Raw genomic sequence first — 120,463 nt, 5'->3', positions numbered from 1 at the left:
GCCAAGCAGTAGCTTTATATTTGCGGCAGCACCCAACAGGGGGTCTGATCTGTCCTCCCTACTGATTCAGGCTGCCCTAAGTCTGGATGTGCTAGGCCCAGGGACTTGTGGGTAACCCCCCCGCAGGCCTTCCTGACTCAGATTGCTGCTGACCCCCGCCGAGTGATGTCTCACCCCGGAGAATGGGGAAGGGGCGCAGCGGGGGTTTGGCCAGGCAGTGATGCTACGCCCGCGGGCCGGGCTCCAAACACGCATGTAAATATATATGTCCCACCAGGCGTGTCCAACCCAACCCGGTGGCGAGTGAGTGATGCGCCACACGAGCCCGCAGATCATTCTCTCTCTCTCTCTCTCTCTCTGGTGGACCTCAGGTGTGAAGTGTCTCTCGTGCACGGACTTGAACCCGCCATGTTTGTTTTTTGGCTTGCACTCTGCGTGTATTTCGAGCAGCCTTGCACAACTCCTCCACATGGCATTTCATATTCACGATTCATTTCGGAGCCTAATTTTTTTTTCAAAGATTAATAGATTTTCGAATCTCCAAGCAGCCTCGGCGGAGCCTGGCTCCGCGCGAGTTGTTGCCCTCGCCTCACCCCGCGCCAAATCACCCCGCGCCTCACCCCGCGCCAGCGGTCCTGCTTTGCACTCGGACTGAAGGCTGTGCATGGCAGGACTTTGTGTGTTTATTTTCTCTTGTCGGAGCAAAACAAAACGGAGATCTGTCTCCACTTAGCGAAACCTCTGCTCGGTCACAGGGAGGGGGCGGGGAAAAGAAAAGCTGGCCGGTGGCGAGGAAGGGGGGAGTCCTGGAAGTATTGATGCCGAGAGAAGCACGCATGGAGAGGGAAGAAGGAGAGATTCAGTGTGATTACAAAGATGTATATGGAGCTATATAAAGGAGAGGGGAAGTAAAGGTGGGTCAGGAGGTCACCCACCACATGACTTGTGTGAGGTGAGGCTGCTGACTAGCGCACACACAGAGAGAGAGAGAGAGAGAGAGAGAGAGAGAGAGAGAGCTCCCACAGACACGCACTTCTGTCTAAGCAGCTTTCCTCTCAGGGCGGGGTCACGGGGGTCACGGTGGGATTACACTTTTGGCAAACAAGAGGGAGCTCCTCTCTCACAAAGCCGTGCACGACTCCCCCGTGACTCTCAGCAGCTGTAATAAAGCCAAGGCAGCCTGAACCTTCAAACAAAAAGCGTTGGCGAGGTGGTGTCGAAAAGGTCGACATTGTGCAGACAGCTCGGGCCGGGGTGAAGCGCTATTATTGGGATGAGGGAAAACTCTGGCGTTTAGTCTGATCACAGAAGTTCCACTCTTGGACAATTTCACCGAACCGTCGGCATCAGCGGAGGTATTGTTATTCGGCAAATGGAGGAGAGAAAAAAACTCCCCGGCCCCCGTGTACAGTGTGGTCTTCCAATCACAAAATCCAAATGAGGTTTTTCTATCCTCTCAATCAATAGCCATCCCCTGCAGTGCCCGCATGTCTCTTCACTTCCTAATCAACACTTCCACTCACAGGCAGGTCAGCTGAGCAGGCGCACGGCGCCCCGAGCGCTGCTTTGAACTTAATTAAGCAGCTTTAAACACAGCCGGAAAAAAAGATTCATTATAACGCGGGCAACAAGATGAGCGGCGAGATGGGAACGCGGCCCTTCAACGGAGGCGATTCGGTCTTCGGATGGCTGGTGAACCCGACGCGGGTCGACACCGAGGGCGCGGCAACGGCGGTCCCGCCAGGACGGCCAAATCCCTTTTGAAACTTTGAAGCTCTCCAATTTTTTTCTCCGTCAACTTTTACAAATTCACCTCGGCTCGTACGAACCCTCGGAAGACACAGACGTAAACGGTGATATTGTGTGTGAAAGGCGAAGCTGAAACTGCAACGGAGGGGAGAAAAAAAGGAGATAAAGAGCGGTAGAGATGGCGGCGCTCATGTGCCAGGAAGGCTGCAGCGTGCCACCAGGGTGCTGTGAGGCGAGGCCCGTTAAAGGAGAGCTCTGGACCAAGGTGTTCTATAGCTCGGGGGCTAACGGTGATAAATGAGTCCCTTAATGTCGGCAAACACTTTATCTCTGCGTCATCTGTTTTCATTAGGCAGGGCCGACCTTTGGCTGGGCGGGAACGTGCAGTAACTTTCATTACGACAACGCAGGAGAGGAGAAGGAGAGAGACCTCCCATCGGTCTAATAAAACCACCAGCTAGGCACCATGACAAAGACCATTCCTTATTATTACGATGGCACGCCGCTGGTCTGAGTTAGAGAATGCTTTGTCCCGCAAAGATGATCAGCGCTGGTTCTTAAGCCGTGAGCCCGTCTCCGCGCTGAAGGATGCTCTCCTTGTTGCTCCCAAACAAGCGTCGGTCTTTCCTGGCTTTCCTCGAGGAATATTAAAAGGGCACCGGGGCTTTAGCATTTCTTTTCACTTGGATTGCAGATTTTTGATTTAAGTGTGTCCCATTTATTTGACTGTAAGCTAAATGACGACATTAATAACTAGAGGGGCACACGGAGAGTGCAGACCTCGACCGAGGCCAAATGTCCAATCTCGTAATGTATGCAATCATTTGCGTCTCCGCCCCGTTTCTGGTCCACTCCAGAAAGCAACGCAATCTTTCTTCCGGGTCCATGCTAAACCTTGGGCTCAGCAATATTGAATATTATTGATCGTTGACTTTCGGTGGGATCGTATTGTGATATCTTTCTTTTGGAACATAGTTATTTATTTTGTATGTAATATCGCCAAATAATTTGCTAATATGATCAATGTCAACCATATCTAAACTTAAGGTTTGGTTTGAGTAAATACAAAGATAACACAATTAAAATAAACATCCTATAATAGAATGCCATAAAATGTCTTAAAAAATAATCAAAGTATCGTAAAACATGTGATGGCATAAAACTATAAAGTATTATATTAATTAATATGTTTTATATATTATATTTATGTTTATTCGTATGCTATGAACAAAGGTCATAGTAAAGTATGGCAATAAAATGTAAAAATAATCATATATGTAGTATATTATGTCATTAAAAAGTTGTAATATAGTATGCCACAAAATGAAAGAGTCATAAGAACTGTCATAAAAGGTCTGTATAGTATGCCATACACATTCCATTGAAGAAATCAGAGTGTAATATCATTGTAGTATAATAATGCCCGGCCATTTAAAACCACTGTAAAGAATCTCGGCGTTATCTTTGACCAGGACAAAAAAAAATCTGGCCCATCTTGTCTCAAAGATACAGAAAAACTGTTTTTCACGCGTTTGTTACTTCTTGACTGGATTATTGCAACTCCTTATTATCAGGCTGCTCTAATAAGTCTCTTAGGTCCCTCCAGTTGATCCAGAATGCTGCAGCTCGTATTCTCACTAACACTAAGAAAAGAGATCACATTACTCCTGTATTCTGCTCTGCACTGGCTCTCTGTAAAATCAAGAATCACTTTTAAAATTCTTCTCTTAACCTACATCATATCTTAAGGGGCTTGTAGTACCATATTGCCCCACTAGAGAGCTGCGCTCACTAAATGCGGGGCTACTTGTAGTTCCTAGAGTCTTAAAAAGTAGGATGTGAGCCAGAGCCTTCAGTTATCAAGCTCCTCTTTTATGGAACCAGCTTCCACCTTCAGTCCGGGAGGCAGACACAGTCACCTCGTTTAAGATTAGACTTAAGACTTTCCTCTTTGATAGTCTTATAGTTATAGGGCTGAATCAGGATCACCTGGTCCAGCCCCTAGAGATGCTGCTATAGGCTTTTAGGCTGCTGGGGGATGTTTAAGGATACACTGAGCTCCTCTCTCCTCTTCTCTCTCTACTTATGGATGAATTTTCATCTCTCCATTGCACATCATTAACTCTGCTTCCTCCCCGGAGTCCTTGTGACTTCACGTCTAGTGAAGTGTCCCTTGGACCTGGCTGGGTCCGATGCCATGGCGCTGCTGATGCCCCGCCCACTCCTCCTCTCCACCTCCATCTGCCTGATGGATCATGGAGGTCTGGATCGTGGTCCATGCCTCGTACCAACTATTCATACACTCTGTCATACTCATTGAATGTGTTGTAACTCTGTTAAGATTCCTTCTGGTCACATGACATCTATTGCTTCTGTCCATCCTGGAGAGGGATCTTCCTCTGTTGCTCTGCTGAAGGGTTGTTCCCTTTTTTTCTATTTCTTGGTAGTTGTTCCTGATCCAATGTGAGGTCCTGGGACAGGGGTGTCGTGTGTGTACAGATGGTAAAGCCCTCTGAAGCTATTTAGTAATTTGTGATATTGGGCTATACAAAATAAAATGAATTGAATGAGTTGTAAAAATATGAGAAGATATCGTGTATGCCATGAAAATGTCTTGGAAATGTAAACAGTCACAGAATGCCAAAAAGTGTCATAGCAAATATTTTTTAAATCAGAAAATAATGCCATAAAAATGTCAAAAGCCATAATTTAGGCTGTAGCTCAGTGAGGTAAGAGGGTCGTCCTGCAACCCCAAGGTTGTCGGTTCGATCCCCGCTCTCCCCATTAGTTGCAAGTCGAAGTGTCCTTGAGCAAGGCACTGAACCCCCAGTTGCTTCCCGGGCGCATCACTGCAGCCCACTGCTCCTTAATAACTAAGGATGGGTTAAATGCAGAGAACTAATTTCCCCTTGGGGATTAATAAAGTATATAAAATTAAAATAAATAATTTGCCATAAAAAAAAGTATCCTGGCATACTGTATAGTTGTATCACGGTGTATACTTTAGTCATAAAGATATTTAAAAGTCATGGTATCCATGTCACATGGGCTGTGGGTGTCAGGTCGGGGATCTGTTCTATGGAGCACACATACGAGATGTGAAAAGATAATGAGCTTTTTAGACTATTTAGTGAAGAAACAGTCAGCGAGGAAGATGAGAACATCTTCTGGTCACGTGTGAGAGTGACGCTGCGAGTAGTGAACGGCACCATATGAGCAGAGGAAAGACAAACCACCGGCGTAATATCTGATGTAAGCTTTACTTTCAAATCCTGTTACATTTAGACCTGGCAAGTTGAACATAAAATAATGCCAAACAAAGAAAACAAAATACAAAAAGCAAAAAAGTACAAATGATCTATTTACCAGTTATCGTCACAACCCTGTACAGCCTTAACAATGGAGTAATAAAAAAAAGCTTTGTACAGCACATACCAATCTTTACCGAGTGCCACCAGAGAAGATAGCCGAGCCTTTTGCGATGGTAGAACCGCCCGACGTAAAGCCAACGGATCGGAGACGGTGCAGAGGGACGCCAGCGAAATGCAACCGAGGGAGTTAGGAGCTCGAGAGGGCAACGTCATGCAAACTGAAGTGCTGAGAAGGTAGTCACGCTTTAAAAAACCCAAATAGGTCACTGTGCTGCTCACAATTGGGCAAAAATAAACAATAAGTGCTTTAGAATATTGGTTTTTCAAAAGGATAGAAAGTCCAGTCGCCTTTTCAAATTGTTACAAACTAAGGGACATAAAGAAGTGCAGCCGTTTATGATTAAGCTGTAATAAAAAAAGACAGGCATTAAAAAAAAAAAGAAAAGGTGTCGAGATCGGACATATTCTTTTAAAAATCGTTTTATCTTTCGGACCCTGACAATTCGTTTGACTCATTCTCAGAAGTCTCAGGTGGTTTCCTTCCACCAAGTGGCACTAGAGTATAAAAGATAACGCCGATAGTACAAGTGTGTGTTTACGTGTGTGTGTGTGTGTGTGTGTGTGATGCTCCTCTCACTCCAGAGACAGCGTGCCAAAAAGGAACAAACAACCAGCCGTGTAACCGGGGACAACCGAGGCTTCGCTCCAGAACAGGACGTGACGGATTAAATCCTAACATCACTTCCTGCGGCGTGTCACGTTTTGGTCTCGACAATTCGTTTCTCTGTCCAATCAACAATTATTTTTACTTGACACGATCAAAGTAGAAAAATAAAAAAAGCAATAATGATTCATTGATGGAGAATGCGTGAGTAAAATAGACAAAAGGAGAGCGTACGGAAAATTAAAAAAACAAAAGGACAATCCCTTTACAATAAGGGATGTTGGCTTGTACTTTGCTAATCTGTCTCGCAAAACACTCCTTTTTGAACATTTTACGGATAAATACATATTCTCTTTATCAAAAAGTGCAGCACTGTGCAAAACTGGCTATCACAATTTAGCCTGGGACCTTTAGTTCCCAGGGAGAGCTTGACCTTTATGTCTAATTCATGCAATTTGTATTAATTGACGCTCTCCGGTTTCACAGAGGCCCTTTTGCACCGCTGGAAATGCTTACAAGTGAAACTGAGGGCTGGTGATTGAGTCGTTTCCTACTGTCCACTTCACGTTAGGGTAACTTGGTGGATCTATGTTTGCGCTTTAAAAAAAAGGGAAATGAAAAGGTTTAAGTGCTTTTGGCTTGAAGTGTTACTATATTAAGTGCAATTAAAACTCAAAAGGTTGAAAAGAGAGAGGGGGGGGGGGGCAGTACCATGTCTGCCGGCCTACAGAAGCCAGTGCCATTGAAAACAATGCTGTACACGTGAATGGCTTTGCTTCATCATTGCACCTGCAGGAGCTTTTTTTGTCTTCTTCTTTCTTCTTTTTTCTTGATGGGTTCTCTATGAATGTTAGTAGAAAATGTTTTTATTATGATGTAAAAGGCTCAGTAAAAAAAGTGGAAAAAAAAGAAAGACCAAAGAAAAAAGACAGAAGGCCACCGGACACACCAGCTCACGTTCCCGTCTTTTCCAGCGCGGGAGACGTCCCCGCTCGCTCTTCTGTATCGCTTCTTTCTCCATGGACATCAACAAAAATACATTCATTCAAGTCATTTTGGAACAGTTTCTTTCTTCTTTTTTTGTACACAAAAATTACAAAAAGCTCCAAAAAGCACCATTGAATCGGCCTGCGGTGACCGTGGCTGTGGGCAGCTTGCTGACCCCGAGCCGGTCACCTCCACAAAACAGTTCTCTCATATATCTCTTCTCAGGATCGGTGCGTGATACATAGTTCCGCATATGAAGCTGCGCTGATCTCCACCTGGTCTCAGAAATAGTTCCTCATTTCACTGCGAGTGCAAACTCATCGTCACACGTTACATCAAATCAAATTAGTAATAAATGTAGAATGTTTCTTGTGATGATAAGTCAGAGTTTCCTTATTTACATTATCACAGCTTATCTTCTGTTTTGTGAGCTTACTAAAAAAAAAACTATTACAATTAACTAGTAACCCATTTAAATGAGACTTATTTTGAGACGGAGGTGCTATCAGGCAGCAGCTATGCATAAGATGGTTTCACCATTATACAAAAAAACAACAAATCAAAAAGATGAGAAGGGGAGGGGCTACAAAACTATGTACAAGACTGATAAATAAGTAAGTGCGTGGTTTGAGGCGTTGCTTTGGAAACGGGCCGTTTACGTCTCCTCGGTTCTGTCCACGTTGCACCGCGAACACTTCAGGATCTCTCGAATGTCGCTTCCTAATGACGTCAAAGCTAGTTGAAACACAGGCATGCTATTTCGATGCATAATAGCAATAGACAGAAATGCACTAAAGTATAGCACTTGCAAGTTTTGTTTCGTCTTTTTATCTCGTCCGACGACTAAAGAAAAATATCTATAAAACCGAGATACGTTAGTTTCCCTCAGATGATGCAACCGGGTCCAAGTCACTCAGACATCTCAAAACAGAAAAAAGGGTAATAGAGAGTAGTAGTTGAAGTAGTAATAATTCAATCGATAGAACTGATAAGAAAAGCAGTTTTTTGATATAAATGCATTTTTTTTTTTATAGCATGTACAGCCTTTTTCTCTTATAAATGTTTGTTTTCTTTTCTTCCGTCCGTTTGTCTGGTCCAGCTTATTCTGCTGGTCTGATTGGAAAAGACGTCGCTCCCACTGCAGCGGTCAAGTGTCGCTTCGCACCACCGTCCGAGGAGTGAGGGAAAGAGCGGGGGGGGGGGGGGGAGGTCAGACAGTCTTGGCCCTCTCCGTCAGTCCCAGGTAGGCCAGGAAGGAGTGTTTGTGGGAGGAGGGTGAGGAGGAGGAGGAAGAGCGGGAGGGCGACGCCGCGTCGGAGGAGAAGAGAAGAGGCGGCGCGGCGGGCCGCCACCGGGAGTGGAATGTGAAGCGGCGGCTGTGGGTGAACGCGGCGGTGAGGGGGATCAGGTGTGCCCGGCCGCAGCTCCTGGACTGCTCCAACATGTGGCGGGGCGAGGGCGGGAAGAGGGAGGAGGGGCCGCCGGGGCCTCTGGCGGTGCCGCCGTTGTTGTTGTTGTTGTTGCCGTTAGTGCCGACGGCGTCCAGCCGGCGGGGCGTGCCCAGCGTGAGCGACAGGGCGACGGACTGCAGCGCCCGGGACGCCGTGAGACTCATGAGCGGGCTGTTGCTGCTGCTCCCGCCCCCTCCGCCAAACAGGAAGCTCTCCCCACTCGTCCTCAAAGAAGAGGCCGCCGCCGCCGCCGGCTCCTCCTCCTCCTCCTCCTTCTCCTCCTCTCCGGCCTCCTCCCCGTCGTCCTCCACCTCCGCTTCTTCTTCTTCTTCCTCTTCTTCCTCCTCTCCTCCCTCGCCGCCGTCCGGACCCCCCGCTCCTGCGCTCCGGTGCTTCTCGAGGTGGCGGCTGAAGACGAGGGTGTGTGTGGTGGTGAAGGGGCACTCTCGGCAGCCGAGAGTCGGGCGCGGGGCGTGCTTCAGCTTCTTGTGCAGGTTGAGGTTGTCCTTGCGCTTGCAGCTGTAAGAGCAGCGGTCGCAGTGGAAGGGCCGCTCGCCCGTGTGCACGCGCACGTGCTCGATCAGCTTGTTGGCCGTCTTGGACAAGTAGCCACACCGCTCACACTTGTAGTGGTTGCCCAGGCGATGGCCGCGCACGTGGGCCTCCAGTGAGGCCTGGTCCGGCCACAGTCCCTGGCAGATGCGGCAGCGGTACTCCATCTTGCGGTGCGTCTTCAGGTGGCACTCCATGGCCGCCGGACGATTGGTGGAGTAGATGCAGAAAGGGCACCTGGGTAATGCGACACAGGGGAAGTGGGGGAAAGGAAGCGGGGGGCACGACACACAAAAGCACAAAAGAAAAGAGGACAGTTGAAGGGGAAGCGGGCCACTCACCACCACATTAAAACACCTTGAAATTGAATAACACGACATGATGAAGAGGAGAAGGACAGGTAAAAGGAAAAAGTGTGCGCCGTGTAGAGTCGTGTGTGTGTGTGTGTGTGTGTGTGTGCTCATGGTGGTATGTGTGGCAGTTTAATGGTGGGAGAATTGAGGTGACCAGGTATGTGTGTGTGTGGAGGAGGAGGAGGAGAGGGGGGGGTGACAGGCTGGAGAAAGGTTTGGAGCAGTAGGACATGAAGGGAAATGAAGGAATGGAGTGGCACTTACATTTAAATAGCACCTTTCATCTGCTCTGGGCCCCAAAGCGCTTCACAAACCCTGCAGAACAGAATCACCTCAGAAAAACCTGGTAATGGTCAAGGCCCTCGCTCCCTTTGCACACACTCCTGCATATGTAGTAACACTTCACATCGCTCGAGTGTGTACACGTGTACACACCGGTCTAGGAAATAAGCCGTAGAAAATGTAGGCAACGGGAGTTTACCTCAAACTGTTTATAAACTACGACAACACCTGCTTTTGATAGCAACCATACATGTGGTTTACATGAATTAAGATGTGTAAACCGCGAGGAGCTGGAAACACAACCCACATGTGCGGATACAGACAGTACAGCGAAGAGTAAAAGCAGCTTTTCGGGTCAATTAAATTTTTAAAAAAGAGCATCCCTTCAATCGCTCTCCTTTCTCCGTTGAATAAAAAAGGATCGAAAATATCCATAATCTACTTCTTTCCCTTTTGAATGAGAGCTCAAAGAAATCAATCTGGCTTTGAAAACATTAACACCAGACAGAAGAAACATTTACAGCCGTTAGAACTCCTGAACATGTGTCGACTCACACACGACAGCGAGCAGCACCTCCTCAAGGAAGAGACTAGATGTGCTTGGTGGAGATCTACGAGTTACGAAAGGGCTTCTCGTGCGTTTATGATCCGTCAAAAATAAAAGTCAATGTTGGCAGCTTTCTACTTTTCATTTAGCAATGTTTAAAACATCCCGTCTCCACTGATACACGATATAGAACACAGATCTTTGTTTATGACAAGATGAGGCGATAATTATAATGATTGTCAATGATTCTGCACATGCACAGAATGGAGTTATGAGAACTCAAAAAACACAAAAAATGACTCAAAAAATGTTTGCATTTTTTTTCTAAATATAAAAAGGCAAATAGTCATGTGTTTTTGTTGTTGTTGTTTTTAAATCGCAAATGCTGTTATTAGCTACCCTAGAACTGCGTCTATGTGACCGTGCATTATGATTGGCCTCAAGCATCATCAGTATGTATGTGTGTGTGTGTGTGTGCGTGTGTGTGTGTGTGTGTGTGTGTGTGTGTGTGTGGGGACGGTGAGATCGACAGACAGGCCTGTCATGGAACATAAACGTGTTACAGTACAACAAAGGCTCCTGTGGGACTGAAGTATGGAGATGGGGGGGGGGGCATGGAAGGGGACTAGAGCTACAGACAAACTATATTTGTATATTTAAGGTTTAGGATACAAAGTTCACCGAGATAGGTCTGCACTTTGTTTCTTAAAGCTTTGTTTCAGCGTCATTCTTTAAAAATAAATGCTGTGTGGAGCAAAAATGTGTTTCATTACAATGTATATACAAATCTACACGCGTGCTTCTTCTGGGGGTGTGCCGACATATTTCATATAGATTGTGGACATCCTCTCTGTCTGTGTGGAAGGTTTCCTCAGTGACGTTGGCATGGCTGCTGGCAGCGGAACAACTGGACCCGGAGGGGAAACCCATTTCCATCTCCTCTCCAGTCTCCCGTCTGCTCGGAGAGCCGCTGCAGACCCAGAGACCACCGTCTAATAACGTCTTCTTGCCAAGAGAGGCGGTCGGGCAAAACTGCAGCTTGTATCATTTAATTTGCTGGCTGCAAATAATGAACTTTACAGAGAGGTTAACTGACAGAGGACACATGGCTCCAGAGATCTTCAAATAGACCGCAGATCTGCGTTTCTGTCTTCAGCAGTACGTCGGTTACAATCAGCTCTCGTTTGAAATGGGCGGAATAATATCAGCCAGATTTATATAATTGACATGGATCTTTTTGCATATGAAAAATGTGTTCAATATCGCGTGTTGAATAATTGAAACCATTGTGAGTCGCCTGGAACTTTAGTCTGTTGCCAGAACTTGCACACCCCTAACATTGGCCCGTGTGTGTGTGTGTGTTTGTTTTCGTGTGCAGTGAATTGACACGGTGAGGAGTGACGGAGGGGGAGGACGGGAGACGTTAGGAACCTCTGTCTGTACTTGCTTTCCTTACTTGAGCCCTCCGGAGGGGACGGTGTGGCACTTCTTGTGCTCCAGCAGCTGCTCAGGCGTCTTCAGGAACTTGTGGCAGACGTCGCACTCAAACATCCGCGTGATGAGGTGGATCTGGAGGTGGCGTTCGTACATGCTGCGCGTCTTGCACACAAAATTGCAGAAGACGCATTCGAAACCTGCGCAGAGGGAAGGAAAGAAGAGGGTTATTAGTTAAGACCGAATCGGTTTGGATGATTCTCACGGGGAGATGAGGATGTGCTCTTCAGACTCGGCGTGACTGAAATCTCAAGAGTATCCATAGAAACTGAAACAAAGGGAGTTCAGATTCAGGGAAAAGTCCGGTCCGACAATGACCTTTCACATAAATAGAGAATACCGGTGAGATTCGGAGCTGCAATGGCACTTCACTTCAATACACTTGTGGGAATCGCAAGAGAATTATTTTTGAAGGGGGTAAAAAGTACAAATTGATGCAGGAGAGGTTGAGATATCTTGACTGAGTCCAAATAACAATGGATCCATTGTTCTTATTATACACCTTTTAGTCATTCTTATGACATATTTGCAACATGATTTTGTTGTATTTTATGTACTTTAACTTTTTTATTTGTGACATACTTTTGCATGACTATTAATGACAAACTAAAATGACTTTTTAAGACGACATACTAAAATGACTTCTACTAAATAAGATGCTGTCCGTTCCTGTGTCATACTTTAGCATTTTCAATGTCAAAGTTTACCAATACTTAAAAAAAAGTAAAAGTGACTTGAACTCCAACATACTATATCATTTCTTTTAGTGATATCCTGTATTATGACTTTTTTTAAATTAATTTCAGAAACAGTATATGTTGACCTTTTGGAACATATTTTACTTTTCCATGACATACGATATATAATATTACTATTTTTGTCATTCTAATGAAATACTATATGAGCTTTTCAAGTCATTTTTGTGACATAATTTTTCAATGACAAAAAGAAAAGAAAATTCAGACACTTTGTTTTTGACATACTATATGCTATGACTTTTTTAATGACTTTAAAGACATGCTATACGACAACCTTTTTGCCATTTTAATGACTTTTTTGCTCCAACAATTCTCTTCAGATGATCCAGTTGATCCAAAATGCTGCCGCACGTGTATTGACAAGAACTAAGAAAAAAGATCACATTATTCCCGTATAAACTTCTCTGTTCTGGCTCCCTGTAAAATACAGAATCCCTTATTTAAACTCCTTATCCTTACTTACAAAGCCCTAAATGTTCACGTACCAAAGTGTCTTAAAGAGATTATAGTAACGTATTACCCCACGGGAACGCCGCACTCCCAGAATGAAGGGATGGGCTCAGGCTTGCCTTGGAACAGCCCGTAGTTCTGCTGCTGGAGGCCTCGACTGACGGGGGACTTCCAATAATAAAATGAGCTCCTCTCTCCTCCTCTCCCTTTGTATATATGTATGTGCCATGAATACGTGTTGATAACTTGGCTTCTTCCCCAGAGTCTTTGTGCGCTCTCGCCTCAGGTTTTCATGGATCGGGGTACACCTCGCTCGTGCTTTCGCCCGCTACCGTGGACAACCACTGCTACTATAATTAATCATAATATCATATTCATATCCATTATTACTATTATTATTATCATTATCATTCCATTCTATCCACTGCTTTCTCTCACTCCCTCTGCTTAAAAGGGTCCTGTGTTTCTGCCAGTAGTGCTTACTCATAGGAAGTCTACGCTCTACGATCTACATCGGCTGTCAATGAAAAGTGTCTCCAGATAAATTCTCTTAGAACTTGAAACATCAAATGAATTTAACTTTAGTTAAGAATTGTCAACATGTCAGGGTATAGTATGTCCCAAAAGAAATATTATATAGTAAATCATCAACATTTTTATAGACATGATGTAAACAAATATCCTTGTAGATTATGTTGAAACAAGTCATAAAAAATACAATAATGTTTTTATTCTCTTTCATTACTTTTTCTTATTATTTTTGAAGATATAATGGAAAAAAATATTTAATATATTATAAAAAGAGGTTGTATGTTGAAAAAGACAATAATGTTTTTTTTTCTCTTTTCATTATTATTTCATATACTGTTGTTGAGAAGTGTATCTGGTTAAAAATATTTCCCACAATCCCTTACCTTTGTCCGACTTGTCCTCAGTTCCTGACCCCGAGTGGCTTCCAGAGCTGGACTGGCTCCCTGCGGAGGAGGGCAGGGCCAGCAGGCCCCTGAGCTCGTCGTTACTGTGGTTGAGGTCTCCGCCCTCCGAGCTGTTGAGTGAGTCGCTGAGGGCCGAGAGGGAAGAGGAGGTGCTCTTGGTCTCGCTGAGGGGACTTCTGGAGCTCAGACCTGGACACATGAGGACAGACAGCAGAGCGTCAAGACGAGGTCCAGCTAAAGCCCATGCGTATGAACTGAAACCCTGCAGAAAAATCAGTTTCAAGTACCTCATGGTTCAAAACATGCACACACACACACACACACACACACACACACACAGTAAAATACATACAAACATAATAGAAACACGTAGCCTCGGCAGCCCAGCTCTCTGACTGAGGACCTGCTGCCAGTCAAATCGAGATGCAGTCTGCTTTTATTGATCCCCTTCTCTAAGTCTGCAATTCACTGGGAAGAGCGAGGGATTTAGAAGGGGGAGGGGGGGGGCAAGAGGGAGGTATGGGTGAGGCGCGAGGGTCATGGCCGAAGGAGCTAAGATGGCGGGAGCATCTCAGGGCACAGCTCAACAAAAGGGCATTCACTCAGAAGGGAGTGAAAGGAGGGAGGAGAGGCTGAGCCGGCCCTGAAATGGTCGACCTATCTTTCCAACACAGGCAGACGCACACAGAATTGTCGGGCAAGATATGATTAATTTGCTTTCAATCAAATCTAAATAAACCAGGGTCATTCAGTGCGGCGTCTTAGCAACATTTTGAATACAGTGTTGGGCCAGCTTCGGGGGCTTTGATCTTCTCTGCTGCGGTGTTTAACGTACACTTGCCTTCCCTTACAATAACCAAAAGGCTAATGACACATGGAAAAAAAAGGAGCTTCTTGGAGCCGGTGGGCCTCGACCTTGAAACACACCTTTACCCAAAGATATTCCATTTTCTCTTTTACTGAATCGCTCCGTCTGCTTTTTCCTAGTAACGCTCAGGAACGGAAATAAAAGAGGCAAAGTATGTCTAGCTGCCGGTGTGTCCAGGGTAGATATCAGGTAATACAGTCACATCAATCACCACTGCGCCCCCCGCAGTTAAGGGCACCCGACCAACCCTTTCCCCACGTCGAGTCCCGTCTTCACAGGGGGCCAGCTTGAACTGTGACACCTGCGGAGATAACTGCGGTGCGTGAGCAGTGCTGCTCCATCAACCGTACACTCTGAAGTCGAGACGCGTTAACAAAACACGGCTGAATCATGGCAGACCACTCCAATCTCCACATGTAGAAGGTGGAAAGCAAGCGATGCCTGGAAGACACACTCCTGTATGTTTTAGTGGCGTTGTCCATCTTGTGGGAGACTGAGATAAATGCCATGTCAGGCCGAGAGACTTAAAAAAAAATGGCCACAGTGGCATCTTAAACCGAGCTCGTCTCCAAAGGAACCAAGGCCCATTGATTTTTTCCCCTCAGGCACGATAAGGACCAACCTCCTCAGATAAACAAGGCCACTGTGGCCTCTGAAAGACCCCTCAGCTGTCTGGACGATCCCACCCACCCACACAAACACATTGAAGAACAAAACGTCAGCAATAAACCGGATAAAGCTGTTTTAGACTAAAACACTCATATTGACGACCAGGGGTTCAAACCGGCAGCTTTAAAAGTCTGCAGAAGGTCGACTGGAGGCGGCGAGCTTGTGAGGCTCAATTCCACAGCTCGTCTTTCTCTGAACTGATGCAACGAGGTGTTTACGAAGACTAGATTACGGTTACATTAGGACTGTCTGACCTGGAACTGACTTCATTTAAAGTAGATACAGTACAGTCCATCTTTGTTGTGCTGTACTAAAACATATTGGATATGAAATAATATTTAATTTTTGTATTTGACACTTAAAAAAGTCGGCAGATGAATCAATAACCTACTTTACACACACAGATTAGGTGGATAGTCTATGAACTGTAACCTTATGATTAGTGTCAAAATACTTTATTTATTCAAACCATTAAAGTCACTGTTTAAATGTAAACCCCGCGTGTCGGAGTAGAGCCAAAACAATAGCAAATGTGTCACTGTCCAAGTACTGTACTGCGTTTCTATTATGAGCTGTGAACATGAGCCACAATGTGTTGTACCACCCACTCCAACATGTGAGATATCTTTTGAAAATAACTCCATAAAGCCTTTTTCTAGGGTTTGAATCATGCCCCTTTGGTTATACACCAAGTTTGAAAACAGTGGATCAACAGCAGTCACAAGAACATGACTTTATAAAGCTAAAACTAGTTAATCGATTCATCAAATTACTTAATCACTACTTTGATAACCGTCGAACCGATTTGTTTGAATAATTTTTGAGGCAAAAAAGCCGAACAAGTTCTGGTGTCAGCTTCTCAGTTGTGAGGATTTACTGCTTTTCTTGTAATGTAATTAGTAATTAATTGCATATGTTTAAGTCTTTGACTACAGGTTGGGGGGGGAGAAAGTGTTTTACACTATTTTCTGACATTTTTATAGACAACATCACTTATTAATTAACTGAAAAAATAATGATAATGTGAGTTCGAACCCTTCATTCCACCGACACACGCCGAATGAGAGAGACCATGTCGTCGATGCGGTCTGGACTCATACCTGCGTGCCCGCTGCTCATGTGGTTCTTCATGTCGTTCTCCTCCATGCAGACGAAGTCACAGACGCTGCAGCAGAGCGAGAACATCCACTGCTCCTTGTCCACATGGAGCGACATGTGGCTGACAAACTGGGCATTCAGCTCCGTCTGGAAATCACACACATGGCAGCTGGACAGAGAACAGAGAGGAAAGATGGCGAGAATAGCCGTCAGCTTCAGTGTTAGATCATGTCTGCATTAATGGGTAATGAATTCACAGAAATGTATCCACCATGTACCACTGAGACTATTGAAAGTAAAACTTTTCCTCACTGCAGACATGGTGCTATTGAACACGTTTCAGATCATTAGACACATTAAAGTGTTGAAACATTCGTAAAAACATTTTGGAAAATACACTTATTTGATTTCTTGCAGAATTAGAGGAGAAGATCGAGTCTTGTTGTGACTGTGCGGTTGCATCCAAATAAGAGATAAATCAGCGCGTAACACCCCATATACCCAAACACATTTTTACACTTCTGCTTTTTAAATGCATTAAATAAAAAAGATTTAACCTTTTAATATGGGAGCTTAAGGTGTGCCGATAGCTTTGTACTATCCATCTCCAAGCTACAGAAACATGTTTTAATAATCAAATGGTTTACAGCTCTGGTTTGGATTATCTCATCCAACTCTTTTAAACAAAGCAAATAATAATAATTTTGAAATAATATTTTAAATAAATGAAAACATTTAACACAAACAAAATAGTAATTGGGGAAAAATATATATATATATATATAAATATAAAGATATATTTGGGCATCAAGCAGCAGATAAAAATCAAACCCACAAAGCCGTGATTTGAACCTCTGCTATTGGCTGGAGACCTCCTTAATAGAGTGCTGTGCTTTGGTCCATCATCATTACCTGTAGTAGTAGAGGCAGTTCTTGCGCTCGGCGGACTCGGCTGTAACAGCGCTGACAATCTGCTCAGCATCCGTATTGACCAGCTTGACGGAGTGGATGGTCAGGTGCTGATTGAGGTTAGCCCTGCACTTGGCTGCATACGGACACAAGTGGCACTTGTACTTCCTCTCGTCTGCGAAAACAAACACAAGACCACAGGTTACTGTAAACATTACCTCAGATAATGTTTCATTAAAAGTTGCGCACAGCCTCTTTAAAACAAGCTTCAACCTAATGATGTGATGCCTAACCCTGCCTCACCTTCGCCTCACCCTAACTTAAACTCTGATCCTGAGGAAGAAAAATCAGTGTGATGTCAGATAAAAATCTGATGAAAATATGAGGCGCATAAAGACATTATTTTTACACATTTTAAAGCATTCTAAAATCTAATGAAGAAAAATAAATCAAACCACCATATTTGCTTTCATGCAAACACAATGTCTTTTCCCAGTAACTCCCCCTAAAACACACACACACACACACCATTTGCCCCAAGGACATGAAGCCAGGCAACCTTTATGTCGCCGGGGGAAACCAAAAAGACCATCACACTGACATATGCCCCTGCTTCTGCTCTCTGTGGTGTGGCCAAGCTGTTCACAGCCAACACTCTCAGATGGCGCGCGTGTGCGCCGTGTAGTGTGTGTTCACGCAAAATGTGAGAGCATGTCCAATTGTGTGGGGGGCATTTTGTACACGAGTCTCCATTTGTGCGCCCGGACATTTAATCTGCAATCCCGAGTAGGTTGCATTAATTTCTAATCCGCCGTTTAATTTGCTTGAAATAAAAAAACGCATCAGCGAGATATTCATTAATTTATTGTCCTAATAAGGGCAGAGAACGAGAGGGATTGCAGAAGACAGTGATGGGATAGAACGGATCAATTGGGAGCAAAAAAAGGGCCAAGTTTGAAAACACAGAGTAATCAGGACACAAGGGAGTGTGCAGCTTCATCCTGAAGAAGTCTCCAGTGTCCGAGCGCGGGAGACAAAGTGAATGAACGAAACCAATTGTGACTGCATCAGAATTACTAGTGTGTGTGTGAGTGTGTGTGTGTGTGTGTGTGTGTGTGTTACTCTGTGAAGCATACCTCTGGCAGAGTAATTAGATGGGCAGTTTTCCCAGAGAGACTAATCATGGTAGTAATCTCTTTAAAGGAAGGGTAATCTAGTCTAGTCAACCTTATTTACTTACTGGGGTGGGGGGGGGAGGCAAACCCAGCAGCGAACATCTATACATTAAACAAAGAGGTGGGCTCACGCGGCGCTGGTGTGCACGTGCTTTAACAATGTTGTTGTGCACGTGTGTGTGTGTGTGTGTGTGTTTGTTTACCTGTGTGGAGAGACAGATGTCTAGAAAGCGTCTGCTGTCTGCCGAACACTTTGCCACAGACGGGGCAGGGGAAGAGCTGTTCGCTGAGTCTCCACGGGGCAATCCCGTTTCCCGGCTCCCCGTCATCCTTTTCCGAGTCTGGAACAAAACGCAGAACACCAAAGTCGTCATTCACTGAGGACACAATTAGCCACAGAAGCGGCTGCAGGTAGACCAGAAGGCCGTTACCAGGCGGCGATGAATCAAACACATAACTCCATATGTATCGACGTGTAAACCGTGACTGCCGCACCACGCTGCTGCTGCGCTGTGTGCTCATGTGCTGTGGAGTTCTTTGAGTTAGAGGGTCATCTGGATTTGATCCATCTTTCTTACATATTTGTATGGCGTGAACTTATTACCAACAACTATTCCCATACCCAGCTATAATAATCTCCTCCAGCATTCTCTTTCTGCGATGCTTTCGATACCGTTCGCCTCCACCTTATTACAGGCAGGCAGGAGAGGCTACCCACGAGCATTAAAGACTGCACATAATAAAGATAATAATGAGAGCGAGAGAGAAAAGTCTATGGCTCTTCCTCGGAGATTCGGTACAACATTACATTTACTCATTTAGCAACTGCACTGCTCGAGTATTAAGTTTAACACGCCAAAAACTGGCAGAAAAATAGTCTAATTCACCAGGAAAGGTCTTATTCCCTTCAGTGAAACAACAGAACAACGGATACACTGTGGGCTAATTTGCTAACCCACAAGACTGAAACCTGTCTGCTGCCATTTGACAGACGCTCCTCATCTAGCCTGCTGGGGGGGGGGGGGGGGGTGAAGTGCGAATGCATTCTTAATGTCAACAGCGTACACTAAAGCCCGCAGCATACACATATACACCTCCATGCTGCATGTCACCCTCCTCCCCTCCCTCTCCAGGTTGAACCAAAGAAATGAGAGCGAATTCTCTTGAGCTTTTTATCCATCATCGGACATAAAGGAAGTCAAAAGAAACCAAACAGACACTCAGATGGAGGCATTAACGTGTGCATTGTAAAATAGAACACACAAACGGACGTTGGCTAAAACTGTTGTAAAGTCATTGGATAAAAAGTTTCTATAGTTATTCTGACTTTTTATTTCCGTGAGAAAAATGTATAATCTGCTGCTCAGGTTCCTCCTCTCGCTAAATGTGTTGATTCTTTGCATATGAACATCAGTGCGCAGTTTAACGTTAACTGACTGTTAAAGAACAAATGCATTGGCTTTGAAAGGTCGTGTGAAAGGATATTTCACCATTGGAAATTAAATAAGAGTCTTTTGTCTCCATATGCTGTATGGTTTCTTTATCTATTCCTCCTGTTATTCATTTCTTGTACTTTCTCTATTCATCTGTACCATTGCTGTACTTGTTTCTGACATTATCTGCAGGAGGATTTCTACAGGTGGATCTCATCTTTTTGTAATGTTGGTAATATATGTGCCACAAAAAGAGTGTTCTATAATGAGTCAAACATGTTATTGCATTATTTTTCCACGTTATTTTGATTTAGAATAAAAGGCCTATATTATTCTAAGAAATACGAACTGTTCCGAGAAGAATAATGCGCCTGTCATAACTTGGGATTACTAAAAGAAAATGTTCTATCAACTCAACTTTGAGGTACATCACGTTCAAACTACTTTGAGTTCCGCCAAGTTAATTCTAGGAAATGTAAATCTAAGATATAAGCATTGGGCTGCAGGCCATGTCATATTAAATGAGCAGAGCCTGCTGCGACATGAAGATCAGGTTCAACTAGAGATTAAATCAATGGTTGATTGATCAATTAATCATTTAAGTTCCTTAATGTCTGGAGTGGACTCCGCTTCTCCAAGGTGAGAATGTGCTGCTTTGTTCAATTTGAGATAATTGTCAAGTCTATAAGTCCTTTCTACTGCAAGTGTGTGACTCAAAACATAAAAGTAGATCTAGGAAAAGCAGTATTAGGCTGAAACATGTGAATAATCTGCAGAAACAGTGTGTATGTTTGAAGCTCCTCTCCGGGAGTAAAGTGGCGACGGTGGCATGAAACCAACTGCAATTCCGACAGACATCAGAGCCACGGACTTCCCCACCTCCTGCATTAGCTGAAACCCACCTCTCACAATGACAGCAACCGGATATCGGACTTTAACGGGCTGATGACATCTTTTTCAACCCTATGTTCCAGACTCGTTGTCTGTGTGGCTTATTCGGAGAATCCGAGTCCTTCTTATGGGGCTTACGGCCAAAGCTCAGCACATAAAAGCTTTAACTTGTCCTGACTCGCAAGTGAAACCAGGGGACGGCCCGGTCACACAGGTGATGAGAAGCGAGGGCTCGAGGCCCGACCCAGCTAACACACTGATGTTTAAGCCAGTTGGGGTGTGGCGTGAGTTGTTAATGGCTTAATTTGTGCCTTTAGAGTAGGCGAAAGAGAGAGAGAGACAAACAAGAAATGAGGGATTGCGCTCTTCTGAAGCGAGAAGAATCTCCCTTACTTGTTCTTTCCTGCTTTATTGGTGATACAATAAGCAGTTTTCTGTATCAGAAATAGTGTTTACTTTTAGTGCCACTTATTTCAATTCAATTCAGTTTATTTTATATAGCAATATATAACAAATTACGAATTTGCCTCAGTGGGCTTTACAATCTGTACACATACGACATCCCTGTCCCATGTCTCAATGTTATGGACGGAATATCACTGCACATGATACTAATAAGTACATTTAAATATGTCGTTTTTTTACCCTTTACACTGTCAAATACATGACTAAAATGTCTCCATTAAAGCAGTCGGCGTTTCCTTTTAATTAGACGGCAAGTTTCATGACAATCACAAAACATCCAATTGTCGCTCATCACTAACAAATCCTTTTACGACCAGGCCATTGAATGTACGAGTAATACTAAAACAGACTGAGCTAAAAATCTCTTAATGCTGGGTCTCAGGAAAGGACATTAAAGTCCCTCAAACATTGAAAAGCAAATACATTTGATTAAAGTCTGCCTGCCTACAGCTGCAACTAGAAACGCTTACCAATACAGGGGTCGGTAAGACAGGCAGATAAAGCTAAATGAAGGCATAAAAGAAAAAGAGCAGGCATAGAGAGACACGCATGAGGAGGGAGAGAAGAGTAAAACAGTACGACTGTAAAAAAACTGAGCAGCAGAGGCTGGATGTGAAGCCTCAACACACCAGGGAAAGGGGAGGTGGTCGGGGCGAATTAACTTTCAGGACACTCTTGACACCCAGAAGCCAATCAGATTTTCATTAACTGGCAGAGGGACAGACAAAGCTGGCACAAGCTAATTAACCTCTGGATCTCTCACTGCCAAAGGAACACGGAGGGAAGTTATGGGATGCCAGGGAAGAGGGGAGGAGAGGGAGACGGGGGATGCCCTGGGCAGAGGCCTTCGGGTTGGGGAGATGCGCGAGAGTGCAGTGAGGCCGGCCGGAGCTCGGAATATGAACCGGGGAGAGGGGGCTGTGCCGGAGAGGAAGGTGAGATCACGTGAAGTTGGAGGTGGTTAATTGAGATGTGTCCTTGTGGCTGTACACTCCGATTGAAAAGGTGACTTCATGTGTAGTTTGATGTCGAGTCGCTCAGCAGGCTACAAGGCTGCTGTGCAAGAGTGTGTGTGTGTGTGTGTGTGTGTGTGTGCCTGTAAATGCATGCACATGTATGTTCGTGTATAATGAGCATCTCTGCTAATTACATTTCTACAAGCAGCAGTGGGAATAACTTGAAGACTTGGAGTCTTTGAAGATACTATTCTATGAATGACTCGAGCTGCAGATCATTTTTCTGAACACACTTTTTGTCGGAATAAATGCAAAATGCTCGTCTAACTGGTGATTATCAAACCAACCTGTGTTATTATTTCTGTGGAGATAATTATTTTTACAAAACAACAAGCATAAAGACACCAGGGATGCAACTAACAATTAGGTTTATTACCGGTGAATAGGCAGATTATTGTCTTAAATAATTGTTTGTTGAAAAATGGTAAAACAAATGCCATTCACAACTTATTAGTCGATGATAACGTGTTAAGTTTGCTCGTTTTGTCTGATTAATGGTCCGTTACACCCAAAAATAGCGAAGATAGCAGACATTTACTTCTAAGGAGCTGAAATCAGGAAGCGTTCTTTATGTTTGCTTGAAAAATGTTCAAAACGCTTAAATATTACAATTATTGCGACTTATTGATTAAATCGACTTATTGTTGCAGCTCTAAAAGACACGACATGAGCAAAGATACCGTCCACACATCTACAGCCTGCTATAAACTGATATGTCTGTTCCATTACGACTACAACATGTTCCTCGGAGTGTGAGTGTGTGTGTGCGTATCTGTGTGCAAGTGTGAGTGTGTGTGTGTGTGTGTGTGTGTCTTACCATGGAATAGTGCCCTGGCAGAAGAGCTGGGTTCTGCGGGGGAAGAGCTCTTGGAGCGCGAGTTAAAGGGTGATTGTCTGAAGCACTCGTCCAGGAACGAACTGAAACGTGATACAAAATACGAACAATTAACATGGCAACTAAATAAAAAACACATTCAAAAATGCAGAATATTACATTATTATCATAATGAGACAAACACAGAGGGTACTATTGACTCACCTGTTTATTCCCACCATGTTACTGTCTTTGAGGTTGTTGGCTTTGCTGACTTTTTCTGTAAAAAAAAAGAAAAGAAAAAAAGAACGCAAAACATATTAAAACAGTGTCAATACAATGCTATCTATACATGAATATTTTACCATTTATAGTCATTTAATACACTATTTATTCAAATCAGACGTCACGATAGAACTTTACACAGACACACACGTTATAATCTTCCTCACATGCATGACAAAGTAGACCTGGAGTGAAGAAGCTAGTTATATATTTTGATTTTAAGCCCACTGCATCAGATATTTAGATCTCACTATAAAATGCTCTCTGTGAATAAATGGATACCAAAAAAAGCTTCCCTGCACATCGTCCATCATAGACCAGATATACACACTATATCCTGCTGGTTTCTTTAGGCTCAACTCGGCTGGTAAAGCACAGGATGGCCATGCCAGCAGGGGTGTACTCGCCATCTGGAGTAGTGGGTGTCTCTCCGGTGGACCTGCCGACCTGCGAGCCAAAAGTTAGCCCAACAACACTCATACGAAAATATTTGTTCTTTTCTTTTTTATGTGCATGGCTGTTCAGATTAGACAACCCAGATGGCACATCAGTGTGTTCGAGTACGGTTGCACTGGTGTGGCCAAGGCTTTTTTGGATTGATTGCATTACTGTACATTGTAAAGATCTACAGAATAGACTTTTAGACACACAGTACAAGTCTGTTGAAAGCTGCTCATCAGTGCAAACATATTCAAATTTAATGCTGCTGCTTTTGGAGGAATAAATGGAAAATGCGTGTCCAACTGGTGATTATCAAACCAACCTGTCTGACCTGCAATGCAGTGTATTTTTTTCTCCCTCACACATTCTAACTAGCTGTATGGTTCATCTCGTGAACTTTTCCCAACTTATAAAAACTCAAAAAGGTTCTTTTTTTTTCTCTCGACATAGCAACGCGCTGCTCAGAATAATTACAGTGGCGTGAATGTGATAGATCAACCGTGCTAATATAGACATCCACTGACTCCTATTGTATTTAACACAAGTGTAATAATTTCACCTGATATTACATTATTATATTAACAGTCAAAATCAATAATTGCTTGTGTTTTCCATAAAGCCTCGATGCTTTGAGACTACAGGCTTGGCATGGTTTACACCTGTTTTAGGGTTGTGATTACACATTATGCCAATTCTGTTCACAGGCAAGGCAAGTATAGTTTAAACGGAGGGAATCCAAGTCCACTTCCGTATGACAGAGGTCCACAGTGCTGTTTCTGAGTGAGTACACCGAATACTGTACTTGCAACATGGCAGCCGTATCTAGTTGCTCACAGTGTTCGAGTCTTAACCCTCCTGTGACCTTAGGGTCAATTTGACCGCATTCAATGTTTAGTGTCGGTGTTCTTTCGGGTCAATTTGACCCCAGGCTGTTTTTCACTGTGTCAAACATATAAGAAATATCAACTTTTTTATATATTTAAAGGGCTATTTAGGTAGTCAACAAACAAAGATAAAGTACCTCACACTTAAACTTGGAAAACAATATTAATTCTAATAATTTTCTGGAGGTTTTAATTGCTGGGGTCAGTAAATATAAAGGTAACAGGAGGGTTAAACATTGACTGGGGTCAAATTGACCCTACGGTAACAGGAGGGTTAAATACAAAATATGTTGAAAGAGGTTTCTAAGTAGTAATAAAGTTGATGTGAGCATACATACTATGGGTTTTCCAGTATCAAGCCGTTAGGACAACGATACACAACGCCTGAGGATGGAGCCATATGTGAGAGTTCCAAGGCGATGCATTGAAGTGAATTTCAAAGCTGCAACCATCTCGGTGTTCAGAGCGACCTTGCTACTGATGCGTCTCTGAGGTCCTACTGCTCTGGGTAATTCATATTGATTGCTCATTGTGTGACAGCAGCCCCCTCTGTTCTAGTCCTCCTCCCATTCAAACCCAGTTCCAAGGGGGGCGGTTGTCGCCGTTGCCAGGCGAGCGATGCCCCGGCCTCCCTGGGTGGGCATACTGTGTACCCCTGCTGCCCTCTACCCTCCTTATCCTCTGGCCCCCACTACAACCCACCACCACCCTCTAAACACCCCACTCCGTCACACCGCTCGCCAAGGACAGAGGTCTCTTTCCACGTTGCCATGGAGATGCCGCACGGGAGAAATGTAAAGGGAGGGCGGAGGGAGGGGAAGTGCAGGGGGAGAGCGTGTGCAGCCAAGTGTGCTTGAGCCGGCATGTCTGAAAACGAGTCAAGGGAGAGGGAGAGAGAGAGAGAGAGAATGAGAGAAAGGAGGAGAGGGAGGAGGGAAGAGGGGCATTTGTGCAGACACCACTCCCCATGGGGCCTTGTGTGAGTGTGTAAAGGTGTGCATGCAAGACTGTGTGGGAAAGAAAGACTGCCAGTGTGTGAATGTGTGAATAGGTGTGAAAGCAAGAAGGTAATTTTTTTTTTACACAAGCTTGTTTCTCCTTATGGCATTTAGAGGCAGGATAAAGCTGGGGTCACAGCCCAGGACTGCACACCTGAATCGCCACACACACATCTGTACCTTTCCCCTAGGGGGGGGAGGCACCTCAAAGCTCTGTCTTAATCTAGCAATACAAACAGCTGTCTGCAGCTTCAATATCACTTTCATGGCCATACAGGTACAAAAAGCCGGATGTCATTTCATGTCCTATATCCCGGCCTTAACAACAGAGCCACCGGAGGATGGCAATGGAAACATGTAGGTTTTATGGTCGAGTAGCAAAACCTGCTCACGGTTTATACTGTGGTGCTGCAGGGGAAAATAACATGTGTTGGTGTGCATGTGTGTGTGTGTGTGTGTGTGTGTGTAGATACTGACTCAGAGAGCAGTGTCTGTCTGACAGCGCACATGTCTGCAAGGAACTTACCTGACAATTTGAACAGTAGTTCTGAGGCCATTTTGACCGATATGTCCTGGGAGAACAGGTCTTTCTGGGGGCGGGCCAACGTCTCTAGAAGGTTACTCATTGGCTCAGTCTTCTCACTTGCCCCGAAAGTGCCAAAGGCCCGCAGGAAAGAGGCAGGTTGGGTGAGTTCAACGGGGGGTGGGTCCACCTCCATGGGCTCTGCCTTTACTTTCACCCTCTCGTAATGATCTTTGTTGTTCTCTGCAGCAGATGATGGAGCAAAAGAGGAATAACCGGTTAGACTTGAATTATCTTAGTTTGTAAACAGATGTTTTGATACATTTTTGTGCTTGTTAAACGCAGCTTTGTTTACTTCAGTTCAGTGTTGAGGCATGCAACGTTTTCTTCAAGAATCCACGGCAACAACTAGTGTGTAATCAATATATAAATGATCATTTTGGGGTAGTAAGTAGTGTTTTAAATGTAGCACTTTCACTGGTAATGCAGTACTTTAACATTGTGGTAATGGTACTTTACTTAAGTGAAGAATCGGAGTATTTCTTCTACAACTGGAAATTGTTAACGGTCCAAAATGTACACATGTTCAACAATCAGTAAAACTTACGACACCCTCAACAAACATAAACCTCAGAAAGGCCAAATAATCTAAGCAAAAATAAATAAAACAAACCAAAATAAAATACTTTTGACTTTCACCTAAATACAAGAACACCACACAAACAGCAACACCAATTTTGCTTAGATGGAATTAAAACTGAAAGAGGAAAATCCAAATAACAGCCAAAACATTGCAGCTAAGGCCGAGCCGGTCAGCATCTAGCTGTGTAATTATTAGGGCAAAAGAGCACCGGGAGGTCACACAGGTTCACGAGGAAGGCTCCAGCAGCTCACGTAGGTTCACTGAAGCAAACGGCTTCAAGACTCTAAAAATACTTTAAATGAAACCAAGAAGCAATTTTTAAATTTATGTTTATAATAACTAGAGGTGTATGATAGAAGATAAAAGGTTTTCAACACATAGACTAAAAGCTGTATGTTGACTCACTCATACAAGGAGGTGAGGCGAAGTGACCATCCTAAAAATAGGAAAGATGGCATCGGTTAGGAATGTCCCGATTGCAGAATCAAAACACATTCTCTCCTCTCTCTACGGATATTAAACAAAGGGCCAGAGGTCGCAATAAAAAGGTTTGGGCAAAAATTCAAAAGGAAACTGTGATGCACCCTTTGTTTTCTTGAGGAAGAGTTATTCTGCAATCAGAAAGTTGGTCTCCGATAGCATGTGTGGCTAAATGTACTTGATTAAATGTCGGTCCATTTTAGACTGCAGTAAGTATCCACTGGGCAGCCGTCTGATTTGTAATAAATCAAATCAATACATCCTTTACTGGTTCATCCATTAGCGTCTGTACATCCAAGTTATCTGATCTTTGACTGCACGGATGGCAGGAGGCGGTGTCTCAGTGTGGCGGCAAGCAAAGCAACACAAAGCAGTGGGGTTGATACAGCGCTGCCGACATGGCGACTCAGCACGATTATGGGATGTATGAATTTGGCAGGGCATCGGGAGCAGTGGGAGAGGCAGGGGGAAAGGCGAGAAGAGCTGGGGAAAGCGTAGGGAGGGAGAGAGATACAAGACAGTGACCCTGCGCTGACCCCCTCTCCCCCCCCCCCTCCCCCTCGCATTCTCCACTCATCTGCAGAACGAGGCCAGTGTGCGACACCAAGACCGGACCTCTAGTACATTGTGCACATGTGATGCAGCGCATCTACTGAATACGTGTCTGCTACGGTGTTTGTGGGTGAATTAAAAAGTAAACTTCCCCCCCATCCCTGTGCTGCCTGGTGTAGCCAGCATGTGGGGGACACGGACAACCATCAGCCGCACTAATCCCTTAATCAGGTGGCCAGAGTTGGCCAAGAGTGGAGGGGCAGAGCAGGAGAGACAGGGGGGGGTGGAGCCGCTCTGTAAGGGTCAACAAAGGGACACGAGAGCTTCCATCATTGGATCACCACCCTGACGACGAGACGCTGAGTGGACTGCTGCGCTGCAAAAACACAGTTGTACACACAAACACATCCCTGCAATAACGGACACCCTATGTACTTGAGCTCCCAGCGCGGGGACAAACATGCTTACGACCCAAAGAGCCGTTACAGAGCGGTCACGTGACCCTGTGTGTTTACGACCAAATGTTTTCTCTCAGACTCCACATTGAAAGCATAACATCACAGAAGGCCAGATCAGAAGTCTACCTGTCACACAATGAAAATGTGGCCTTATTCCCACACTGATAATAGCTGTGGCTTTTTGGTCAGGGTCATGACCTAATGTTCTGAAGCCATAAAAAGCTGCCCTCCGTCTGCCTGAATCCAGCATGTGTGTGTGTCTGTAAGTAAGCATGTGATTGTGTGTATGTGTGTGTGTGTGTGTGTGTGTGTGTGTGTGTCCTGTGCGTCTGAGAGAGTATGTGTCATCCCCTCTGGTGCAGAAGCCTCTTCTGTGATACACCAGCTGCCATTAGGCCACAGAATCAGGTCTAAAAGAGTGAGAGAGACTGTGTGTGTGTGTGTGTGTGTGTGTGTGTGTGTGTGTGTGTGTGTGTGTGAAGACAAAAGGCGTCTGTTCCCTCCTTCACTAAATATCATAGCTTTCCTCTTCACAATATACTAGTGAAAAAAATATAAATATTTTCTAGAACAATAGGAAATAAATGGGGTGAAACTGCAGGCTATTAAGTTGCGTGTGTGGGTTTTATACATGTTTATAATAGTTGTACAACCACCAAAAACATATATTTTAAAAACACACTAATTGTAAACATAAGAGCTGCTTTGTGGTAATATTTTAGAAATATTAGAACTCAGGGAAACTGACTTAATTATTATTTTATTGCATCCAAAGGAATATGAATTAGTCGGTCGAGTTTAGCTCGCTGTCCTCTTGTCTGATTATTACATAGGGACAATATGGAACTCTCAATGATATTCCCTTTTTACCTAAAGGTTTCAACTTTCACTTTTTTTAAGTAACAAGTTTAACAACTAAGTGTACATGATGAACACATCTTTGTTCTTCTGGCTTGTGCATCTATTTTATTTGTTTTTTGAGTGCTTAAAATTCACATCACTGCTCAAACAAATGCACACGGTTTCTATTCAAGAGGCACGGCATGTAATAGGGACACACTAATAAACTGTCGGATCGCAAATCTGTCTGGATTAGGTGGGTTAAAGTGTGTCCGAATGTCACGGAGGCCTTTTTCAGCTCCATTTGGTTTGTAATGGCAAACAAATTGCAGTTTTACAATGTGTGGATGTGATCTGTATGCCAAGTTACTTTAAATGCACTGTACATACCTTGCTCCCTCTGAAGCAGCACCACTCACGTTTTGAGTCAGAATGAAAGTGATTGGGGTTGGTGCGATGTTCTGTTTTTAGTGATCAACTTTGACCTCTGGTGTCCACTTGAATCTGCGTGAATGTGACAGCCTCTTTCGCCGAGAATATATACAGTAGGAAGGCGCAGAGCACGGACAGATTTGTTACTACGCAAAAAAGTCACACACCATTAGCGACTTAGTGCTCACAAAGTCAATTTATGGCACCAATTTGATGCATCGATGGCACGGGAACAAGAAACGTGGACAGGCGCGAGGGAGAGGCGAGGAGGAAGGGTAAAGAAAGACAACGAATTGTCAAACAGTGCCAGAAAAAGAAACACCAGAAGGTAAGAGAGGAAACAAGAAAGTGGGATGAGAGAGAAGAGCTGGGGGGAGGAGAGAAGGATGAGAAAGGGCTAGAGCCTAAATGACAACCTCTCCACCTCTCCCCCCTACCGTTATCTTAGTCTACCCTTCTCCCTGCTCTCTTATTCCACATCTCTCTATCCCTGCCCCCATCCCTCTCTTTCTCTCGCGCTCTCTATTCTCCTGCTCTCTAGCCGACCTGCCCAGACACGGGTGAAGAGTTCATGCGCTTCAAAGGCTGCAGTGTGGAGACTGCATGTCATGTGGGAGCCACAGCAGCCTTGCCTGCAGACTTCACAGACAGCTGCTGCTACAATTGATCCTCAACCAGCTCGCTCTCAGTAGTCCCACCTTCCAACGTGCGCAAACTGCGGCTACTTCTGACTCCAGAGCAGCGCGCTTGATGATCGGCCCACGAAGAACCAGAAATGGTCGTTACCCAAGTGGTCCAAAACAACAACAAAAACATTTGGCACGAGCTGGAGCTAATCCAAGGCGAGTGAATCTTCATCATCTGTAGACAAGACAAAAAGACGACAAGTGATGTGCCCCAGTCATTCTGTCCATCACTACCTACCCAGGAAACAAACACCTACACCAAGGGCCAAAAAGAATCAACTCTACATTTCTGTAAATAGAACTAGAGAGACAGAAAGATGTGAAGGTAGGGGGGGCGGGAGTAAGAGAGGTCAGCGAGCGGCCACACCGAGGGGGCACGATGAGGACACCGTAGAGCTCAACACAGTAAAACTGTACAGTAATGCCACTGTAGTGAATTAGAATGGTGAACTGCTTACTGTCTGCTGTGATAAGCCATATTAAGTCAATAGTCAATCCATTAATGTGAGGTTGAGGATGAAGTTGCGTGGGAGCATTTTTTTCCTGAAAGCCAAAGGCGGTGAGGCTTCTGATATCTTCTGTTCTGTTTCTGTTGTCACGTAACTGTGCTTATTAACTGCTGTAGACTTTAGAAAAGATGGACGTAGCCTCAGATCATTTAAAACGGGTAAAGAGGTGGATAGCCGGTGGAGCTGAAGTGATGCCCGAGTAACCCAGCAGAGGAGGCAGCAAGAGAAGAGCTGGCAATCACCCGCAACTCAGTTGACAGGAGTGAATGGCCATCTGTGCAGTTGCCATAAACAGGGATAATACCTGTGGGGACCAAAAGTGTTTTTGTCAGAGAAAAATCCAATATTTGGCACTTGTGCGTTGGCTTCTTTTTTTCAGCACAGAAAGTTGCCGGTGTTTACAACCAATGGTGAAAAGTGGGTAGAAGTACTGACATGACATGTACGCTCCATACAAACAAGGTAGTGTATGTGTTGGTGAAGTTGACGTTTAAATTGAATAGCTGTAAAAATAAATAAATAAAGGACCATCTTTGTTTACAGGGCACTATAATAATCTAGTAATGGTATAATTAATTGCAATGGATGCGAGTGGTGCAAATAGGCAGAAATCCCATAATACTGCAGAATAACGCAAAAAAACACATTCCACAACCAGTGGAAACATAAAGAAAAAGCACACATTGAAAGCAATTCAAGCAACAACGTCAACACGCCTGTCTGCATCTGTCATCCTGAACAGATCGTAGACTTTAAGAAAGCCTTCCACTTTGTTCGACTAAATCCTCGTAGCTACCCTAAAGCCGCCAGGAGATGTGGAATGTGTATTCGTGTGCCGCATCAAACAGCAGAGACATCATCCAGTGCGGTTACGTCCGGGAAATCATGCAGGACTAACTCGGGTGGTTCATCTGTCAAATAATTGTGTTTTAATTAAAGAGTAAACTTTTCAGCCAAATAAACCTCCCTCAAAACTCTTAAATGAAGGTGTCAAACTGTCAGATTTATTCAGTTGACAGTGACGATAGCCACACTGTAGGCTGACAACGTGAGGTATGCCAGTCAGCTGTGGCTCCTACAGGAGGAGGCAATCATGTGAAATATTTTGAAGAGAAGCCAGGTACAGTTTGATTACAACCAGCGTTAATTATTTCTCAATCAATCAGCCTTGGCCACTGCTGTATGAACTGCCAACGCTCCTGGAAATCATCGCCCACTTTCCTGCTTCTTACTGCATTCAGTTAATTGCTCCGATGGGCAGACAAAAAAGACGATACCATTTTCTTATGAAAACCATAGGTATCAGCCATCAGTAGAAGCTGAGGGATCAAACCAAGGTTTAACACCCGTTTAATAAACCTACATTTGAATATGAACCAGAAAAATAAAGTCCATGTTGCTGTGTTACCGTTTGATGTTTCAGTAGGTCGTGGTTTTCTATAATAATCAACTAAAATAACCTCACGAGCTCCACATTTGCAGCCGTCAGTTTGGTTCAAAGTCTTTCTGCTCTTTTGTGGTCAAACATTGCGGAATGCAACTTTTATTAGGAAGGTAACGAGCACTGCAGAGGGGAGAGGGGCTTTAAAATGTCCTCAGAGATGTAAGGCCTGTTCCTAAGGAATGAGGAATGAGTTAAGCGAGTACAAAGTGTGATTTCACACCTATAGTGGAGGGTGGCTGGATGGTGAGTGGGTGGCACGGCTGTTACCCACACGATGCCAGTCTGCCAGGGCACCACCTAGGGCCCTGTACCCCCCCCCCCCCTTCCCCTCCCTTCCTGTGACGCCATGTTCCCCGTGCCCTGCAACACCAGTGCCCATCTGCTAGGACACGTTAGCCTCTGGCGCCAGGGACTATTTAGCCTGGCGTAATTAGCCCCCAGACACCGGCAGCCTGGTTTTAAACAGATGTGGGGGAGGTAGCGCTTGTAAGGCGACTCAACACGACCGACCAATGTTTGATAAGGAAGAGAGGAGAAAGGAGGGGGAAGGAGAGAGAAGCGAAGAAGTGACCTAGTTAAAGGGATGATGCAACTCATGTTACAGCACAATGGGCAGTAATGATGACAACCCCACTTGCTCGGACTGTCCAATGCCGTGGTCGAGGAGGGATGCGCAGCGGGAATCTAATTAGGCTGTGTCCATTCGCCGGACGCCGAGCAACAATGAGGAAATGGGCCTTTTTTAACAGAGATGATTTATCAAAAATTAAAAAAGGAAAATGCTTCGCCTGAACTCCCGATTGTGATTTCCCTATTTCAGTATCCGTACTGGGTTATTGTGCTCTGGGGCTGACCTTTAGTAGGGGACAGAAAGAGGTTACAGAGCAGATGCCCTTGAACCCCACGACCATAATCACACGTGACGGTAACGACATTGACCTTTCCCCGTCGCTCTCCTTCTCTCCTCGCCATCTTTTCTCCTTCCCTTCCCCCCCCCCCAGGGTCATTTGAGGGTCCAGACTCTTGTCAAGGCTGTCACTCTAGACAGCCCTCTCCATCTACCGCCCCCGCTGTTGCCATGGCAATGGACGGCACTGCGCTCCGAGGACTGTGTGAGGGGGCAGAGGGAGCCAGCGGACAGATGAACGCTGCAGCATCTTTCCCTAACCTAGGTCAACCTTGCAGAGCTCGTGTAAGTGATGGGTGTGGATAAAACGCTGGCCAACGCTGCTTGAGAAGCAAACACACTGGCAGGGTAGCATCAGTGCAGGGATTGGAAATGGCTAAATTGTTTGGAGGGGAACAGTGACGAAACAAAGAACATAGGTGGAGGCAGCACACTGGAGGAATTGCATCCTGCCCACATCATTTTCTCAGCTTCTCCCGCCGATTCAACACAAAGGCCAGCATACTAAATCTGTTTTTGTTGTTGTGGTTTTTTAAAGTAGTAATCATGTCATCTCTGTCTTCCTCAAACACACGCACAAAAGCACACCCACAGGGAAACGTGACCTGGGGGCGGGCACTGGAGCAGCACACGTGTAGTACCACAGAGCTTCCAGCCAACGTGACTCACACCGAACACTCGTCAACCCGGAGAGAACAATGGCAACCGGTGTGTGAGGTGTCTGTCAAGCACGCACACACTGGCACCGGATGAAGAGCCGCAGATGGAGGAACGCCCCACTGCGCCACCATCAGACTGCCATTTGCTTTGTGCTTTTAAACACTGTGCATATTTGCACGTGTCACACACACACAGCATACTATTAATTATAATATTGAAATGGGTCCGTGTTATCTTTTTAAAGGGAAAGTAGTTCAGAACAATACATTTAGTAGTGCAGTTAAATGTTCAATCAGGAATTTAAAAAAACGAATAGCAAGGGACGCCGGCTCTGTTGGTACATGCGGATGAATACTACCTGACAGAGACACTCCAGCCGCCCACAGTGCACAAACACCTGTCCATAATACACTTGAACCGGACCTGGCATTCAGTAGTGATTGTGGATGTAAGCTATAATAAGAAGTGGCTTTAACGTTTATTTAGCGGGGTGTAATAATTGAAAAAGTACCGGGTAAAACAACAACACAAGAGCAGCAGCAGCACTGTTGCAAGTACGACAAAATAAAGAACTAGGCTCGAGTCCCTGCCTGAGGACTTGTGACCAACATGCATGTAGAGCTCAAACCAAAAGCTGTGAAGGCTACATCATGCTGCACTGGATGATGACAGAGTGGTCAACGCAGGTTTTAAATTGTTTAACTACCTCTCATGGACAAGGGTTCAAAGGTTTTAAGTTAAATGTAGCACGCAGATAGAGCTAATGCCGTTTGACAGCACTGTTGAGAAGACAAAACCATTGCACAAGGCAAAGCACAACTGATCCTCAACGCACTGCTTCTTTTTCACAATAACTTGAAATAAACCGCAGATGCATACACTGGTACTGTAAATAAAAAATGAAGAGATACCAAAATATCATCACTGAGGGTACAAAGATATCCACTATCCAGAGCAGCCTCAAAGAAACAAAGATGCTTTTTCGCCACACGTACACTTTGGTCACCTTTGAGAAGGCCCCAATTTCAGCTTGGTTAGGTGCGTCATGGCAAAAAACAACAGAACCCTTTTATGGCAGTCAGTGTCAGAACCGTTGGCCTAAAGCTAACCTCCTGAGCCGTTATTGGCACAACAGATATCTATAACACAGTGCATGGTCTGTTCTTTCCATGGAATAGTTGTGTATGGAGGTGACTGTTGTTTTTCTCTGCATATCTGCATAAGCTGTTTTCAACTTAACAAATACAGTGAATGCATCCATAATTGGGACCATGCTATGTTTGCTTAGATTCAGTGTAATTAAATAATGGTGTGTACTGTAGCGAACACGCACAGATCGACAGAGACAGTTCGTACATACCTGAAAGCTTAATCAGCAGCTCAGAGGCAGCCTTAATGTTGATATCCTGGTTCAGCAAGGTATTCTTAGCCCTGGGACTTCCTTCCCTTGGTTTCAGTGACCCTGGACGCTCCGTGGCGGCTGCCGCCCCCACTGGCCCGTTGTGGCAGAAACTTGCAGGGAAGCTTGGCTGTACCTGGCTCTGGGACTGGGAGAATGGCCGAGGGCTCACTGCTTCCTCCACTTTGGGCTCTTCCTTCAGGTGGAATGGAGACTTGAGCATCTCCCTCTGGCTGGCCGCTGCAGCCAGAAAGAAAAGAAGGAATGAGATGAAATTAGAACACGACAATTTGAGGGCACCGGGAGAAGAAAAGTGTGTGACACGTGTCAGTTTGTTGGGTATTACTAATAAGGTCTACGCTAAGTTAAAGCCAGAAATAACAAGAGGCAATATGAATGCTCTCCTGAGTGTATGGCAAAAGGTCTCACATACTACATTCTGTATGCCACTCATAACCCTTCAGCCTGTGCCGAGCGTTTATCCTTTAGTTATTGTGGTGCTAACGGAAGAAAACACACAAAAATAAAATAACACCTGAAGTTTAGCCCAATATGCCACCAGGTCACCTCATTTATGTTTTTTTATAAGTGAAGAGGGCAACAAATGTCATCGATTAATCGCATGATTTTTCTGTGATTAGCAGCGATTAATCGCATTACGCGCGAAATTCAATAATGAATAGAAAAATTGTGTATGACACGTTTTTATGTTAAATTAATGTGATCGGATCAATATAACAGAAAACTGATTAATATACTGCATGTTGACTTGCTGTGAGAGTCGGAGCAACAGCAAGTTAACATACAGAACATGAATCAGTTTTCTTTTTTTCTTCTGAACAGGTACCAGAAGAAACATTTGTCTGGTGTCAGGGAACAGGATAAACAGTATAAACAGTCTCCGTTCAGGAGTACGGCTCCCTGTTAGAGTGAGGTTAAGTGGTCTCGCACAAACACAAGTACACAGCTGGAATTCACTGTGCAGGGGACTTTTTAGTCTGAATCCCAGTGAGAATCTCAGTCAAAAAAAAGAATAATGAGGGTTAAGCAATCCACAGTTAGTCTGAAGTGGTCCACAACTTTTCTGCATTTGACCAGGACTTTGCCAAACGCACAGTTCTGCAGAGATACTGTGACAGAGCGTTGGAGAGTGTGTGCGCATGTTCGAATGGCAGATGTCTCGCAGCAGCATCATATTTCTTGCACTATCGGTGCTAAGTGTGCTGACTTTGTTGGAAACTGCTGGTACCCGGCGATATCCAGTCGTCTCCAGTGAGATCAACAGTTGGTGCACCTTGTAACGCCGTCACTTGTGTCGTCCGCTCCGTTTCATACAAGTTGTGTATTCTCCTTACGACGTCTTGAGGGACGCTCGACATCTTCTACTACAGGAATCAGCCGTGCAGTACGTTGCTACCCACTTGGCCGACGCATTTGTTCGGGTAGCTATTGGCTGGCATCAGTGCTGTGTAACGCCTTTAAGTGGCACTTCATGTCCGTAGTACTCCGGTGATAAGATCCTTCCAGTTTACCGTGGTTACAAATAGCGTTGCTTTTAACATCTACGTCAACTGGTAGAGATTTAAAATGAAAATGTCTATTTAAAAGTGGACTACCTTTCTACATTCTCTGTAGAAAGGTAGTGTGTTAATGTGTGCAGCAGTGTTCTAAGCCCCACTCAATGCAAAAAATACATAAATGCTGTTAACGCATTATAAAATAATTGGCGGAGTTAATAGACTGCTACGTTAACGTATTTATAACGCGTTAATGTACCCAGCCCTAATAATATTTATATATATACATACATATATATATATATACACACACATATATACAGAACAAAAGTATAATACATTAACATGCAAATTGAATGGAACCACAAAGTGGTCCACAGTGGATTCTCACAGCCCTATCTCCGCAACAGACACCACAGTTGGCGCGCTGTGGGCCGACACAAAGGGTGCAACCTCATGACTGTCCTTCTCTCTCTGTCTTTAGGGCATCCACAACAAATGCCCAATTCATGTCCCTCCTCTTTTCTCCTTTACACTTCCCCTCCCCCATCCCATTCATTTCTGTACACTTTATCCTCATCTCTATTCTACTTTATCTGGTTTCCTCATCCCTTCTCGCCCCGTACATGGGACGAATCCTCTTCGGCTATAAGGACCGAAAAAATAAAATAACTGTACTCCTGTGGAGCGCGATAGCAATCGGCTAAAGTCTAATCTGCCATCTCTGCAGCGTGTAGCCCAGGTTAGGGAGTGAACTGTCACATGGATCCCTGTGCTCTAAAGCCATCTTCAAGAGAAACTGGGCCACATCTAATCTGCCTTAGATGAATAATTAATAATTAGACATGGAGCAGCTTCCGATAGCCGCCAAGAAAAGAACAGCAGGGCAAACGCCTCTCTTTGTGTCTCTCAGCACGTTCCACGACACTCTGCACTAAAACAAAGGTTTACACAGGCTACCGCTTACAGCATTGTTGAGTCAAGATGGCTATACAACTATGCAGAAATACGTTTTAAAACATATTCTACTTGATATCTTCATTATATTCAGTGCAACTATGGAAACCATGGGGTCAAAGGATACTATTGTCGTGATTTACAATGGATGCACCAAGCACTTCATCAGAAACAATTACAGAAATAAGTACTTCAAAAAGGAAGAACGGCTGAAGAGATCGCATTACATGAAATGTTATATATGTGTGTGAATATATAATATGCCATATTATTGAAAGAATTTAAATTTCTTATAACAAAGTAACAAATGATACTTTTTCTTATTTTTTGTCTTATAATAATAAATGATAAACACCTGCTTTAGAAGTGGGGGAAGCAAAGTTTCTTTGAGGATCAAGTTTGTAGTATTCTCTGTCAAACTTTATGTTCTCCTCAATGTTTCCATGTTATTGTTTGTCAAAAGTAAAACAAATAAGCCTTGATGGATGAAACAGTATCCAGAACTGTGGTGAACTGTGATTTTGTTCCACACGCGAGTCACGAAGCACAGCCTTGTTGCTATGGCAAACTTTACACGGCAGGCCATTGCGTATGCTAATGATAACCAAATGTGGCAAAGGTTGCTTTCTATATTTGCCCTTGTTAATTGTCATAATATATGCATTCGACAATAATCAGGATCATATGCTGATGCTAGAACTGACGCCGCAGTTTGGGCGCTGCTCAGGAGCTACACAGATTGAACACGTTAAACTCGATAGTTAAAGACACGTTTCATTTTGAAGAAAGATTCAATGAAATTGAAAGTAGGTTAATTGTTGCAGAGTAGGGAAGCAACACAACTTTAGAGCTCATCAACACCCTTCGCCACCTTTGACACAGCAACAGTTTTCAAACAAACACTCTGTACACTACTACTATGTCTCGCACACAAACACACACACACACACACACTCACTCAGACACAGGGCATGGATATAAGAGAGGCCATCACTCTTGGGCAGACTGCTGTCCAGTCTCCTCTGGCCCCAGCAGAGATCTGCTCCACTCCTCGCCCTACCGTCTCACCTAACATCTCTAACCACCACAGGCCTGCCGGCCCCTGCCCGCATCATCAATCTGCGCCGGCTCCGGCCCCTCTGATTAATGATGATCCATGCCGGAGGGACCGAGGGCTCGGGGATGTTGGATAAGGGACAGGAAAAGGGGACAGGTGTTGGTGTTTTGACCATCCATGTGGTGCCCACAGTGCCCCGGTACGGCGGGGCCGAGGCTGCAGTTCAAGAAGGGGAGAAGGAAGAGGTTGAGTGTGGTGGGTGGGGGGGTTGGGTTAGTGACCTTCAACTTCAGGGGCAGTGGCGTAGGGTCGCACACAGCACCAGCTGGAAATGTCACACTGTCAGATGTCAGCGGGCAGGCTAAGTATAACCTGGTCAGCACCTGGAAGGACGTCCTCTAATTAGAAGCGTGTTGGGCCATGTCGGATCAGACAGGGCCAGCACACTTGGTCACCGCCTTACAAACACACATAAAATTACACATCTAATTTACCCACGCGGACACACGGCTATCGAGATCTTTGGAGAAATCCTTGCCCCGGGTTGTTAAATACAATACAGTACGCGCATGCCGTGACACGCTGCATTCAAACCATATGGAAATGCTGGGCCGCACATAAACCAGTGACAAACAGACTCGACACAAGCTTAAGATTTTCAAATCCTTCTCCTCTGTGGCCTCACGAGAACAAAAACAACCCCCAGACGCGCACTCACACACACACAGAGTCACACCACTTCAGTGACCTTTTGGATTGTCGCTATAAATAGAGTGAATTTCCACTCAGAATCTATGTTACAGAGCCAAATGAATTATTTAGGAGCCTAATCCAACTGGCAAGTTTAAAAAAAAAAATTTCCTCTCAGCTGATGGCTCAATAACAAAAAGCCAGAGCGCACTACCAACAGGAACAATTCAGCCCGCAACGCCAAGCTTACACTTTGGCCTTTTGTTTGTCAGAATTTCACAATCGCCTCATGCGCATCCAGTCTCTGGCAGATCATCTCGTGGAGCGAGCACAGATCTGAGGAGGCGATGGGCATCTCTTCTGTGAGCTTCCCGGCTGTGCGAGTACGGACCCGGGCCCATGTCAGCTCCCTGCGCATGATGCTGTACGGCTGGTTCTAGTTCAGGGTTGACGATGCTATCAGTTTGTCTCCATGTTATCACACCCTTTTGACACCTGCCACCAATGCTACTTTCATCGCCGTTCTCTTCCCCGTTTCTCTCCCCTTCCCCGCTCTTCTCTCTCCCGCTCGCCTCATCCGTCTCGCTGCCAGGCGCTTGTCCACTCCGGCTCACCTCTCGCTCCGTGGCCAGGGCTGCCGTCAAATAACTTCATTAGCTTTCCACCTCTGTCACGCCGGCCTGCTCCCCCTCTGACAATTGGCTGCTGTTTTTTCCCGGAGAAAAAAAAAAAAGCAGAGGGCTACGTGGGGCAGGTTGAGAACCCAACAATAGCTGACAGTGTGCGAGACGTCGGTCGGACAGCGATACTCATGGCTGCAGTGGGGATGTATGGACCAGGGGTCACACACAAAAGGCCTGCCTGTGTCTGCTCATGCAGCGCTGGAAACCAAAAGGACATAAAAGAAATGAAAATCGTGATGTTCACAAAGTGACATAACCGAAGACGGGACGTGTCAACTAAGATGGTGAAACAAAGCTCAAATGGTCCTACGCAGCACACGTATGCTGTATCCAGAAACGGTAATACACAAATAATGTGTGAATAATGACAAAAAGAAATCGATGTCCTCGAAAAACCCTAAAGAATACTCACGTACGATGAAACAATTCTGCCAGTTTATCATTTCGCTGCAGCAAAGCATGCGAGACACTCTCCCAGGAAAAGGATAAATAAGACAACTACAGGAGCATCATGACAGATGCAACACCTCCCACAACCCCCTGCATGCCAATTATTCACACCCAGCCAGGGTCAAGCTCGTTGTGCCTGTGTCACCGCAGCGGGAGGCGGGGGGTGTTTGGAGGGTGTGTAGTGCCCACTGTCATTATTAACTCGGGGTCCACTGGGCACCGGGTAGGGGCTGCGCATTTCAAAGTACCTCTGAGGCTTTCATCTCGGAATCAAAATCTGTATCACACTGGATAGCTATCGGTTGTATCAGCATGCGAGGATAGAAAATCAAAGGGTATCAGAAGAACACTCAATGGAACGCAGGGAAACCCCCCGAAAAGATATGCTTATTATGTCAGAGGTCAGGGAGGGTTCACTGGCTTTTTATGCCTGGGGAACTTGATGCAACTCTCTTTGCTTCGTTCTCCCTCTCCCCCACTTGCTGTCACTTTATCCATCTCTTTTTTTTTTCATCTTTCCCTCTCCACATCTTTATATCACCACTACCTCCCTCTCCTCCCACCCTCCCTCTCCCTCGCCGAGGCCTTGTGGGATTGAGGCACCGAGACAGCAGTGTAAAAGCAGGAGGGATGAGCTGCTCGTGTACACATTCAATCTGAGTTGGCAGGGAGGTCAAAAGAAATAGAGTCTGGAGGTCCCGGGAGGAACTTCCTCACCTCTCTCTCCCTGACTACTCCGTGTCATGGGTAAGTCTCACAAAGATCTGAGCCCAGTTCTTGTCCGTTTCATAACCCTCCATCTCTAACTCCACCCCCCAACAAAGGGAGATCTTTGCGATCAAAGCAGTATTCATTAAAACACATCATCACGCATTCAAGTTCAACATCCTCTCATCCCATTTTTTAAAAATGTTTCCATCCGTCCTCATTCTCCTTGAATGATGCCCTGACTAAGATGTCCGCCACTTGACACTGGACTGACATTGCGAGGAGCCGTCGCGGCTCCTCTGGGAGTCGCCCGGGCTTGATTGTGCAGTCTGAGAGTGAAATGCAACTGGCACCCAGGGGGCATCCATGTGTAGCCCAGGCGTGCGAGATCGAGGGGGAGTTAACTAAGCCGGCCCAGTCCCTGTGCATCCTGGCGGGGTCACAGGATGGCGCTGAGGGCGCTAATCATTTCAAATTATGAATTCCTTTTTAATTATGAATTATGCATACATTTTTAATTAATCTAATGTTCCCAGGGTTTTTGCCTCCCATCCTCGCTCAAGATCTCAATCTAATTACACAGCATTAAGTGGAAGAGTGGCAGCCGTAGCCTGGACCCCGACGCTGAACCCCAGTCCACCTTTTTCCATCAATCTTGCCATCGTCTCCAAGCTCATCCTTTGATATTTCGCAACATGGGGAAATGCATCTAAACACGCCTAGTCTGAGCCTAGTATACCTTAGAGCAGCATGTTTATCAAGTTTGTCAAAATAGTGCTGTATCAATATGTTATAACGCTGTCACATTGCAACTTTACCAGAAGTATATGATACTGAATTCCATGTCAGCGTTTTAAGTCGTAAACCGTTTCATGAATGAGAAATAGTGCGTCTTCCACTTTCTGAGGCGCAGACATCCAGGTCCTAGTATCAACGGCAGGAAAGGTTGAGTCTTAAACCGTCTTTTCACCAAAGTACAGTAGAACTCTTTAAACAATCTTTAAAGCAGGGTATTGTCATTTTCAGTTGATCTTTTCAGCGACGAAATGCGTCACCGTTTTAGCAGCACACAAGCAAAGAGAATTGTTAAAAGGAGAAAGATGTCGGAGAGGTTACAGATCATCAACTCCCCTGACAGCTGATAAGAGGAGGGGGAGGAAAATAAATCCACAACTTTTGTCAAGGTGCCCTTGAGCGAATCATTTAGTCCCCAACTGCTTCAGTGGAGCTAATCAGTGGCCGACCGCAGATAGATGAGGATGTACAACTGGGTAGACATCATGTGCAAAAGAAGCAAAGACAATAGACCAACCTCAAATATGGAGGAAGAATGGAATATCAGTATTGTACTTACAAGCCGATGTGAAGTTTACAAACAAGAACATTTATCTACAAGATTAGATATGCTCTGATTTAGGTCATGACTTTAGTGCTGCTCAGTGGTGCTTCAGCAGATTTTTATGTGGAGGTTCTACTCTGTTACTACCAATCACTGGAGACTTACTTTTAAAAAGAAAGAAAAAAAGCTCAATATCAGAACATTCTCAGTATACTTACTCCCGAGTGCTCACTTCTTGAAATATTGTAAATATGCCAAGAATGTCTCCTCTCTTTTGCTTATTCCAACTTGCCTTCATTGTACAAAGAAGTGGCGCGACACAAGGACAGTGCCAACAAATCCATTAGATCCGTTAGGCTAAACATTATCCACCATTTATACATGGATGGAGCCTCAGGCATCTATTTTTATTATAGATTTGCAGTTTTTTATCTCATAGTTGACATCTGTCATGTGTTTAGTCCAGTGTTGCATGAGTTATAATATATAATAATGTTTTTAATATTGAAATATTTCCCGATTTTGTATCGGTGACTGAACAGCTATATGCAGTATATACACACACACACTGTACTGAGTGTTATATAGGTGCCACTCGTTGTACACACTGGACAATTAGAGAGCGAAGTGGACATGTTCAAACATTTACACATTTTAAAACGGTAATATTTATGTCTCCGTTCAAAGTTACAATGCGTGTTAAACAACTGCAATAAATCATTTTTATATTAAATTATCGTGTTCTAGAAATTACTTTTCAAACAATTAAAATACTCAAAATGCATTTAATCAACGTTGTCTTCCACTAATAAGTGTCCTAAGAGCAGGTTTTGAATCTGTTGGAAGAAGCATGTGGTACTTGGTGAAAGGCTAAAAGTCCATGGCCTACTTTTCTGACATTCTCATGGGAGACACACAGAAGCCAAGGTTGTACGGCTGAATAATCCTGTGAACAAGTGAAAGCATCCCTGATATCCTCAAATATGCACAATGATAGCTAAAGTCAGGAAAAACAACAGCTCAAACATATGTGTCTGAATCTAAGACCCACGCAGCTTGAGCCCACCATGTGTAAACTGGGTTTTACATTTGATACCTATGTTGTTGCCCATTAAACGACTAAATATGGCGCTGTCAACGCTAAAACTGTCTATTCCCTAAAGGCTTGAACTAACACCGAGACATTTTAGGATACCATTGTTTTAAAAACCATTAAAAACCGCTCACAGAGACACACTGCGGCCTTGACCTGAAATGTTAAAACATAAAACTGTTAACACTTCTTACGAATGTTATTTCTGGTGACAGTGAAAGAATCAAAACAAAACTTAAGGCAAAGAGGAGACAACATCTAGTTGGAGATCAGAATGGTTGTCTTCACGTTCAAGTCTGGAGGAAGTGAAATACTCTTTATAAAAGTGCAACTGAAATGAGCGCAGTTAGGAAGTCAAGTTGAGAAAACAGCACAACAAACAAATCAATTAGGGATTAAAACAGTCCCGCTAGTGTTTTCCGGCGCACGCTGTTTTCCCATGTATTTCTCAACCTGATGCAATATTTCGTCCATTTAGAAAGAAGTCACTTCTAACTGCAGTACATAATATCCTGGACATTGGTGGGTTCATCTTTTGTATGTAATTGCAATAAAAGAAAACCAACTTGATGCCCATCTCCTCAGGTTGGTCTTCGCTAGATGTCAGACTGGTGGTAGATCTTTTATTTCTATAGTCCCTTACTTGCTACTGCCAGTATACATAGGCTCCTAAGTTTATCAGAATATACATATATGGATTGACTAAATTAGAGCTAATACAATTAGTCCATGAGGCAAGTATTACCGTGCAAGTACTTAAGCAAAAATGGCCAAATTAAACTGGCTCCACTTTCCAAAAGTGTAAAATATTATCTGTTTTCTGGGTTTTTCTTCGATACCAGACTGAAAGTCTTTGACTTTTTGGAAAACGAGACAGTTTCATGTGCCATCAGAGGCTCTGCCAACTTGTGATGGGTATTTCTTTGCCATTTGCTGATATGAAAGTAGAATAATTGATAAGGAAAGCCATAGTTGCAGCCCTCGCGTGAATATAATTTTTCTTTAAGAAACAGGAAAAAAGGATGCTAACCTGAAAGCTTCATAAGCAGGTCAGTTGCCGTCTTGGTAGTGATGTCATTGCTGAAGATGGAGGCTATGGTTGGACCACTAGAAATGGATCTGACCCCGACTCCTAACCCAACTCCCGATAGGTCCAAGGAGTTGACGCTGCTGCTGGGACGGTCCCTGCACATGTTAAAGGGGGAGAGCACAGACAGATCTCTCTCCTGCGGCTCCTCCTTGATGTGGACGTGATTGGAGGAAGCCTCGACCGGAGAGGACGTCTGCTGCTGGCTGTCCGAGTGCAGTGGCGACACCTCCGTCCCTCCCAGGTCCGCGGGGCCGCTGTCACCCATCAGAGAGCCCTCGCCCTCCGTGTCGGTGGTGAGCTCCTCTTTCACCTTGACGTCCGAGTGGGGGAAGTGCTGGTGGCAGCGCATGTGAAGCTTCAGGCTGAAGTGACGGGAGGAGGTGAAGGGGCAAAGTTCACACTGAAATGTCTCACCCCGGTCCTGGTGCTGATGTACCTGAAAAAGGAGCTCAGGTTTACGTGTCAAGGCACTTATCCTCTTCTCCGCTACCACAGAACATCAAAAAGGAAAGACGCGACTCCATGTCAATTTAACTGAAATGACGCAAACACGGAGCGATTAATTATACCGCGTCGTGGATTATTACACCTTAAACTAAAGCATGCCCATCCCTTAATGTTAACAATTATATTCCAAGAGCCATAATTGGCAGCAATTAAAGATGATGTGGGCGGGGGTGACAAGGGGTGCAGGGTCACGAGACGAAGACAAGTCACATCATCTCACCTTCATGTGGGACTTTAGATTGTCTTTGCGCGCGCAGCGGAAGGGACACAGGGGACACTGGTGGCTTTTCAAGCCTGTGTGGATGACCATGTGTCTCTTCCAGTAGCTCTTGCGTTTGATGACCAGTCCACACACGGGACACTGGAACGGTTTGCCACCATCCTCAGGAGAGCCTTGAGTGCACCAAAGAATATTGAGAGTCATCGGCGTTTTAGTGAATGGAAATATGTACCGTGTTGCTGAAATGCACCGTTGTTACTGAAAAGAAATAAAAGCAATGCTTTCTTGAATACAGTATTCACAGATCTGGAAGAGACAACTGCTCCTCACCTAATGGTGAAAACTATCAAGGGAACTGCCAGCTGGAAGCAATGGAACAATGGAAGGAAAAACTCAAGCATGTTTTAGTATCTCGATTATTGTTGTTGGCTTCATATCCGGCATCCATTACTGTTTAATTGGTCTTATTAGAAAGAGGCATGATTGCATTACAAATTCTACAAGAGCCTGTCAGGATGGCTTCATAAGTATTCCAGTGCTGTTCCTTGAAAAACATCTGGTAATCAGTGTTTGGTGAAATTACTGTGCTCAGCCATTCATTGACCTGGGGTGTAAAACCTCGAGACTGCCTATTTGCAACAATAAACCGCCATCTGCGGCCCAACCTCTCCCAAGCACAGCAGAGATCACCGTGCAAAAATGACTTCTGCGGAATTCTGAGCCGAGTGAAGCGGAAATAAAACAGGAGCGAGGAAATGTGCGCGTTGAGCACCGTCATCCGAATATTTAACACATCTCTGTCCCATGCAATAACAACCATGTTTTAGAAAAGGGGAGAACGCTTGCTTTATATATTCAGAGTGCAGAATATGCCCGTGCAAAAGAGTTTTATAGTTGAACTGGCAAGGGGCGACAATAAAACAAGACATGACAGTCAATAATCAAGGTCACATTTTTCAGTCTGGCGCCCAAACAACTACCTGCATTTTTACAGCGCCGCTCGACCTTGACGGCTCGCGGGTTAGCGCAGACCCCCTTTTTAGCATGCAGATCACAGAATATTACATCGACTGCTTCATCTGTCTGAAGTCAATTTGATCCAGCCATTTTAGATTTGGCGGGGTTGCGACACAATCCCTCAAAAGTGCCCATCCATCTCCCTGAAAACATTCTGTTCTCCCTGAAGCCTACTTAGCCAGGGCCTGCACTTTGAAGCTTTCCCTCTCCCCGTGCAAGAGTGAGATCTTTGTGTGCACCCTTGTTTGGTTATACGTCTGCATCCGAGTAGACACAGAATATATGGCACGGCTATTTGTGAGTAACAGAGAGCGCATAGGAGAGAGACAGAGTATGTGTGTGTGTGTGTGTGTGTGTGTGTGTGTGTGTGCGTGTGTGCATCTGTATCCAGTCAGTGGAAAGTATGATGTGTTTGGCCTTAAGTCTACAGTGCTGATCAGTGCAGAGGGCTCTGGCGAGTGGGGGTTGAAGCCTGGAGTCGGCTGCCGAGATGGATATGGATTCCAGGGCTCCCCACTGTGCCGAGCACACACTGACGGCCCCCTTTTGGCAGCACGCACATCCGAGCACAAACGGGTTGGTCTGGGAAGGCAGCGAGGTCTCGGTCGGAACCCCCCCCCGTCGAGCCCACAGACTATTTCCCAGACGAGAAGGCCAGCCAGAGCCGTTTTCTCTCGGCTCTGCTCTCTGCTCGACTGACAGTTAGGCCGAGGCTACACTCGTCGCTACTTCAGTCACCGTGAGGTGAGAACAAAACCATTACATAGCCAGAAGAAACATGTCACGGAAGTCCAGAATTGTGCTTTCCTTGGTGACTAGCAAACAACCTCCTCTTCCACACAATGACAGCAAAGACACTTGTATTCTGTGTGGAGCTCCCATTGCTACACCAACTTGAATTTATGAGTACGAGCGGTTTTGATTTGCATGTCATGACATAAGTGGGATTTGTTCCATGGTAAATGCGAAGAAGAATTATGTCAGGGGAGATAGTTCATTTGAACTTTAGGTACATTTGTACGATTACTTTTTAAAAGAAAACGGGACGCTGAAGGAAAATGAAAACATTCCATAAATGAAGTGCAGCTGAAACGATCTTGAACCTTTATACTCCCTCTCTTGCATACAACACACGGTTCTTTTATTTCATTGTAGCAATCTTGTTTGAGCTTAGGTATCCTGATTCTGTGGCAAGACACAAGGCAATCATTTAATGTCTTTCAGCGTTTTGCAACTAAAGAAAAGAAACATATTTTCTCTGGAAAAATATCATAAAATGGACCTAACCTCAGCTAAGCTCTCATCTTATTATGTGTATTGGTGCAACCATTATTTTTGATTGATGTAATATATTATTACTATATTACCTGCTTGGCTGTTTGGTTTGCCTCTGTTCTTCGGAGTAGAGGGCAGCAGCAAGTCGAGGCTGTGGTTGGGCGTAGAGGGCGTGGGGGCTCTCTGGTTCTTGTCCAGCAGGGGCTTCACATCCTCTTGGAGGACTCCAGCAGTGGCCAAGGAGGAACCGTCTTTCTTCTCTGCCAGCAGGTTTCCCGCTGCCCTGGCTGCCACCTCTTTGAGCAAGGCAGCAGAGGAGGTCATCGACACAAGCGAGAGGAAGGAATTGGAGGATTGGTGATCGGTAGCAGCGCTGGGCGTTGACGAGGTGTGGCTCCGCTCGCTGACTTTCTTGGAAAGTGCGGCGAGGGTGGAGCTCGCGGACTGTGGGCTGAACGGAGAGTTGAAGGCATCAAAGCGCACCGCGTCATCTCCTCGACCGCCCCCTCCGAGGGCGGGCAGTGCAGACGAGGCGGAGGAGGTGGACAAAGTCGTTGAGGAGGAGGCCACGGCACTCTTGTCTTGAAGCACGGCATTCGCCGCTGCTTTTAACTTCTGGATTGCGGAGTCCGGGGATAGGCTGGAGCCACAGGGCGTGGAGCAGCTGGCCGGTGGCCACTTATCTGCAACACCTGCCCATACAAAGCCACTGCCGTTGCTCGGGGTAACAGAGTTAAAGGGATCAAGGGGCTCTTGCTTAATGTTAGTGACTGAGGGTGCCAAGGAGGCTGGTGAGGCTGAGCCGCTGTTGTTGTTGTTGTTATTGGCTAGTTTTCGGGCAAGAGCACTTAAATGTTGGGCATGGTGGGAAGATGGTGAGAGAGTCAGAGGCGGGGGTAGACCCATTGGAGGTGACTCCCCCCCAGCACATCCCCGGGATGACCGACCCAGCAGCTCCCCAGTGTCGAGTTTCAGCGAGCCGGCCTCAAGGAGGCGCCGCAGGTTGCTGCTGAGGGGTTTTCCCAGGGCACGAGACGCTGCCTCGCCGTACAGTGACGACACCACAGAAGAGAGTGTGTCCTGGGCCGAGAATGCACCTCCATCCAGTCCGAGAAGTTCCAAAGAGGCACGATGGACGGGTGTGGGGCAACCCAATGCGCTCTCACCTCCACAGGTATCGTGGTCCCCGGACCCAGCGCCGACTCCGGGCCGTTCATCGGGAGAGGAGCCCCTGGCAAGGAGGAGTTCATCCTGGGTGTCTCCATAGGACGACGACTCTGAGCGCGTGTCAGAAGCATTCCCAAACCAGCCTTCTTCCTCCACTGGACCATCATCAGGCCCTCCTTCCTCGTTGCTGTCCACTTCTGGAAGAGGAGAGAGAGCATATATACAGATATCACTATGTTGCTATCATGAAGAGTTAGACTTGACTTCATCTTTCGGCTGAATCCTTGATGATCCCGAGTAGGAATCGTGAACATCAAACACTTACTACAAAGATCTAAGTCGAGGGCATCGTCCTAGCCCCTGGCTACACAACTCTTTTAATTGGAAATTGCTTTTTACTACTCCCTGTTATTATTTCCCATACTTGATTGTCTAATGTGGCACAGCAATAAGTGATCTGGACTTTGCGGAATTGAGAATACTATTTTGAAAATTCATAAAAACAATTACCTGCCCAAAACAAAGTCAAACGGCCATTAAAAGATGCAGAAAACACAGTTCATTGCTCTGCAAGAATACCACTAAAATGATTATCAACGCTTTCTAATACAATGGCAGCTTTCCACAAGGTGCATCCAAGATATTTGAGTAATTTGGATTTTTCTGTCTTTTTTAACCACATTTTTTTCCCACCCTTGGTCTGGAAGAGTGTAGTAAAGGGGTTACCATGACAACGGGTCCTTCTGGGAGGCTAGACAGCAAAGATTAGGGTAATGGAGGTTACAGAACTAGATTAATATTCATGAGCCTGCAGATACCACCGGGGAGCCAATAAGGATAGGGTTAAGGTCACCAAGGGTCATTAATATACACTTCATTTATCAATATTCATAAGCAAAATATTACAGCTTGCCAGACAAGGGCGAACAAAGAAAAGTGAATATTCCTGATGCATATTAACAAACCTCTATAAAAACATGTCAAAAGCACTAAGCCTGAGCAAAACAAAATTTCTAAACTGACGTCCCCCCCCCCCTCCGCTTTGGGTGTCTGAACAAAACATCTGATGAAAGGGAACTTGTGCAACTCATACAGTTGCAAAAAGCATGTGGCTCGAAAACATGTCATTCACACCAAGTTACGAACAGTACTTTCACACACAGACCAGAGCTGCCCTCGCCCTTTAAACCCTGACAGGCCTGGTGGGCCTGCTCTCTGTTTACAGGCAAAGGCAAAACTGTTGCCAGGCAACCCAGCACAGCGACCTGTCGGGATCATTAGAGTTGGCCGACATCTGGCCAGTGTGGCTCGCCATGGTCCACAAAGGTGACCACAATCCCAACCCACGATGACCACTACTCTCCTCCTGCAACATATATCAAAGAGGGCGCACACACACACAATTCCAAACATCTCCCCATTTCTGTCTCACACATAAACACATCTTACATTTTTTCAGTACCACATAACAAGAAACTGGCTGAAATGTCAGATGCCAAAAACCAAGGCTAAAGATGATGTTATAATAATTGCCTCAAGGCGCCATTAGGTCTATGAGCTTATATCTAATGGACTTCACCTACACAAAACAATGCAACATGTATAAGACCGATGAGCCTGCACAGCAAGTGTGACCCTTCTCACTTCTTTAAGTTAATGAAGCGTCATATTGTGCCGACTGTGAACCCACTTTTTTCATGCTCCTTGATGCCATTTTGCCACCCGAGTAGGGTTGACAGGAATGAAAAGGAGGGGGAGGGAGAAAGAGCCTGTGAGTCATGCAGGGCAGGGCGTGACCCATTTCTATGTGACATGCGAAAAGCAGCAAGAGCCACTAATGGCTGTAATGTGGTTAGAGGGAAATCACTAGATTGCTGACCCGAGGTCTCAGCTTTGAGGCTGAACTCTCTGGCTTCCTAGGCTCACTCTTAAAACCTCAGGGTTAGGTACATGGATGCAACCGTACACCACATGGGTTCTGCCCGAGTGCTACAGTGCACTGATGCACTCCACTACCATTGGCTTTGTGTGTCACGGGCGAGCCACCGCCGTGGGCGGAATGACATTTCCCAAGGTCATGGTCTCTGGCCCGAGCTCTACGGGGGCTGCGACTGAACTCTGTTCTCACGACCGCTGCTGCATGCCCACCACGCGCATAGGCGCAAACAAATGCACGCGCGTACATGTATTCGGACTGCAAACACTAAATGCACAGACAAGAGTGTAATTTAATGCTGATGTTTCCCCCCACACACACACACACTGCATTTCTGACACACATTCAACTGCTTTGCCTCCAGTACGGGGGCTGGCTCCGCGACAGTAACTGCAACTGCAACCCCCCCCCAGTGATGGAAGCATGGAGATACGGAACGAGGCGGAAAGCGTCTGCCACTGAAAGGGAACCATTTAGCGGCGTAATGGCGGGGATGACTTGCATGTTGAGACAAACAGCTGCGGGGTGCTCAGCAGTCTGGATCTGTTATCACTCACACACACGGGCGATTCAGTGGTGCAGCAGCGGGGGGATTTTCTCCCTGGCCCACAGAGATGTATAGCGCCACCACGTTATAGACAAAGAGAGAGCCATAACAGGTCAAAGAGCAAGCTGAGGCGACACAAAGAGAAGGTCGTGAGGCTTCATGACCAGCGAGAATAAACTGCCTCGAGTTTGAACAGAGGCGTACACTGAGCAGCTCAACATGTTATGAGGTAGCACCTCTGTGACTTACAGTGTTTGGACCTGTGTTAACCAGTCACAAAAAAGCTCACCGCCTGCAACTACAGCTAAACACAGTTGGACATTACAGGTAGTGTACTTGTTCGTTGTTTCACCGTGCGGGGCTGTCAACAATCTCCATTTGTGAATTTGGCAGGATTATTTTGGCCGTGACTTTTCTAGGTCAGAGAGGGGTGCATGCATGTGTGCGCGCACACACACACACACACACACACACAGAAATGCAAGTTTAGTACAGGGGTGAGCCAGATTTGTCAAACAGAATGATTACTGGTAAAAGAAAGAGTGCGAGTTAGAGAAGGAAGGGAAGAGCGAGGGACTGGAGTAAAGGTGGGTCAGGTCACCCACCACATGACTTGTGTGAGGTGAGGCTGCTGACTAGAAACACGGAGAGAGAGAGAGAGACAGAAAGAGGAGAGAGACAGACAGAAAGAGGAGAGAGACAGTTGGAGACAGAGAGAGAGAGAGAACGAGAGAGACTTAGCCAGGCATGAAAATTGGCCTCGCTGACCCCAGGCCTGAACTCGGTATGGGAGAGGAGACCGCAAGACCGAGGGAGGAAGGGACAGATAGCGGGATGGTTAAGGGAGGGGTTGATTTGTCTGGGCAGGAAAGAAGAGGCCATTAGCCGATTAAGGCTGGACGGAGGTGCATCAATACTGTGCCGATGTCAAAACGAGAGTCATGCCCATGAGCTAATATAGCAATGAGAGTAAGAGAGGCAATGGGAGAGGGAGCACGAGCTGGAGAGATAGTGCAGGTCAGGGAATCACTAAAATCGCAAGGATTGCTCACCGCAAAGCCATAAAAAGTGAAATAATATAAAAGACTGCCACAACATACCGAGACTAAAGCCGTCGCATCCACATCGGCAAAATGATTAGTCTTACATCTACCCTGCTATGAATGGGTGGGGAGGGGCTGTATGTGGATGTCTTTGGGAGTGGGTTAAGGAGGTAGAGCAGGGGGTGAGGACTGAGGAAGGAGGGCAGCAAGTATGGATGTAGTGTGGAAGGAGCCACGGCGGTAATTAAGTGTCCGGCTGGGCCCTGGCGGGGGTTGCCACGGCCGCGGGCTATGCTAATGAGCACGCCCGGCGGTCAGGGCTGCCTTATTAGCGCCTGCTGGACAATATGGTGGGAGAGACTGGCGGACTCGCGTCTCTGCAAATGACTAACTGTCCTCCCGAGGAGGAAGGTAATTCTATTAATTGGGACACACTGGATCAGGATCGCATCCCTTCCCTTTTCCATAATCTCTCACCTGCTTGATCTCTTTCACACCCACGTGTATTTTCTTCTTCTTCTTGTATAGCCCTCCCCTCATCCCTTCCCCATAACCAGGAACACAAATATTCAAAATAATAAATAAAGCACACGTGCTTAAAATAAATCCGGCTGAGCTATCAGACATACATCCTCCCCTCCCTCCTTCAGATTAAATTATACACCATCAATTTGTTAAATGCTGTCTCCTGCAGGAGCAACATGCTAATAGCTCCAAAGTGTATCCATCGTGTTATTTCCATTAGGAAGTTGATGGAACATGACAACCAACAAGGTTACGGGCAAGAAAAGTGACCACTAAAGCAACAGGTCATGATAGCGTTTGACTTTTGTTTGGACTTAACACTCTTTAACATTCACCTATTGCAAAAAACTGAATTCTAAAAAGCAGCACTTTCAACTACATCCATAACTTCATACGTAAGGATAAGATTTCACATTTAACCAGATTTTTTCGTAAAACAGTTCCCCTGCCTGCAAATCACTAATTATGCAGGTGTAGAGTGGTACTGCAGCTTGGGAGAAAACTAAACGAAATACAGAAACACTGTAAGAAAAGACTTTAACACATGCTCTTTAGGGGATTTTTTTGTTTTTTGAATAACAGGAGACGCCTGGACTGATTCAGAAATGATTGTGAATCTAATTTTATCGGTAGATTCGGTCGGCAATTAGAGCCGCATTTCAATTTTTTACAGAAACCAGCTCAGAGTGGGACTGTGCAGCCGGTCAGCAGTGACTGGCTTTAATCCTGGTTCCCGCAGTTTATTCTTCGACTGTTGCAGAGTTAAATTGCCCGTTCCCCCTGGGATCTCAATCCCAATGCAATCCTCTGGTGGAGGCTGGAGCTCTGTGTACACACATTTCGCCGCTCTCACAGATTGATGCAATTTATAATAGCCTACAACTCGTATTGAGACAATGTCATTATTAACGTACTAAGTACGAACAAAATAGGGTATTTCCCCGTTTCTAACGACAAGATATTGCGATCCCTTTCTAGTATCGGTATACCGTGCGACACTAGTTGTCAAGGCTTACTTTCAATGTATTGAAAAAGTAACTGTTTCTTCCATGCAAGAGTAAACTCCACCATCAAACATCCATCTAGAATGTCAGTATTTTGACACAGCCTTGATCTAGTGAAAAAGAAAAAAACCTCCTGTGTTATGATCACGGTTCATGGTAGACATTAATTAAAACTCAGAATCAACTTTTTTTATTTCAACTCCAACTATCTACATCATTGTACAACGTGTACCCTGTGACAAAGAGCTCATCTTTTAGCTGGAATCCGAGGTGAGGCGATACTCTCAGTGAGGATCAGAGTTCAGGCAGCACGGCTATATATAATGGCGGTTGAGTCGTATTGAAATGTAGTGCAAATTACCATCTGTGTATTTTCGGCCTTGGCCTCCGTGGTTTGTGGGTACTTTGGGCAGCATGCCAGAGGTGAAACAGGAAGGAGAAGTGTTCTTGGAAGAGAATGAGACGACTGAGAGCCCCAGACCTCTGAAATTCCTCATTGCACATGAAGTGCACTTTACCCCCTGGTTTAGTTTTTCCTTCCATTTTTAGCATCTCATGTCGAAAAACAATGTTTTAGAAAACGTGCTCATAAGCTCAGATGTGTCATCAAAGCTGTGGACCTGAATTTACTGGAGGAGAGAAGTGGTATGTCTGTTGCATCTTTGCAGCTTAACTGACATTACAAAGATTGTGATGAGAGGAAATAACAACTGAATTAGGTTAGTGACTATATTTTTCTAACCTGGAGTGGAAATAAGTGCATTGTGCAACACACATGTTTTTTATGTTTTGAACATACCTTGTTTTGTTATACACAAGTTTGCATTATTGCATTGATAGTGTCATTAAAATCTGTATTGACTCAGTGTTTCAAATGTTGTGATATGAATATTTGTATGCATATATATTACAGCATTAAAAAATAGATAATAAAAGTTGACATTAACATACCTGTTTTACATCTCAATATCCTAATCCATCTCAATATTCTAATCCAGATAAACATCATGCCAAGAGTGTATATTCATTTGATTTCAGTTGCAGAGCACTCTGCAGTTAATGTGGCTCCTGCAGTCATGGTTAATTTAAACATTACCCCAGAAAGCAACTACATCCTCATGCAAATGTGTGCATTTGGAATGAGATCATTACATCACGGCCTGTGCGAGTATCTAATTGACGAGAAATAGTTTTACTTTATCATCTCACTTACGAACGCCCTCTGCAGTTGAACATGGAGAGTACCTCACAAGATAGATTTTCATTCTTCCAAAAATCTTTTAGCCATCGATCATTTCGATGTGGCAAAGGTAATCACGCTATAGCTGCTGTGAATGGGGAGAACTGCAGCATCTAAGGAAAACCAAAATATGCTGAATAAACCCATGAGAATCAACAATGAACTGTACAATCTACTGGCCAGTTAGTGGTGAGTAAATATTGGCAGAGAAAGCCTCGAGGCATAAAGACACCTGGTAGGACCCGTCAGCCGACAAATATATCCTGGTTGTCTGTGGACAGATTTGGAAAATATATTTTTCTTTGATTGCATGTTGTATTTAGAATACTGTGTGCTTAGCTGCACAGTTTTACAGTTACACAGCCCCCATGATGGTGTTTTTCTATTTGGCCTTTGGCTGCCTGTAACGACTTTCCTTCTTTCTTAATCCAATTGTGCAGTTGATTTCGGTTGTAAATGCTGACTGACAATCACAAGGAGTGACTTCGGCAACTTCTGAATCTGGTGATATCAGTCATCCCCTTCAAAAGGACAACAAGCCTGATTGGTCTCCAACAGAGCAAACGGTTATCAAGACCATCAATGGCAACTAACAAATTATTCAATGCAGAAACCATCTGGACAGGAATGTCAGTTTTGGCTTATTAAATGCGAGACAAATGAGAAAAAAAATGTAATATCACCAAAAAACCAATACTACCATAAACAGTCCTGCTTACTGGTTCACAATAGTCGCCACAACATATAGTCAGTCAGTATTTTAGCAGTCGTAGTTATTGTGTGCGTTTGCAGTAAGTGAAGGTTCGGTTTAAAATCGGACAGATTAATCTCACTAATATCATTGACAAATGTATGAAATTCTTGATAAATATTCCAAGCACATGAATTTTTGTGGATGTTTTAGTGCATGAGTCACTCTAAATTATTCGTGAAGTTATTGGATCCCTGGCTTTCTCAGAGGTGGCATCGATTCTGACTGGGTACATAAAACGAGAGTGGTCCAGTGCCACAGCAGAGAGGCAAAGATTAACGGGTCAATCTAATAATTCTGGTGTAGCCTACTTTAGTATTTTGAGTTAAGAAATACTCAAACCAGCATACTGTTATTCTCAGGGCACTGGTTTGGACAATCAACTGGCCCTGGGTCAGCATCTTACTGGATGCTTTTACTGTCAAACGCTCTGCCAAAGGTTTTGTTTTATTATGAATGACTTACTCAAACATGTTTTTGAAAATGAGGAATGTTTTTTTTATTTTGTTGTTTTTCTATTCTGCTTTGCAAATAGCAAGTAGAAAAGAAGATCTCATGTCCGACAAGGTTGTCCTCTCGTCTTTGAAAGCAAAGGACATATATATATATTGAATGAAAAAGAAAGATAACTTGACGAAAAATCTGTTAGCACTGACATAATACTTTTTAAAATGATGATTAAAATGATGGAGGTCAAATTAAATATGTATTGGGTGTCACATGGTTAGTCTCCCACTCATTGGACATAATGCATTGGTTTGTTGCTAAGTGAGTGGACATTTCCTCCTGGTATGATTTCAAAAAATACTGACTGCGTATTTGGAAAATGTTTGGCAGCAAAAATATGGGGGAACCGAGGAAGAAACCCGTAAACCATGATGTACGTTGGGGTCTTTACCAGCATGGTGTCTGTGAGGGGTATTAATCCTGCTGCATAAATCCAATCCAAGCATTTAAAACTGCTGACGAGCAATTCTGTAATAAAAGTAATTTGGTCACATGAGTTTGTGAAGTGTCAAATTTCTACCCAATATTTACATGTTGCATTTCTCTATTTTGTTTATTTCATTAAATTACAAACTTCTTTGGGTGAAGTGTTTTTAGGCGTGTATGTTTTTTAATTAGCTCTAATGTTCCATTGCTTGTCGATTAAAAACACAATGGTACTTTATATTAAATATAGTACAAATGTAGTCAAAATTGGATAACATGAATCCTAATATCAGACATTTATTATGGATAAAAGCCAGATTCCCAGTCCGTCAATACCCAGACAAAACACAACCCTTTTATTTTTCAAAAAGCAGTCGTCCATTCAGCAGGATACTCTTGAGATGGCATGGTTTTTCTTTTTTAGATCGATTGATTCACACCATAGATTTAGAAATTCATGTAATACTCCTGCACGGATGGAGATCATTCTTCATCTACATTATGCACATGAACTGGAATAATTCTCAAAGTTGCCACCGATATTTTAAAAAATTGCGAATCGAAGCTTTTCTTTTATAAATTGTAAAAAAAAAAATGCATTCATAAGTCAGTTGCTTGATAAATGGGGCTCATTGACAGGATAGTGTCTGAAAACTAGACAGTACAAACCAATCTTGATTCTGTGAGAAAGAGCCGTTTATATTCATCAAGACTCAAGCCGTTCCCTCTCATAGGATTAGGCGCATGTGGGTGGCATCCCTCTTTGTGAAACTGAATACAGGCAGCACACTTTAAAACACCACATATCGTCGGCAAAAACTTAAGTGTTTCTACTTGTGTGAAATATGAAAGGAATTATGCCTCCGACACATGAGCTCTCACAACAACACACGTTCTTTTTCCATAAATGCCCAATGCTGGATTGCTCACCTAGAATGCGCTTGGTACCAATACGTTTTGATCGACGTTACCAGATCAATGCTGTGCTGCGGTGTTTGTTTTTCGAGGTGTCGTGTACAGTGTTTCCTACAGCATGGTAACAAATCCAGAAGAATCCAAAACAGTCATATTTGTTCACAACTTCCTCTTCTCAAACCCGGAGTAATTAGCATATGCCTGCAACTGTTTAACTAATTCAACTCCCTCGTGCATTCGCTTTCCATCAGGCAAAATAGTCTTGAACACAACTTGGGTTACCATTTCCTGTGCTTTTAAAAACGACTAATTATGAGGCCACTTGAAACACTAGTCAGATCCCAGCAATGTGTCTTCCGGTTGACCATGTAACCTCGTTCAACCACGGCGTGGATGTCGCGCCAGCGTTCTCGAGTAGACGGCGTACATTCTTTGGAACAAGTGCAAAAAGAACAGGCCATCACCCTGCTGCGTTGTTTTCTGGCATACCGAAGCTCCTCACAGAGGTGATTGTGTGTCTGTGGAAGAGAAGTGAGAGAGAGTGGGAGGGTGGAAGGTGGGAGTGTGTACAGCGTCCATGTATTGTTTGTAAATCACCCGACTGGCAAAAGGGACACTCGGCTCTATAGCAGCCAGTCCACCCAGGGATACAAAGCAAGGTCCGGTGGGAGGTGGGGGTAGAGTGAGAGGTAATTCTATATGTGCATGCATGTATGTAAGGGGACAGTGTGTGAGAGCGATGGAGGCCGTGTGTATTAAAGACACTTAGAATGGATGGCGAGGGAGAATGAGCAGAGGAGCGAGGAAGACGAAAGAGGGAGGAAATCTCGAGAATTGAGGGGGAGGGGGTAAAATGCCTTTTTTTAATGGTGGTATTGCTTTGACGGCTGCTTGGCAGAGGCGCCCAAGGCAGTGCCTGCTTGGATTTTAGCCTGTCACTTAGGACAGGGACACTAATCAGGATTGGTCCTGGTCCCTACCCCTGGAAAGGGGGGAGCACTTTCAGGCCATTATTATTTTTTAAATTGTAAAAAAGAAAAAAGAGGGAGAAGAATTGCTGTGGCACAGCAGGAAATGCTAACCGCTAACCTCATTTACATGCAGGTCCAGGGAGAATGGGGCGGGCGGGGGGGGGGAGTTTATTCCGTTTCCAATCTCCATGTTAAATGCTGGCCAGGGCAGCTGATGGGAACGAGAGGCATTGTTCGCCCCATGCTGCTCTCTGTTACACCAATACCTGCCTCGCTTTTCTTCAAGGTATATAAAGACATTTCATCAGTAATTTTAACCCCCACCCGACATCTATATGAACTTGACATGCGATGTATGCAGCTATTTAGCTTGTTCAGCCTGTGTACTGCTGCAACCAACCCTCATTGGGCTATCTGTTCTGTCATAACCAGGTTGTAACCTGAGGCTGTCGCATTCAAAGCCATCCTTCACCCACTGAGTCTGTTCTGTGGCATAATGATTGCTATGACAACCATCACTTAAAGCCATGGGTAGGTGGAGGAGAGATGTCAGCTTCTCGTCTACTTTTCTGATGATCTCATTTCTGGCTGGCAGGTAGAACAAGGTCAAACCACTGAAACTGGAAAAGTGGCTGCTTGCTACATGCAAATGACAGAACCGAGTTTCCAAACAATTACACTGTCCTGTCCAAATCGACATGGGGCTAAACTCTGAGAAACACAAGGTGGAGGATGAAAATGAGAGAAAGAAAAAAAAAATCAGTGGAGTCAGAGAGAGAATGAGATGTAGCGGCAGGGATGGCCGTCTTTGGCGAGCAATGAGCACAAAGTCTGGCTGTGCGTGCCAAACGAGGTTTTTAAACGTTTTTTCTGGGAGGATTTGTGCTAATCTGGAAAACCTTCTGGAGGAAGCGCAAATACATCTGCCGCTGACCACTCCCCTGTAGAGTACGAGGGATTAATGACATGACAATCTGAACCAACATGGCCCCCATTCAAAAACACTCACGGGGAGTGGCAACACACTGGCAATTGTGAGCTTGGCCAACAGATTGGGTTGATTTTAGAATAACTTGCTACCTCCAACCATCCATTTATTAATTATCTTAGTCCGCTAATTAGCACAGCTCCATTTGTTTCCACACATGCTTATGGTCCATATAGGTACCGTGAGCTACAAGGCTCCTGACTCAGAATGCAATACCCAGTGAATAGCTAATCTCATTAGCATCACAAGGACAGAACCAAGTGACCAAACGCCCTTGGTAAACAATGGCAATAAAGGATGAGGCCTGCACCACATCGTTTGTTTAATGCACGGGGAGACGCCACGACCACATTGTGCAAAGAGGGAAGCCTCCTCTACGACACTGAATTAGTCAAGACGCTCACCTGCATTTTCAGCATCATAAATAACCTCGCCCGGCACTGACAATGGCTTTCTCCGAGATGACATCACATCAATAATTTTAACTTCAGGATTTTTGTCCCAGAGCCAAACACTTCCACTCTCCTATTAGAGGTGATATATTGTTTCCCTAGAGAGCTGTCACTGCCTGATGGTCCTACTATCCTGTGTCTGTAACAGACATCCCCCCCCCCTTCTGTACTTTTAATCTCCCTATAAAACTGATCCTACTTCCCAAAAAGCTGCAGACACACGGCTGTTAGTGCGGCTAGTTAAAGACATGAGCCTGTGCTGTGCTCTTGACTGCCTAAATGTGGAAACACCTCCACACCGAGAGGAGTTAGCTACAGGCTAACTGGAGCCAGGCTGTGCGAGCGAGCGAGAGCGAGAGAATGTGTGCATGTGTAAAAGGCCTCTCGCCCTACTCTACCCACACAGGAAGTGAGGTCATCGCATAGCACTGCGCTGTGCAGAGTGCATTCAGGGAAGGCGACAAAGATCAACGAGTTGGCCAAAAGCCATTTTAATTTTGCGCCCTAGCAAAGTATCCATACTCTGATGAACTACACTGAATGACTGGTTCTTTATGGACAGTTAACATATAATAGTATATATAAGCAGAAGGTTTGTGAGGACAGACAAATATCAATAATCCAGAGCCAAAGAAACTTAAATCAGATGCCACCATATGATAAAAACGTTGAATTTCACGCACTAGTTAAAGATGCACCACATGCTCAAAAGAACTCCTCACAGCCCACAGGCGATGGTCTTTCTCCCGTCACAATTTAGGAAGTACTTTATCTCTGTACAATGTAATGTTTGTGTCTTTCTGGGAGGGAAACGTGAGAGGAATCCAACAATAAATCACATCCCTGTTTAGAGCGAGCGTCTGGCACGACTGGCCGGCTTCAGCTCCCCAGACCACTACCACCTCCTCCTCCTCTTCTTCTTCTTCTTCCTCCTCCACCACCCCCTCCTCCTCCTCCTCCCCTCTCTCATGCTCTCCATCCCTCATGCCTGTTAAAGGCTTGTCCTGCAGGGCCTGGATGCACTTGTGTGGTACAACAACAGAGAAACCGCCCAAAGCTCTTAACAGCTCTTCCTCCCCACGTCCTCCCTCCCTCCATCTCCACTGCTCCCACCACCAGCTCCTCTCTCCCTCTCCACTCTGCTCTGTCTTTCCCAGCTGCACCGGCGAGCTGTTCCGTATGAACTGCTGCCAGCTGAAAGCCTGCTACTCCTGTGAGATTGCTATTACTCAGTGCAAGCAGGGCTCTGCGTAGCCAAAGGGCTGCTCTCCGAGCTGTAGATCTCCATGTTGTGACTTGTCAACACGGGGAAAATCGTTACCAAGGCTGAGGCACTTCCATTCCACACAGAGGGGGATCTGATTGAGACCAGGCAGACAGGCAGGTACTGTACTGGAGGTATTAGGGAAAGCACCGTTACCTGATTTGTGCTGCAGAGGACTTTCTGCTCAGAAAATGCACTTTGAAATGATTGGATAACAATAAATTATATTTCTACAGTTTATTTTAACTTACGCCATTGATATTCAATTAAATAACGTGTAGCCCGATGCTGAACAATTTCATCTGACATTCTAAAAGTTGACCATATTAGGTTATATTTTTATAAATGGTACAATTTGAACTAATCTGTGGTGTGGAGTACCATCATTAACTTTTTTAAGATGCAAGGAGACAACTTGTACAATTGCAAAAAGTGGGTATTCTAATGTTTTCTCAACCATCACTGGAAGCAGGACTGTTTGGAAGTTGTTTGCTGCATCAATGTTTAGTGTTTACAGTTGTATACCTACAAAAAAACAGGCCAAAAGGAATAAAAGAAAGACATTTGTGTGAAGAAAAAAGAAGTAAACTACACCCAGAATGTGACCAAGCAGTAGCAACTTATATTTGACAGTTTTGATAACTGGTGCTATGAACCCATTTCAGTTGGTAGTCAAAAAGTATTTAGATTAAATATCTAGTCTGTCAAACTATCATTATGGTACATAATAATATTTAACAATCAAATAAATGTATTAAAAATGGTCAAAGCTTGAGGGTTGAACATGGTAGACACAGACTGCACCTTTAAGTTCACAGCACTTACTGAGTCCTGAATGGTATAACGATTATATACATATATAGACACACACACACACATGCCATTATCACTCTGACAAAAACTACACACAGAAATAACACAGTTGTGAATCTTCAAACATAAAAAACTAGTTTTGCCATCTTTTTTATTATATTATTCTATTCCAAGATGGTCGAAAGTTGGTTCGGTCTTTGACATCTCTAGAGGGGCACTTTAAACACAAAGTGGATTTACGACAATTATTAGAAGTTTGCTCGACGTCAACGCTATATTCTCTGTACTATTGTAAAGACTGGGGAAGTAGCCTTGAATTCCTGAATGGCAAAAGAAATCTGGCTAGAGTAAAATACAACAGGGAGTCTTCTTCAACAATTAGAAGCAATGTGATGGTAAACAAAGTACCGGACACTTAAGACAACTTAACCAACAAAAGTTGCGATAGTCTCCACCATACAAGAATCTTCCCCAATATTACATTTCCAATTTCAGGCGTTAGCCTAGTTCTATAGTGACGCTACAAGGTGCTGTGTGAAATAAATGGGCTCTCAAATACAAATGAATTATTCAATGGGAATGTGAGAGGTAATTGTGAGAAAACTCCTATTACGCGTTATTCTTGGGTAACATACAGACCGCCCCATAGCTTTGATTCTTAAGTGACATTTATTTTTAAGTTGAATTAACTATGAAATGTATCACTGACATCATGATGATAAACCACCCAGCACTTATCGGCCTGACTAATTGTCCAAAGTAGTAAATGAGGTTAGCGTTTGTGTAGAAGATCCACACCCTGAGGCTCCGCCAGGCCCAATAAACCGTATCCAACTACCTGTTTATTCCCATCAGTGTTTTCATTTACCATCACGCAAAACACAAAAGACAATGTCCAGTATGGCCATTGAGTATTCAGCGAAAGCAGGTTTCTCCGCTCTATGTTACAGTGTATGGTGAGCGGAGCATCCGCCACCTTTCCCTTGCCCTTTAATTCATTTCTAAGTTAAAGCCTGTGTATCATTATTCGCTTGAGCTTCACTCGCCCGACACCGCCAGAGCACCCAATCCCCATCAACTAGGGGGGGGGGGGGGCACACACGGACAGACGTAGTGGTGAGGTATGGAATTCTTGGCAGAAATTGCCCACAAATTTTATGCCAAGAGCGAAATGGAAACCTCCTCTAATTTTCCTCTCCCCTTAATCCAATGTTTTTCAAGCCCCAGCCCTACCAAGGTCATTATAATCATAGCAAGTGGAAGGGAGCCAGTGACCCGCCATTACAGTTAGGTATAGAGGAGGAGCCAATATCTGTCTAGAAATGTTAAAAATCTCTCCATCTCAAATGTAGATTACCGGGGGAGGGGGGGGGGGGTGCTAAGTAAGCAGAATACAAATGTCTCCCCCCCCACCCAATACACGTAAGGTTGTGATCCTTAAGATATGGACTCCCTCTCAGTCTATATTTTGATCATACTCACCAGTTTAGTTCCAAGGACAGGAATCACAACTGGTTGAGAACTCGTAAGGGGACTTGTTTGATCTAACGACAACACATGTTCTAATTTGAACATTCTCAAACATAATATATCAAAATGACACTGAATATTTAGGCCCGTTTTGACCTTTGTAATGACATATCTTAAAGTCACAAACACAAAACATTCCTTTCAGGCGTTTTCACGAACCCTAAATTTAAAGAGTGCGTAATAACTAATAAGGCCGTAAAAAGTACTCAAACAATAACACACTGCAAGGTCATAAAGAATGGCAGTTTTCATTGTGGCACCAAAGGTCATGTTTACTTGTCAGAGTGAAGGCACCATACTGTAGTGACCTCTATAGCTGGCGTATGTACCCACACAGACACAAACACACTTTTCACTTTCGCATGTGCGTGCCACACACACACACACACACACACTTAAGGAAGAGTCTCCTCTCACAAGCTGTGCCACAGACAATAGGACAGTGCGCACACACTGGGCAACACGACCCATATATCTGGGTCTGTACTACGATAAAGCACCCCCAGCATTACAGCCAGTGTATTAGTTTGCCCTTTTTCACCACAGATGAAGAGATTTGAAGCTTGATATTGTGCTTGTTGGCTGGCAGACCACCAGGGTGTTGTTGGCTGAATAATGAAAACACACTGACTGACAGCAAATGGCATGAGGTGACACTTCCATTCGAGAGTGGGAAGATCTGAAACAAAGCGCAAAAAGCTTCTGACAAATTCATACTTTCCTGTGACTGTTTGTTGACTGAGGAGGAAAACAACTCGTAAATCAGAAAAAAAAGGCATTCATCTCAACCCAGAAACACAGGGGCAGCAGTGCTCCACTACAGTGCCGACACTGGAGGACATGATTTCATATGCTTGGGTAAAGGCTATTTTTGCTCCAGACCAATTACAAAAGCAGATTAATTGAAAGGTTGACATGGGCTATCTTTGCTGTTCTTGCCTAAAAGACCGAAAAATACTAGACTTTGCGTTTGAGTCATCCAGACAGCATGAGGACGCTGTGTGAATACAGCTTTATTTAACACAGCTTTAAGAAATACAACCTCTGACCATTTTATTAATGTGCTACATTGTCTTAAAGAAACATTTCAATGTTGAAATGGAGAATCCGTTTCAATTGAAAGAGTAAGGCACCTACAGTAGGGGCTAAAACATGATACCATGTCACCTAGACAACAAAATAAAATGGATTTAACTGTTGCTATAATAAGTCGTATCATAAATACATTACAGACTATACATGTGTTCATGTCAACACAGGGCTTGACAGTAAGGGTTGCCACTGGCAACCATTTTGATGATTTGGCAACCAATTATTGGCCTTTGGTTGCCAACCACTTTGTGACTTATAGAAAATACTGGGACAGTGAAGAGCAAAAAGGTGCCACCCAGTCTCTTCAGCTTTATGTGACGGGGGAGTCAGACGTCTAAGAAAATCAATCAAGATAGATTGGAGGTCATCTCTAAAAGTTGAGATGATGGACAAGCTAATCTTGGAATCTATGAAGAACACAACAAAAGCTTCACAATGGGAACTTTGAATTCCAGGAATTGAGAACAGACAGTTACATGTTAACAGATAACCCCTATGATGCAGAATGTAATAAAACACCATTATTTTGTTAGATTTTCATTATTAGGCAGATGTATAACTGACGAATACCTTAATTACTCAAAATATGATGCGATTATAAATATCAACCATATTTCCGGTGGCAGCGACCAAATGCCAATGCCACTTTTAAAAGTTAGTGCCCTGTAACACAATAACTAAGATGCGTTTGTTTCCCTATTTGGGAGGAAAAAGTACAGCTCAAAGACTCCGTGGGCCATACTGTTAACTGTATTGGACTCTGCATCTAATGATAAACAAGTGATTGAATCTCACTAACAAAGAACTGAAAGTCAGGTTCTGAAAATTGCATGTATTTCATGAATACACTGCACTCCAAACAAACCGATGAGAAAAACATATTCAGTGAAAAAGTTCTCAAAATGAACACTGTCTTCTGTTCTAGCAATATAAACAATATAATATAGAAAAATATATGTATGACCATGTTATGTGCAGTTCAACCATATAGCTTACATTCTCCTTATGTTGCATAGCACTGTCAAAATCTCTCTGTCACTTAGTTACACACACACACACACACACACACACACAAACACAGTCACTTAATACTGTCAACCAGTTTCCACCTCTGTGCCTCAAAGCCAACCCCTGCTATTTCCCAAGTTCAACCATAGGTCAAACACCTGAGCAGTAGATCAGTAAATATATCACTACCAAAAGAAAAAAAACAGCATTTGTTTATATTGTGTGACGCTACATGGATAATACCTCCATAATGTACATTTGAGTTAATGTGCCAGGCATATTACAGTGTGACAGGTGCAGCAGGAGCTCATTCATTACTCAAACCCGATGAAATGAAACGTAAACCGATGTAAGAAAACTGAGGAAGAGATGCAACTTCGTGCCTGTTTTCATGGTGAATGGCTATGATGAACAGCTGGCATAGTCTGACATTTAAGAAACGAAGAAGATAGTGTCATAAGATAAATGCATCAAGCCGTGGTTGATTTTAAGATGAATCACCCAATTATTCATCCTATTTGCATACCAATATGACTAATTGAGCTGTTTGCTCAAGCATGTATTGAGCAAAAAATGATCAAGAGGAAATGTCACTCTCGGGATAAATCCTTTAATGATCGTTGTCATTGCCCACTACCGTCTGAGCAATCCTCTAGTGGCCGGTGAGTGTTATCGCAGCTTTTCATTATCTGGACTGATAAAGCACAATACGAACATCCAAGATACGGAGGGTCAAATGTACAAAAGTAGATCAACCTCCGACCAAAATCAGACTGCCCGGGCTTTACAATGCGTTTCTGCTGCGGCACCGCGTTGATTTCCAGCAACGTAGTGGAAGCACAACTGTCGCTTCCCTTTTTCTAAATGCGTTATTGATCGTAGTCTGTCTGCAATGAATGGCTGCAATGGTGAAGGGGGGGGGAGAAAACCCTGAACTTCAGGTGACCGACCATGGCTCTGACATAGCCTGCATGCAGACTGGGAGGGGTAGAACAAAAAATTAGATATCGGCTTGAGTTTGTGGGGGGGGGGGGGAGTGATGGGGGGGGGAGAGAAAGAAAAGAAAATCTACACTTTTTTTTTTTTTAAGTCGACAAAAAACAAGCGCCAACAAATTCGGTTCCGCGACTCGGAGTAGCAAAACTATGAGGCGAAAGTTACACGTTTATCGCCGAGGAAACGAAGTTTACCGAGCGTTGCTAGATAGCGCTGTTGCTAACTAGGAACACCAGGGTACGGGGAGCCAGACTCCGGCTCGTCTGATCCGACTGACCCTTCATTTTATTGCGGCCAGACTCGCAGATCCTCCCCTTTCTACCCGAAAAGCGACATAGCAGTGGCGAACACATAACCGCCGATGCTCGGCCGTTATAACTCGCACACGCAACCGACACGCATGCCAACTGACCGCAACCTTTAGCGGAACCGGACCTCTCATCGATTCTACTCTTAATAAAAAGCCACGTATCGTTTATCCACGCACTGCCTAGCTACCGTTACCCATCGCCAACAACATGGCTGCCTCGCTCGGACCTAAAAAGGGAGAAATAACCTACGCCGAGTCTTTTGTCTGTTTCACCTCTTTAACCCTAAACTACTGCGCAAAACATACGGAGAGCCGTTAAAATGGAACAAATCGAGAGAAGGACTTACGTGAAGGCAGGCGCTTGGGTTGCTCCTGCTTCCTCCTTGGCATTTTCCCCCGTTTTTAATCACATTCTCGTCCTTGTTTAGGGATAAGAAGAAAAAAGGTTTTTCCCATTGAGACTGGAGGCGCCAGTGATGGCAAGGACTTGGTCGTGCACCTGGCTTTCCTCGGTTTAAAGTGTATTGTTGGGGAATGGGAACACAGGCGGAGGAGGTGCCGCTGTTGTTGTTGCCGTGTCTTGACTATGGCTGCTCTCGGTGCAAGTGTGTCTCCGAGCCCCTAACTAACACTAATGCAGGGATCAAAGGGCAGCAACAGCAGAGCAGCCACACACACACACGCACGCGCGCTCGCGCGCAGGCACACACGCACTCACACATACACTCACTCACTCACACACACGTTCACACGCTCACGCGCACACTCGTACACGCTCTTGCGCGCAGGCACACATTGGAGGAGCTCGCCCCCGAGAGCAGCGGACGGACAAGGTGCCCCCGAGCTTTCAGGGTGTATTGCTGAAAAGAAAATGTATTTGGGGAAGAAAAAAAAATCTGTATAAATCAGCAGAGGGACCGCATTGATCGAGTGGATTTACATTAACGGAATCTATTTAATTAACTTAAAAAATAATAGAATGGCGAGTGACGATAATAATGTATGCAATAATGCGAATGATACAAATATGAACGTACACGTCAATTTAGACGCTATGAATACATAATGCAGAGGCGTGTTGAGGATGCATTTCGCTGGCTTTAGCAAAATAGACAATGAAGCATAACAAAAGATGTATCTTAATTAAAGATACGAATCCCAATTGCAGCAAGGTAAAATAAAAATAAGCTGAATTTGTGTGGGTTAATATTGGCTGGATGACATTTTTACACCCTGATTTTTCAAACGTACATATATTCAACATATGTAATTTAATATTAATACAAACTATATAAGTATTATGATAGTTAATCCACGGTGTGTATATACTTAAAGATGAAGACAATTCAGGTTTTAGGCTTATTTCATCCGCTCTTTCTGCCAAAAAGTTTCTTCTATAGGCTGCCACTTCACCATGATTTCAGAACTATAAAGTTGCATGAGGGGGAAAAACAGTTGATTAATAACAAAAAAATAATCATGATCACACCATCCTATTTTTTTATTTAGTTTTTATCTCTAATCACCTCCTGCTGCCCCCACGTCTCACACACAGGCTTCATACATGTAAAGCTGCTAATTTAAAAACTGCCTGCTGACTTAGACCTACAATGTGTCTATAAAAAGAACAGTAATAAAAAAGGTACATTGTGTGGGAATCAGTGTCAAATCAGGTGGGGACAATAACAGGAGCCAGAGTCAGAAAAATGTCCGGCAATTATCAAACCCAGTGTAGTCATCTCCTCATCAAAGTTGAGAGACCAAAACTGGCCAGAGCTGAATCCTCCTCCCTCTCAGCTGGGTGTTGGGGCTTTTTCACAGCGCAGGCTGTCCCCCACTCCCTGCTGTTGGACTCCTCCAAGCTGCGTTCTGTTGGCCTGCCGCGTTCTTTCACACCTCGGCTGTGTGTGAGGAGAGCTGTGTCTTCATCCCTCCATCCTTCCATCCTCCAGTCCTCCTCCTGCCATGCCTTCCACCCACCCCCAGCGGAGGCGCAGGAGGCTCGTTACCGTGGCAATTAGTGAAAAGCCTAAATTAGCCCTCTTGGCTGTCCACAGGTGACAAAGACACTTTGCATTTCTGCTAATTAGGAAACAGAACAACATGATTAAATGGGGCCTATCAGGAGGAGAGTGGACAAACATGTTCCACAAATAGAAAGGACTAATATTTTATTGCATCTCCTGCATGAAATGATTAAGACATCCCATTAGGTTTTTCATTTGTGGAGAGGATAATGTTGGGTTGTGATACTGAATATTCTAATGGGTGACATTACAATCTTAATAGTTTGAATGTGTTTGTCTAGACAGCTGTGTTTCTCACCTTTACCTGCAGATGGATGGTCTTTGGACAGTTGCTCTGACCAAAGAGGGGATGAGCTGCTACAAGGGGACGGTTAAATCCTTTTTGGTTTTTGCATTTCTTGCACATTGTCTTTTTTCTGTCAGCACAAAATATGCATATGGCAGGACCTCGAGATGAGTTCTCTAAGCACTCAGGGGAAAAGTACTTTGATATCTGCTATAGTTCTGCTGGTACAACAATCAAATTACACAACATATATGGGTTTGTGACATTATGCTGGTGCTAAAATAAATAAGCTAAAAATAAAATACAATATGCTAGAAATAAGATTTCTTTAAAAGCTGGTTCAGATCAGTGACCGTGTTTATAAAATGCAGTGCAGGGGGAACACGATTTGTAATATCCCACTAAATCATAGTAATGCATACAGTGTGTATGTCTTGATGAAATAACAGATGAATGTCGTAGATCTGCGGATTTCTATATTTCTGAGAGTGAAGTTAATGCAGACAGATTTTTCATATTAACAATCCTAGGGAAGCAGAAATTGTCCTGCCGGACGGCTTAACCAATACTAAATCTTGCTCTGTGTAAGCCTTTGCTTATTACACCACATTGGGTCTAAATTAATGATCGCAAACTCCATGTAATATCAAAATTAATTTACCAGACTGCAATTTACCAGAATTGCATTATTTCAGATGCAAATCTCTGTAGAAATCCTAAACTTCTGCACATTTCCTCTAAACATTTTCAAAAACAAAAAATAATCGATACTAGACTCTTAAGTGTCTTGACTGTGTTTTTTTAGTTAGGTCACCACAGGGAGGTCACAGCCTGTTCTATGACCCTGACAATGCCAGGCAGCTGAGGTAATGCTGGCAACAGGGCAGTCTGCTGATAGTAGCCATGGCAACACTGCCATGACCTCAGCCGGGGGTTGAACCTAAAGGTCATTCCTCAGTGCTCCGGGGAAGAGTGCTCCAGCTTTATTACCAGGGGCGGCGCTCAAATTTCCCAGCTGGAACACTGTATACTATTGGCTAATTCAAAATGGCTTTCCCCCGTAAACCCCTAAATAACACCACAATAAGAGCTGTTCGCGTGGGTGTACGTTTCTAACGAAGTTAAGATGTAGAATATACTCAAGTTCAATTAGAACTTGAGTATATTCTACATCTGGCGCATGCGGTTCCCTGCTTTGAAAGCTGCTCATATTGTCAGTCGGCATTATTACTACTTATTAAAATGGTTCCCTATAGTGGCACAACAGTTAGTGGAGGCTAAATGAGTTTCAGGTGCTTCAGCGGAGGATGGAGCAGACTGGAGAGAAATGAGCTAACTTGCCTCTGTGCCTCGGGGGCCAACTGAACATCCTCCGGTTTCTTCTTCTCCTTTTCACTGCCTCTTTTTTCTTCCTTCCCTCTATGCTCTCAGTCCCTGTCCCTGTGTGGGCAAGGCTGGCCAGGCTAACATTGGGCTCGCCCAGTCAGATGTTGCCCCGGGGTAAACAGAAACATCTGTCCCCTGCCCAGCCGTGACTGTCGCCGAGTGATAAATCCTGGGGTGTCTTGTGCCAGTGCTGTCCGGTGTGCCACCTGTCCCCCTTCTACACAATATCCACAACCGTGCACACACACTTCACCCTATTTGCACTCGTTCGCCTTCATCCTGACAGTGTGACAGAAGCAGGTGGTTCACACCCTTTTTTGCCCTCTGGCCTTCTATGCACTCGTCCTCGGCCGGCACATTTAATGCAGTGAGCGAGGAGGGTTGTCGCCTCCAGCAAATACCAGCGAAGAGATCCCTGTAGGTTATTCTGCAGTGGTCCTAGGAAACTCAAAAGCCTGTAGCAGTTGTTTACTTTAATCAGACATAAAGTCTGCAAATCAGATCAACTGAGTGTCACTAAGGTCAACACAAATGCTCAGTGGGAAGAAAAAAAACCATTCGAAAGTCCTGTTTTTTTTCCGAGGATGCGGCATAAATTGCAATGATGTTTTACTTATTTAAGGATTGTTATGCTATAACCCATCTGACCTTCTTGTGCATCTGACCTTCTTGTGAATCCAACTGTCAGACAAAAACCTAAACACATACAGTCTTTCTCTATCTGTCATGTCTTCCTCTCTCTGCAACCACTTCCTCTCTCTGCTACCACTACTTTTACTGAAGTGACAGAGGCAGGTGGCCAACTTCCTGGCCTTTGACCTTCAACTGTTTCCCTGCAGTAAGACGCCAGTGCAAAAACACACACATACACGGAGGAGGAGCCTATAGGTTGGCCTGGGTGAACTGGGGCAGAGGTCTTGCGAAAGGCCCTGGAGGGAAGCGAAGGTCCTTCAACTCGGGGACCAGAGTTATTTTAGCAGTGCCAAACCTGACAGGCTGAATGGTAATCCCCGCAGGGCCAACGCCAATACTCACATCAGAAAGAAAGAGATAGGCCCAGTATAAATGCAGCCCTGTCGAACTAAATAAATCAGTGTGATTAGAGGCACACTCCTTGTGAACACAGTCCTAAAAAAAAAGTGCTCTCTTATCATTTGAAGCAGTTTGCGAACTGAATTGCAATAAATTTTTCACAGAAAGTCACAAAGCACTAGAACAGGAACACTGTCTGCCAGCTTCCTCAAAATCACTTTTTTTAAATCCAGAGGCTCTGTGAGCAAGAATTATTATAATATATAATATAATAATTACAGCGATTCATATGTCCACCCGTCTGCCCTTGGCTGCTTTATATACATGTTTTTACAATATGCCTGCATTTATCTGATTCATTCTCTCAATTTGAAATAATATCAGATAAAGGAGCACTTCAACTCTCACAACGTGTGTTCTTTTGAGGTGCACTTTAGGCTTGTGCATATCTGTGTGTATGATTTGAATGTTTGTTTTAATGCGTCCATGTGTGTGTAAGAGGATCCCCGCTGATTAATGTCACTTTGTACTGTAATGGAGCGTGCTGAACATGTCCTGATATCTGTAATGTGTTACCAGTCTCAGCTTGATTTTATTGCCATGGTCTAATAGGATATTGCCACTATCACAATTTGGATTAACTTCCATATCACTGCTGGTAAAGCGAGAGAGATTTGTGTGCAGACAAATACTGAAGAAGTGGGGATGACTATCAAGGGTGGGTCGCTCTGGTCGATTAATTTCACATTCAGTACCTCCTTCATAAAGTGTCTTTTCTGTTTGCCACCACAATAATTTTCATTATAACAAGTTACAGCTGCTGTTTTTTCTTCTCATGGATGTTTTTGACCCTGTGTAAAACAAGGTACTGCTGTCGGAATTGGCTACAGGGGACATTGCACTGGCAAGTGCTTTCGTGTTCCGTTTTTTTCTTTCTTTACCAGCATTATATGATTGGCTTGCATCTGACGCACACACACACACACACACACACACACACACACACACACACACACACACACACACAGGTTTAACAAACCCTAGTAAAGAGATCTGGCATGCTTTTGTCTGAACCTTTTTTTGCCAGCAGGAAGCAGGGAACTCTATGCAGAGGAGGCTGCCCTTGCTCTGTGAGTCCTTTGTCTCCCCTACATCCCCAAGCTCCACCTCTCTCTCAGCCAGCCCTCCAATGAGAGAGCCTTCAGGTGTTGACCTTATCGGGTGGAGGTCAAAGCCAGGTCAGGGATCTGTTGCTAGGCTACCATCAGATAAGTGGCGAGGGTAGGCAGCAGTGGATGGCTCTGTCATTCAGGGCTTGTCATGTAATCTTGTTCATTTGCAGACAATTGTCTGGACGTCAGAGAGGCTATCTGGCCCATACTGTTGTAATGAAACACATTAAAATATTAAAACCAGCCATGCTGAGCATTGGCAGCTCCGCTTGGCACATGCCTTTTTTTTACTGTCATGCCAACTGTCACGCAGTAACATGAACCCCTTAAATACGCTAGTGTGGCTGGCTGTGTAGAAAATGTGATAGAGGAGAGGATGCAATTCATTTAGAGTTTTTTTTATTTTGTCCTGCATCATTTGAATGTGAAGCCTAATTTCAGCGGAATTATTTATATAATCAGAGATTTTAAAAACTTTGAATCTTGATTGAGAAAGAACAATTTCATCCATCTGCGGACATACAGTTTGAATGTATTGTTATTGCATAAACTGTACATAAATAAATGAATGAATTCATGACTGGTGACTCATTTAGGGGTACAGGTGGAAAGGAATTTTGTTGTTTGCTAACCTACAACCTTTATATAGAGTACAAAGTGTGCTACAGCAGTCTGACTGAAGAGGGAGAGAGAGGGGGAGGGAGGGAGGGAATAAGAGAGAAAGAAAAAGAGAGCGATAGTTGTTGCATCTTCACACAAACATGGTCTGTTCTCCCACTCTGCCATTCCACCACCTGGACCGAGCTATGTGGGAGACTGTGCCACACAGTGATGAATGACACCAAACAGGACAATTTCTGTTCACACTGTGGGTCATATGCAGTAAGACGGGTTGACACAGCATCTGTGTCATATCACGAGTTCCTCTTTGGTGACACCTGCATTTTGTCAATGTCACCCACTCAGCCGTTCAGGTTAACCGCCAGGTCTGGGAGGAAGTGGCCTTCGAAGGGCCGTTTGAGGAGCAAGACCTCAGACAGTTAGACATAAAGAGACCTAGATAAGGCACGTGGCAATTTATCCGTGCCAGTCCCTTGTACTGCAGCTCCAACATGGGATCTCGTCTGTTAGATTGGCGCATTGTGAAAAGAGGTTCTCAGTGTCTGGGCGCTTGCCAGCTGACATTCCACGGAGACAAATTGAGAGAGAGGCTCCGGCAGATTTATCGGGCCATTGGCTCGCCTCAGGAATTCTCTTGTAACATGGCACTCCTGTGAAAGGGATAAAGAAATTAGTGTAAAACAGCCCCCCCCCCCACCCTCCACCCCCCATGCCCCCTCTCCCACAGAACCCGTTTAGATATCTAGTACTACTTAGTACCCCGCGCCCCCCCCTCCCTCCCTTCTTACATATATACAAATGTGGATGAATACAAGGTGGACGGGTCTGAGCTTGAGTCCTCTTATATCTATGAATATTCAAGAGGTCGAGCAAGAGAATGCTGCTGTATTCTGGCTGATGAGTCACAGGTCCTTAGTGGCAGGAAGCACTGCTGGTCAAATGACTGAGAGAGAGAGGAGGAGAGGGAGACATGGACGAGTTAGGGAGATCTGTGTGTGTGTGTGTGTGTGTGGGGGGGGATTTGAAAGGAACTGCTCCTGGCTGTCTTGGATATTTATTCCTTTCTAAAGCAATGAGGTGTTGGGAGAAAGAAGCCAGTTATGTGTTCAGTGAGGACAGAGAGCATTCTTTTGCACTTGCCCTAACACACTATGGTCTGTGAATGTAAGCACACGTCTTCGCTTCTGACCTATTGTTGATCAATAGAGACATTTGATTGGCTTTTTCCAAAATGTAAAAAAGTACACGATCATCCAAATACACAATGAGTTTATTTATTTTTAAAAATCTCATACATTATGTATGAACTAATAAGGATTAATTAATCATCACTGGTATAAGCATCTGTTGGAATTTCACTTCCTGGTTTTGCATACAATAGAGCCCTAAAGCCATCCCCCATATCATCTGTCAGCATCTAGAGGTTATCTGCCAAGTTGATGAACAGAGAGATTGGCTATGAAACACAAGGTGTGACAGTATGGCAATATGTTATAGTATGCAGGCAGAGCTCATCAGGAAAGAGAGGACGAGCGGCTTTGTTCCAAATGTCACGATGCATATTTATGGGCGCACTGGAGTGGCTTCTTGTATAAGCACCATTCACCATCTATCAAGCAAAACCACTACAGTGTCTTCTTTGACAACTTGGTAGGATAGTGTTGTGTGACAAAGTGATCAAACTGGGCGATCTGCTCATGGCTCGAGCCAAGTTTTCTTGCGAAACTGAGTGTCATTTAGACAGTGAAGACAATAAAGCATGCTGAGGTTAACAACGTGTAATTATGAGTTACTGTGCACACAATTATTTTTCATGACAGGATGCTTCTGTCATTTTGTTGAAACATTTTTCTTTTAAAGATAGCATAATGCTCTCTTTGTCTTTCTAACGTGACACAAAAGGAACACTGGAAGTGGAGCATTAAAATGCATCGCCTCCTTTGCCTCGGATTGAGATATAAAAGGGAAGGGAGAGAAATAAGGTGACAGGAGAGGGTGTCAGACAGAAAGACAGACAGACAGACAAGCAGCATAAGCTCCACTGAGCTCTCTTTCCACTAAGGAGGATCTCAGGAGAGTTGTGCTGGCTGGCTGCGCCTGGGCCACATAGCAGAGGATGGGTAGTCCGACTGTCTGTCTGCTGTGCCGCTCCTTGGGGAAAGAACAAGGCTCCAGGGCTGGAGCAGATTTGAGATGGTCCCAGGACTAACCCCTGGGGGACGCCAACCAGGGAGAATCGGTTCTCTGAACCTCTCTTTTCAGGCTTTTGAAAGCAGCCGAGCTTGGTGGCTGTAGAGAGACAGAACAAGAGGAAGGCTTTCATTTTTACTGTGAGAAGCTCTATGGATTTCTTCCAAATTACAGGGAGTGATTACATCCCACCTTGTCTGCCTCGCGCCACCCCCTTCTCTCAGCATGGGGCCCCTGGGCAGCCAACCACTGTCAACTGTCAGCGCTCACAGCTGAGTCATTAAGTGTAAGTGGAGCGATGTGTCATTGGAACGGAAATAATAAGGAGCAAAACCCAAAGCACAGGGACACTGGTTGCACCCTGTGGGTAATTTACCACTGCTTATACATTTCCTTTACTGCACACTTGCGGGCTATGACGAAGGAATTCAGAACTCTTATCGCGGATGGAAAGTGGATGGATGTGGAGGTACAACCACCTGTTTTGGTGAGCGCTTTCGCTGCTGCAGTTACATGAACCGAGATCACGGGAGCTTTGAACAAGTGAGCCATTTAAAACAACCCTGTGTGCCACAAAGGCAACCGATCCAAGCATCCAGCCATGCCGCTGGGGTTTCCTGGCCCCTTTTTCAGAGAAGAAAGGTTTCCCATCACTTCCAAGCTATTACCTCCATACAGTTAGGGATTACGTAGAAGCAAGAACAGAGACACTCTGTCTACCAATCTGTTTTTTATTTGAAAACTCCCCCAAAGCTTTTCCATTATCTTCCCCATATCAAGCTTGACCTGAAGAGAAAACCTGGCTTCAGAAGGGTCAATGCAGTCTAGATTTTCTCCTCATCCTGTACAGCCGACCCCCACCTTCACCTCCACCCATATCCTGCATATTGCTTTAGGGTACAAGAGGGATGTGGCTCCCATTCTCCACCTTCCTTATTTCCACTCACCTCAAGCCTCTGCCTCCTTTGGTCCAGTCCCCGATTTCCCACCTACAATAGCATCTCCCCTCACCATAATCTTTCTATTTCACGAGCCCGCCCCTTGGGCTTAAGGGGTCTAGAAATGGAGATGGGATTTGTCTCTCAATTGACAGTACTGCAGTTCTGCTTTCTGACTGTCCACTCGATGGTCAGCGCATTCTTCCAAAGAAAAGTAATTCACTGTTGGTCCAGACAACGTTGTGTTAGTTTTAGTTTAAGAAATTAATTAGAGCTGATGAGTAGTAGAGCCACACTAAAGAAATGATTTTAAAAAAGAACTGATTAATGATAACTAAGATACTAATAATTATATGAGGACATAGATAGAATATCAAATGTAGGACAATTATTCATTAGAAGGGAGCTGCTAATAAATCAAATGCTACACCATTACTGCCGCTGTTTGTACTTCCACCTAAAACTACGACTACTAAGAATGAAAGTATGTTGTTATATGGAAACCATTTATTAAAATATTAAAATAATAATATATTAAACCTTTAAAGTACTGAAACAGGGATTTATCCTGCATTAATTGATTATGTTTGGCCACTTGGGCTGACTGTAAAAAGCTGTGAACACAACAGTGACCTATTATAACCTTTTACGCGTGTTGACATTCAATTTTTTTTATGTATACAGCCCAGAAATCACAATTCGCAGATTTACCTGAGAGGGCTTAACGATCTGTCCAGTAAACAACATCCTCTGCCCAGGACCTTTGCATCGGAACAGGACACATTCCCATCTAAAAACATTGATGGGGGTGAGGGAAAGGAAGAAACCTTTGGGAGGGTAACAGATGAGGTGTGCCATGGATGTACAGAATGAACAAAACAGGTTATTGTGTGTCTCTACTCCACATATAACATATAACATTCATCTGGAGTTGTGTTTCTCTCTACCTGATGAATGTAAGTTCAATGCTCCCTCTCTTTTAGCTATGTACATTCTGCACAATTCTCTCCAGCTAGTCGTGAACTGTGTCAGTGTGCTGTTTGACATACAGTGGGTTTTTAGAGCTTTTAGTTTTTTCTGAAAACATCTGCATGCTTTCACCATGCAGATGTGAGAACCAAAACAGTTAGGTTTGTTTGCCTTTCAGCCCAAACCACATGCTGAAAGACGCAAAAATGCTCCACGGAGTGAAGAGTGGCTGCAGAGTTGGACATCAGCTCTCTGTGGATTTTTCCCTGCAAGAGATGTTAAACGTAGACAATTAAAAATGAAATAACAACAAACAATCACTAAATATAAAAAAATAATACAAAATACCAAATTATAAGACATAAAGACATAATAATTACTTAAACCAATTGACCACAAACAGGTAGGTTTGAGTGTAACAAACTATTTAATGAGGTTGTAAACTGACCCTTAGAAGAAATTAATTGGTATATACAATAAGTACATCTGCCTAATGACCAGTGATATCAACATTTTTCTCTATTGTTTCATCTTAAATAACACATTTTAAATACTGACTGTCGGCAATTTCACAGCTCAAAGGTAGAAGCAAAGATAAAGCCCACTAATGCTTATGTATATAACTGATATTACAGTGCATGTTAAATAGGTTTGGCATTTTAAAGGTGTACTCCTACGCACTTCTATTCTAAATAATGCATAGGCTGCGGAATGTGTGGCCATCATTGTTGACATGTGATCTGTGGTGGAACGGGATGTGATCTTGACGATGAATTTAGAGCCCAGTGTCAATGTTTACAATTAACCCTGAATCATTATCTATCGTTGGTGAATTGTCTGCAGGTTACAAGCAAAACACACTTATCTACTGTAAGTGCGCCTGTATACTGCGATTTCTCTGAGATTGCTCGGTTCACGCATAGTGTCTCATTGCCTGCCCATTTAAGCTGCATATTAAAACATACACATATACCAGTGAGGATGTAGCCTGGGTCATAAGTTTAACTTTTATTTTCGCCATAAACTTTATGACCTGGGAAAAAAATTATCACTTTATTATTTTTATTGGTTTTATTGTATTAAGCAATCAAATTATGGGTAGTTACATTTGGTGCATCCAGAGACAGAGCTGCATAATAAGTGTGGAACATTTCAAATAGCAAAAAGCCACTTTCTATTACGAGTAAGGCCATCTATTATGATAACAAAGGACGAGTAAATGTAAGTGCACAGAGGTCATTTCTGAAGGCTACAGAGATAAACTGGGATTTTTTTCTTTTCAAAAATTTCCTTCAAAATGAGAAACAATGAAGGGAACAGGGGACAAGGGAGAAAAAAAAAATCTTCATTGAATATTCATTAACCGGTGCCTAGGTGTATACATGGCTCTTAACCACTCTTGTTTATGACTTAAGGACTTGTAGTACTGACCTTAGTTTAACACAGCAGCAGATACCAAATTAACCTCTAGCCTCCACAGGGCTAGCCATGGCCTGCTAACAAGCAACCTGTCTAGACACACAAGAGGTACTTTATGATTCCACCTCTCACAATCCCCCTCTTTCTTTCTTTCTTTCTTTCTCCATCTCTCTCTCTCTCTCTCTCACCCTCTCTGTCTCTGTTAACACGTACTGGCACATCCTCCTTCCCTCTGTCCTCTTCTATCTTTTCCCTCACCATTTCATCCCTATTTTGCCCCCGCACCATTTTTCATGTACCTCCCAAGCTGTGCAGTGTTTGGGTCATGCACCCGACAACCAGAGTTTTATCACATGGTAGACTTTATCATATCCTTCACAACACACCCTGGCCACAGCAAAATTGAATCATGAAAAGATCTCACGTTCGCAAAAGATTCATACTGATGCATTTTTGCATTCTTTTTTATTGTTCAACTATAGACATTTCAAAGACTTGGAAGAGGAATTTCATATGAGATTGTAAAAGAATGTATAATCTAAGATGTAATAAGGTCAAGTTTTTGTATAATTTGTATCATGATTTATGCTAAAGGAATAAGATAAAGCAAATAAGCAATCAAATGAGAAATCGGTAAATTTGGGAGAATCCGTCAAAAAGAGTCATTTTTAGGTATTTCCAATAGTGTACTATAATTTAGACTTCATTGAAGAACAACATGCTGTACTTTAGTTTAATACTTATGTCAGTAATGCCACGAATTAAAAACCTCAACATTACTATCATACATGACAAAGAAAAAGCATACAATCCTCACAATCGCTATCAAAAAAACTGCTGATGAATTTTCGGTAAATCGACTAACTTGTGCACCTCGACTGTACTTACAGTCTGTACTGGGATCCACACATTCCCCCCCCCCCTCCCCTATTCTCTCTGGCAGCCCATACTTCAACCCAGTATGTACATCTGGTGACCAGTTACAAGTCCAATGTCCAGAAGCCGAACCAGACTGTGAACATTTGCACACGTTCATGGAGGCTGTGCTATAAAAATTGAGCATAGTGTGTGAACACATTTCTTCATCAGACATCTGTGAGATTTGATGAATGTACAATATGGCTGGGAAAATTGTAACACTAGCTTCTATCTTCTCTCCAGGCTCAACTTTTAAAACAAAACTGCATTTCTTTCTAAAAGAATATGAGTAAAATATAAGATGATACTTTAGTATTTCGATAGGATTTATGGGAAATAAAGTGTGTCATTAGGATGAATATGAATGTTTTGTTTGTACAATGCCCTTTTATCAAGATAATGCTGGTTTTATTATCCCCATAGCAATTCTGTCAATATCCCGGACATTTTTATCTAGATTTTTTGTAGATTTTTGTTTTTTCAGTTGAGCCGGGGTACAGGATCAGACTATATCAACTGAAAATATATAAGAATATTAAAAAAGAAAATATTCATCCTAATTGGACTGTACCCTCGTATTTATTCATATTTAGCCAATTGTAGATGGAAACATAAACCCAGATTGGTCATTGGCTTGTGACTTGTAAAAAGAGTTGTCGATATGTTGCTATCTGCATAAGTGCAAGGCTACTCTGTTGCAAATCGCTAATCTTTTGACTGAACATGTGTCTTAAACACAGTGAAATACTGTCTGTACATTGTTCTGTCTCTCCAGGTTTCAATTCTTTCAGTCTGTAAAAATGCGCTCTTTGTTCTTTTTGTCCTCACCCGGTCTCCGTATAGTGCGCGTCTCTGATTGGTCAATACGCGGTCTATGCCAAATACAATCGTTTGGAGAAAGTCTATCGGGTAAGTGAAACGCTACTAAACACGAAGCCACTGATCACAATTATAACAAGCAAACGTCTCCATCGAGTCCAGTAAACATATTAAACGGACCCACTCGCACCTTTAAGTTCACGCACGTTCATTAAAGAGTTTGCAGTTAACGGGTTAGCTACAGAAATTAGTTAGCAGCTAACGCTACTTGCTCACGCAGTATTACGCCAATTTACAATTAACTGTATTCCTCTCATTTAATTTTGGACTCGTCAGAATTATAGCTACGTGCTGCTACACTCACACCATTTTCTAAACAAGACTTCGTTATTTGGTTGAATGAATGAACGCCATCGCGCACGCGTTAGCTAGCGCGATGCTAATGTGGCTGGTTGAAAGACCCTACGATCATAACATGCCGCTAACTAGCTGCTCATTTTCAACTGTTTCAGATCGCAGTCAAGATGAGTCTGAGAAAGCAAACCCCGAGCGACTTCCTGAAGCAGATAATCGGGAGACCAGTGGTGGTCAAACTGAACTCTGGCGTCGATTACAGAGGTAATGACCCTGGCGTGTATATAACGCGTCCCCTTCCTTTCCCATGATGATGCAGGTTCTCGGTTTCCATAAACGTGTCTGATGTGTGTTCCAGGTGTCCTGGCCTGCCTCGATGGTTACATGAACATTGCCATCGAGCAGACCGAGGAGTATGTGAATGGGCAGCTCAAGAATAAGTATGGAGATGCGTTTCTCAGAGGAAACAATGGTGAGCTTCTCTAATGTATAATTATATCTCCAGTTTATAGGCACTTAGGCTGTTAAAGACTTGACAAAGACTGCATGGTTCTTGTCAAGGTTACATGTGTGCACAGTTCTGTCAAATTTAGGGACTCTGGTTACAGACTGTTTTTTTCACAGCAGACATTTTTGATTTCCATAGTAGAACGAGCACCAATTACATGAAAGATGGTTCGGTTTATTTAAGAGTTCTAGGTTTTATTCAAGTCTTCTAGGTGTAACATTTAAATAAAGTCATCCCTGAGAGACTTATTTTTTTAACCACTGTAAAGTAAGTCAAGTTTATTTGTATTGCACTTCTCACAAAGGGTCACAAAGTGCAATACAGTAGTCAAATTAAAACAAATTGGCAATAACGGGGGCCAAAACATTTCAACAGTTAAAAGAGCAAAGTAAGAAAAGAAGTGCCCAACATGAGTATTTTACTGGCAGTGATGCATTACATGGTGCCAGTTAACAGCTTGAGTGACATCACAAAGCTCTACTGTTGAACAAACAAAAAGTCCAATGTCAGAGCCACGATTTAAAAAACCCCCATTATATTCTGATGTTGCTTGGTTTTAAAATGTTTCTTCAGCTTGCCCCGTTCAAAAAGAATAAACTGTCCCATGTAATAATGTGAAAGCTTAAATCAACCGTCATTAGTTCTCCTGCTTAATATTGTCTAACTTGTCAATCCTTGATGAATAAAGGATTGTAGTAGGTGAGTTTCATATGATCTGTATCCACCATAACAGTCAGAAGAACCGAGTCTAGATTTTTCCTTACACCGGTCATGAACGGTATTTACAGTCTGATTCTCTCTTGAATATGAGTCATGCTGGCCAGTGCAGTTCTCACTGTGATAAAAGGGCCAGCAGCTGAAGATGGTGCTATTTTAGTCTAAACGGAGCAGGTTGATAAAATTAGATGGTAGGAAAAGATGATTTACCCGACTGCTTTTCTGTACAGTCCGCGCAATACAGCTCCAAACCACAAAAATGAACCACAAAACAATTCCCTGTATCTCGGGAGAGAAATTTGACTGTTTTCATAAAAAGATCTCCGTCAGTGGGTCAGTATTAACCCCAGGTAATGTATTTATGTGTTGGGTATCACGGGAAGTAAAGGGTGGGGTGAAAACAAATGGAATTGAGCATCAAGAGTTGACTTAAAAAAAATATTCAAACTGTATTTGGTTGGGCCAGCCAAATAGTTGGCCTCAATTATGACCCTTTATCTCTGGAAAGCATAATCCACATCAAATGAAGACAAAAAGAGAATGATAAATAATTCATTTCAGATTGGTCTCGCAGATGTTATTGTGATTCTCAGCAAAACTACTGGCTTTTTTGTTGTTAATATTTCTTTCCCCGTTTCTCCCCAGTCCTTTACATCAGCACCCAGAAGAGGAAGTCGTAGTGAAGACCCTTCTGTTTTTCATTTTATTTTGTCGCGGTTGATGCGTCAGTGGATAACTGTCCTGTTTTTGGTTTTGTAAAGCCTGATGTCCTGAAGAATGTGGAATTAGTTAATAAACTTTGAGTTTTGATTCATGTCTGATATGGTTCATTTTATTCAACATCACAAGATAAATGATAACAGGTATTCTTTCTGTACTCTATTGTTCTTTGTAAACATTTATGATATGATATGCTATATACCTTTATTCATCCCACAGTGGGGAAATTTAAAAAAGATGAAAGTCTGAACGCGACAGCCTTCTTTTTGAAAAAGATTGTCATTCCTGTGTCGAGTTGTTCATATTGTAATATCTTGAGATTTAATTCTTGGCTATATCAGGCTTCTTCACTGCCAGTGGAATAACGAAGGATCTTTTTTGGCCAAATCATTCACTCAAAGTTCACCCCTCAAGCAGCAAATCTACTCCTGTTTTACCACAAGGCTTCAAAAGGATTAGAACATATTTTTGTAATTTGTCAGTACTAATGTGCTAATTGTGTACTTGATCTTGATACGACTAGCCTGCAGAAACCCATTACTGAATGGCCTGTGTACAAAAGTACTCATCCTGCATTTACTTTACATCACAAGACATTTGATGAACAGCTGTTTGTGCAATTAAACAAAACCGTCTGAGTAATATTTCCCATATAAAAGAGACAATTTCACCTGTAAGCTCCTTTTTGAAATGGCTTTTCAGGTTGCTTGTTTTCAGCTGGACAATGAGAAATGAAAGTATTCCTGCAGCCTGAGATGACTCAGTCCAGTAATGCATACATATGAAAATAACTTGTTGCTTACTTTAATGCAGGATTATGAAAGAATCCAATATGCACATGTGAAAAAATCCTTCATTAACTGCCCATTTAAATATCCACTACTGAATAAAAGAATGCAACTGCAGGACTAATCCACAAATGGTGCCACCTGCAGGCTGTGTCGGGCTGCATTAACATGTAAACAGATCTGTCAGATCAACTCCCACCGCCCTCTGCAGAAGACTTCCATGTTTTAGTGCCTTTAAATGTCGCAGAACACACAGCGTTGCTTTTGTCTTGTGGTTGCACGGCGAGGTGCTCTTTGTCCCTAAGGTTGGCATCGAAATAAATGCAGCAGCGTGTATATGCAAAGGATTGGAAGCTTATTCCATTTTAGCGTGGCCTGTGGTAATTTAGCAAATGAGTTCAAAAGTGGCATCACCTCATTACGCTAAGATAAGAACGCTATAAATATATGATTCATTAGGCTCTTAATGAGAATGCTGTAGTGAGGGGAATTATTTCCCTTCCAAGGGTGGATTTTTGAGAGCCTTGTTTTCCAACCTGTACATGCGCACTCTGGCCCCTGGAAGGAGACAAAAGGCTGCCAAGGTCAGGCCCGACTTGAGAATGAAGGACACGTTATTGATCAAACTCTGCCGAGCTGCAGCTGTAGAAAGGGAATGCTGGGGGGGGGGGGGGGTGATTGAGCTGCAACACACACACACAAGCAGACATAGGCACCGAGTGATGCGTACACAGAAACCCATTGTACACAGTGCAAAACACAAAGAATCATTATGGCACCTAGTGAGGGTTCGTACAGGCAAATATTTACCCACTGGAATCATAACTGAGCCGCTGGCTGTGTGGCCTCGCAGGAAACCCAATTAATACTATTCACGCAAATGACCTAGTAGCAGACGTCACGCTTACTGAACCATGAGCTCCCCCCCCCCAAAAAAAACACAGAACAAATGCAGTCACTGTTTCAGTGTTCATGTCTATATCAACATCAGATTATTGATTTTTTGTATCCCCCCACATTCTTTTTCATTTTTTTGATCATTATAACGAATGTGATTTAAATTTTTTTTGAAATTCATATAGGTTGTGTTTCAAGATGCTTTCGTTGTTTTAGGGCAGCGGCTCGTCCCCACGCACCTCATAAACGTAGACGGCTGGCGGAGGATGCTGCAGTGGCTCCGCGTTGACGTATGGAGGGGAGTGATGGAGGGGAGAGGACAAAGAAGGAGAGAATAGGTGACAGCCTTGTTATGGGAGAAAAAGCAAAGGGGAGACTCAAGTCTTACAGCACCACCAGCTGCCAGAGCCACACAACTACAGTGGAGTCACAGGAGGGAGGGAGGATGGAGGAGGGAGGGAAGGTGGCGTATGACTTTGACCCTGACTGATCACTGCAGCATGACTGTCTAGCCTTTTCACAAGGGATCAAAGGATGACAAGGACAACCTGAAAATCTGTGATTCTCCCCGTGTACATTCTCAATTAGACAAGGACACATTTCGGTCTTCTTCTCAATCTATTCAGAGGGGATCTTTTCATACGAATGGTTTTGCCAGGGTTGAGAGTTTGCTGCACATCAGGAGCATTCAAGTGATTTTTCGCTCCCTCCTCCCATATATTTTTCTCTTGTTGCACATATTCAGCAGCAAGGTGAATCGCCACACACTACTTGCACTATCACCACTTTCTTTCTGCACTAACATCCCCAATTCATTGTCCCTGTTGTTGTTGTTGTTGTTGTTGTCGTAGTTTTTATATTGTACATACATGTAAATGCAAATTAGCTGAAGCTACACTCTGGTACAGCGCATCAAATGGTGACATTTATGTTTTAACTGCACATAGTCCTTTTAAATAAAGATAATAATAATAATGTTGCTATTCTGCGGTCTTTAATGTATTTTTTAAATATTTATCCTGCTATTTTATAAATTACATGTATGTACGACTAGAGCTTACATGTAACCGGAGTCAAATTCCATGTATGTGCATTGTGCACACATAATTTATTATTATTTATTATGCCTCACAATTTACCATTTGGCTCAAACAACACAACTCAAACTATCTCTGTTAAAAAAAGCACGATAATTTAAACAACAATCCTGCTTCTCACGGTCTATTATACTATCATTGTACCTACTGTATGTGTGGATGTAGAAAACAACCAGAGTAAAGAGACCTCCCTCCCTACAGCGTAACTGTGTGAACTTGACCATCTCTAACCTCTGCCTGACAGCTTGTCATGTGTTTAGGATGTAAATGATGGCGGTGACCTCCCACTCTGTGTCTCTGCTCTCACATTCCACTGGCTGGGTCAGAGGCCTTGTTAGGTTAGTGCAGAGTAAACAAACACCTTAGAAACAGCCTAACAATGGCTGACTAATTTTAAAAACAGCTGCTACTGATTAGTAAACCCAACGCTCCTTGTTGGTCTGTTAAGACATTAATCAGATGCGGTTGTTCCCCTCAAAAAACATATCAGGGTGGTACTGTACTGCTTACTTGTTTTTCAGTAACCTAAATCGAAGCTCAAGTTTGACGGTTGTGTTGATCCTAATTGAGTGTGAGGGCTTGTGCTCGTTCCTGCCGCTCTGCGACCCCTAGGTTCTTTATTTAGCCCCGAGGACGGTCATCCTTGGCCAAAAATGTGACCCCTGACCTTCTTATCGGGAAGAAGCTATTCCCAGCATGCACGAAGGCTTCTGTGATTTATCTTGGCCCCAAATGGCAGCGTGATGCAGATGGTATGGTTCGGGGAGCGTAACTAGGTGCCCTACAGGAGGCCTGAGGGCGGTGCCGCTGTATGTGTTTCACAGGCCAGGCAGGACAAAGCCTCGCATGGTACAGCAACATGCTCCAAGTGAGTCCATGAGCCTTGAACCCAAAAGGCTCTCCAGCTGTCACGTAACATAAGGGTCTATTTTGCTTGAAATCTCTGACTAGATTATGACCATATTGTATTATTGACTATGACCTGACCCACTTAGACCCCCATAAGCTGGCTGGACGTGGACACTTCTCCTCCACAGGTGGTTTTGCCGGTCATGTTTGTTGTTATTGGTATTAATTTATCTGTTCATACCTGTTTTTAGAAATGGAGGTGAGGCTTCAGGGTTTGGGTAAAGTGTGAAATACTATCAGGGAAATAATTCTAATTTTTAATATTTTGGATTACTTGATCAACTTCTGTATCCCAAAATTGTAAAAATGAGAATTATTTTCTTTATACATTTGATTTTAAGAAAAAGGGCCTTTTTACGCAGCTGTAGACTTGAGACTTTGAGTCAAGTCAACTTGGACTTGGACTTATTTGCTCTGGTGGTTTATTTACTTAATACTTGAATGGCACATTATTGAAACTCATGACAATTGTGTGCTATGGTTGAAAGCTAAAGAACAGCTAATGAATGGATATTGATGTGAGGTTATTTTTGTGAACTGCTTGCTTCAATCACTTTGAAATCTAAATTCTTTGTAAATATGGACAAAAAGAGGTTAGAAACTAGCCTTGAGGTTAGATTTGTCGAATTAAAGTTTTAGGTTTTGATCTGGAAAAATCTCTGAACAATAACAAAGAAATAGCAAAACTAGGCAGGCCTTGACAAGCCAAGAAAAAGCTTGAATGTTTCACTATTTGGCTCATTCATTCAGAGGACCATGCCTCAACTTTGTAAATGCAAAATGGTCAAATTCAATGTCTTTCAGAGATCTGAAATATATTTGACTGGCCATGTGCTTTGGCGAGATTTAAAACTTGCCCCAAAATATTATATAATATTATTAAAAGTTAAATTAAAAAAACAACAGAAAAGAAACTACCATATTATAAGACCTTCTGTTTACATGGAATATTTCTGCCTTAATTTTTTAAATTTGATACATGATGTATTTCGGGATTTTATTGCGGGTTCTTCCGGGACAAATCATGTTCCATTTGGGTACAAAATAAATAAATCTATAGGCACAAAAATACTTGGTAAAATAAAACATATTATTAAATGGTTGTCTTGTGACCTATCTCATGAAATAGTATATTTTATAATGAGGTCATCAGTGCTCATGAGCAATAATTAGTGAATATGAAGTAATCAGCCTATGTCACGGAGCCATTTTCAACCACCTTTTTGTTTCATGAAGGCTATTGCTTGTTCTGTTTGTCCGCCAAGTCTCACTGCTGCACATTAGATTTGCATGAAATACAAACTAACCCTGCACTCAGGCAATTAGCCTCCATTACGCCGGCGTTCCAATTGCCAATTTGTCTGCCATGCAAGGTAATCCGGAGTGTTGCTGGCAAGCACCCAAAATGGTATTAATGGTATTGCAAGAGTCTTTTGTTGTTGTTTCCTCTCAGACTAACGGCCACAGGCGGCTGGCGTGTCACTGGATGAAATGTTGAGGAAATGGAAATGTTTGCTCGGCAGTCTGGAGTCAAGACATGACCTTTTGCCCTCACATGCTTCAGTCGAAAGGCTTTTAGGCTGCCGTTGTGGAGAGTTTAGTGTTATTTTGTCTTTATTCAGAGTATGTCTTGTTCTGTTTTGATGGTTGTTTTGGTCCGACTCTGTTTTTAGAAAGACCAAACAAAAAAGCTTCAATAATCAATGAATGTAAATTAACAATGGATCAAATGACGATGTGTATTTGAAAGATAAACAGTACACCGCTTGTAGTGACGAACCCTCAGATAATTAATTATTATTGTTTTTCTTTTTTTGGGAGTTTTTACTGATCCGATGTGAGGTCCAGGGACAGGGATGTCGTATGTGTCCAGATTTTAAAGCCCTCTGAGGGAAATTTGTAATTTGTGATAATGGGCTATACTAAATAAACTGAATTGAATTGAATCATTTATAACTTTACAAAAATATAACTTATTCTCATATATGATCAGACTATCAGTAACATAATCTTGATTCAGCGCTGCCTAGTTTTAGAGTTTAACCAGAATTCACGAACAGTGATTGACAGCTGAGGAAGACTCCTCGGCTATGATTGGTTGTTGTTGTTTGACTGCGATGGAATCTCGAAGATACCACAAGGAGAACTAAAAGGAAATAGTATTCACAGAGCATTTGTGCCATGTACCACTGGCAGGATATGGGCACGATTTGAGCAAATATGACAAAAAACAAAAGAAATTGTAAAGTGATACAACTGTAGTTTTAAAGCCTGTAACTTCATTTTATTGGTTAGGTGTCACTGCTCTCACCTTTCCAGCTACAGCAGGCAGCTAACAAACCAGCTCTATAAACCCACTGACAACTAGCTCGTGAACGTAGTGGAGACAAAACATAACTGAGAGGAGAGTTAATCTTGACTAACTCAAACCTATTTGGAAGAAAAAAACCAAAATCAAAGGTAACATTCTCAGCGAAATTGTCTGTTGTAAACATCCATTATAGTTTACACACTAACTTGAATAAACTTTGACCGATGTGCTCGCAGTGTTCAACAAGATGAGGAATTATGACTGATGCTTTTGTGGTGCTTAAAGTGTTACAAGTTATTTTATTGCAACCTCTCAGAACTGTCATTCTTTGTTGTAGTGACATTGTTGTTGTTGTTGTTGTTGTAGTTAGACCAACGTTCTTATAAATAGGAATGACCCTTTAATGGTACAGCGTATAATGGTAAGCCTTTTATTGTTGGAGTGGTTGACTGTGCGTGCCTTTGTGTTTGTTTCACTCTGTGTGTCTACAGTTATGGAAAGAGGCTCAGCGGTTTGACTCGCTGCACTCTGAGTGCTGTGATGTTGCTCAAGGGTAAAACCAGACAGGAGAGTTATGACTTCAGCCCATCTCTGGCCATCAGGGAGGTCAAAAGGAGGCTACAGACACACACACACACAGACACACACACACAGACACACACAGACACACAGATACACAGACATACACACACACACAAACACATTTACCTAATACTCAGTGACACACTCTAAGCAACCTAATCTATGGCAAACACACACACACACATGCACAAACGCACACATTTGGACACCGGACTGAGGCCAGTATCGGAGTCAGGGCCCCAAACCCAGTTAAAGCCCCTCAGTCTCGGTCCAGGTCTAGGTCTCTGTCTTCTTGGCCGTTTGTGTGTGAGAGAGAAACTGTGCGTGAACATTTGCGTCACAGGATATTATGAGGCAGACGAGGGAGAGCACCTTCATGCTTTTTCATGTGGGCGTGTCAATTTAAGAGTTTTTAACGACTGTCATGGAGAGTGGATGTTCTTCAGCTCGCTCACACACATGTAGACACACACACACACACACACATGCAGGTATACGCGCACACACACACACACACACACACACACACACACACACACACACACACATGCATGGATTATGTGCATACACACACACACACAAACACACAAACACAAACACGCACACCCCTCTCCTGCATGCATGGATCATGTGCACACACACACACACACACGCACACTCCGGTAGAAGGCAGGGTTGTAGGAGCAGCTTTATAGGTAAGACACATATAAAAGCAAAAGCTGAGAGAGACTTTTATGAAGTGCCAAAAGGTGCACGGCTTTGAACTCTGCATACACATTCCAATTTTAAACTTATGTTTTATCGTGACCCGATACGTAACATGTAATCTTTAGTGAAATGTGTATGGAGATGTTTTTAGTGTCATCTGGGCCGTCACCCCAGGCTGGTGCTCTGCATTGCTCTGAGATGGGCTTTCTTCGTGTTCGAGACATATCTAAACCCCGGGCGCCCCCTTGTGGCAGAACCGAGGTGGTGATCTCACCCGCCGCCAGCCACTCAGCCCTCTTGTTCCTTATTTTAATTGACCTGGATTTGTTCCTTTGCTTTGCTGTAAGGAAAAAGAGAGAGGTGCCTCGGGACCGAGGATCCTGTCAGCTTCGCCCTGCAGCAATTCCCACACCACAAAACTGGGTCCTCTTTCAAAGATCTACTGTTTGAAGCTGAGCAGAAATAAAAAATGTAAAAGACCAGGGTGCTTCAATGCGTTGCACTAAATAATTAAGAAATATGCATTTCCAGATAATGGAGAGGGGAATTTTAATGCAATTGGATTCATTAAAGAAACACTTTGGCTTGTGGGGCTTGTACATGGGGTTGTCTTGTATTCTTATTTCTCTGTGTAAAGAGAAAGTAAAATATTCATCCAGCATTTCACACAGTTTCCCTTTATGTTGAACATGGAGAAAGAGCAGGATGACTTTAAAAAAAACGGAAAAACCTGTACAAATGGGACATGTGCTCATTTGGGTCCTGCACTAAGAGAATATGAACAGGGGCAGGACCACCAACCCGTCTGACACATATATACATATTAATGCCGTCTGTGTCGACTTCTCAACGCACTGCTGAGAGACTCTTATTATCAATACGGGGCAATCAATAATCTATACGTCATGAACAAGGTCATTCAATCAAAACATGTTGGATTAAACTGAGAGACACCGAATCAAACTTTGTAATAAATAGATTATGCAATGATTTTTATAACATATTAAATACTATTTAAACATACAACATATTGCATATATGGTTGGTTAAGTACAAATAAAGATTTTTAATGATCTCATTTGAATTTACCTTTTAAAAAGGTTATTGATCCAAAATGAATAAATCATAACAATTGATTCCGTCATAGTTTTCACCATCTCCATCTGACAGTGTTGTATCACATAAAAAGCACATTTAAGGGTGCATTTGCATTCATTGTTTTGTTGCCCCCATGCCTCACCCCCCCCCCCCCCTCCCTCTTGTCATTAAAGAGACGAGCTTACAGCTCCATGTGCAGTTATAATCATAGACCATAGGCCTGTTTGATTTTCCACATGACTCATCAGAGGTTTAACTCTTTACTTTAAAGCCCGGTGACACAATTACGGCCTCCTTATTGGAAGAAGAGTGAATACGTTGTGTCGTGCAGGAAGCTCTCTGTCTTCATCACTCATCTCCTGTGATGGCAGAGCTGGATCTGAATCACCTCTGCTCGGGGCTGGTAGCAGAGAGCCTGGCAGGGCCGGGCCGAGGTGTGCGGGCCTATGTGCGTGCATGCGTGTGTGCGTGTGTTGTGTGTTTTTGTGTGCGTATTTCGTCCTAATCAAGCATCAGCAGCTTCTGGGACCAGGGGGAGGCAAGACTTCAAAGCCATTAAATCAGGACAATGCTTTTTATGTCACTGGTTCTGGTGTAAGATGCCCTGCGTCCCCTCCTTCTCCTTGCATCTCTTCTCCCCCCTTCCCCTCCCTCCCACCTCCTCACCCTCCGTCAGTCCTCACAGCTGCCATGCAGCCCAGGGCTCCAAAAATAAACGATGGCTTCCCAAGTGCATGGTCAAGGCCAGGCAAGTTGGCAGGAGCAGTGACTTGTCTCTTGCCTGCCTTCTAATGGTGGATGGGGTTAACTACAACTACACTTTAGGAGGCACACAAATGCACAGGGGCGATGCGCAGACAATAGAATGCAGTCCAATGCAGCATAAAAAAAAGTCCTGCTTTATTGAAAGAAGATGTTAAAGAAAGGATCCTCTGAAGTGTGCTCTCAAATTAAAACAAGTGTAAGGAAAGTGCTTTTTGGAAAGGAGTCCACAAGTTCACAAAAGAAACAAAGTCCAGAAGGCTGTTTGTGCCGTTGGGAGTGCGTTGTACCTCAACTCTATCTTAACACGTATACAAGCATTGTTTATGTTTTTAGAATCGCACCAATTCAAAAACATATATTTAGCTTGAAGACTCCTTTGTAACCTTTCTTCTTCTTTGAATTACGTGATTCATGGTTGAAGCTTTTCTGACACAGTTTCAGCAAAAATGATTATTCACTTCATGAACTGTCCCCGGGCAGCATATTGAAAGCATTGTTTCGTAATTGTATTTAATGTGAGCAACTTCGTTTGCATGTGTGTATGTACATGTAGACTATAGATTATATTGGTTGTATAGATGAATTCATCGCTCACATTTGTCATATTTTTCTTTTCCTGTGAAGTACTTCTAGTTTTATCTCAATAACTAAACTTAACGATGTCAAAAGCTTTACGATGCTGTTGGACTGGATTCATTGTACAGTTGTTCATGTTATGTCCATTCAGCTTTGCAGCTTTGCATATGGAAACTCAACCCTAATATGTCTTTTGGAGATAGACAGTGTATCAGTGTCGAAAATAAGAACTGCATGTGTTCTCTTGTTTACTTGCTGTGTGTCAGATCCCAGCAGATGTAAACACAGTGGTTTTACCTGACAGCTGTTTGGCACCTGTACGCCATCAATTTGTAACTCGATGAAAACAAACTGGACGAGTAAAGAAACGTATTGTCTCCCCTCTTCATCCAAACTCTCTCTGGGTGACGGGGAAGTGGAAGTGAGAGCACTGACACTTCAAAGTGGGTCAGCGTGGCGCTTCCTAACACGTGACCTCAGGCTTAGTCGCTCTCAGGAAAACCTTGAGGTCAGCAAAGGACCGGCCTGTGTGTGAGAGATGGAGAAAGAGTGTTTAACTTGTCCAATCGGACACATACATAACATACAACGAGAGCTGTTATTAATCAATCAATTGATTTGCCCATTGGCAGTTATATTAACCAAATATGTACAGCGTCCAGCTTCTCAAATGTGTGTGTGGATCTATCTGCTGCTTGTTTCTGTTTTAAATTATTGTAAATTAAAAAAAATGTTTGGGTTTGGTTCTGTTTATTGGAACATTTGAAGTTAGTAAATGTGGGTGGGCATTCCTGTACTATTTCTTTCATAGACCAAACTTAATTGTTAAATTGATAAAAACTATCAACGGATGAATCAACAATGAAAATGATCATTAGTTGTTTTTATCACTTCATAAAATCACTGTTGCATTTCCACACTTAACTAGCACAGCTATTTGAGATAATTAACCAGGGAAATTATTGGCATTAAAAAGGGTTTACACTTTTACGAGAAAACGTTCCCATATAATAAAACTCAACACGACAAATGTATTAGTAAAGTAGTTTCTTTTCATTTTTCGTCTGTCATTGCAAGTGTTCATATTATTCTGTCCACACACTGCAAGGTTACCCGTGTTCCTCGTCAGTGTGCCCATTGGATGCAGAGATAACGTAACACTCCGGGTTTACACAACACAACATCACGTGCAGATGAAATATACAAAAGAAAAGTGTCCTTCTTGTATCAGAATAAAGATGCACCCACAAAAAACAATTGAACACAGGTGCAGACACACACACACACACACACACACACACACACACACACACACACACACACACACTCACAAATGCAGCCTCATCTGCCCTCCATCAAAATTCAGCACCGAGTTTTAGAATATGAAGTGGCTGAGAGGCAAGCACTTTTGGTCTGGTATTAATTTTGCATACTCTGAGGAGGCCATATACGTCTTTTATCCATTTAATTAGTTCAGCTGTCTCTAAGTCGGATCTATTTCCCCCATATAGGCTGGTCCAGTCAGTCATGGTATTCATCAAATATATTACATGCATTGCATCTCTGAGGACTTTCCGGGCTTTAATACATATTCAATGTCTGAGTTATTGTTGTCAAAGGCCGACGCAATGAACTGCAGTTGAAGAGAGACTTGAGAGCAATATAACTCATGTTTCCTTACAGCCCGTTATTGACTTTGGCGCGAAACATAATGAATAATGACGTAGTCCACTAAAAAACAAATACATGTTCATAGACAGAGGCCAGTGCTCAGGGCGTTATAGCTCGAATATTTGTGGCAAAACAATTCAGGACATGTGTTGCCTGTGAAATGCAATCAAAACATCGCAATAGATGATTTATTCATTCAAACTTAATGAATCCAAGTTTTATAGATGTTTTTCTTTTGCTGTTTTTGTGTGATGCCTCGGTAAAAAGGGATGGTGGTGCAGCTGTGGGTGAGCGGGTGTCCACTAGGGGTCAGGCTGACACAAAGCATTCAGCTCCTGCTCTGTGTGCCGAAATAACTCCACACACCACGAGACGTTTGAACGATGTGATTATAAAATGTGTAAATTTTTATTAAAAATACTTTATTTATGTTCAAATATGTTTCCAGAAACTATTAGAAATTTTTGGTGTATTTTGTCATAATAAATGTGCCATAAAGAAAAATTCTACCATGACCCGCATGGCCTGACCAAAATAAATGTTTAATTTCCAAATAAATATGTTTAAGTAAAATCCTTGTATGATTGGTGGCCAGAGCCTTATTGCAGGTTATTATACACACACTTATTTATACTTTGTTGATCCTCATCTATCAACAGATCAGCTCTTGAATACAGTCTCTCGTCACCTCAGGAACTGAGCCAACATCACAAGTTATCGTACGCTATATTAAGTTATATACTGTCTGCTCTCTTTATAGCAACCCTCATGTCTATAATCAACAACAAAAAATACATTCCAAAATGTCAGTGTCACTGATAAAAGTTGAGAATCCTTATTTATCTGAAAGGGAAAACTTAAAGGTGAGGGCAAAATAAGCCATAAACAATAGAACATTAGAAAATCAAATTTCTTATATTTCAAGCTTTTCTTGATTCCTACATTAAACTCAGAGTTCAAATGTAAACTATAATTGGTCCCGTCATTCAAGGTGGACGTGAATATTTTCACAATATCTTCCATGTAAAAAATTATTTTTCCTATAAATCAAAAATGTGATCATGCGAATCAACAATGACCTTTTACTGAAACATTCCCGACTCGTTACCTTGGCAGTTTTCTAATTGTTCCGGTTCTTATGTTACGGTCTGTAGGTAAGGGGAGTGAATGACTCAAAGGGGATGTCTGCAGCGGGTTTGGACAAGAGACGGCATTTAAAACGCTTTTTATATTCTAAAATAACAGAGAAAAATAAATGTTACATGTTATATATTTTGTGAGTTTATTTTGAACAATACAGTAACGCCATTCAGATTTCTCAGAGAGGTCTGCAACACTCAATATTCATTTTATATATTTTTAACAAATTATAGAATAAAGTATGTATGTATGTATGTATGTATGTATCTATCTATCTATCTTTTTTTAGATAGATACAAGATAAAAGTGATGGACCTTTAGAATGACTTGGTATTTAAAATACTTATGTGTTTCTTATATCTGTACTTTATATATATATATATATATATATATATATATATATATATATAGAATATATATATTTCTTACTTTAATGAAGGCCAGCACTGCCAGAATTTGGTCCGTCATTCTTTCATTGATACATCCAACAACACGCTTTTTATAGATTCAACCAATATGATCAAAAATAATGAAAAAGACAGAACAGGAACTATATGTACGGTGTGTAGAAAAGAAAAAGTGTAAAACAACTGCATGACTTTCTACCGTGTCCCACTTTACACTCATGTTTGCAAGCAAGAATATGTGTTTCCTAAATGTGTGTTGAAATGTGTGTTGTGTATCGCAGGGTGCTAATACACAACACACGGGGAGCAGCTCCAACATGGAGGAGTCTTTACCAAGCTGTCAGGGGCCATCACATTGTTATTGTTCTCCTGTAACCACGAGAGCAACAGCAGCTTCAGGTAGTGACAGCCCAAACACACACACTCACACACACACACACCCACACCCACATGCACTCACACACAGAGGGGTGTGTCCGTGCAGACTCCTGCTTGTGTTCTCCCTCTTGGCCCCACACACACACACGCACACGCACACACAAACACACTAACACACACACACACCACACACCACAGCAGCTAATAGGCGGCAGTGTTCTTGCTTAATGGAAGTGCAGAGAGAGCTCTGCTGTTGAGGTAGATAGGGCCCTCTGGGCAAAAACACATTAACCTATTTGGAGGGCGTGAATTCTAGATGGTGTTATTAGCTGGCAGAGAGTCTGAGCACCTTGAGCCGAGCGCAAGTTTTGTGTTTGTATGTCAGCGAGAGAGGGAAGACGAGGTGAGAGGAGGAGAGAGAGGAGTGAAGGTCTTCGCACTGTCCATCTCAGCCGGTCAGAGGGAAAGCTGTGGACTTCCTTCACTGAGGGCTTCATCAGCCACTCGGCTGCAACAAGTCAAAGCAGTGCACTGAGAAATATTTGGACAGAAATAAAAGTCAAATGGACGTCGGGTTATGTTGTCTTGCACCTTAAAAATATAAATGAAATCACTTCCCATTGCAATTTTGCCCTAAATGCTTTGAAAAAGGGGGGCAATTACGCTTATGCCATCCGACAATTCTATCCAATTAGCCAATTAAGGCTAATTACAGTTTTAGCTTTGGCACAAGGGTTTTTATAATGAACCATTTATCAAATCTCCATCCTCTTTTTCTCCAGAAGACGCCCAGGCAGCGGAGCAGACCTCCTCCTCCTCCTCCTCCGCCACGCTCCCAAGTCCACCTTTTCCCCACGGGAGTGAGGTTGTGACTGGGCTGCAGCTTGATTACCGTGACCATGTTTACCATGATTACCATGTTTATTTGACCTCTTTTAACAGGAAATGTTAATTAATTAAGTATTCTATACACACTAGCAGCCTGGCTATAGAGGATATGGAATATGAATCTGACCGAACATAACACTGCACACTTTTATCACCTTGAGGTGACCACAAGGTCAGCAAGGTCTCTAACCTGAACTGTTCCTCTCTGACACACACACACACACACACACACACACACACACACACACACACACACACACACACACACACACACACACACACACACACACACACACACACACACACACACACACACACACACACACACACACACACACAGACACACACTCACACACCACTCTATTGTCCGACTGCATTATCTACTTTTACTTAGGTTATCCAGTTTCACAGTGTAAGTGAATTTCTTCGAGTTGTGCATTATTAAAGGGCAGAAATTATTTATCTAATATTCATTATTTATATTTATACAAGGAGCTTGTCCGCAGGGAGCAGGTCTCATTTTCAGCCTCATATTTTGTAAACAGGCAGTCACAGAAGCGACAGTTCCTCTGATTTAAAGAGACAGGCCTGCTTATGGAGAATGATGCCTACCGTGAATTCAAATGGAAAAGGTGATCCATTTTTTATATATTTTTTTCACAAGGCATTTGCATCGACTCATTCTCAGATTCTGCCGCTGCTCCACCTTTCAAATGGCCGATCGGGGCAGACAGGTGAGTTTGAAGTGGAAAAAAGGAAAGAGAAAAGCCATCTGTGCTGCAGCCGCCTGAAAACTGGACAGCCCGGGCAGAACCGATTATCATACAGTCTTTGAATCAAAAAGTAAATTGGGGACATTAGCGGACAGAGAGCACCTTTTGCAACTTGAAAGAATTATTGACAAGTGATTTAATTGATTCAACATGAAGACAAACAGAATTAATTATTCAGATTCATGGTTTCTTCACTTTAGTTTCCAAAACATTTGTTTGTGGAAAGTCGCAGGCCACTTTCAGGAGTGCACAAAGCGTCCACAAATATCCCGAAACCACAAACTTAAAAATCTGCGAAAGTAAAGTTGTCGGCTCAGAACTTGCTGACGGCCTGCGCATTCAAAAAGCAGCGTTCGGCCGGTGGGCATTGTGACATTCAGTATGCATCTTTCCATGTTAACAGCCCGTGAGGAGACAGGCCGACGGGACGGCGAGGCGAGACTACCTCGTGTGTGTTTGGGCCGGCATTAATTTTAAAGCAGCGTTTTAAAGTTGAGGGAAAGGAGAACGCTGCGCTGGAACCGAGACGTAACAAGAGACACGGGGAGCAGTTATGCAAATGAATGAAGTAAATGTCAAAATGGCAGTGAAGAATTGATGAGGACAGAGAGCGCTTGTCTTGGATGTGAGGGAAGGGGATGACTGAGAGGACAAGTGACATTCATTTTCAAAGGAAAGTTTCACGCCGCTATCATGGCAGCCATTGTGACTCGCCGATACATTTTAATGCCCCACTCTGAAGATTCTGTGTCACTCTCCCTCTTCCTTTTGCTCTCTCTTTTATTTTTCGTGGGTGAGTACCCATTGCTTTCTCCTCTCCCTATCTCGCCGCGATGACATCCGAACCGACACATGTGCACGTGGCGCGCCAGGACCCAGAAAGCCTGTGCACATGGAAAAGAATGATGGGGGGGGGGGGGACATAAAAGATTCATCACAAATGTCTCTAATCCACGACTGCATTGTCAAGGAGATGTTATAAAGCACACATTGTAAATGGATTCTTCCCTCACTGACTAAAGTCATTTCTGCAGAGGGATGGGGGAGTGGGGCCGGGGCGACAGGGGGGCATCCTTGTGTGGCACCAGACAAGTACATAGTGTGAGTGGATGAGCAGCACTCTCTGGGACTGCATTACTACCTGTCCCCAGTGCAGCGCTGCCTGTACGCCCGACTCTAATGTACAAGCCGGCCACATTCCCCTTGTCAAGGCCTTGACGTGCACGTCAAAAATTACCCAACCTAAAGTGACAGCCCCCTTTCTTCCCATCCCCCCCTCCCTCTCTCTGCAAGCCCATGGCCCGCTCTCCAACCTGCCGGAAGAGTGCTTTGAAAGCCAAGACTGCCAACGCCACTCGACAGCGGCAGCCACCTTATTTATTCGTCACTGCAGGCAACGGGAAGGTGAAACAATATGGATGGCACTGTGGAAGCTCATAATATTAGCTTTGGCTTTGGGCGATTGGCCATAAATATCACACTTCCTCGCGGAGAATATGATTGGAGGCACTTGAAGTATCAAGATTTTGATCGGAGGTCTGGAAGAAATGGGGGAGCGGGGTGTCACTACCTTTCTTTCATCTCTTATCAAATCACCCTTCAGCTCCGCCGTCCTCCCAGCGCAAAGTGACATAAGTCTCTCATGCTTTTAGGGGCACTTTGAAAAATAAGACCTCAGTGAAGCAAAGATAATCACTCTTTTCAACACTTCACGACATCTGGCGATGCTCTTCACTCCTCCGTTTCAGAGCCCTCTCAATCACAGATGATGATATTAGGTATTACTTATTTATTTTCCGTTGGAGAGGAGGTCGGAAAAAAAAGAGGAAGCGACAGGGAGGTGAAAAGGGAGACCCGTTGCGTCCCGCCACACACACCCACACACGCACACACACACACACACACACACACACACACACACACACACACACACACACACACACACACACACACACACACACACACACGCAATCTGACACATTTGATACAGCTTTGATCTCTTCCACTGTTTGACTTTTACATAAGTAAAAAATTTGACATTTTATGATCTACATTCTTTTTAACCTCATCGTGGTAATTTTGTGTGCACGTGTGTGTGTGTGTGTGTGTGTGTGTCAGGAAGAGAGAGAAATACTAGGAAATACATGCTTCGGTGCCTCAGCGATGTATTAAAAACAGACAGACACAGTCACACCTCTACACACACACACACACACACACACTGCACATCGTGCGGTATTTCCCCTCTCCCTGAAGACTTGTTTATTAAGATAATAAAACAGATCAAGGGAGGACAGAGATATGGACACTCAGCCTGATCGGTTTCACTGATCAATAATCTTTTGAAGCTTTGATCTGGTCTCTGTTCTGCTCTACACTCGGTCTATTCTTTGTATGCTGTTTCTTTGAGAAATATAAAGTAAAAAAGGAAAACTAACTGTTTAAAAAAACCCACAATGCCTGTTCAGAACGGGCTTGTGGTTTTGCTTAAAATAAAAAACCAAATGCTGAAAACATCTCAACGCTGAGTGGTACAGTTTGGTCCGGAGCAAAACACCTGCCATGTTGCAAATACTCCGTCAGAAACACCCACGCAATAATCTCTGGTTCACAGGAAAAAACACCAGGGGAAGACTTTACCGTTGACCTTTACCAACATAGGCAACTGGGAGCCCAACTATGAGGGGCCCCTGATTCATAATGGTGTTCAGATATGGAAAATATGAAAGTACGTTCCTATTGTAACACATTTACAATCCCAAAACAACTTTTTAAAGATGCATCTCCACTGTACACTTACTGCATAATACGTCTACTTGGGGGGGAAAACAATATTTAAATATATTTACTTGACATACAAAAGATACTGGTTACGTTGCAGATCCAGATTTGATGAACAAAATATAACAATAAAATAATTAGGCACTTTAAATCAATGCCTCTCTCTCTCTCTCTTTGCATGGAAGAAAACATTTGAATGCAAGAGTTTTAAAGTGCAGTATTAATAGTTCATAGCACGTCAGCTAAACATGAAAACATTTTTTTCTTTTCTTTTTCATGAAGATATTAATCACGGACAAACATACAAATCAACAATTATGATGTGAGTTTAAAAAAAGTCATCTTTTCAAGATTTGAGCAGTTCTTTCAAATAAGAATGATCTGGAAATAAAAAAACTGCTTACAAACTCAGGTCTATAAATTTAAACAGATGTCTTAAAATAGTTCATAAAGAGTTCATCATTTGTATCTAAAACAATAACAATCTGCTATTTCAATACAATCCATCTTTCACGCAAGTTTAATTTGTGGGAACTTGGTTTGAATTGAAAGTATAAGCAAAGCACAGAATGAGTCTCAGCCCGTTCTCTCTGTTCCTGTTTGGCGCACAGACAACAGCAACATCTGAGCCGGGCCACTTAGGACCTCTGCCTCATCACTTCAACTAAGTTACACAATCCTCTGCTCCGCTGTCTCTTCATCCCCACTTTCCCTCCTCTCATCGCACCCCCCTGCACTCGCATCTGTGTGCATCTGCGTCCCCCAACTGCCACTCAATTAAAGAGAGATGAGCAGTGCTGTTAGTTTATAAAAAAGAAAAGAAAAAGGGGTGAAAAAACATAATGTAGTTTGTGTGTCAACATGAATTTACTGCATGCTGAAATTTTAAATGAGCAGATGAATAATTCGAGAGGAGTGGAAAGGTTATAGGAAGGGCGGCGGTATTAAAAAGAAGTAGATGGAACGGAGGAAAAATAAACCAACGGGAGAAGGGGGGGGGGGGGAGGGTATGTAGAAAATGATATTGTTATTCATCAGACTCTTTGTCACAAGATGAGAGTGAAAGATGCAAAACTTCAAGCACACAGGATCCCCTGGGTGAGAAAGTGCAGTTCAAACAAAGTAAACAACTGTTTTACTCTGATGCACACTTTAGTCTGCTGGAGGCTAAGCTGCCTTCCTGCTGCAGCTGGCATCGTGGCACACTTTGCCGGCAGGGGAGAGCGCCAGAAATCGTTGCAAAGATCTCAGAGTATTCTCACCAAGTGTGGCGCGCAGAAGACTCTGCCTTGTTGTTATTGACATAAAGAGAGCAGGTTGTCTTTCATGTACGGGGAGAGCTGCTCTGGTAGAAAAGGATCACGAATGGAGATACTGTGTGCTCTGAGAGGGAACTTAGACTCTCAGAGATGAGGATGCACATTTGGAAAGAACAGAGGCGTGAACAAAAAGTTTCCCCATTTTCCCCCAAACTGGAGCTCGATATATATATATAATTATTTTGTTCAACATTTAAAGTTTCTCAAACCTTTATTCATTCATCAAATGAAGCAAATATTCTCAAATGTTAATGTTAATTGTCTGAACAGAAGCAACTATGCAGTTGGACAGCTGCTGGAAAATGTTGTGATTTTTCTGACCAATAATGCAATCATTTTTATGAATTCACATCTAGGTCCGTAAACGGAAATTATTAGTCAATTCATAATTAATTAATTAATAGTCATTACAGTCAGTGAAATCAATGTTTGTCTTTCGTGAATTGCACTCTTTTAAATTGGCCTTTCATCATGTAGATGATTATTTGTTGCCCAGGTACCAACAAAGTAGACGACTGACGTTTGATTCTCAGCCCCAGCAGACACAAATCATCAATATTTTAAGGGTGATTCGATTTTATGACAATTACAACAAAGATCTCAACAGGCGTACAGTATGTGTCTTATACTGTTTCAGATATAAAACACAATGGATGCAGAGCCCAGGGCTGAGGCTTTACTGTTGTACCTGGTCCAGGAGAGAATCCCCCACAAGAACATGAATAAAGCTCCTGCTACAACGAGAAGATTACATAGAAAACATGAGAGAGCTCGAGCAGCATGCACGTTGTTTATCTGAATCATATCATCAAGTCTAAAGTCTGGAGGCATAACCACCATTTATGCCTCTCTGAAATGTGGGATTTGAGCCATACTTAAGAGAAAAAAGACAACATGCCCTCAGCCTTTCTATTGTAGCTATTTAACTTCTAACACAGGTACACAGGTTGGAGGTGGGTTCCACATTGAACAGCCAGATAAACAAGGATTAAAGCTGTCGAACAGTAGCTGCTCGTTAGAGTGAATGAGGGATTAAACAGATGGACATGACAGAAGAAGAGAAGAAAGAAAAATACAAGAGAGAACCAGAGAAGCAGATATGGAGAGAGACGGAAAATCTAAATATGATATTGCACAACTAAAACAGCAAAAATATAATCGACGGATATGAACATGTGATGGGAAACGTACACAAAAAGAAAGAAAGTGAAACCTAATTTTTTAACTGACGGATTAACGGTTCTCTTGAAATGGATCATTTAATATATTAATGGAACCCATTTGAACACACATTGGATAATGGTACGAATGCTTTGTCTCAAAGACGAAAACTCATGAAGTTTTGGAAATACATGGTTTTCAAAGGACAGCGAGGGTGCTTTAGCGATGTTATAAAAGGCTATCAGAGCAAAGAAGCTCATTCTTAACCCTTGGGAACATTTAACAAAATAACGTAAGATCAACTAACTTCCATTGTAGCATTTCATGGTCTTCATCAGTGACCGGAGCTGGCTTAGGCGTCATCACATCACCTGAAGGTCTTTACACACTGGGGACATTTTAGTCGAGGCTGCACAACAACTTCCCTCAGACAGACTGCCAGACGTGCTCTGGATACAGACAATCTCAGTGGCCGGTTGAAATCTGTCCGAACCTTTTATTACCTTCGCATTGAAAATGATCGCCGTGTATTTATTTATTCATTTATTTGTATGCGTGTTCCTGGCATAACAAAAAAAGTTTTAAATCGAATCGCATGAAATTTGGTGGGATGCTTGGTTATTATCCGGGGACCATTTGATTCGATTTTGGGATCGATCGGGTCAAAGGTCAAGGTCATGAAAAGGTCAAAATCTTCTTGAATCGCATGAAATTTGGTGGGATGATTGGTTATTATCCGGGGACCATTTGATTAGATTTTGGGATCAATTGGGTCAAAGGTCAAGGTTATGGAAAGGTCAACATCTTCTTTTTACCATAGCATGGTCAATTTCTATCCAGTTGGCATGCAACTAATGCCAACATGTTCATAATTCAATGCCCAATCTTGTGTTATGCGAAGGTATGCGCTCTACCGAGTGCCCATTCTAGTTGAACAAGTGTTGCAACTGTCGCACATTTTAATTGCTGCCAGTGTCAACAGTTTTGATGCAAAATATTCACAGGCAGTTATTATCCCGCTGCGTACAGGCCTTTGTTTATGTAATAACAAGACGCAGTTTAAGGTTGAAATGCTAGTAAGTGAACCTTTAAGAACAGGCTGCTTGTTCATGATGATAGCAAGAGGGTATAATACGTTATACTGACATGTACGTTCATGGGCTGAATTTCCTCAGACACTTAATAACAACATGTGCACAAAACCCTAATTAAAATAAAACTCCTCACAAACAGACACGTGTTAGCACACACACAACACACCGGTGCATTGCTTTCTGTTCAAATACTAAATAAGAGATGGTGGAAAATGAACCCATTTCCCCTCTCGGTACTTTTAAATGCAAATTGGATCCTTCATTAAAATGTGTGGCTAAACTTCATTAGCAGCAGATATTGATTTTCAGGCAGCGACGGTCTGATAGGCCCCATAGGCAAGTGGAGGTACAAAGGTTTGTCTAAATGCTAACTGGTAGTATGTGGCTCAGGGGCTAGTTGGAGTTCTGGCTCTGAGAGCTATAGAACATCTGGAGAGGTAATATTTACATAAGCTTCTCTTTGTACATGGGAACCTTCATTAACATCACGCTGCTTTGAACTCAGGATGAGATGGTAATCCAGACGAAAGAGAAGTAGAGGAGGAGAGGCGCCCTGTGGGATTGTTGCATCCATGTGCTGCTTTTTTCTGACGGTGTTTCCTGTTTTTGCGCAATATTTCAGGAAAAAGTGCAGGAGCTTCTGGGTAATCCCACAAGAACACAACATTTCTTGAAATTAATTCCACGATTTTACACATTACATTTACGAGGCCTGCTCACAATTCAACTGCAATGTGGAACTTTGCTGACTTCAAGGCTTTGGGGAGGACATGGGAACTTGTTATCACTGATTAATGTCACTTATTCAGTCACTTTACTTAAGATTGTTGTTATTGTGGCTAATGTCCAGCTCCACTGTACATTGTAAAACGTCACAATCAGTATGATAAAAATATAGACACTTAATAAACTGATCAGTTTAATGTATACTTATTTATTCACACATGTATTGATAGATTGGCCTATCTATGATGCTACATGGAGTTACGAACTAGCCAAGGTTTGGAGGAGGGCGACTCAGCCACGCAGGGTCACGTTTTTGTTCTAGTCATCCAAAGGTAAAGCGTCAACAACGGGAAGTTTTTGCAGACTATTTCATCAGTAGATACTTCTTTGCGCTTATCGTTCCTCTTGCCAGAGAACTTTTCGAGGTCTTCCTGGTGAACCCTGAGGCGTTCTCAGGCTGGACCAGATATATAATCCCTCCGGCATGTTCTGGGTCCTATTACCAGTTGGACATGTCCAGAAAACCTCTAAAAGGGTCTCCATAAACCAGCTGGTTGTGAACTGTGTCTGTCCGCCCTTTGGTGCAATGCACATAATGTTCTGTGGCTTTTTCAGAGCTTTTCCTTATGAAAAGCTGCTGCTGGAAAACAAGATTAATGAGAGCAGTGAGAGTGAACCAAAACACCAAAGTGCGCTCGATAGAGCTGAGGAAAATGGCAGAGTTGGGTGGTAATTCTCTGTGGGTTTATGAGTGACCTCTTTCCCACTAAACATAGTTATTCAAACCATTGTTAATATGAAGCAGCTTTAAGTCCCCCTTAATTTAACTGAGATTCATCAACCTCCACACACACAAATCACATTTACCCGAGGTCATCTAAGAATTAAGTAACAACTCTAAAGCAACCGCACCACTTATATTAAGGTGAAAAACATATCTTTTTGACCGCTGTAACATAAAATGCAGCAACTTCACGTTCTAGGAGCTTCACATGATCGCAAATTCACCTTTCCTGCTCTCACACAGCTGGATCGTCGACTTGTTATCCTCCACCTCTTACCCTCTCTTCAATTTTTCCACCACCCCTCCTCTCTCTGTTACCCGGGTCTCCACCATAGACTCTCTGTTAATTCAATCTCATTATTTCCCCAAACATGGTCATACTGTGTGGCTCCCCCTCAATCACTGGCCGGCCTAACCCCCTGATCTCTGGCAAATGGGGGCCCAGTCGTGTGCCACTCTTCTCACCGTGAGCGGCACACAAAAGGCCATGACCCAAATTGCGGGGGATTTAGACCCTAATCTGTCTTTACTCTGCAGAGAAATGGAGGGCTTGGATAGAGACCAGAGGAAAACAAGGAGGAGGAGGAGGCGAGGAAGGGAGGATGGTTTTATAGGATGGTAGGTATAGAAGCATTCAGAGCATACCCCCAGTTGGGAAAACATCTGCTCTTTATCATCTGGGTGCTCATCTGGTCCAAAGCTGTGTGTGTGTGTGTGTGTGCTTGTGGTCGGTGGGCAGAGACTAACATGGCCTGCTTTACATTTTTAAAAAGCAACACACGAGGCGTCTCCAACAATCACGTAGAGTGTAAATTATTGAAATGACCCCCCGTGTCAGTGGCCTGAGACAAGCACAACATGATATACAGAGACACGACGTGGCTCTACCTGCCAGGCCTGCTAACACACTTGTAAACAACTGTAATTCTCTGCAAAGCAAGTACAAGTACAGTGCGTCTGCGTGTCATTTATTTATCATTTATTTATCTGCCATCCAACAGGCGGTTGGAGGTGAGAGATGCTGTATGTTTACCCCTCTGTGAACGCACACTCCCTTACACACACTCTTTCACCACAGCATGTTTCTGATGGAGAGGGAAATGTGAATTCATGGGTCATTGCTGAGATCTGGGAACACCCTGATACCGCTCCTTATACTGGGAAAACTGCAGACATATAATAAGTGTTTTGTGTACAGAATAAACCAAAATAGTACATTTTGAATATGAAAAATCAGGCTGACAAAATAATAGATACATTTTAAACATATATGAAGAATATGACGCGGGAAAACCTTTCGAGTAACATGCATGTGCTGCCATAAAGACCACGGATAACCAAAGAACAAGAGCTCCCAGATCTTAGCAATTAACTTGTTATTACCATGTTATGATTACCAACTGGAGTCATGGCTAATACTGTGACTATATGATCCAAGTTGGAAACAAACTAAATTATCTTTGAATAGGAGACTTTATACATTTTTTAACAACGACTGAGATAGTCTCCGGTCCACTTGCCCTCCATCTGCTCCAGTCAACAGGCTTAGTGTCGCTCTCAGACGTGAACAGTGAGCAGATACAAAGCCTTTAAGAAAAAAGAAGTTAAAAAGAAGAATTATTGTAAAGGTGAAAACAAGATGCTGCTCACATGAGGTTTCTCTGTAAGGACTGCTGTACCATCCGGAGCAGGAGAGCTTAACCAGCCCTGGGGAGCGGGATTATGAAGAACAACCATCTGATTTCCTCCTCCTCCTCCTCCTCCTCCTCCTCCGACCCCCTGCCTTTCCCCCCAAAAAAACCTCCCAACTCATCACCGCCCCTCACTCACCCCAGCCTCCTCTCGCTCGTATGATTAAGGGTCAAGCGTGCCACCTCGTCTCCAGGCCATCATTAAAGGGGCGACAGAAAAGAGAGAAAGAGAGAGAGGGAGAAAGACACCCTGGCACACGGGGCTAATGAAAGCCATGAATCACAGTGTGGTCTTTAAAGAACATATTAGTGGCATCATTAACTCTGCACAAAGGCCAGAGCCGGGGTGAACAGACAGGTCGCTCTACCAGCAAAGCCCGCTGCCCCACCCCCTGCCACCCACCCCTCACGCTCTGCCTTTTCATATCCCCTAGAGCCGCCTCTCATTAGGGAGGCACCCACACCGCCACATATGGCACGGCGCTCCGTCCTCGACCATTTCCTCAAACAGGTTTGAGAGATCTAATAAATAGATAGACTTGCATTATAACAACTGGCTCATTGTTTTTCAGGTTATGAGGAAAACTCCCCAAAAAAAGGAGGCACTGGCGTAAGAGTGAGCAGCAAAATGTGCTCTCAGAGCATCCTGGAACAAACTCCAAACACAAAAGCCTCGATTTGGAGCAAACAGCAGACGTATTTTTGATGGACACGCTCCTCTTAACCTGCCACTTCCTGTTTGAACAAAAACAACTCTCCCTCCGGACGCCCTGCAGCGGCGGCCTGTGGGTACTCCTCACGGGCAGTGACCTTTTCACACAGCCTCGGGACAAAGTGGGTCTCCCAGCTCACCCTGGAGCAACACCCACCACCAAAACCACCACCACCACCACCACCACCACTCTCCCTCCACATTCCCCCCGCCCCCCTCTCTCCCCTCCCCCTCCTCCCTTCCTTGCCACCTTCAGATACCCACGACCTGATGGTGTTGCTGGCATAGGCTGGAGCCCCTCAGCACCCTCCATCAGAGGTGCGTCTGGAGCCCCAATGCTCGGGGAATTGGCCGAGGCCTCATTAGGAGCTCCGTGATGAAATGAGCTGAAAGGCCCCAGACTCAGCCAGCACCATCCAGCAATCACAGCAGCCTGAACTGGCAAGGCTCATCTCGCGGCCCCATAGGCGTTAAATCATGGATAACCTTCTCGTTTCTCTCGCTATCTAACTATCCCGCTATAACTTGCTCTCTGTCTCACTCAGTCTGTATACGGTTCGCCTCTTCTTTCTGCTACTCCTCCTCCTCCGCCTCCACCACCACTCCCAACCTTTCCCCATCTCTGTCTATTACTTCTCCTGGCAGACTACACTTTACTTTACTCCTTCACTCGCTAGAGGCATCAAAGTTTAACGCCTATAACTTACAGCTGTCAATCACATCTCGTCTCTCACTTTCTCCATGTGCATGTTTCTCTCCCAAATTGTTTCTCCAAGCTTTTCATCATGCTCTGTAAGCGCAACCTCTCGCTTTGAATCGCTCCGACTCTTTTCTTCCGCTCTTTTTGTCTACTTCGTCAATCCGATCCATCCATCAACAACGGAGGAATGATCCGTCTCTCCATCTGGCCCTCAACATCCTGTTCCTGCTTTGAAATTAAAATCCTAATTCCCTAGGCTGAACTGTACTGGTGACATGAAGGCGTGAGCGCCTGGAGGTACGCAGGTACGAAGCACAGTCTGCTCTGCATGCACCGCTGAAAGAATCAAAGCGGCGGCTCTCTGGGAACCAGTGTTTGAGGACCTATCAGAGTAAAGGGAAATTCATTTTTTTGAGGACCAAAGAGGGCGGTGAAGACACCAGTGACAGAGAAATTTGTACCTGAACATCTCAGTGAGCTTTGACTCTGTTTTGAGCCGTGAGGCATCGCATGCAATCTAAAACGCAGTATCTTCGGAGGAGTGGAGTGCCAAGAGCAGGTGATAGCAAGCATTATACGGCCTTTCTTGAATATATGTTTTGAATAATTGAAAGCCACTTAGTCCCATTTGAATGGTTGAGTGTTGTGGATCAACTCCACCTATGGAGGGACGAGGTCAGTATGGCTGACAGGGACAGGCATTTATGCTAAGGCGTCTAATATATTCATGAAATGTGAAAATATGAATTTTTCTGAAGTCCCCACCCAAGTCACAACACACACAGAGCCATGGATAATTAAGGATAGTCGCGATGCCTTATTTCTGCAGGCACAATATCTCTCCCCACCCTCTTCTCCACACCTTGTATTAAAAGCTGCACTTCTATGATAAAGCTAGTTTCGGGAAACCTAATGTTATATTAAAGCAGAGTTAATCTATGCAAGGGGCACCTTCTTACCATACATTATTATGCGCTACAGAATGCATTAATGTGCAAAAAAGACCCTTTTTTTGGTTGGCCAAGAGTAGACATTAAATTACTACAGGTTAATACAACTTTGGGTTTCTTAATTTTTCATTGTGGTTAGTGCATATGTTAATATTTAATACGGTCTTTATGCTCCAGATATTCCAACAAAAAGGTTAATAAGATCTAAGATGGAGGATCGGGTATATAATTGCTGGCCTGTTCTACGGAGAGAGGAGGAATGGCAAAGCAGTAATGCAGAACTCCGAAGAGGAAAGTCAGCGGGAAGAGGAACGACACTCAAACAACATTATGAAGTCATGTCAGTTATTTTTGGGATTAACACATGAATCATTTAGACTATAAGAAGTTAAAACACACTGAAAAATAACCCATTACCCTTTTTTATGTTCCAATTCCATTTTTATCTAAACAGCCCTTCAAGCGAAAATAAATGACATTTTATAATGACATCAAATCTGCAGCACCTCCCATTCAAGAAACAGAAAGAAGCAAATGTTTGTCATTCATGCTTTATAAACAACTCAGTCATTTATTTAAGTTTAAATGCAAGCTTCTTATTATAGTCCTCTATTAACAGACACATCTGCTGTTAACCAAACACGCAACTGAATTACTTATATGAGACATATACAGTATAGCAGGATAATACATTGAATATGATAAAGACAGTAGCTGTCATTGGCTGCTCTCTTTGTAAAATTGGCATTTTAGTTTTACTTTACTAACATACAAGCACTGTATACAATAAAATCTACATATTGGCATCGGCCTAGAGCTGGGAAACCCACATGTCACTTTGATTTAACTCATCTTCCTCCATTATGGTGCGTTGAAAGCCCTGTCCCATCCAAAGCATATAGCTCTTTCCTTAATTAACACACACACACACACACACTGTGGTGTGTTGTAATATCAAATTAATATTTCAGTGCCTGCTTCGTTTTATGGCCGCGACCATTTGAACGGACCTTAATAGAGTGACAAGACATTCCCAGCGACCACTGTCCCATGAAAAATGCACAAGCCACTTAAAACCAATGGCCAGTCACAAGAAGACACTTGGCCCCTGAAGACAAACCATGACTTCTTTTCTGATGAGGGGAAAGCAGGCATATTTTCAGCTTCTGCCGTCGAAACTAATGCCTTCCCCTGCACATACATCTGTTATGAAGATTGGATGAAATGGTTTGATAGTGAAACATTAGCTTGCTTTAAATCTTACGCCTGGTGAGCATTCTTCAAATGTAACGCAGAATTAATAATTAAAAGTGCCCCATTCGCCATAATATGAATCGTCAGAGCCATCTGATGGTCTTCTCGCCAAAAGTGCAAAAAGACTTTGACTTCGGCGTTGCTTTAACATATTTCAAATGAACATTTGGCAGCAGATCAAACTCATTATGAATGAAGATACAGTATATGGAATAGACAAGAGGCTTAAAGTCCTCAATAGATCTGCAACAGAGCGAGGTTAAAAGGTCAAACAGGAGGTAGCCGTAGGTTTATTCACGTATTAGTGTATGATAAGAGTTACTGAATGCTGTTGCATATATCTCAAAGTGCCTCATACTATTGAAAGGTCCCAAGACACTCATGTAATCAGCATTAAAGAAACATGTGCACCTTTACCTCTCTTTGACCTTTTAAGTGCACTATGCTGCAGCACACTGATACACGGCGGTATAAGCATCGGATCACTTTTTCACTGCCGCTCTTCATCTCTCTTTGTCTCTTTGATTAGCCAGCATGACCTGTGTGTGATTGTGAGATGTCAGTGAGCACTAACATGTTTACATTATTAAGGCATGCAGCGAATCCAGCACTTCTAACTGTGCAAACTGCTGAAATAGTAAAAACACATTCAGTGGGCACAACATGACAGGCAGAAATACAACAGGAAGACATGAACACACACAGGCACACGGTAAAGAAGAAAAGTATTCAATGGCATGTCATGTGAGAGTTATGAGTCAGGTAACGCAAAGACAGATACAGAGACAGGAGGAGAGAGAGAGAGAGAGAGACAGAGAGAGCAATTCACCTTTATACACTGTTCAAAATATTGTTTCTGTTTAAAAAAAAACTCCTAATAACCTCTACATGAAATGAGAAGACATAAAAACACATGCAACAGTGTTATTTGCTTATGAGATGGCATATTAAAGACAGATTTAAAGGGGTTGCCAGTTGTGCAAATGGAGCTGAAATATGTGCAAAAACCAAGAACAACCAACATGAATAAGAGGGTTCTTGAAAGAAAATCGTGGTTGAGAGGATCTGCTGCTAAAAAAAAAAAAATGTAATCAGAATTCAGTCTATGAAAGATCTGCACTGCTGTCTCTCTCTGAGAGAACCAAGTGTCAGGACATTTCCTGAACCATTAAGTTAAACTTTCTGATAGAGTACATCAAGGCAAAAGTTTAGGAAAGCAAACGAGAAACCATCTTCGTTGCAGCCAATCCTCATCAGCAGTCAGCAGCTGGCTCCAGCGTACCATGTCACATATGCTATTGAGACCAGAGATCACATTGGTTGAATTTGAAAAAAATTCTGTTTCAAATTTCAACATATAAATAGAGAATACACTGTACACGTCAAGATAAAAAAGTAAAAAAATTACCACTGAATCAGAATCCTACTGAGATTTTGTTATAGTATATACATACTGTATAAAACATAAATATTTATACAGTTAAGTTGTAGTTGTATATATATATATATATTTAGTCATAGTAAATCTAAATAAATATAATATATATATATAGATAAATAATTTGTTTACTTTAGCACAGTCGCCATTTTCTGACCAGAAATAAAGTTCTTTAATCCCATGTAACGTGTTGCAAGTTAGATAAAAAAACTATAATATATCAAATAAAACAATATATAAAAAGCTAAATTTACCCAGATTAATGTATCAACATGATTACTATTGTACAGCAATTTATTCCATTATGCTGAATTCTATATTACAATTCCTCCATATAGTTGTGAAGGAGATTGAAGTATGAAATGTTTTCTCTGAGAATATATGATGATGATCATGATGATGAGGATTGAGGGACAAGAGGATGCAGGAACAGAGGAAGAGATGAAAGGAATTTGCAATGACAGGATGAGGCAGGGGAAGGACAGGACCCCACGCGATGGGGGGCTTGAGAGGCCGTCTGCTGCGCTGCCTGACTGACACACAATTGCAGCGCTACTGCCAGGACCCCTCCCAGAGGTTCGAGACACAGAGCCCAATGCTGTACAAATACACCTGTTCAGAGGCACAACATGACAGGTAGAAATACACAGGAAGACATAAACACACACAGGCACACGGTAAAGAAGAAAAGTATTCAATGGCATGTCATGTGAGAGCTATTTCAGATTTAAAGGTACAGATGAGGTATTTATCTATGGATCTGCAACAGAAAAAAAGAAGAGCTCAAGCTACAGATTTAATGCATTAAGCAATAAATAAATGTCTGGTGGAGAAGAATAATAGATGCTGGTTTAAAATTAGCCGGTTGGCCCACAGCTAGGAATCACTAGTACATCTTTGCCACTGGTGATAGAGTGTGTGTGTCAGAGGGTTGACGGGGGGAAGGATTGAGCAACCTGTCACCCATAATTCACACATAAACTGTACAGTGAGGCTGTGCATGAGCTGTACACACTCTCACAGTCTATATACCAGTGTTTCACCTGCACAAATACACAATAACACTTGGGACAATTAAAGATAACAACAGCCTTTTAAAAATGTTTTGAGAAATGCACGACATGCACGCACACACTTGTGTATAGAAAGCTGAAGTACTTATGTCACTGCTGGGCCGGCTGCTTTTCTGAAACTTAATGCAACATTTACATTTCTCTTCAATTGTCTTTATGAAAAACATTTTGAAGCAATTTATGATGCATATTCTAAGTGTGAATACAAAACTGTAAATATGAGCTTGCTTCTAGAATTGAAATGTTTTTGCAATTTAATGAAACATAACAGATAAGGCTGCTGAATTTTTATGTTTTTTACAATGACCAAAACCAACAACGAATTGATCCTATAATAACAAGCATCAGTTTATGTCGTCATACTCTGATTCCTATGTGACGCCTCAATTATTGTCCAAAAACCACATCAATGAGCCACAGTTTTGCTTCATTACACGTGTGCTTTATTTTGAGCTGATCACACAAACACTGTACTGGTGCTGAAGATACTCACAATCTTATTGTATTCATGATATCGACCCACAATCTATATTTTACAGTGATGTTATCTTTACGGTGTTTTAACCGTAATCTCTGCTGCATGTTGAAACGTCTCTGCCATCTTGCTTTTGTTGGAGCCTGCACTCGTGAGTCTGACATGTCCATTAAGCCAGCCACTTCACTGGGCCTGTCAACACAGTGACATCTACCCAGTGACACACTAGGGCTTGTGGGAGATGGTGTTTTTTAAATAAATACAGTTTACATATATATATACTACCGTTCAAAAGTTTGGGGTCATCCAGACAATTTCGTGTCTTCCATGAAAACACACTTTTATTTATCAAATGAATTGAAAATTGAATAGAAAATATAGTCAAGACATTGACAAGGTTAGAAATAATGATTAATATCTGAAGTATTAATTTTGTTCTTCAAACTTCAAGCTCAAAGGAAGGCCAGTTGTATAGCTTATATCACCAGCATAACTGTTTTCAGCTGTGCTACCATAATTGCACAATGGTTTTCTAATCAGATATTAGTCTTCTAAGGCGATTAGCAAACACAATGTACCATTAGAACACTGGAGTGATCGTTGATGGAAATGGGCCTCTATACACCTATGGAGATATTTCATTAGAAACCAGACGTTTCCACCTAGAATAGTCATTTACCACATTAACAATGTATAGAGTGTATTTCTGATTAATGTTATCTTTAGGGCTGTGAAACGATTAAAATTTTTAATCGGGTTAATCACAGGTTTTTGTGGATTAATCATGATTAATCACATATTACCGATATTCTCGGTATATTTTGTGAGAACATAGAGATTTATGACAAAAGACGGATATATACATTTATACATTCTTCTATACAATGGTGCTGCAACTCAGCAGTTATTTAGCAGTTTTCTTCCATATGGAACATTAATACATCTTCATCCTAAACAGAATGTTTAACCCTCCTGTTACCTTTCGGGTCAATTTGACCCCATTCAATTTTTAATGTCGGTGTTCTTTGGGGTCAATTTGACCCCAGGCTGTTTTTCACTGTGTCAAACATATCAGAAATATCAACTTTTTTATTTATTTAAATGGCTATTTAGGTAGTCAACAAACAAACATAAAGTACCTCACACTTAAACTTGGGAAACAATATTAATTCTAATAATTTTCTGGAGGTTTTAATTGCTGGGGTCAAATTGACCCCGAGGGTAAAATATGTTAGTAAATGTAAAGGTAACAGGAGGGTTAAACAGAACATTTTTCTCTTGTTTGTCAACCATTAACTCCACCATGATACAATCTAAAGGCCTCTAGTCTTCCTCTAGCAGCTGCTGAGGCAAACTGACTGTGTGGGTTTTCTTCATGAACTGGGCCGTGATGAAAGGGATGGCGGGGACACCGCTGCAAAGCTGAAACCTCACCGGCACGGACACGGACAGGTGGACAGATTGACAAGTGACTTTTTTTTTGCTCGGTCCCGATGCGCGCGCACGGAGCTCTGCGGCGCGCGAGACGGAGATCGATAAGTGTTAACGCAACGCGAAGAGACAGAAATGACATGCTGCTGTGGAGATACGATCAACAACAGACGTTTAGTTTAATAAAAGAACAAAGACATGCTATAGAGAACATGTCAGGGGGCGGGCCAATCTTTTTAATGTCATGCGATCTACCAACACTACGCCGCGATCGACTGGCAGGTCGCGATCGACGTGTTGAGACCCTGATCTACAGGAAGTAAAAGTCGTAACAAGGTTTCCGGAGGTGAACCTGCGGAAGGATCATTACCGATGAACAGACCGTCTGCATGAGAGCGGACATAGTTCAGATTGAAGTGGTATATTGGAAGCTCATTTTGCAAGTGACTTTTTTTTCGTCCCGACGACCAACAACAGACGGATTGGAAGCTCATTCTGCGCATGCGTTAAATGCGTTAAAAAACAACAACTAGTTAAACCTGTAATTTAATTAACTGAGTTAACGCGTTATTTTTCACAGCACTAGTTATCTTTATTGAAAAAACAGTGCTTTTCTTTGAAAAATAAAGACATTTCTAAGTGACCCCAAACTTTTGAATGGTAGTGTATATATATATATATATATATTCTGTAATCATACACTGCTGTCCCACTTTGCTCAGGAATATGACAAAACTGTGTTATTTGGTCAAATACGTTTTTGCAGATATTCTACATAAAATAACCATTTATGCACACTGGCCTAAGGTATGACATTATGGATAGCTTCTAACTTTGACTGATGGTCATTTTTTTGTTTTTATTCGTTTATATCTTTCAAATAAAATTGTATTTTCTTTGTCGTTTTTGTACCCCAAATGTCCTCCCAGAGGATACATTCAACAGTATATTATGTTAAAACAGTGATATTAAACAACAATTTAATACAGTACCATTTTCTTTACAGTTTACTATCCGTGTTTAGACAAATGGAGGGAACTGCATGACCTACTGTCGTCTGATGTGACATGTTGTAGAGATGAATTGAGGCTTTCATACTTTTGTAAAACAAACTGAAGTCCCCAGTTTAATGTTGGCTCTCTATGCAGTAACAAATACATGAATACAAACATGAACTTCAAGTCAACAGGTTGCATCCTTTGCATCCAGGAGACAAAAGGAGTTGGACAACAGGCCTCAACATGGCGACAGGAAGTCATTGTCACACCCCGCTCCTTGTTTAACTAGTCAGGGGAGACGCCTCATGTAATCATCTTTTAATCCAGACCCGACGATGAGCATAACCTCTCTCTCTTTATTCATATCAGGTCATCTCTGTGCTGACACACTCACACACCCATTAAGGGTCCCAAAGGCCCAAGGCGACTCCTTTGTCTCTAATGGAGGAGTCGACAAACAATCTGTGGGCTCAGAAAACACTGATGGAAATACAAGAAAGCGGGCGAGAGTGAGAAGAGCAAGAGAGAGAGAGAAAGACAACAACTGACATCTCAGGGAATTTCACAGGGATGGCTAATCCAATGTGATCAGCGGAAGATTTTAATATTTAAATAGCGAGCAACGCACCAGAAGTTTCGAATTAAATTATAACTCATGCTTGAAAAGCAAAAGTGCATGTGTTGTGGGAGCTTAAATAATTCAGCCCGCCCTATATCTCGTCTTTCTGCGAACCCGGAGACAAATGGCACTTGCTAGGGCTTTTAGACAGGGGGCTGGCACTGTCAGAAACATGAACAACATCAGCTTGTAAAGGGCCTCAGCCATCAGGGCCCAAATCCAAACTGACTGGCCTCACTACTGAACAACGTTTCTAACCTAGGAATTAATTTGGTTAATTAATTCATTATTAATTACCTTAAAGGCCACACAACATTGGCAAATTGTAAAAAGATGACAGGAAAGAAGCCTCTTCCTAATGAACCGGGGATGTTAATGAGGCACCAGACAACTATGTTCTGGCTCCTCTCACTATATCATCCTACCTGCTTGCTCCTATTATAAGTTCCCAGCGAAAAAAGTATCAAAAAAGAGTTTATTAATTAATACACTCTTGAAGGATATATGAGACGCTCACAATATCCACGAGAAGCGTAAAATATTTAGGCTGGTAACATTCATATTAATGGCAAAATTACACATACATCTCAGAAATTAAATTAGAATTCGACCCAACATTGATGGCAGAGTCATGTCAAGCATATAAATGTACTTATGGCTCGAGGTTAGAAAATCTCTGTTCATTCATTATTATTTTTTTTTCATCCACCAGGTATCTTCGCTTTTGGCTACTCTGGCCTTGCGGCGTAATTCCAGAAAAGAATTAAATTTTTGATGGGAACTAATTAGGCGGGCCTTTACCTGAAATTCTTCCAGACTGTTGCGTGTTCCTGAGTTTGGGTTGATGGTGGTATAACTTATTGAGGAGCACCAACTGCTCTCACTTCTGCTCAGGAACAGAAGGAGAGCTGAGAGCGCCGAGGTCTGTTTCACAGAGCGTGTACAGAAGAGAGTCTTAAAAAACAAACTCCAAAGACACAAAAAGTCCATCACTCCACAAAGGCCTTTCAGTCTTTTGACAAATAATAAACCCCAGTGTCACGAGTCTCTTGCTCTGCCCTGCGAGGGAAAGTCAGCGTTCATATATCGGCCTAACTCGCATAGGAGACAGACAGAGAATTAGAATACAGATGCTAAAGCACATTTCTGAGAGAAGAACAGCCCCTGCTGTGATTACTGTATTTAATAGCAAGTATTGCTGAGTACTCAAGTTGTTTTGCTTTATCTGTTCCCATAAAAAATAAAAAAAATGTTTGGGGTCTTTATTACCATGCGAGTGCACACACAGACACAACTGATAGAGAGGGTGGTAAAGTGGTGAAGAGAGTGTGAGTGAGGAAGGCATGTATCGTGATCTGAGATGATGAAATAAAACCGTCTGGCTGCTCGCGTCGCTTCTCTTGCTGCCAGTTGTAGAAAAGCCGCAGAGGACTTGCAGGTAGGAGGCGAGACGCAGCAGACATGAAAGATGAAAGATGTGTCAGCTACGATACAGTTCAACACAAAAGGAGACTCGACACCACACACTACCAACACACATTTGTGTCTCGTCCTCAACAACAAGAGCAGAAGTGGAGAGGTGATTTGTTGCCGGATTTGGCTGCAGAAAGGAGGGGAGGCGGTGGAGGGGTGAGCTCAACTTGGGGATGTTTATTCTACGACTTGGAGAGCGCTTTGAGAACACGGAACAAAGACGCGTGGTTCTGTTCTTTGGTGCGCCGAGTTCACAAAGCCTTTATCCCCGGTCTTCTCAAGTCGCCAGCCAAGACGTATAATTCAGATAGCAACTACAAGAAAGCAGCAGAGTCCACTCCAGGGTTCTCTCTCTGTTTCTGCCCCCCCCCCCACAAACAGTATATATGTATGCATGACTTTGTGCGCGGCCCTTTATGATTGCCGCTAAGTTTGTAATTGTACCTTTCAAGAAGCTTCTGTTTCAGACTTGCAGCCTGATTAAAGAATGCATGATACTTCAGCGACAAGCCTGTATTATTAATTCATTGCAAACAGAGGAATTTGGGTGTGTTACTTTGAAAAATGTTCAAAACTGGCGGCCTGTAATAAAAGCACTGAGAGAAATTCCAACTCATTAACATTTAATCACGAAATTCTCTTTCATATGAAATACCCAATATAGGCTGTCAGAATCAATCAGGTGTCCAGAAAAAGGGAGATGACATGCCAAAAGGATGGGGAATATGTCAATTGTGGCACTCAGTGTTTCTTCTGGCTGTCATATTGCCAGTTTTGCCTTTAAGCCGACACTGTTAGGAAATGTGGCTCTGCAGTAGAGGAGAAGAAGAAAAGAAGCAGGCTTTTGTTGCAGAACCTTTGCCTGACAGGAGCCAGCACTGGAGGTTGTGTCATCTCTTGGTGTGGGAGAGGTGTTCAAAGCCAAGGCTTCTGGGTAATGGGGTTCTCATGGGGCGATAGAGGATCTAGAGGAACTCTTCACTCATAATTTTATAATTGGCCTGCTGTCCTGGGGATCCATGCCAGTACTCTTGCCAACACCTTCAACTTAACTTTTTGAAAGCCTGAAGTCCATGGCCCTCATGTAAAGACGGATTTAGGGATGCAGAACAAGTGATGGGGATGATCCAGATTCCCCATGATGCTTTTGGAGCAAGGTAGAGCCGAGCTCAGAGAATAACCTTTTACGTTTTGGATATTGTTTAATTATCATTCACTGTTATGTATTTGTTTCACTATGTTTGTTCTTAGATTTTTAAGTCTGTGTCACACAAAACATTTGGCTAATCCATCAGGGGTTTGTTAGACACTGTTGTGTATCAGCCATAAAGAATATATATTTTCAAGTAATATACTGTATCAAGCCTTAAAAAAATACATCTTCCAAAACATAAACAGACAGCTGCATCATTTCAAGATTATCTATTTCATTGTATAGTAAAAGAAGAAAGAAAAAAAACCTCACTTTAGCTACATCACGATCAGTATACTGGCTTTTTGGAATTTCTTCTATCAAATACACAGTTTTGCTCATGGTTCAACACTTAAAATATTAGTTCA

General features: G+C 43.2%; 2 protein-coding genes across 2 annotated transcripts; one reads left to right on the top strand and one right to left on the bottom strand.

Moving 5' to 3' along the window:
• Positions 1–4,990: 4,990 nt before the first annotated feature.
• On the bottom strand, positions 4,991–67,815 carry znf827 (zinc finger protein 827). The gene is made up of 14 exons (XM_056408367.1): positions 67,508–67,815; positions 47,768–49,039; positions 45,384–45,556; positions 44,597–45,092; positions 35,034–35,312; positions 26,066–26,305; positions 23,157–23,211; positions 22,935–23,035; positions 18,516–18,653; positions 17,141–17,312; positions 16,231–16,397; positions 13,573–13,782; positions 11,413–11,590; positions 4,991–9,011 (listed from the first exon to the last, which is right to left on the bottom strand). Exons 1-14 carry the CDS (start codon positions 67,548–67,550, stop codon positions 7,982–7,984), a joined length of 4,554 nt encoding a protein of 1,517 aa, XP_056264342.1. The 5' UTR covers positions 67,551–67,815; the 3' UTR covers positions 4,991–7,981.
• Positions 67,816–80,961: 13,146 nt separating this feature from the next.
• On the top strand, positions 80,962–83,326 carry lsm6 (LSM6 homolog, U6 small nuclear RNA and mRNA degradation associated). Its single transcript, XM_056408366.1, has 4 exons — positions 80,962–81,027; positions 81,450–81,555; positions 81,650–81,763; positions 83,162–83,326. Exons 2-4 carry the CDS (start codon positions 81,462–81,464, stop codon positions 83,194–83,196), a joined length of 243 nt encoding a protein of 80 aa, XP_056264341.1. The 5' UTR covers positions 80,962–81,027; positions 81,450–81,461; the 3' UTR covers positions 83,197–83,326.
• The last annotated feature ends 37,137 nt before the right edge of the window (positions 83,327–120,463 follow it).

Source organism: Pseudoliparis swirei, chromosome 24 (genome assembly GCF_029220125.1).
Source record: "Pseudoliparis swirei isolate HS2019 ecotype Mariana Trench chromosome 24, NWPU_hadal_v1, whole genome shotgun sequence".
In the NCBI taxonomy this organism is placed as follows: Eukaryota; Metazoa; Chordata; class Actinopteri; order Perciformes; family Liparidae; genus Pseudoliparis; species Pseudoliparis swirei.
The sequence above is the reverse complement of the archived record's forward strand: the minus strand, read 5'-3'. Positions and strand labels throughout refer to the sequence as shown.

Bases quoted from the DNA above. Each gene is read 5' to 3' on its own strand.
- lsm6 (XM_056408366.1), top strand. From the start codon at position 81,462: ATGAGTCTGAGAAAGCAAACCCCGAGCGACTTCCTGAAGCAGATAATC. The intron at 81,556-81,649 runs GTAATGACCCTG...TGTGTGTTCCAG, and splicing joins CTCTGGCGTCGATTACAGAG to GTGTCCTGGCCTGCCTCGAT. The intron at 81,764-83,161 runs GTGAGCTTCTCT...GTTTCTCCCCAG, and splicing joins GTTTCTCAGAGGAAACAATG to TCCTTTACATCAGCACCCAG.
- znf827 (XM_056408367.1), bottom strand. From the start codon at position 67,550: ATGCCAAGGAGGAAGCAGGAGCAACCCAAGCGCCTGCCTTCAC. The intron at 18,654-22,934 runs GTAAGACACACA...GTTTTGTTCCAG, and splicing joins TGCCAGGGCACTATTCCATG to ACTCGGAAAAGGATGACGGG. The intron at 17,313-18,515 runs GTAAACAAACAC...TTGTTTTCGCAG, and splicing joins ACATCTGTCTCTCCACACAG to ACGAGAGGAAGTACAAGTGC.